The sequence below is a fragment of the Macaca thibetana genome, chromosome 14, assembly GCF_024542745.1.
Source record: "Macaca thibetana thibetana isolate TM-01 chromosome 14, ASM2454274v1, whole genome shotgun sequence".
NCBI lineage: Eukaryota > Metazoa > Chordata > Mammalia > Primates > Cercopithecidae > Macaca > Macaca thibetana.
The window spans coordinates 21523846-21646755 of NC_065591.1; the positions used below are offsets into that span (position 1 = coordinate 21523846).

Here is a 122910-nt window from a genome sequence, read left to right on the forward strand (position 1 = left end):
CATGTGACAATGAATGAATAAATAATGAATGAATCTATGAAGAAGTGAATGAATGAATAAGTGAGAGGGCAAACTGGGTCAATAAACATTCATTTAGTAAAGAAAATTTTTAACTCTCACTTTGCCAGACCCACTGAACCCAGAGATGCCAGGGGATCTGGTTGGTGCCTGGCCCTGCAGCCTGCTAAGCCAGTGACCACCAGAACCCAAGGGACCAGGGCCCCTCAGGGCTCAGACCTCAGTGCTGCGCCCACTGTGGAGAATGCCTAATCCAGGGCTTTCCTGATGGAACCAGCCAGAAAGGCTCTAGTTTTTTCACGAAATGAAGGCATGGGAGGAGAGACAAAAAAATCAACCAACACACACTGAAAAGAAAGGGGCTGAAGAAAGATCTGGGGCTCAGGAAAGAATCTAAGCCCCATCAGCTGAATTTTACCCACACACTCACCCTCCAGGAGTTCAGGAAGCATTTCCAAGTAATAGTGCTGCACTGAAGGGCACCAGCATTCATGTAGTCCTTACTATGTGACTGTCCTGGCCGAATGCTTTATACACCTTGTCTCGTTCAATCATCTCCACAACAATAGTGAAGTCTATTGTCACCCCCTTTTCACCAACGGGAATTTGAGACCAAACTGGTTAAGAAACTGGCCCAAAGATACCCAGAAAGTGGCAGAGCTGGGATTTGAACCAAGGTCTACCTAACTCCAAAATACCATGCTTTTAAACCACCATGCTACACTGGTGGTGATTTGATGTCTGAGACAGACACCGCTGGGTGGCTAAGTCAGCACCTGTTTCCTACCTTTTCTCCCTTGTCTATTTCCCCCATAGAAGTTGGAGGAAGGGGACATTCTCTTCCCATAGGAGAAGGCCAGGAGGACTGCAGAGCTGCTGTCACTAGCACTGTTGAGTCCCCTAACCTAGATCTTTGGCTGCTTAATTCTAGACTCTAATGTGGGGTAAAAAAAAAAAAGCCACACTTGTTTTTGTCACTGTTGGTTGGAGTTTACATTACATGTAGCCAAAAACCTTCCTGACGATGCACTGGCAAAAGGAAACCTGTATCTCAGGGTGTTTAACACACGTTTCTCGGCTGGTGAAGCTGAAACGTAGGCATCTACGTTTGATCCCTCCCAAATCTCACTGAAACAATAGTCAAGGGATATTCTTTGAGGCATAAAACTACAAGAATGGGGAGAGTAGGAGAGGAGAGAACAGCACGGAAATCTCGCAACTGGAAAGCTGCCAAACAGGTTGCACCTGACTTAGCAGACCCCAGAAAGCTGAATCCTCAGCCAGCACACGGGAAATCTAAGAATTAACCTGATTTACAGGCAGAAGCCCCAGAGGATCGGGAGGCAGGAGGAAGCTGGAAGAATCCTCTCCGGAACTGACAGCCCAAAAGAAACTGACATCGGGGATTTTCAAGAAACAGTCCAGCCAGAGCATTTCACAGTGAAGCAGCAAGACAGGACCCTCTGTTTAGCATAAAATACCTGCTACATGCTGGTCCCCACCCCCGGGATTCCAATTTAATTGGTCTGGGGAATCCCCTGGACATTGGGTTTTTTTATAATCTCCCCGCATGAGTATAATGTGAAATCAAGGTTGAGAACCTGGCCAGAAGCAGTGGCTCACAACTGTAATCCCAACACTTTGGGAGACTGAGGTGGGCAGATCACCTGAACTCGGGAGTTTGAGACCAGCCTGGCCAACATGGCGAAACCCGTCTCTACTAAAAATACAAAAATTCCGGGCATGGTGGTGGGTGCCTGTAATCCCAGCTACTCAGGAGGTTGAGGCGCAAGAAACGTTTGAACCCAGGAGGTGGAGTTTGCAGTGAGTCAAGAGTACACCAGTGCTCTTTAGCCTGGGTGACAGAGCAAGACTATGTCTCAAAAAAAAAAAAAAAAAAAAAAAAAAGGTTAAGAAGTTGAGAACCTTGAGGAACCTGAGTCTCCCCACCAAGGCCCATCAAAGCTGCCCCAGCCAAGTCTCCAAGGAAGAGACTTCTGGAAACATCTAGAATGAGGTTCCAAGCTTTATCTCCAGTCCAAACTTTCCTCTAGGAGACAGAATCTGCAGCCCCACTGGAGGCCTTAAAAGCACCTCAGATTCTGATGCACACTTGTGCCTTTACCTTCAAACCTGGTCCTGCCACCCCCATCTCAGGCATGGGCACTGTCACCTACTTAGCAGAAGCCATCATCCCAGGGTTCATCCTTGACATGACCTATAAACTCCATCTTCTAAGTATCTCCCACATCTGTCCACTTTCCTCCATCTCCATCTGCCCCATCCTCACTAAGCCGCCATCAGCTGTTAACAGAGCATGGCAATCTCCCCACGACAGGTCGCCCCACAACCACTGACACCCCTCTGATCCATGTTCCATACCCCGTCAGTAAGGCCGTCTCAAGACATCAGTCGAACCATATTATTCTCCAGTTTAGAACCATCTATGGTGTTTTCATTTGCTGGGATTGCTCAAACAAAGTACTACCAACTGGGGGTGTTTAAACAACAGAAATGTATCCTCCCACAGTTCTAGTGGCTGGAAATCTGAGATCCAGGTGTCAGCAGAGTTGGTCCCTTCTGAGGGCTGGGGGACTATCCCAGGCCTTTCCCCTGGCTTCTGGGAGCCTCAAGCCTTCCTTGGCTTGTAAACAGCATTCTTCCTGTGCCACTACACATGTTCTTCCCTCTGTGTCTGCCTCTGTGACAAATTTCCCCCTTTTTATAAGGACACAGGTCATATTGGATTACGGCCCACCCTAATAACTTTTTCTTAAGTTGGTCATCTGCAAAGATCTTTTTCAAATTAAGGTGGCATTCACAGATTCTGGGGTTAGGGGAGGACTTCAATATCTTTCAGAGGGATCTGGTTAACTCATAACACATGGCTTCCCATTCTCTTGCCAAGTCTTCCCACAGTCATTTGGCACTGTGTGGTCTGGCCAGGCCACTTCTGCTTATTCTCCCTCTTGCTCTCTGGGGTCTGCACTCGCTGGCCTCCTTCCTCTGAAATGCTCTGGGGTCCTTCCAGCTCACCTACCACTGTCTGCTTGGGTACAGAACTCTCTCCTTCCTATCTCCTCGTGTACCAACTCTTATTTGCCCTCCCTGTCTATGCCCTAGCCTTTTTGCCCTCAAGCCCAGCTCAGGCCAGGTTCCCTAGAACATACTCTCTCTGTCCTCTACCCCTTGGTAGAACATATACATTGCGATGAACTATTTGCACTCACTTTGCCTTCTCCACTAGAAAGCCAATTCCATAAGGACAGACACTAAGTCAATTCTGTTGACGGCTGCCTTCCTAGGCCTCGTGTGTGTCCTCCATGTGTGTTGACTGCCAACTGCTCAGTGAAAACATCAGTCACTGAAGATGTCCTCCTTCAACATGCAGGCAGAGCAGCCTCCTTAATGGCTGTTGAGTCACAGTCTTGGATTGGGGTCTGAACATCACAACTCGACAGCTATGTGTCTACTGAGCAGGTCACCCAACCTTCCTGTGCACAGAGTCCTCATGAGGCCTCAAAACAGCCCTAGTGACACCTTCCCCCTCCCCTGAAATACCCAGCACTGTGCCCAGCATGCAGTAGGCTCTTAGAAGTTAGTTCTCCCCATCCTAGAAAGAGTGCTATATCAAGAGTCAGGACCCTGGCTGGAACACACCATTCACCTGGCGTAAGCCTCTCTCCCCATCTGGGAAAATATTCCACCCTATAGAGTATAAAGGTTGGTCTAAATCAGTGGTCTCAACCCTGATGAATGCACAGTCCTCTTCTTATAATAAATATTTAGCCTGAGCATAGTGACTCACGCCTGTAATCCCAGCACTTTGCGAGGCCGAGGCAGGTGATTCTTGAGCTCAGGAGTTTAAGACCAGCCTGGGCAACATGGTGAAACTTCATCTCTACAAACACAAAAAAATTAGCCAGGCATGGTGGCAGGTGCACTGTAGTCCCAGCTACTCAGGAGGTAGAGGTGGGAGGATTGCATGAGCCTGGGAGGTTGAGGCTGCAGTTGGCTGTGATTGTGCCACTGCACTTCAGCCTGAACAACAGAGTGAGACCCTGTCTCAAAATAATAATAATAACACATATTTAGTAACACCCCTTTTACCTCCCAAAATGAAATTCTTAGAAACAAGAAACTACTCACCCACTAAATCAAAATGCACACAACACATACAGACACACACACATATACACACACAATGCTCTAACTACAATATAAAGAACAAATAAAGGAAAAATAATTTAAACTAAAGTCATGAACATTCCAACCCTATTGAATAATGGTATGGCTACACTGACACCCTGCTGAAGCAGTCAGAGGCGGGCTTGCATTTGCAGAATCTCCATGAACATCACAGCTGTACATGCAGACTGCACAGACTGTTAGACTGGCAACTTGGATATCGCCAGTAGCACTACCAGTGAGGACTATATTTCCTGAGATGGTGAAACTCCCGGTAAAGTTCCAGACTAAACCAAAGAGACTGATCTATGCAGTAGCCGTAATCCAAGAAAGTTAAGTAAACACAAGGAATGCAAAAAGTCCTGTGTCTTCAAATGTAAAACAGAATTATATTCTAGGCTTGGATGTTTAAAAACAAATCTTCTCCATACAACAGTGGTTTTCCAAGTGTGTTTCCCACAGTATCAGAATCGTCTGGGAGCTGTCAGAAATGCACATCCTTTGGCCCGCTGCAAACCTGATGCATCAGGAACTCTGGGATGGAGTCCAGTTGAGAAGCATCACTCCATAGGAATATGCAGCTGGGCACAGGTTTTGCAAGATACAGGATACTTTTTCTTGCATGTCCCAGAATCTGTAGCATCCTTGGCCTCTGCCCACTAAATGCCCGTTCATCGCCCAATCGCTGCAGCAATCCAAAATCCCCACTGAGGACCACTGGACCAGAGGGTCAGTAGGGATCCTTCCTACTCAAATTTCCTGAGATTCTCAGCCTGGGTGTGGGGTGCGCAGAGAAGGGGGCAGGCAGCTGAGGAGCCATCCAGGATGCTCATTGTTCTGGCTGAGTGATGCTGCCCATCCCGGCAAGGGGCGGCCAGGGCGCTGGTTTCAGCTTCCGATGGCTGGAAGTGTTGGGGAAAAGGCTTTCAAAGAGCCCTTTCAAACTGCAGCTGAGAGCACTTGGCCATGGAAGCAGGCACACTCACCACTCCCTAGATGGTGCTGGGGCCTTGGATATTTCTTCCCTAACCAGCTGCGACCATCCCAGAGGCCAGGATGTTACTCAGGACACAGCTCAGCCCACTTCTGGAGAAGGAAGAGGAGCCACAGCCTGCCGGAGTCTGAATCCTGTGGCTACAAAAGCCTGTCCCAGAACCCTGAGAGAGCTCTCAGGCCCCTGAGAAGACTGCCTGACCTAGTGCCCCAACCCCATGGGATGCACGGAGCTACCCCTGCCCCAGCCCTGACCAATGGCCAGCCCTTCTATCTGTCTACCTAATAGACCAGGAGGTGCCATACCCCATGAATTGCTCAGGTTGTTTCAGCCCAGCATGGGCTGGGGAGTGGGGATAGCCAGATCAGCAGCCCAACCCCCTGTACCGAGGTCTGAGGGTCTGCCCTGCAGTCTCCAAACACATAGGAGCTGGAAAACTGTGATTCCGCTCTAGCCAATGGTACATGAACAGAAGCAACACGTGCCATTTCAGAGCCAAAGCTTTTAAGAGCAGCTGTGCCTCCTCCACGTTCTCACTTTCACTTTCTGCCAGCTGGATGTGGATGACAACAGGACCTGACTGAGGGTGCAGCCACACGATGGAGAGAGCTAGGATCCCCAAATTACTATGAGGAGGAAAGCCACATGCAGACCAGGAGGCTTCATCACAGACTCACATGAGGGAGAAATAAACTTCCACTGTGTTTGAACCATTATACATTTTGTGGTCTATTGGTTACTGCACCTATGCTAATGAATACCTTCCAGGACACTAGAATGTAGTGACACTCAGGTCTTATCTGCTGCAGCTGGTAGTGGGGATGGCACTTGCCAATGCCTTTCTCTTCCAGCAGCGCATGAATCTCTAACATCGATCATACCTTTCACTTGGGTAAACTAAATGGGTCGTTAGAGGTATCTCTAATCAAATGCCAATGAGTGTCCACAGTATGCCAAGCCAGCGCTAGGCTCTGGGACACAAAGATAAATGAAACCCATTCCTGCCCAGTGGCTGAGGGGACAGATCTGTGGCCATACAGTAATGATATACCATGGGAAGGTATGTACTGAAGCGTGGACACCTGGCAGGAAAAGCCCAGATCTAAGAGGGATTTGTCCTGTCTGAGAGGCTGGAAAGGCTATCCTGCAAGGCATGTAGATGCAGCTGCTTTGAAAAGATGGGGAGGGCCGGGTGCGGTGGCTCATGCCTGTAATCCCAGCACTTCAAGAGAGGCGGGGATCACTTGAGCTCAGGAGTTTAAGACCAGTCTGGGCAACATGCTAAACCCGGTCTCAACAAGAAAACACAAAAATTAGTCAGGTATGGTGGCATGAACCTGTAGTTCCAACTACTCAGGAGGCTGAGGTGGGAGGATCCCTCGGGCCCAGGAGGTCAAGGCTGCGGTGAGCCATGATCGAGCCTCTGCACTCCAGCCTGGGTAACAGAGTGAGACTCTGTCTCAAAAAAAAAAAAAAAAAAAAAAAAAGAAAGAAAGAAAGAAAGAAAAAGAAAAGAAAAGAAAAGAAAAGATGGGGAGGGAGGGGATTGTTGAGAAAAGAAAGTGAGAGGGCTTAAGTTCCAAGATGGGAGAACTGTGTGTGCAAAGGTAAGTGATTTGAAGGGACCAAACTGTCTGAGGAGCAATGAGACACTTGGGTGGCCTGATTACCAGGGAGTCATTACATCCTGCGCTGGTGGGGTTTGGGGGAGGTGTATATATTTTTTTGAGACAGAGTCTTGCTCTTTTACCCAAGCTAAAGTGCGGTGGCACGATCTCGCCTCACTGCAGCCTTTGCCTCCTGGGTTCAAGAAATTCTCCTGCCTCAGCCTCCCGAGTAGCTGGGACTACAGGCACCAACCACCAGGCCCGGCTAATGTTTGTATTTTTAGCAGAGATGGAGTTTCGCCATGTTGGCCAGGCTGGTCTTGAACTCCCGACCTCAAGTGATCCTCCCACCTCGGCCTCCCAAAGTGCTGGGATTACAGGTGTGGGCCACCGCACCCTGTCAGGGAGTGTATCTTGGATCCAGATCATGGACAGCTTGAATGCTACGCCTGAGCCCAGCGTGAACCATGGAAACTTATGAGGAATTGAATGACACCATCCTCACTGTCTTCATTCTAGACCTACCACCTGGGAAATATTTCATACACTTTGTGTGTGCAGCTGTGTGCCTATGAGGCAGGTTTCTGTGATCTCATTTTGCAGATGACAAAATGGAGGCTGCAGGAGATTAGGAAGTTGCCCAAGGCCACCCAGTAGCAGGAATGGCATTTAAATCCACTGGAATACAAGCTTCAGACTGTATAGGGCACTGCCATATCCCCAGCGCTCAGAACAGGGCCTGGCATGTAGTAAGCCCTCAGTAAATATTTGTTGAGTGAATGAATGAATCTCTCTGATTCCAAAACCCTGTGACACTAATCAGACTTTTTATTTTTCTTTTATGAGACAGAGTCTCACTCTGTTACCCAGGCTAGACTGCAGTGGCATGATCTGGGCTCACTGCAGCCTCTGCCACCAAGGTTCAAGTGGTTCTCCTGCCTCAGCCTCCCAAATAGCTGGGATGACAGGCACCTGTCACCATACCTGGCTAATTTTTGCATTTTTAGTAGAGGCGGGGTTTTACCCTGCTGGCCAGGCTGGTCTCGAACTCTTGACCTCAAGTGATCCACCCACCAAGGCACCCAGCCTAATCAGACTTTTTATTTAGAAAGACACCCCTGGCTTTAGTGGGGTGGAAGGAAAGAGATGACGAGACCAGTGAGAAGGGTTCCGCAGTGCACCAGGAGCAGTTAAAGGAGGACAGAAATCTAGGAGGCAGAAGCAATGCCAAAGAATTGGAGTGGGTAGAATGTGTTGACCAATTTGATAACAAGACCTAGCATTAATTGAGTAGTTGCTATGTGCCAGAGCTATGGTCTAAATGCATCTCCCCAATTTCATATGTTGAAACTTAATCACCAGTGTGATAGTATTAAGAGGAGGGGCTTTTAAGGGGTATTAAGGCATGAGGGCTCCACTTCGTGAATGGGATTAGAGCCCTCAGAAGGGGCTGAAGAGACCAGAACTCTTCCCTTCTACCTCACAAGGACGCGGTAAGAAGGCACCATCTATGACCCACAGAAAACAGGCCCTTACCAGACACTAAATCTGTTTGTATCTTGATGTTGGACTTCCCAGCCTCCAGAACAATGAGACATAAATCACTATGATTTATAAATTACCCAGTCTAAGGTATTTTGTTGCAGCAGCAGAACGAACTAAGACAGCCAGGCACCGTCCTAAGCACTCTGTCTGTGTTAACTATTATCTCTTCCCCACAAACCAATGAAGTAGGCACGTGCTCTCCTGATCTCCACTTTACAGGAAGTAAATTAAGGCATAGAGAGATGAGAGTTTACAGATCTGGTAAGTGATAGAGGTGGGACTCAAAGCCAGGCATGCTGGGGTCAGAGCTCTAGGCAGGGAGGAGTAAGGGAGAGGGAGGAATCACGGGTGGCTGCTAAGTTTCTGGCATGGCGACTGACAGCGTGTGGGGCCACCACTTCCCCTGCTGGCCTGGAACTCAGACAAGGCAGGCTACAAGCCAGGGACTGCCTGACCTCTTGGCGGGGCCGCCAGCGTTCTGGGTGGCCGTTTCTCTCTGCAGGACCCTCAGGAGGCTCTGGAGGAAGCTGTGTGGGGCGTGTGGAAGACTCCACCCCCGACCCCTGCAGTAAGCTGGAGATGCTGGCAGCCACCAACAGCAAGGCTCTGTAGCAAAGGGACTTGGGTGCGGTGGGACAGCTCACTGGTTCCTCCATAGTGCAGACAAGTGAAAAGTCCCCTACCCCAAATCCCCTGTGAAAGCCTGATCTCCACCCCTGCTGGGTGGGGGCCATGGTGCCTGGGCTGGGAACCAGGATATGGGGATTTACGGGGTCCAGACCACAAGGAAGGGAAGGGCTGGGAGTGAGGGGTAGAGGAAGGCCAAGGTCAGGCTCTCTGAGCCCGTCCTGTAAGCAGAGACCCGCAGTCACCACATGGCCCCAGGCAGGAAAGGAAACAGGAGGCTTCTCAAAATAGACCAGGAGCATGCAGCTCTGCTGCATTTCCCAGCTCCCACCATCTGGCCAAGCCCAGGCAGGAAGGCAGGCGGGGGAGGGGAGAGCCATGGAGGGCTCCGACTGTCTGCAGCCCACCTCTCACCCAGACCTTCCCCTGTGCCTCTTCTGTTGACTCTATGGCATCATTGCAAGGCCAGATCATCGTCCTCTCACAGGTGAGAAAACTGAGGCTCAGAGAGGTAAAGTGACTGGTCCAAGGCCACACAGCTGGTGAGCAGCAGAGCTGAACCCAGCCCTGAGCCTCCCCACACAGCAGCTTGAGGCCTGGCCACAAGGCCTGCAGCCTGCACATGCCCTAAACGCCACTGTTAGTCACCTGCCTTTTGGCTGAATCTGACCTTAGACCAGCTCCCCGTGAAGAAAACCAAATTTGTGATTCACCCGTTAGAAACCAGGGAGGACCAATCTTTGGCACTGTCACACCTGCCTTTTGGCTGTGGGTGAGGACCACAGCAGTAGGAAGTCCGGCGAGAAGGGTGTGGTGGCATGTACCTATAGTCCCAGCTCCTCTAGAGGGTGAGGAGAGAGGATTGCTTGAGCTCAGGAGTTCAGGAGTTCAACTCCAGCCTGGGCAACATACTGAGACCTTGTCTCCAAAAAAAAAAAAAGAGAGAGAGAGAGAGAATCAGCAGACAGAAATGGTCTCCTGGGATTAGAGGAATTTAAGAGCAACAAGCCTGTTTTACAGCCTCCTGCCTTGCAGCCTGTTTCTTCCTAAACCCTGTGTGGAACCGAGTCGCCTGCTTGCTTAAGTAGGTGACAGACCCTGACAGACCCCAGCAACTTAGTGATAAACCTGAGTGAACTTATTCCCCTGCTGAAGTCTCTGCCCTGGGAGGGGCTGTAGCTTTATTACTCTAACACTCGGCCTATGTGCTGGCAAAATGACTCACTGCGTCTACGCCACCGGCACCCCCTTCTACATGCGATGATGCAAACTCTCCCCGCTCCATCGCTCCGTAAAACCCTCCTGTCACCTTCCCTCTAGAAGACACCGTTTTGGAAAATATTCCCAGGGTGCTCCTTACTTGTGCCAAGTAACAAAATGCCTATTGATCAAACCTGAGTTCTTATGAAGAGTTATTTGTTACTGACCAGGCAAACGAACCCCAGGGTTTTGGAGGTAATACAGAGGGTAAGGGAGAGTGGCGTGGGCACTCCAGATAGGCCCTGCCAGGGCTCCCCCTATGGGGGGAACAGAGATCCCTAATAGCTAACAGGGAGTGAATTGTTCACACCTTAGTATGAATTCGTTTTATAAACTACTGTCTCTAAAAGCAGAGACTTTCCAGTGAGAGGATCAAGTCCTCAGGAGAAAGGGTCCACCGCATGGAGGACCCTTGCCTGAGGCTTGGGCATCAGGGACATTCATCCTTCCTGTGGGGGTGGGAAAAAGCGGCTCTAACTCCTGGGACGGAAACCATTTTCCATGCAGATTCTTTCAGGGTCTGTCGTTCTTGGCCCAGGAAAATTCCCTGCAGGGGGCGGGGGAAGAAGCATCGTCTGAAATGCCTGAAAGGAAAAATCTTCTCTGCCTGCCAAACGCACATCATTGTTCCCACCATATCCCAGCCTCAGACCAGCTTCTGTCGGGATTCCACCCTGCCTTGGCCTTGACCCCCCCGAGCGCTGGATTATCCTGGGAAGAGATTCGGGCTGTGTTGGGAAGTCCGCCAGGTCTCCGGCTCTGCAACGCCTCCTCCTCCTTTCACGGGGTAGAACAGTCACTGGACCCAGCCTGGATGACCACTGTGGCTCAGAGGGAGGCAGAGCCAGCCAGGGAGTGGGGGATGTGCTGTAGGGGAGGCTTGGGGGGCTGGTGACCCAGATTCCACTTCCTGTCCCGCTTCTCTCCATTCCCAGACAGCAGCTGCAGCTGGACACTGACCACAGGCCAGAGGGAAACCTAGTGCCACCTCCTTGCTAGAAGCAGCGAATGGAGCTTCCCTAGGCTCTGAGTCAGGCACCCTGCAGCCCCTTCCTCCGCCACACCTTCCCACCCAAGCCACGAAGCAGCCCTTTCTGAAAGGAGTCGTCTAGAAATTCGTCCATCTGGTCCAGCCCACTCCCACTTTCCAAAGGAACAAACAGAGGCCCAGAAGGAGGCGGAGACCTGCCCGAAGCTACCAGAGTGGGTTGGTGGCAGGGGCCACCACCTGGACCCAGGTCTTCTGACTTCAGGTTCTCAGAAAGTTCCGTGGGTGTCTGTTGAATAAATGGATGGATGGAAGGATGCACAAAGGGATGGAAATCCTGATGTGTGTGTCCCTACGACAGTGACAGGGGAGTCAAGAATCCATTGCACTCTCTCTTCTTGAAGAAGACTTGGGGGTGGGGGGCAGGTCACTGGGGAGAACAGCCAGGGTCCCAGGCCTCGCTGTGCCACATCATGCCAGTACTTGGAGTGGGGGCATCACTAGAACTTACTTTCCAGAGTCCTGGAATCACGCTGTCTCTGGCTTTTTCTAAGGAGCTCTTGCTTTCACCTCTTCTGGGATGGAGGTGGTGAGGGAGCACTCGCCATCGTCTCATCAACAAAAGTTTATTGGGGTGTCTCATATACTGAATCTAGAATTTGCACTGCAAACCCTGCAGACAAGCTCCCTGCACTTACCGGGGAGACAAACAGCCAATGAGCAAATGAACCAATTGACAAACTTATGTGATGGAGGCAAACGTTGAGATGCATTTGGTGGAGAGAAGGGCTGGGTCTTCATTGCCTCTCTGAGGAAGCGACATTTAGGCTGATCCCAGAAAATAAGAAGGAAACCAGCCCACTAAAGTTCCAGGGAAATGGTTTTTCCAGGCAGAGGAGACAGCAGGTGCAAGGGCCCTGGGGTGAGCAAGAGCTCAGCATTGTCATCAAAGAAGGGCCACAGTGGGTGGCTAGAGCACCCTAAGGGGGCAGAGGGAGGCCCCGGGAGAGGTCTGTGAGGCTGGCCAGGGCCAGGTAACCCAGGGCTTCATGACCACAGTGTAAAGCCTGGGTCTTACTCTGAGAGCTGTGCCAAGCCAGGAAAGGGTTGTAAACAAGAGGGTTGCTGGGATCCAGTTTCATGTTTGAAGATCATATTTTGCTTTTAAAAAAGAGTGGGTGGGGGGTGGGGGTGGGGTGGGAGAAAAAGGCAGCAGGGAGACCAGTTAGGAGGTGCTGGCAATGGTCATGATGAGAGATGATGTCACCTGAAGGGTGGCAGTGTCGGTGAAAGACGCGTACCCTTTAGAGAGAGCTTTACGTGGTGGAAATGATGGAGCTTGTTGAAGGAACTGATGGCTGTGAGAGAAGGGGAAGAGGAAAGGCTCCCAAGTCTCTGGCTTTCCGACCCCCATAAATGCTATTTAATAAGACTGGGGAGGGTGACACGGAGTGCTCGGCTTTGGATGAGTTCAGTTTGAGATGCTTTTATTTTTATTTATTTATTTATTTATTATATTTTTTGAGACAGAGTCTCACTCTGTCGCCCAGGCTGGAGTTCAGTGGGATTACAGGCGTACTCCCCACGATGCCCGGCTAATTTTTGTATTTTTAGTAGAGATGAGGTTTTGTCATGTTGGCCAGGCAAGGTCTCGAACTCTTGACCTCAGGTGATCTGCCCGCCCAAAGTACAGGCGTGAGCCACCGCGCCCAGCCTGAGATGCCTTTAGACATCCAAGGGGAAATGTTAGGAAGGTGATTGGATATTAATAATGGTGACAATGATTATGATAATCATCTACTATTTGTATTTCTCTTTTCCTGTTTGCCATGTGCCTTCTCACCAGACCGTGCCTCTCAATGGCAGAAACTGAGCCGGATTTTGCTCATAACCCTGTTCTCAGCATTTAGCCCGGTGCTGTGCTGGGGCCAGGTGGGCAGGGCAGAGGGGAGGAGACAGGATAATTATTTGTCAGATAAACAATTGAATGGGCAGAAGCCACTGTGCAGACTAAGAAGGAAGAACAGCTCCTCCTGCAACAGCAACAGATCCTGCCTAAGAAAATGGTCCAGGCTGGGTTTCTGGGAACATCAGCCCATGGCCTCGGCTCTCCCTTCTCTCTCTTTGGTCTCCTCTCCCTGCCTGCCTGCCAGCTTCCTGCCAGGAAACACAGCCCCCAGGTATCAATCATTAACTAACACCACCTCTCACACTGGAGGTGCACTTTTCTTCTCAAAACACTTTGCCTTCCAATATCTTGAATGGTCCTTGAAAGCACACTGGGAGGGGGCAGAGGCAGCGCCCAATGCTCAGGACAGGAAAAGAGGCTCTGAGAAAGGGAGAAAGCACTCTGGGTACTGGTGCAGCCAGGAGGGAACCCGGGTCTCCTGCCATCCTGCCTCTCCTGGATTTGCTAAGTGCCCCTTTTAGCCCTGCAGTTCTCCGAGTCTCCCTCCAACACGAAGGTCCCTGGGATCCAGCTCTGAACTCTACCCAGGAGGATCTAAAGGCTGTGATATGAAGATCCCCTTCCCCAACCCTTCCTGGCATACTTCCCCTGCCCAGGGCCACTCCTCTGGTGGCCTCGAAGAGCTCCTGGCCATTTCCCAGCAGCCTCTGCTCCGTCCAGCAGACACACACCACCTGCTATCTGCATCTATAGACCCTTAGAGCAATTTCCCCTCTGTTGGGCAAGGCTGTGACAGGAAAGGGACAGGACCTGACCCCTGTTTGGGAAACCAATTGTGCAACATTGTCCTATGAGGGGAAGCATGTGGCCGACGGGAAAGGCAGCCCGAAGAAGCCAGGGCTTTCTTTGAAATGAACATCTTGGCAAGAACCACAGAGAAATATCCTTTTGGACGCCACGAACTCTGGGTCATCGCTAATTTATTCTGAGTCTGGTTGCGGTGTCTGGTCCCAGCATTCCTGGATTCAGAGCCTGGCTAGGTCATTGTCAAGCGTATGTGGAGTTGCAGGACGGAGGATAACCTGCACTCCCATCTTCTGTTTGTACCCAGAGGAGGTCCGAGCCCACAGTCCATTCATCTGGGTCTCCTCTCCCTAGGCCAGCAAATAACACGTTCTCAGCAGCAGGTAAAAGTTATTTTGAAACAAATCTAAGTAAAGCAGATAATGGCACAGAAAGGTGAGGAAGAGATTTTAATGGGTAGCTATACAAAGCATTTTTTTTTCTTATAACATAAGGTGATTCTGACGATAACGAAATCATTACATCATTGCTTGGAATGAGTGCACAATAATGGCCATGTGTAGTGGACACCTACCACATGCCAGAGACAAGGCTGGGAATTTTATATATGTTATGTCTCATCTCACAGCATCTTTGCAAGGCAGTTTTTTTTGCTGTTGTTGTTGTGTTTTTTTGTTTCTTTTTTTTTCGTTTATATGGAGTCTCGTTCTGTCGCCCAGGCTGGAGTGAAGTGGCATGATCTTGGCTCACTGTAACCTCTGCCTCCCAGGTTCAAGTCATTCTCCCGCCTCAGCCGCCCAAGTAGCTGGGACTTACAGGTATGCACCACCACGCCTGGCTAATTTTTGTATTTTCAGTAGAGAAGGGGTTTCACCACGTTGGCCAGGCTAGTCTCGAACTCCTGACCTCAAGTGATCTGCCCGCCTCAGCCTCCCAAAGTCCTGAGATTACAGGCGTGAGCCACAGCGCCCGGTCTGACAGATTTCTTATCAGTTTCACAGATGAGGGAATTGGGGCCCCAAGGAGGTCACATAACCCCCATGACCACGCCTCCACCCCTCACCCCACCCCCACCCAAGCCACAGGTAGTGGTTTGAGGAGCTGGAATCCAAACCAGGTCCGTTGGATTCTCCCCTGCCCTTCACCAGGTCCCTCACGATTCTGTTGATGGGAGACAATATTTAACAAGTGACTCACAAAGTGCCTCAGGTGTAATACCTCATCTGTTCAGTGCTTTCCTTAGAAAGCTTCTCATGATCTCAATGCAATCATTCTCCAGTTCTGGTCACCCCTTACAGCACCGAGCACCCATTTCGTTCCTACCCTTGCCCTTCGGGTATACTCGTGGCTGGTTCCCTTCCTTAGAAAGTGCATTCATGAAGACCAGGACCACATCCCCTGCACCAGGCACATAGTAGGTGCTCAGTAAATATTTCCGGCTGAATACATAAATGAATGCAGCATAATTCTTTTTCCTTAAGAATATTCTCTAATTCAAACTTGGTCTCCTGTTTTTCTCTAATTAATTCCAAGTAATTGAGTGTTTCCTGGAGCACCTTTATTCTAAAACCCTTTTACCTGTGCTCTTATCCTATTTGCTCTCTCAAGTTCCTTGAGAGCTTGTTGGGGAGAAAGACACAATCACCTCCAACGGGGGATGGGCCAAAATAGGGCACGCAAGGCTGTGCGTGGGTTCTGCAATGCTCACTCAGATCCCCTCAAGGCTGAGGGACTTCTTCCCCAACCCTTAGGGGTGCCCCAGGCAGAGAGGGCGCCTCCTCCCCCATCTTGGTCCCCTTCCTAGGCACCTGCACCCAAGGCTGACTGACTAGAGGCTGGAGGCCTGCCCTTGCAACAGCGACTCGAGGCCACCCCAGCCTCAGAGTGACCTGGGCAGAGGCCGGCTGTACCGCAGCCCACCGCTCTTCTGACCACTCCTGTCTCCTCCTCTCTTCTCCCACCGTGTGAATCCCAAGAGCACTCCCTAATTCTGGCTCAGCACACAATTCTCCTCCTCAGACTCCCTTCTGGAGACCTGAACCTCCACAGGAGGAATGACCTCCAGATCCTTCAGCAATTCCATGGCTGAGTCGGGACCAGAGCCCTGGACCCCTGAATCCCAGGCTCCCGTTAGAGGGTCCAGCTCCTGTGAGCCAGCTCCAGGTCAGAGTGCCAGGGACTCGGCCATGTGCTCAGCAGACACATCTGCACCCGCCTCCCCATGCGGGCAGCTCATACACATCAATAAAGAAAGCAGGTAAAGTGGGGACATGCTATGTGAGAAAAGGTTAGAAACAGGGAGTGATCGAGAGGGCCTTGCCACTTTGGGAGGCCAAGGCGGGCTGATCACCTGAGGTCAGGAGTTCAAGACAAGCCTGGCCAACATGGTGAAACCCTGTCTCCACTAAAAATACAAAAATTAGCTGGGCATGGTGGTGCGTGCCTGTAATCCCAGCTACTCGAGAGGCTGAGGCACGAGAATCGCTTGAACCTGGGAGGTGGCGGTTGCAGTGAGCCAAGATCGCGCTACTGCACTCCAGCCTGGGTGACAGAGTGAGACTCTGTCTCAAAAAAAAAAGAGGGTCTTAGGGTGGGAGAGGCAGGACAGAGAGGTGGTTCTGGGACCGCCTCTGAGGGAGTTGAAGGGCAGGATGAGTCGGCTGAGCCGCAGCCACCTTCCACAGCTCCCAGGCTGCAGTTAACCTGGGTGAGGCTTGGGCTCTGTCACCCGAGAACCCACCAACAGCTCCCGCTCTGCTCCAAGGAGTTTTGTCACCAAAGTTTACCAAAGCTTTCTCAGCAAACAGACTCTAGCTACTCAACTCCTTCAAAGTCACAAACAGACCAAGACTCAAGATGAGACCCTCTGAGCTTCCAGCTCCTTTGTGGGGAGAATGTTTTGAAGGGAGGTGGGAAGAGAAGTCTGTGACGTTGCCCTGGGCGGGGAGAGGGGAACAGAGCACAGGAACACCAGCTCATCGCCCTGGAAACCCAAGCTGGCTTGGGGTGTGCGCACCGCGGTCACACCCTTTCCGGCTGGGTATTCTGCCAAGACAGCCCAGGGGAGGCTCCTGAGCAAAGGGTCCCCAGAGCTTCGCTTCCCAGGTGGCCTCCTGGGCCTCCCAAGGCAAACTTCCCAGAGGAAGAGCAAAGGAAGACAAATTCCTTTCCACCCAACACCCATGGACTGCCAGCTGGGAGGAAGAAGGAGTGGCCATAATTAGGATGGACATAGGTAGTGCTGCATTAGGAGAAAAGTGTTTTTCTTTAACATATTGACATGATCAAAAATATCCCCCACCCTTTTTTTAAAGATAAACTTGACTGGGGGAGTAAATCCTGTCTGTATCCCTCCCATATCCATATATCCCGACTTAAGCCTCCTGTTGCAAGCATCGTGTCTCTCTGCCTGGGGCCCTCTCTGACTGCTAGGAAAGCCCCAGTATCCAGGGAAGTCAGAAGTGCCAGGGAATTGTGCCCTCTAGCAGCTGACCTCAACCATGTTACCAGGACTTGCTGGAAGAATGCCCCTGTGGGCTGCCCCTCATGTGGGCCACATGGAGGCATGAGCTACCCAAGCTCCCAGAGGTCCCCAGGCAGATCACATCCCAAATAAACTGCATTCAAATCCTTTCGGGTTTACTAGCTAAAGCATCATCTATGATGTTCTTTGAGGGAGGTCCTGCAGTGGCGCCTGTGCTCAAATCCTGGCTTCCCCCTCTACTATCCAGGTGACTTACGCTTCTGAGCCTCATTTTCTTTGCCTGTTAAATGATGATGATAATAATAGCACTTACCTCATAGTTGGAGGTAAGGATTGAATGAGATAATTCATGTAAAGCAATTTTCACAGCACCTGGTACTTGGTACACACTGAAAAGCTATTAGCTATAACTAATAGATGGCCGTAAAACAGAGCCAGATGACAAACCACAAATCGGGGGACAATATTTACAGCAATTGACAAGCAAAGGATTATTATTCCTAAATACAAAGAATTCTTGGAAATTATTAAGAAAAAGACAAAACTACCTCGTAGTATAGCAGCAAAGACCGTGAATAGGTAATTCACAGAAGAATGAATGAAATTACCTATTTCAGTGAAAGCACCCAATAAACATATTAAAGGATGTTTAAGCCAACTTCACTAATGAAGAAATGCTTAGAAAACCACAATAATTTGATTATGTAAACATTGTTCAGTTGGCCATGTTTTTTAAAGACTGATAAGATCCTGTGATAATAAGAGTGCAGCGAAAATAGACAGCTGATGATGAAAACATAAATTGCTCCAATGTTTCTACAGAACAATGTGGCAGTGCTCATTCAAATTCACAGATCACTTACAAGAACATCTCCTACAGAAATCCCACAGCTTTTGGGTTTAGGTGCAAAAATATTCATCACAATATTGTGCTAAGAAAATTCACAACAACACAAATGATGTTCGATAGGGGATTAAATAAATAAACTATGGTATATTCAAACAACAGAATTCTAGGCAGCTATCAAAAAGAATGAGAGATTTACATGTATGCCAAGAAAGGAAGGCTGAGATTTATTATAAAGAAGAAAAAGAAGTTGCACAATTCTAAAAACAGCAAGATTCTATTCCTGATTAAGTGATACTTTTTATACATCCTTGTAAATTTTTGGAATTGCATAGACAAATCTGGAAATAACATATATCAGGGAGTGGTGGTGATTTCTGAGGCTTAGAATTACAGAAAATTTTTACATCTAAGTTACACATTTCTGTAATGTTTGAAATGTTGCCACTTTTTTTTTTTTTTTTTTTTTTTTTTTTGAGACAGAGTCTTACTTTGTCACCCAGGCCAGAGTGCAGCCTCTGCCTCCTGGGTTCAAGTGATTCTCCTGCCTCAGCCTCCTGAGTAGCTGGGACTACAGGCTTGCACCACCACACCCAGCTAATTTTTGTATTTTCAGTAGAGACAGAGTTTCCCCATGTTGGCCAGACTGGTCTCGAACTCCTGACCTTAGGTGATCCACCTGCCTCGGCCTTGAAAAGTGCTGGGATTACACCTGTGGTCCCAGCTACTCAGGAGGCTGAGACAGGAGAATCGCTTGAATCCAGGAGGTGGAGGTTGCAGTGAACTGAGATCGCACCACTGCACTCCAGCTTGGGCGACGAAGCAAGACTCCATCTCAAAAAAAAAAAAAAAATTAGCTAGTCATGATGGCATGTGCCTGTAGTACCAGTTATTCAAGAATGCGAGAGAGGACTGCTTGAGCCTAGGAGTTCAAGGCTGCAGTGAGCTATGATCACACCACTGCACTGAAAAGAAAAAAACTGCAAAATATTTGCAGGAGAGGTACATTGGTGATTTTTTTTTTTTCATTTTGGTAGTTATCATACGTTCTACAATGTTTCTATGTTACGTTCTAATGTTCTAATTATAAAATAGGTATTTGTTAATCAATGAACAAGTATCTCTTTTATAATTAGAAATGAAGCATGTGAATTTTACAGAGATGACATCAAGTTGTGGTGGTCTCAGCTTGCCATGACAGAGACTTACCATTCAGGGCATAAAATGAGAATGTTCTGAAAAATGTCCACTTTACATTAATATGTAGATCAAACAAAGGACACCTCAGGTGGTCTAAAGTCTCTATGAGTGGCTTCTTTTTCTTGTAGTAAAAGGCCAGGACTGCCACAAATAACTGGGGCCTCATCTCCCAGGCTCCATGCAAATGCCACTACAGCTCATTAAGCTTTGATCTGAATTCGCTATTCTTTATTTTCTTGTTTGAGACAGGGTATTGCTGCATCACCCAGGCCGGAATGCAGTGGTGTGATCACAGCTCACTGTAGCCTTGACCTCCTGGCTCAAGCAGTCCTTCTGTCTCAGCCTCCCAAGTAGCTGGGACCACAGGCACGTGCCACCACCACTAGTTCATTTTTTAAATTATTTATCTTGCTATGTTACCCAGGCTGTGGATTTGGTTTTGATGAAGTAGAAACCAGAAGTAACTTGACTTTGGCCAGGCATAAAAATCCTTCCAGAACCGTTTATGAAGGGACCTCCCGGGCCCCTTACCCAGATATAAGGGAAAACAATTGGAAGCATTCCTTATCCAGGAACATTAACAACAATAATTAGTGCCACAAGTCTTTCCCAACAAAACCCCAGTCACAGCCCCTCCCCATCAGCATTGAGGTTGAGCCAGGTAATTAAAAAATGAAAACCCCTTACCCGACCAGTTGACGCTGGAGAGTGTGAAGAACGCAGAACTGGGAGAGGAGCAGCTCTCCCTCTTATTGGTGAAAAACCCCACCTTCTCAGGTGAATCAGGAAATTTTATTTCGCTGGGGTTTTGAAGCATTAAGCAGATGAGGTGTTCCATCAATCCCAGTGAGCCTTGTCTCAAGCAGGGAGAGAAAAACACGTTTTCCCACCTCAAAGGGACGGGAAGATGGGAGAACCAGTTCGTCCCTGCCCAAGAAGGAACGAAGCCTACCTTAGGTGTGTGCAGATGGGACCTTGACAGTGGGTAAGCCTGGGAGGGAGCCTTCTGGGCCCTCTGATGCCTGTGCCTTGCCAGGACCACAGAAGAATCTCTGAATTCTGTTCCTGATTACGTGATACTTTTTATATATCCTTGTAAATTTACACATAGCAATCTCTATGAAATTGCAGTATGTTAGGGTTTTTACCTTTTAATTACTTTTCAGGAGTGTCTTACGAAAACATTACACAAAATGGCAGCCCAAAGCCTTGATCAGCTTGAGCAACAGCTTCCTAGAGGCCAGGCGCAGTGGCTCATGCCTGTAATCTCAGCACTTTGGGAGGCCAAGGCAGGCGGATCACTTGAGGTCAGGAGGTTGAGACCAGCCTGGCCAACATGACAAAACCCCTGTCTCTACTAAAAATACAAAATTAGTTGGGCATGGTGGCAGGTGAATGTAATCCTAGTTACTCAGGAGGCTGAGGCAAGAGAATCACTTGAACCTGGGAGGCGGAGGTTGCAGTGAGCCAAGATCATACCATTGCACTCCAGCCTGGGCAACAGAGCGAGACTCCACCTCAAAAAAAAAAAAAAAAAGAGCTTCCTAGAGACAAGAGGAGGAAGGACTCTTCCCAACCGGTAATACTTGTGCCACTTGTTGGTTGTCCATTAAGTAGGAAGTATATCCTACATGATGCACAAGCATGATGTCCCATCTTACAGATGAGGAAACTGAGGCTTAGAGAGATGACTAACTTTCTTCCCATCCAGTAACACTTGTGCCAGTTGTTGGTTGTCCATTAAGTAGGAAACGTATCCTACATGATATGCAAGCATGATGTCCCATCTTACAGATGAGGAAACTGAGGCTCAGAGAGATGATTAACTTGCTGAAGGTCACACAGCTGGTAGGTGGTGAGGTCAGGATTCAAACCCAGGTCAGGGTGACTCCACCACCAGAATAGACTATTAGAATTTAATAATCTACTATTAGATTCAGAGGGAGAGATGTCTCCAGGCAACCCAGGTGGGATCTTTAGGCAGGATGCCTGGTACATTAGTTTCCTATTGCCGTTATAACAAATTAGCACAAATTTAATGGCTCAAAATGACATAAATTTATTATTTTAGAGTTCAGAAGGATGTCAGAAGGTTGAAACGGGTCTCACTAGGCTAAAAACAAGGTGTCAGCTGAGTTGCATTTCCTTCTGGAGGCTCTAGGAAGAAAATCTCTTTCCTTGTCCTTTCCGGCTTCTAAAGCTGCCTGCATTCCTTGGCTTATGGCCCCTCTCACCATTTTTAAGGCCAGCAATGGGTGATTGAGTCTTTCTCACCATGCCATATCTTTGGTTCTCACTCTTCAACCCTCGCATCCCCATTTAAAGACCCTTGTGACTACGTTGGACACTCAGATAATCCCAGATAATCTCCTTAATTTAAGGTCACTGGACTGGCAAACTTAATTCCATCTACAGCCTAATCCCCCTTGCTATGTAGCGTAACATATTATTCACAGGTTCCAGGGATTAGGACGTAGTGGGGAGCCATTATTCTACCTACTACACTCAGAGAAGCAGCAAGTTCATGGGGCCACCAAAGCCCAGGGTCTGGTTTCCACCTTTGCATGAGGATGGAGAAACTGACTCACTCTGGCTAAAATGTCCAATAGCCTGAATAACAGGCTAGGAATGCCTGAACACAGTGGGAGGACTGGCCTTTCAAGAGGCCATTTCCATTCAAGGCACCTCTGTCCTGGTCCTGATGGGATCAGAAGGATCTGGCCCATGGATTATTTACCCAGTCTTATTTATGTTTACTCTTATAAAAGTAATACCTACTCACTCATGCAAGATATTCAAACAGTACAGAGGTGCGTGCCTATGACACACTATAATGTGTTCATCCGAACTTGTTTTCTGCTCTCGCTGGGCACACACTAGCCCTCTGTTCCCAGCCTTCCTTGTAGTGTGGTGTGTCCACGTGACATGTTCTGGCCAATGGAGATGAGCAGGAATGAAGGGCACCCCTTCCAGGCCTGGGCCCAGGAAAACATCTACAGATGACCCTCCCTGCGCCTTCCCCTTCCACAGAAAACGGAGACTCCAGCGTGGAAAATGGCAGAGCTTCAGGGTGAAACTGGAACTCTGGATCGCTGCTTGAAGAAGAAAGGCACACGGGTCAGGACACCCATTTTTTACTTTATGAGCCAGAAATAAAGTTGTATTGTGCATACCAGGGAGCTCTGTCTGTTATACCAGCTCTCATTACCTTAACAAATGCTTAGACTTTGAAGTTTTGTTAACCCTTTCAGGATTTAAATATACATTCAAATATAAAAATAAGGGATATATAAATAGAAAGCATATACATAGAAGACCAACACTGGTACATTGTGAGGGGGAATGACATGAGGATGTGAGTATTGGGAGATGGAGATTATCAGGGAATATTGTGGAGCTGGATACCAGTCTGCCCTCTGTCCCTTGTGATTTGTATCCCTCTCTCATAGAAGACACACTCACTTCCTCCCAAGGTTCCCAAAGTCTCATCCCATTACAGCATCAGCTTTAAGTTCAGAATCTCATCATCTAAATCAAGTCCAGGTATAGATGAGGCTTCTAGGGTGTAGTTCTTCAAGGATAGCTGCTTGAATACAGTTTTCTCAATCTGTAGACTGATACACTACAGAGAAAAATTATCTTGCCCCCTATACACACCACATTCAATGATGCGACAGGCATAGAATAACAACTATAGACAGTCCTATTCAAAAAAGGTAAAATGAGAGGCACAAAGGAGTCACTGCATAGCAATTAATTAATTAATTAAGATCCAGACTGGGCAAATGTTGTAGGTTCCTTGATTAAGACTTGGTCTTACTCCTGTCAAGAAGCGATTCTCCATGGCCCTTGGCTGCACCTTCTAGTTCCCCCCTCTGAGTCATCCTTTCCTTTTTATGGCAGGCAGCACATGTTTGCAGATCAGTAGCTTTGTATAAATTTGAGAGCCCAAATGCTTCTTTTTATTTGGTACATTCTCTGTCCTTTTCAGATCAAGGGAGTGGTGTTTTTCCTGATATAACCAACTTAAAAGCTGTCTGGGTCTCTTGTGAATCTTATTAGGGTTTACACTATTATACAAAGTCAAACACACAAATCTGAGATAAACCCTTCTCTGCCTTGGGCTTCTGGTGAGACACAACACCCTTGAGCTTCTTAGTAGCTATATCATTTGATTGAGTAAATCTGTCAGGCACCTTAAAATATTAGAGGACATTCTGTCTGCTTGAATAGTATTTTGAGGCTCCTCCTTAAATGCTTCTGAGATATTAACAAAAGATCTGAAAGTCATATCCTATACTTCATTTTTAGCCTTTTTTTTAAGTCAGTACCTTGATTTGATCTTTGCTCAAATGTATTTCTTATTTTTAGCATTGTTTGCATCTGGACAGGCTTAGAATTATCAAATGTATCAAGTCCCTGCTTCTTTATGTTTAACAGTGTTGATAAACTTCCTGCCTCTACGTAGTACGGATTTTCTCTCCTCCAATTTTGGGTAGGATTCTCCTCATTTTTTTTTTTTTTTTTTTTGAGCCCTCACTGGCAGCCTCCACAAAAGGTACAATGCTTCTATAAACAGTTTCTTCAGAACATTTAGATTGTCACTAACACTATCCTGAAAGTCCTTCCAGCTTCTGCCCACCCCCCAGTTCCAAAGCCATTCCTACATTTTTAGGTAGTTATTATGATAACACCCCACTCCTAGTACCAAAATCTCCATTTTTCCTCTATTGCTGCACAGCAAATTACACCAAACTTAGTGTCTTAAAACAATAAACGTATTATCTCTCGGTCTCTGTATTACAGGAATTTGGGGGCTGCTCTTTTGGGAGATTCTGGCTCAGAGTCTCACATGAGATTGCAATCAAGATATTGGCCATGGCTGTAGTCAACTAAAGGCTTGCCTGGAGTGGGAGGATCTGCATCCAAGGTTACTCATGTGGCTGTTGGCCATAGATTTTTGTTTCTACCATGTGGATCTCTCCATAGAGCTGCTCATTACATAGTAGCTGGCTGTATTCTACTGGTCACACAGGTCAACACTTGCACACTGTGAAAACAGACTACATAAATAGTCTGTTTCTTCACTGTGGTGCTCCCAGCACTGAGAACAATGTTTCAGCATGCAGGGATCCTTAGGGCCATCTTGAAGGCTGGTGTTGGGGATCGAATGGTGCCACTGCTCCTCTATCTCCCTACAAAAGGTATATCCACCTACAACCTGTGAATGTGAACTTATTTGGAAAAGGGGTCTTTGAAAACATAATTAAGTTAACGATCTCAAGATTAGATCATCCTGGATTATCCAGGTGGGCCCTAAATCTAATGACAAACGCCCTAAGAGAGGACACAGACAAAGAAGACCAGTGGAGATAAAGGTAGAGATAAAGAGTGATACGCGTAGATGGCCAAGTAATGCCAAGGATTGCTAGCAGCCCCCAGAAACTAGGAAAGAGGTGCGGAGTGAATTTTCCCTCAAAGCCTCCAAAACGAACCAATCCTGCCAACGTGGTGAATTACAGCAGTCATAGTCCATGAATATGGCTGGCTACCACAAGAAATCAGCCTGTCAATGTGATTCTCACTCTAAATTCAAAAGTATACATCTTGAGGTCTCCTCCTAACTTTCTTTGCCTGTGGAATCTCATGACAGCCATTTCACAAATATTTATTAAACACCTGCCATTTGCCAAGCATCATTGTTCTCAGTGCTGGGAGCACCACAGTGAAGAAAAGAGACAAGAATCTCTGCCTTCGCTCTCTATCACAGGCTAGTGACATTCACTAGAAGGGAGCTTTCATCCTGGTAAGGATCAGTTCAATACCTTAGTGTGTTGGCCCTTCCAAATTCCTCATGTTATAATGATCTTATATATCCACTGGAGGAAGATTAAGATGAAAAGTCCTAGAGTTGGGGGTTGCATTTAATAAATGAAAAATACAGAATTCTGTAACATTGCCTATTTCAGGATAAACGGGAGGAGTGAATTATCCTTAAGACTTTCTACCCCCAAATCATCATTCTTTAAGTGGAGATTTAAGAACAGTTCACCCAATACCCACTGAAACCATCTCATGCTCTTCCACCTTTTCCATTTCATTAGATGGTTCTCTTTCTTTCCTGGCCTGGAAGGTCCCTTGTATATCAATGCAATCAAATTGCCCTACCCTAGCCCACCACAAGGGTTGAGAGCAGACCAAGATGGGGATGGTATCTGATCAAGCAGTATGACCTTGCAAACTATTATTACATATACTAAGGTTTCTTTTCCAGGATATATATATATATATAAACCAAAGAACAGAGCATCTGCATTTAAAAAACACATGATGTATTTGCATATGGAATCCATAAATGGAACACTCACACTAAAACTACCACTCAAAATCATTTTGTGCACAGAACATATTACACAACAATTACTTATTTGCCTAAAATAGTGTTGGATTATTTCACAAAACCTGTATGCACACCTGTTTATTTGGCACTAGATGTGTTTCATTCCAAGTCATGTTATGTAGTCTTCCCTCTAAAACATTGTTTCTCAAACTCCAGTGCACATCAGCATCACTTTGGATGGATAAATGCTTACCAAAGACAAAAATTCATCATAGAAGTTGTGTTTTTGCATTATTGAGGCAGGGTCCAAGAATCTGCATTTAACTAGCTTTCTCCGTGATTTTTTCTTTTAAAATTTTTTTTCTAAAAAAAGAGAGAGATGGAGTCTCACTATCTTGCCCAAGCTGGTTTCAAACTCGTGGGCTCAAGTGATCCTCCTGTCTCAGCCTCCCAAAGTGCTAGGATTACAGGTGTGAGCCCTCAAACCCAGCCTCTCTCAGTGACTCTAATACACAGAAACTTGCTCCTGGTGCCCCCTCCCTGACCCTGGGTCATTGCTTGGGTTATAAGTGATCTGTTTTAACTGATATTCACCCTCTTCTTGGCCTTATCGACAAACATAATACAGAAGCTCCTTTCCTGACAGCCGTAAATCACCTGTCCCTTAAAGCACATCTCCTAATCTGCTGGGGTTAGCCCTGAACCATACTATTACAGGCAGGTCCAGCCTTCCCTGGGAGGTATGAGTGTCTTCACAGAAAGGTCTCCTCTAGTCACCCACAGGACTGGGCAGCCAAGCGTAGCTGTCATTTTTAGATGAGTTCTGAGGCCACTCCTGGTATCAGCATGAATCACCAACAACACGTCCATCACATAAATGTTAAGACCAGTATTAGGAATCCAAATACCTCAATTTTCTGAGAACTAATTACCCTTCGAGTCCCCTTTCATGAGTTTCCAGAAGCCCAGAGCTGTTTCTATAGGGCTGGGAATAAAAACTGAGTGAGGGGCAGTGGGGGACATGAGTATGCCAAGGTGGTGTGAACACTGGTCTAGGTTCTAGCTCTGCCCCTTGTCTGGTGTGGGATTTTGGAAATAGACCCTTTCCTTCTCTGAACCATCAATGGCACCTTCATTCTTTATATCTGGGGACACTCTCTTACAGGACTCTTGGGAAAAGTCAATGTAGGAATGGAGGAGAAAGGGAAGGTCTATAGTCACTCATGCAGTCGACAAGTATTTACTGAGTGCCCACTGTATGTCAGGTAGACCCAGGAGACGTAAGGATGACAAAAGTAGACATGCTGTTTTCTCGGAGCTCAGAGTCTATCAGGGTAGAGAGACATAAAATGACTAATAAAATAAATAACTATAAAATTGTACCAGTTGTAAGTGCTAAGAGAAGGTCAATGGTGAAAGTCAAGGACGAATGGTCAGGAGCTAACTGTCAGGGAGCACTGGTGAAGTCTGTGACCCTGAGCTATTGGCAGAGTGAGGGAGGGTAGAGGCAGCAGAATTGGTGGAAAGCAGCACAGGAGTTGGAAGGGCCTCGCTAGCAGAGGACAGCTTCGGTCAGTGAGATGATGCCCAGGGAGCTGAGTAGGCAGGACAATTCAGGGGACAGGACCTTCACACCTTGTACTCCATCATCTGTGTGACATCCTCAGGGTGACCCCTCCTATGTCTTTCCAGCCTCGATCTATCAAAATCCTTCCTATTTCATACTCAATAGTTTATCTGTCCCTCTCACATGACATAGTTGGAAGCAATATGGCACAGTGGTCAGAATGCAGGCTCTGGAGCAGACAGGCTTGGTTTCAAATCCTGGTTCCATTGCTTATTGCCTGAGGGACCTTGGGCAAGATACTTCCTCCCTCTCAGCCTCAGTTTTCTCTTCTGTGAAATAAGGAAACAATGTTACTTATCTCATAGGATCAGTGTGATGAATAAATACAAGCTAAAGTTTTAGAACAGCACCTGGCACATAGTAACTGGAGAACAAATATTAGCTACTAATGTTACTGGTTTTCTTTTCTTTTCTTTTTTTTTTTTTTTTTTTTTTTTTTTTTGAGACAGAGTCTTGCTCTGTCACCCAGCCTGGAATGCCTCAGCCTCCTGAGTAGCTGGGACTACAGGCATGCACCACCATGCCCGGCTAATTTTTGTATTTTTAGTAGAGATGGGGTTTCACCATGTTGGCTAGGCTGGTCTCAAACTCCTGACCTCAAGTGATCTGCCCACCTTGGCCTCCCAAAGTGCTGGAATTACAGACGTGAGCCACTGTGCCCAGCTATGTTACCGGTTTTCTAAGAACTTAATATGTTATAGCTAATCTACTTCCTACAGAAAATCTATGGAAGTTACCATTATCATTGCAGTTCTCTATAGAAGGGTTCATTCATTCTTTAAGAATATGTTAGGTATTGTGCTAGCAACTAGGGATTGGCAGTGAGCAAAACAAACATAAGCCCTGCCCTTAGATGCAGGAAAGGTGCTTAAAATGCTACTGGGCTCCCACTGACCAAGTCCAGGACAACTTAAGCCTCAATATAAATCATGACAGTAACAATGATAAGGTGTTACATAAAACAGGAAGTCATGAGTCCATACCAACATAAATACATGAATGCACAAATAAATAAATGGGGAGGAGGAAAATTCTTCAGTATGTTGGAATGCCGACTAAAACATGTAGAGAAAATGATGGGTTTAAAAAAAAAAATCACAGATTGGCAAATATCTTAGTAACAACTGATTCAGGAAGAATTGTTGTTGGTTGCTAAAACTATAAGGTAGAAGTTTGAGGAGGAATGAGACGTATGTTCTCAGAATATTTATTATAGGCCAGGCATGGTGGCCCACGTCTGTAATCCCAGCACTTTGGGAGGCCAAGGTGGACAGATCACTTGAGCCCGGGAGTTTGAGACCAGCCTGAGCACCATGGCGAAACCCTGTCTCTCCAAAAATAAAAAATTAGCCAGGAGTGGTGGCATGCATCTGTAGTCCCAGCTACTTGGTTGGCTGAGGTGGGAGGATCATGAGAGCCCAGGAGGTCGAGGCTGCAGGGAACTGTGATCACACTACTACACTCCAGCCTGAGAGACAGAGCAAGACCCTGTTTCAAAAAAAAAAAAAAAAAATCCTTACTATAATGAGGATCACTCAAGCAATCCTCCCACCTCATTTTTTAATTTTTTTGTAGAGATGAAATCTCACTATGTTGCCCAGGATGGTCCCGAACTCCTGGGCCCAAGCAATTCTCCCACGTCAGTCTCCCAAGTGCTGGGATTACAGGGTTGAGCTACCAAGCCTGGCCCTAAATCTGAAATCATTTAAAAATTAAAAGCTACCAAAAAAAAAAAAAAAATCAAGAACAACTCCAACCCTCCCCCTATACCTGTTTGAGAGGGGCAGGGATAAGGTGTGTGTAGGGGAGAGAGATCTGATGGAGAACTGGAAAGTCACTCAGGGTGTTGTGCGTCTCTGCAGACAGTTGCTTCTGGCTGGCTGAGGACGGATGCTGATGGTGAGAAACATTATTTCTGGCCCGTTTCCAGTGAGGGAGGAAATAACAAGAGGAAACAGAGAAAGCTCTGTCAGGCTGAGCGGCAGGGCCCTGGGGACCAGCACCAGGGAAGTGGGAAGCTGGGGTGTGGACAGGAGGTGGGATCCTGGCAGGCTCTCCGAAGTCAGTAGGGCTTGCTGGGCTGAGCCCTGGGAACCGGGGAGTCACTGACCCAGGATTCTCTCCCACCACGGGGAGAAAGGAAGGAGGGGAGAAGAGACTGGGAAGAAGAGAAGGGGAGAAGCTAGCAATGTAGTTAGTTTCTACTGACTTACTCACTGCCAAGCACTGTTCTGCGTGATTTGCATACACTACCTCACTAATCTTCATAAAAAATGTTTGAGATAACCCCTGTTATTATTCCCATTTTGGAGATGAGGAAACAGTGGCTTAAAAAGTTAAGGCAGAGATTCTATTTGGGGCAGTATAGTGGAAGAGATATGCTAACTGACCTCCCATGCTGAAAGCAACTTAAAAAGCTGTTTAAAATTAGAAAATTATTTAAATTTTTTCTTTATTATTATCTGAAACGGGGCAGGGTCTCACTCTGCTACCCAGGCAGGAGTGCAGTGGCGTAATCACAGCTCACTGCAGCCTTGACCTCCTGCGTTCAAGTGATCCTCTTGCCTCAGCTTCCCGAGTAGCTGGGAGTATAGGCGCCTGCCACCACGCTGTGCGAATTTTTGTTTTTGTTTTTTTGGTAGAGATGGGATTTTGCCATGTTGCCCAGGCTGATCTCAAACTCCTGACCTCAAGGGATCTGCCCACCTCCGTATCCCAAAGTGCTGAGATTACAGGTGTAAGCCACCGTGTCCAGTCTCAAATAAGAAAATTTTTAAAATTACTTAATAATCTGGCAAGAAAGTATGGAACACTCAGAAGCCAAAAAGTAAGTGACAGCAGAAATCTAAGGGGAGTAGGCAAGGCAGGAAGGGTCTTTGACCTGGAGGGCATCTGCCAAATCATGTAAGCCCAAGCTCTGTTTCTCATGGGCTGATAGAGATGCGAGACACAGGAGTCATTTCCCAGAGCCCACCCAAGATAGGCAACCCCATCCTACTGCCTGCACAAAGCTGAAGCTCCAGCAGTCTCCATTGTCAGGTTAGGGAAAAACTAGGAGTGAATCTCACCACTCGCCATCCCCACAAGAATCTATGAAGAAATCTCAGCACTAAGTTGAGGGTAAAAGCATTTTCCCTGAGAATTCATAATCCCAGATGGGCTGTCAGTGGTTTCGAAGCCTGAATTCACAATCCCTGATTAAATTAAAACATTTCAAGCTGAAGTTTTAGAGGATAGTATCCCTCCAGAGATTTTGGCATGAAAATAAAAGCAAGTGGCAGCACATTCCTTCTTCTTTTCCTGGATGTTCAAAAAGCAAAAAGGTAAGCAGAAAAATAATGCAAACTCCATTATATAAACCACAAACTCAACAACACACAAAGACGGGCAAAAGCAAAGGTTTCACACAAAAGCCATGAAGGTGAAGTGCACAGATTGCTTGCGAGGTGCGGGGGACGCAGGGCTGTGTGGGTGTGGGGTCGTGGGTAGGGGACTGGGGCTCAGGGGGATGCTGAATAGTGAGCCAGCTTGGGAGTGGCTGATTTCAAAAAACCTCTAGCAAAAATACTTTCACCCTGCAGGGTCTCACCCTAAAGCAGAGTTCCTTAACCTTGGTACTACTGACATTTGGGGCTAGATAATTCTTTGTTGTGGGGGCTGTCCTATGCATTGTAGGGTGTCTGGCAGCATCCTTGGGTTCTACTTACCAGATGCCAGCAGCATCAACCCCACCCCAAAGTATGACAACCAAAAATGTCTCCAGACATTGCCAAATATCCTCAGAGGGGCAAAATCGCCCCTGGTTGAGAACCACTGCTCTAAAATAATAATAAACCGAGATCCCCTGTGTATAACACAAGCTACAGATTTGAGGAGCACGGGGTAGAGATGGAAGCCTCTTTGTGATTGGCTGGAGTGGGTGAGGCAACATATGTGTAGAAAAAATAGCATGATAGCCCAGTGGCAGCAGATCTCAGAAAGTGCTGGCAAAATTCCATTCCCTGAAAGAAACTTCTACCAATAGCTGGGGATGAAAATCCAACTTATTCAATGGCATATAATTTTAAAAATTGAGTCAGTACAGAATCAATACAAATATACTAAAAAGGCAAATTGTGGTAAAGGTCAGTAAAGCCCGGTAGACAGAGAACGCTGGTGAGAAAAAAAAAAAAAAATGTTACCATGGAATAGATGAAAAACCTGACCAAACAGTGTTCTGTGGATTAATAAATCTTCACAAAACAATTACCTCTGTGAAGGAAAGCCGCAAAGTGGGTATAAAACAAATCAGCAAAGAAATGGGAGAGAAAGACTATGGGGAGATGAAATGAAAACTGGAAGAACTGAGGCCGGGCGTGGTGGCTCACACCTGTAATCCAAGCTCTTTGGGAGGCTGAGGCAGGTGGATCACCTGAGGTCAGGAGTTCGAGACCAGCCCTGCCAACATGGTGAACCCCTGTCTCTACTAAAAATACAAAAAATTAGCCGGGCATGGTGGCAGGTGCCTGTAATCCCAGCTACTCAGGAGGCAGAGGCAAGAGAATAGCTTAAACCTGGGAGGTAGAGGTTGCAGTGAGCCAAAATCGGGCCATTGCACTCCAGCCTGGACGACAAGAGTGAAACTCCATCTCAAAAAAAAAAAAAAAAAAAAAGAACTGAAAGAACTGAGGGATGAAGTACAAGAGCAAACAAAACAATTTCAGAAATGAAAATGCACTTGGAAGGAGAACTTAGCACTGTAATGGAAATGGAGGCTAGGAATAGAAAAGTGAATATAATGAGATAGAATGAAGAAAGTGGATTTGTTACCTAGAGAGAAAATGATAAATATGGAAGAAAAGGCAAAATAGAGACAACATAGACATAATTGGAATCTCTAAAGAAGAAAAACAAAATAATAAAATTCAATAAATTTTCAGAAATAGAAGGTAACTTTCCTGAAACCAAAGATGTGATTCCAACTAAAAGATAATAGATGTGCCAGGGAAAGTTGTCCTAGGACAGTCAAATCCAAGACTCCTAATAAAATTATCAGAGGAGTAGCCAGGCCAAAACAGAAAAAAAAAAAAACAATCAAGTCACTCACAAAAGGACTAGTCCCAGCAATATTCAATACCAAACAGTGGCACAAAACTCACAGGATATTTAAGCCATTTATATATCTTCTTTGGATAAATGTCAGTCAAGTCCTTTGCACATTTTTTTAAATTGGGTTGTTTGTCTTTTTGTTGTTGAGTTGTAAGAGTTATTTATATATTCTAAATACTTTATATATTCTAAATACTAGACTCTTACCAGATATATGATTTGCAAATGTTTTCTCCCATTTTGTGGGTTTTTTTTTTTTTTCCACTATCTTTATAATGCTCTTCTACACATGAAAGCTTTTAATTTTTTTTTTTTTTTTTTAAGACAGAGTCTCACTCTGTTGCCCAGGCTGGAGTGCAGTGGCACAATCTCATCTAACTGCAACCTCTGCTTCCCAGGTTTAAGTGATTCTCCCACTTCAGCCTTCCAAGTAGCAGGGATTATAGTTGTGTACCACCATGCCCAGCTAATTTTTGTATTTTTAGTAGAGACAGGGTTTTACCACATTGGCCACGCTGGTCTCGAACTCCTGACCTCAGGTGATCTGCCGCCTTGGCCGCCCAAAGTGCTGGGATTACAGGCATGCACCACTGTGCCCAACCAAAAGCTTTTAATTTTGATGAAGTCTAGTTTATCTATTTATCTATTTTTTCTTTAGTTGCTTGAGCATTTGTTGTTATATCTAAGAAACCATTGACAAATCCAAGGTCATGAAGACTTACCCTTACGTCTTCTTGCAGGAGTTTTATAGCTTTAGCTCTTATATTTAGACCTGTGAACCATTTTGAATTAATTTTTGTTTATGGTGTGAGGCAAGGCCCACACCATATACAAAAATGCCCATATCCATATACAAAAAGTGCATGTGGATATACAGCTACCACAGCATCATTTGTTGAATAAACTATTTTTTACCCATTAAATGGTCTTGATACCCTCATCAGAAAAACAATTGACTATAGATGTATGGGTTTATTTATGAACTCTTAATTCTGTTCATGATCTACATGTTTATCCTAGTGCCACATTGTTTTGATTACTGTAGCTTTGTAGTAGATTCTGAAATTGGGAAGTGTGTCTTCCAATTTTATTATTTTTCAAGATTGTTTTATCTATTCAGGGTGCCTTGCAATTCTACATGAATTATAGGATCAGTTTTTCCACTTCTGCAAAAAATGTTTTTAAAAGGCCATTGGTATTTTTATAGGGATTACATTGAATCTATAGATCAATTTGAGGAGTATTGTATCTTAAAAATATTAAATCTCCCAATCCATGAACATGGGATACATTTCCATTTACTCAGGTGTTCTTTATTTCCTTTCAGTAATGTTTTGTAGTTTTCAGTGTACAAGTCTTACACCACCTTGGTTAAATTTATTCCAAAGTATTTTATTTTTTTTGATGCTATGATAAATGGAATTGTTTGCTTAATTTCCCTTTCAGATTGTTCATTGTTATTATATAGAAATTCAACTGCTTTTTGTATGTTGATATTATACCTTGCAAAATTTCTGAATTTGTTTATTATTAATAGCTCTAAGAGTTTTTGTTGTTGTTGTTTCTTTAGGATTTTCTACATATAGGATCATGTCCTCTGTGAACAGAGATAGTTTTACTTCTACCTTTCCAATTTGGATGCTTTTAATTTCTTTTTCTTGCCTAATTGCTCTGGCTAGAACTTCCAGTACAACGTTAAATATCAATGGCAAAAGCAGGCATCCTTGTCTTGTTCCTGATCTTAGAGGGAACGTTTCAGCCATTCATTGAGTTTGATGTTACCTATGGGATTTCATAAATGTCCTTTACCTAGTTGAGGAAGTTTCCTTTTATTCCTAGTTTCCTGAGTGGTTTTCTAATGAAAAAGTGTTAGGTTTTGTCAAATGTTTTCTCTGCATCAATTGAGAAGCTCCTCTGGTGTTTTGTTTTTTCCTTTGTTGTCTTAATGTGGTGTATTACCTTGGTTGATTTTCTTGTACTGAATCACCCTTGCATCCTGGAATAAATCCCATCAGTCATGGTGTATAATCCTTTTAATATGTTTTGGACTTGTTTGCTAGTATTTTGTTGGGGATTTTTGTATCTAGATTCATAGGGATATTGTTCTGTAGTCTTTTGGTGTCTTTGGCTTTGATATCAGGTTAATGCTGGCCTCATAGAATGAGTCAGAAAGTGTTCCCTCCTTTTCTATTTTTGAATGATTTTGAGGTGTACTGATGTTAATTCTTCTTTAAATGCTTGGTAGAAATCATCAGTGATTTCAGAAATCTATTGGTGAAGCCACCTGGCCTAGATGTTTCTTTTTTTTTTTTTTTTTTTTTGAGACAGAGTCTCACTCTGTTGCCCAGGCTGGAGTGCAATGGTGCGATCTCAGCTAACTGCCACCTCTGCCTCCCAGGTTCATGCGATTCTCCTGCCTCACCCTCCTGAGTAGCTGGGACTACAGGCACCCACCACCACACCCAGCTAATTTTTTGTATTTTTAGTAGAGACAGGGTTTCACCGTGTTAGCCAGGATGGTCTTGATCTCGTGACCTCATGATCTGCCCACCTCAGCTCCCAAAGTGCTGGGATTATAGGGGTGAGCCACCATGCCTAGCCACAGCCCTAGACTTTTCTTTCATGGGAAGTTTTATATTACTGATTCAGCCTCTTTACTTATTATAGATCTATAATTAATTGTTTTTTAATAATATTTTCAGATTAAATCTCAAAATAAAATCCAACTCTATACTGTGTGCAGGAGACACACCTAATACAAACTCAAGAGGTTGGAGACAAAAGGATGAGCAATGGCATACCAGGCAAATAAAAAAATAAATGTCATGATTTGATTATCCAACAAGATACAATTCTGGCCAAAAAGCATTAAGCACATTGGCAAGGAGTAATGTAATATATCATAGTGTCACTCAAATTAAATGCAGGTATAGCTATTATAAATATCTACGCAACAGATAACCTAGTTGTCACATTCAGCAGGCATTAATTATAGCAATGCAGGGAAAATAAAAGCATACATATGGTAAGAGACTTGAATTCACCTCGCACGGGGCGACCGCAGGAACAGTAAAGCAAGAATAATATGTAGTTAGGGGGAGGCGGTTCTGTTGTAGCATAGGAAACATACATCACAGTGCCTGAGAGAAAACATGACTTCATCTTTCTCTCCTGTAACAATTCAGAACAGCAGAGAGCTTTGCTTCATTCAGTAGTTCAGAGACCCAAGTTTTAACATCCCCTGGGGCCATGTTAACATCTGCTCTGTAGAAGCCAAGTTACCACCACATCCCAGTTGCTCCTGAGAGAAGGGAGAAGAGATTGTGAGTGCCCGTGATCTTGGGCCTGGACCCAGAGTGACAAATAATACTTGCACTCACATGTAACTGGAGAAAGCCTGTCACTGGGTAAACCCAAAGGCAAGGAGCTGGGTGGGCTGTCAATAGTCTAGCTTCATGCCTTGAAAAAGGGAGAGAAGAGGCCGGGCGCGGTGGCTCAAGCCTGTAATCCCAGCACTTTGGGAGGCTGAGGCGGGCAGATCATGAGGTCAAGAGATTGAGACCATCCTGGCTAACACGGTGAACCCCGTCTCTACTAAAAATACAAAAAATTAGCCGGGCGTGGTGGCGGGCGTCTGTAGTCCCAGCTACTCGGGAGGCTGAGGCAGGAGAATGGCGGGAACCTGGGAGGCGGAGCTTGCAGTGAGCTGAGATTGTGCCACTGCACTCCAGCCTGGACGACAGAGAGCGATTCTGTCTCAAAAAAAAAAAAAAAAAAAGAAAAGAAAAGAAAAAGGGAAAGAACAGATTTTAGGGGATCACTACTAATCTCTGCCATAGCCCATCCCTCCAGCCACTACACAGCTAGGTGTGCTTATTTCACTATGACTAGAACACACTGAACCCTTCTCCATGGGGCACAAACCGACAACCATCCAGTTACTGCGCCCTGTGTATCTGATGCATAGACCTCTCCACAGGCTCAGAGGTGCTCAAGCTAAAAGACAATTCATTGTCCCACCCATCTGCCTCCATAGACAATGGAGGAACATGGAAAGGAAAGCCACAATAGACACCCCTGATCAGAAGAGAGAGAACAGGCAATACAGAGTGGTCCCTGGGCAAAACCGGAGCAGCCAGAGCATCTCCCCCTGCCAGGATAATTCTCCCTTGTCTATTATCCTCATCTGAAGTGGGTGTCAGAAAATGCATCTTCCTTGAGGGCTATCTGGAGAGCCTAAACAGTTACAGGCTTTTATGGTTTCTCTGGAAAAAAACAATTCCCAGAAAGATTTATTAGCTTTCAAGTCTATTTGCTTCCAGTCATTTCATGAGCTAGGATGCTATTTTCTTACATATTTCTCAAGTCTGCTTCATTTCTTTGCTTCCTGGTTTAGCCACGCCTTTTTTCCTTGCATTAACGACAGCTATTTTGAGAAATGTTGAATAATAGGCGTAAGAGAGAAGCAATGCCCTTAGTCTAATCCTTGCCTTGGGGCGGGATCCCTTGGACAGATATTTTGCTTAATGGGATAGTGTTTGAGAAAGACTTGGAGCCACAGCTGTCTGTTCCGCTGTTTGGGTTACAGAAGGAGTTGGCTTTTTCAGTCTCCAGAAGCCCCAACTGTTCTAGACACTTACTGTTCCCTTTCATCTCTGTGTGAAATCCGGCCAGTCCTTACGAACCTCATCCCTTTTCTTTGCATACCTTCCTAAAAGGAACAAGGAACAGCCAATACTCACTAACCTTTTAGCTCTTCCCAACTTCTCTTTTACTTACAGCCTTGGAAGGTACAAGATCTCCCTTTCTGGCTATTGCAGGAGAGATTTTCACCTATTATTTGGCCAAGAGTCTGTAGATTTCCAGCCTATAATGTCTGTCTTTCTGCTGCCTGCTGCCTGACTTCCTCCTGCCTGCTGCCTGACGACTAGGTTTCCATTATGGCAGCACCTCACTCTTAGTACCAATTTTTATATTTGTTAGGGCAAAGATTGTTGACTCTGAGAGAATGACAGAGAGGGAGGGAGAGAGGGAGGGGGAGAGATGTTACAGGTAGAAGGTGTCCCCGTGCTGGGCATCTTGAACACAGAATTGGACAAAATGCACAAAGTGAGAAGGGATGAAAGGATTTATTGAAAAAGAAAGTGCACTCCACAGTGTGGGAGCAGCCCCGAGCATAGAGGCTCAAAGGCCCTGTTACAGAGTTCTAGTGAGTTTAAATACTCTCTACCCGGGGTACGCCCTATGTACATGAAGAGGATGAAGTAACGTTACAAAGTCATTTACTCAGTGTATGCCCTATGGAGAGGATATTTCCTGTTATAGCTGAAGTGTGAATCGGCCTTATGTTCTCTACCTCCAGAGCCTATTTTCCTGCATCAGAAAGGGGAGAGGGGAGAGGGGAGAGGAAACAAAACAATATGACCAAAGGAAGATTTTCTTCTTTCTCATGTGGTAGAAAGAGGTAAGCATTCCAGGTAGGTGGGTCCCATCTAAATATTCAGTCCACCTCTATGCACTGTGTCTCCATTAGCATGGTAGCAACGGAACCACCACCCTATCTGGGTTGCTGCTGGTAGGAAGAAGGTAGGAAATGCAGAAGAAGCATCTTTACAGTCATAGACCTAGGTCTAGAAATAGCACACATATTTTTACTCATATGCCGTTGGAGAAAACTGAGTCTCATGGACCCACCAATCGATAAGGGTTGGTAAATATAATCTAATCTTGTCCCCAGGAAAAAATAGGAGAACAGATTGCAGTGACTATCTATTAGTCTGTATCACAGATGCAGAGGCTATTAATACTTAATAATATAATTTATTGGGCAGACTTGACACAGGAAAAGAGTAAGCACACCATATCTTCGTGTGGCCATGAAATTTTCACAGGGTCACAAAGAATAATCTCAACAATGTCCCAAAAAGATAAAAAGTACTACAGAAAACATATGGCCACAATGAAATTAGAGAAAAATAAATTAAAAAACGAGGTCTGAAGCCAGGCGCGGTGGCTCATGCCTATAATCCCAGCACTTTGGGAGGCCGAGGCGGGTGGATCACCTGAAGTCAGGAGTTTGAGACTGGCCTGCCCAACATGGCAAAACCCCATCTCTACTAAAAATACAAAAAAAATCGCCAGGCGTGGTGGCACGTGCCTGTAATCCCAGCTACTCGGGAGGCTGAGGCAGGAGAATCACTTGAACCCAGGAGACGGAGGTTGCAGTGAGCCAAGATCGTGCATTTGCATTCCAGCCTGCATGACAAGAGTGAACCTCCATCTCAAGGAAAAAAAAAAAAAACTAGGTCAGAATAGAATATATTTCTCCACTTGGAAAAATTACAACTAGTATTTAAACAACTTTTGGGTCAAAGAGGAAAGACAAACTTCAGTATTGCTTTAAAGCAGTAAAAAACAGGCCGGGCATGGTAGCTCATGCCTGTAAGCCCAGCACTTTGGGAGGCCAAGGTGGGCAGATCACTTGAGGTCAGGAGTTTGAGACCAACCTGGCCAACATGGTGAAACTCCATCTCTGCTAAAAACACAAAAATTAGCCAGGCATGGTAGTGTATGCCTGTAATTCCAGCTACTCGGGAGACTGAGGCAGGAGAATCACTTGAAACCGGGAGGCAGAGGTTGCAGTGAGCTGAGATAATACCACTGCACTTCAGTCTGGGTGACAGAGTGAGACTCTGTCTCCTAAAAAAAAAAAAAAAAAAGGCAGTAAAAATCAAATATAGTGAAAGAAGTCCTTGGAGGAAAAGCCATAGCCTTAAATATCTATATAAATAAATTCAAGAGAAAAGGAATGGCCCAAAACAAGTTCAGTGGGCTCAGCTACTTTCTATGGGGTTTGCATTCCATGGTAGACTACAGACAGCTAATTGATAAACCTCAGAACACATACAACAGACAATAAGATGGGTGTTACAGGACATGGGGCTAGGGATAGCAGTCTCCTGGGTGCCGGCCTCTCCTGGAATGTCTCACACATCCTGGGCAATGGTGGAAGGGGGTAGGACTGTACGAATGCCCCTAGAAGGCCAGAGGGGAGGTCAGAGGTTACCTAAAAACCAGCCAGCTGGTCCCAAAGAGCTCCTGGTGGGGGTCGGAGCAGGGCAGTGGGGCAGTGGCATACTGATGGGGGTCGCAAGCGTCCTGTGGAATGGGGCTCAGGCTTTTATTTTGAGTATGGCATGAATTATTCAACACGCCACAGTCCAGCCCAGAGTTTCTGGGACTCTCCCCAAGTCTGGAAAGAGGAATGGGGTGGGGGTGCTGTGGTCTAAGAGAAGGTTCTGCCTCTGTTTCCCCATTCATGCACGAGGGAGGCTGAATGCCTGGTCTCTACATACCCTGCCTGCCTTCATCCCACTGAGGGCCAGGATTCTAGGATAGGTTTACCAGAACTTAAAGCTGGGAGGCCCCTCAGGGAAGGAGAGGGGAAATTGTTTGTTGAAAGCAACACAGCAAGGGCAGAGCAGAGCCAGGGCTAGGGTCCGGCACGGCCCAGTCCCAGCCCAGGACTCTTCCCCATGCCCCTCTGCTAACAGAGAACATCCTCCTGGTTGGACGTAGATTGAGGGAAATGGCTTTGCATCAGTTAGGCTAATTCCAACTGCTATAATCAAGAGACCCAGCAGGAATGCACTGGTTTGGAAGGAAGGCAGAAGTTAATTTCTCTCGCAGCTAGCAGTCCATCTTGAGGCCACATTCCACATCCACAGGCAGCTCAACGTCATGAGGATCTCTAGGCGTTTCGTCCTGCTTGGTCAACGTCAGGCCATGGATATGCCCCTGTTCTGTCTTTTGGCAAGAACAAGCACATGGGAGCGACATGCTCACAGTCTGCAGGCCTAGGCCAGTGTGGTGTGCATCACCCGCTCACCCATTCCACCAGGGAGAACCCAGGCCCATGCTGTGGTTTGACTGTATCTTTTCCAAAATTCACATTGAAGTGTAACGCCCACTGTGGTGGTATGAAGAGGGGAGGCCTTTGGGAATTGATTAAGCCATGAGGGCTCTACCTTCGTGGATGGATTAGTGCCTTATAAAAGGGCTGGAGGGAACTAGCTTGGGCCCCTTCCTGCCCTTCTACCTTCCGCCATGTGAGGACACAGTGTTCATCCCCTCCAAAGGATGGAGCAACAAGGCGCCATCTTGGAAGCAGAAAACAGACCTCACCAGATACTTAAGAAACAAAAATAAAATTCTAAGCCCCGAACTGACCCTCTGTTGGCCAAGGGCACCTCCAAGAAAGCTTGGAAACTGAGTTCATGGCCATGACAGGATGGGAGGTTGAAAACTGCCTTACACTTTCTTCCCTAAGGGCTAAACAGAAACCAACTTTTTCAAAAGACTCCACTGATGATGTCAATCACCAGCTTATCCTCCCAGGTACAGAACAAAGACAAGATGAGATTGTAAACCAAAAATAAAATTGTAAGTCCTCCGATAGACTGAATGTGTAACTGCCCAAGGGGTTCACCTTGCCAGCTGCCTAGACAGAGCCAATTTATCAAGACAGGGGAACTGCAATAGAGAAAGAGTAATTCATGCAGAGCCAGCTGTGCAGGAGACTGGAGTTTTATCATTACTCAAATCGGTCTCCCTGAAAACTTGGGGATCAGAGTCTTTAAGGAGAATGTGGTGGGTAGGGGGCCAGTGAATTAGGAGTGCTGAGTGGTTGGTTCTGGGATGAAGTCATAGGGAGTCGAAGCTATTTTCTTCTGCTGAGTCAGTTCCTGGGTGGGGGCCATAGAACTGGTTGACAGGTCCAGGTGGGGCCATTTAGTTGTGAGAAATGAAATACCTGAAAAGACATCTCAAAAGGCCTATCTTAGGTTCACAATAGTGATGTTACCTTCAAGAATAATTGGGGAAGTTGCAAATCTTATGACCTCCTGAATAATTGCTCGTAAAATTTAGAATTCCAGCCCCTCTCATCTTGACTTGGTGGCTGGTAGCCTTTCATTTGTTTATAAGAACAATTTAGCCTTTTGGGAAGGGCTATTATATAAACTATACACTAAATTATTTTCCAAAGCTAGTTTGGCCTATGCCCAGGAATGAACAAGGACAGTTGAGAGGTTAGAAGCAAGATGGGATCAGTTAGGTTTGATATCTTTTACTGCCATAATTTTCTCAGTTATGATTTTTGCAAAGGCAGGTTCAATTGGACCCCACTCTTGACCAAGGGGATTCCAAAGAAACCTGAAAAACTAGTTCAGTCCATGACGGGAAGTTGTATGGCGGGGCGCTGTCAGACATGCCTTGCTACACCCCCTCCCTTTGGAGCTTAGGCACAACTGACCAGCATTAACATGAAAACAGAGATCACAAGACTGACAAAACACTCTTTGTAGTAGTAAGATACCAAATTCCAACCTGACTCTGGTATAGAATCACATGACAGAGAGCAGGGCCTGCAGGAAATCAAAGTATTTTATTCCAAAATGTAGTTCTTTGTCATATTTTGAAATGGCCCTGCAAAGCTGTCTGATGTTGGGGAAATTTGCATTCTATAGAGAACCTCCTTCCCTTCCTAGGTGTTTTCCAGAGAGTCTGACACCTTTTAAGGTCTGCTAACAGGCATTTACCATCTATTCCCTCTGAAGCCTGCTACCTGGAGGATTCATCTACATCATAAGCACCTTGGCTTCCACAACCCCTGCTATCTTAAGCATTTCTTTATGTTGACTTCAGACTCTTTAGGCAAAGCTTAACTCTTTTAACCAATGACTAATCAAGAAATATTTGAATCCACCTGTGACCTCGAACCCTGCCCGCTTCTCCCATCCCACCCCACTTTGAGATATCTTGACTTTCTGGACTGAACTAATGGATACTTTCCATGCATTGATTTATGTTTTTGCTTGTAACTTCTGTCTCCCTAAAATGTATAAAGCCAAGCTGTAGCCCAGCCACCTTCGAGACATGTTCTCAGGCCTTCTTGAAGTAAACCTCTAAATTCATCAAGACCTATCTCAGATACTTTTTGGTTTACAAGATGGATTGTTCCTTCGCCCTCCCTGAGATGTTCTGCTGCCACTATCCCATTTTTCTTCAAACCTTCACCTTATGTTATGTAAAATATAGATTCACTGGACACTAACTCAAGTCTCACATGTAGGAAACCATTCACCTCACTGCTGCACCCCACTCCTCTTTTCAGAAAAATCTATAAATACTAAACCTCCTGGGAACCTCTTTGGAAAAAAAAACAGCCACAGATGCATCTGTGACTCGCATTTTTCCCGGGCATGCCCTCAAGCTGGCTCAATAAACTTCAATTGATTGAAACACCTGTCTCAGTCACTCATTTTGGTTATGAAACCACCTTTACAAAAATGGTAGGCTGAGTGCAGTGGCTCACGCCTGTAATGCCCAACAGGCCGAGGTGGGCAGATCACGAGGTCAGGAGGTTAAGACCAGCCTGGCTAACACAGTGAAGCCCTATCTCTACTAAAAATACAAAAAATTAGCCGGGTGTGGTGGCACACGTCTGTAGTCCCACCCACTAGGGAAGCTGAGGCAGGAGAATCACTTGAACCTGGGAGGTGGAGGTTGCAGTGAGCCGAGATCATGCCATTGCACTCCAGCCTGGGCAACAGAGCGATACTCCATCTCAAAAAAAAAAAAAAAAAAAAAAAATTGTAGCAGTGAGAAAATTATGACAGAAAGAGATCTGATCTAATCAACCCCCTCCTGCCTTCGTTAATCAGGTTTAGCCTAAAGCTGCCTCCTTACATATTTGAGTTCAGCCTAAAGGTTTTTCTGTACATTGTGAACTATAACAAGTGGAGGTATAAACCAACCGTAGCCCACACCTGTGCAAATCACTGAGTTTTAGTCAAACGTAGCCAATTGTTCATAGCCAACCGTTCGAACCATGTTCAAATAAGGCAAACGCCAAGCTGTAACCAGTCCAGTTGTTTCTGTACCTCACTTCCGACTTCTGTACCTCATTTCCTTTTTTTTTTTCTTTCGTCTATAAATCTTCTTTCATCACATGGCTGCGCTGGAGTCTCTCTGAATCTTCTATGATTCTGGAGGCTGCCCGATCAATTCACGAATCATTCATTGCTCAATTAAACTCCTTGAAATTTAATTCGGCTGAAGTTTTTCTTTTAACACCTTTAACCTCCAGACTGCCCTTAGTCATTCCTGAGCTTAGACCAAGCTAACTTTGGGAGACATTTATTTCATAGTTTAAATGACAATAGCCCTTTCCCCAAATGAAATTGCCTTTCTAAAGCTAATGAAAGCCCACCAGGTTAGGAGGAAGAGGAGCTTGAATTGTGCTAAGGTGTAGACATAAAAAATTGTCAGCCATGATTCCAGAGGTAGCAAGATTTGCAACTTCCCCAATCACTCCTGCAGATAACGTCACTATTGTAAAACCTAAGATTGGCCTTTTGAGATGTCTTTTCAAGTTTTTGTATTTCTGATGACCAGTAGCTCCACTTGACTCACCTTCACCCAGACCCACTGAACCCCACCCACCCGTCCTGTGGACCCAGCCAGAAGTAGACTCTGTGGCCCACCCAACTATCCTTAGAAACCCCTAGCCTCCAGATTTTCAGGGAGAATTGGTTTGAGTAATAAGCTCATCTTCCACATGGTGTGGCCAGCCTCATATCAATTAAACTCTATCATGCTGTGATCTCTGAATTGGTTTCATCTGTGCAGTGGGCAGGAAGAACCCACTGGGTGATAACAGTTGTCACACCCATCCTGTAGCCACCTTGACTTTAGACTTCCCAGACTTCAGAATGGTAAGAAATACATTTCTGCTCTTTATAAATTACCAGTCTAAGGTATTTAGTTATAGCAGCACAAATGAACTAAGACAGCCCATGACCACACTCATTGCAAACGAAGGAGGCTGAGAGGTTTAGTCTAGCTTTGTGCCAAGGGAAGTGCAGAAAATTGACTTCTGTGGACCATTAGCAGTCTTCACTGCCACCTGTCTCGCTACCAGCTATTTATGTTGATACAGGAGATAGAAAGAAATTATTTAGGCAGATAGTAAGAGCAACAGAGTCCTCAGCAGAATTTCCCTTTTAACAAAAGCAGCCCCACAAATCATTTCTTTCCTAACAAAGAGCAGTCTGAAAAATCAACCTGCAGATAAGCAAGCTGGAAGCTTGCACAGGTGAATGCCGGCAGCTGGAGGCTCCATCTTTCCTTTTCTTTGTCACCACATGTACAGTAAAGATACAGGGCTGGGCATGGTGGCTCACACCTGTAATTCCAGCACTTTGGGAGGCCAAGGTGGGCAGATCACCTGAGATGGAGAGTTCGAGACCAGTCTGACCAACATGGGGAAACCCCGTCTCTACTAAAAAGTACAAAATTAGCTGGGTGTGGTGGCGCATGCCTGTAATCCTAGCTACTTGGAAGGCTGAGGCAGGAGAATCACTTGAACCTGAAAGACGGAGGTTGCAGTGAGCCGAGACAGCGCCATTGCACTCCAGCCTGGGCAACAAGAACAAAACTCCCTCCCCCCCAAAAAAAAAAAACAACAAAAAACAAAGAAAGAAAAGAAACAGGCAACATGGCAGCAGCCAGCTAGAGAACCCATCTGCATAATAAAAAATTAGGGTAAGGGAGGCCAGATTTTCTTGCTGTATGCAAATGGCACTCCTGGTCTGACCAATCTTTTGTGCCCCATGTAAATCAGACACTGCCTCCTCAACCTCATCTATAAAACCCCCTCCATTTTGCTGCAGACCAGAAAACCCGCTCGGGACCCCCTCTCTGCAGGAGAAAGCTCTTCTCTTTCTTTCACCTATTAAACCTCCGCTCTTAACCTCATTCTTTGTGTGTCTGCGTCCTTGATTTCCTCTGTGTGAGACAACAAACCTCGGGTGTCACTCCAGACAATGAGGCCGCTTCAGTGTGATATTTCATCCCATAACAAAACACACGTGCTCATCTCCAAGGACATCAACCCCTAATCCCATCTAGTTACAATTCCAGGTCAAAGCACAGGATATCAGAGAGTGAAAGTCTTCTCCACAGCCACATGTGGCTCCTCATGGTCCTGTGACATAGAAATTGCAAGACAAGTCACCTGTTCCCACCACCCCTTACCCAGTCACCTTGCACACCCCAATACAGCCATGGACATGTTACCGGAAAGGGGTCCCAATCCAGACCCCAAGAGAGGGTTCTTGGATCTCTCACAAGAAAGAATTCAGGATGAGTCCATAGCGTAAAGTGAAAGCAAGTTTATTAAGAAAGTAAAGGAGTAAGGAATGGCTACACCATAGGCAGAGCAACCCATGGTTTGTATGGTTATTCTTTGATTATATGCTAAACAAGGGGTGAATTAGTCATCAATTTTCTGGGAAAGGAGTGGGCAATTCCCAGAGCTGAGGGCTTCTCCCCTTTTAAGCCATATAGGTGAATTTCCTGATGTTGCCATGGCATTTGTAAACTGTCATGGTGCTGACGGGAGTGACTTTTAGTATGCTAATGCATTATAATTAGCATATAATGAACAGTGAGGACCCAGCGGTCACTTTCATCACCATCTTGGTTTTGGTGGGTTTTGGCTGGCTTCTTTATCTCATCCTTTTTTTTTTATTTATTTTTGAGTCAGAGTCTCGCTCTGTCGCTCAGGCTGGAGTGCAATGGTGTGATCTCGGCTCACCGCAACCTCTGCCTCCTGGGTTCAAGCAATCCTCCTGCCTCAGCCTCCCAAGTAGCTGGGATTACAGGCACCCACCACCACGCCTGGCCAATTTTTGTATTTTTAGTAGAGATGGGGTTTCACCATGCTGGTCTCTTTGGCCAGGCTGGTCTCGAACTCCTGACCTCGTGATCCATCCGCCTCGGCCTCCCAAAGTGCTGGGATTACAGGTGTGAGCCACCGCACCTAGCCTTCCTCATCCTTTTATCAGCAAGGTCTGTGTGACCTGCACTTGTGCCAGCCTCCTATCTCATCCTATAACAAAGAATGCCTGACCTCCTGGGAATGCAGCCCAGTAGGTCTCAGCCTTATTTTACCCAGGCCCTGTTCAAGATGGAGTTGCTCTGGTTCAAATGCCTCTGACAGGCAGGGATAGGAAAACCACGGTAAAAATGTCCATCTGGAAAAGTAAACAATGGAAACACTCAGCAGTCACTGTGCATAGCAACAGGCAGATCCTCCTGGCAGCAATGGTGAGGACCTCGCTCTGACAGAGGAAGTTCCTCAGTTGGCAAATATGATCAACTCAGTTCTGGGAGATCCTCCTTTTCCCATCATCCTGTGTGGCCACATCTGCAGCAAAGTGAGTATTAAAAGCACTGGCCTCTTATCCTAAGTGAGCTTGTAGCAGGACAAGCCGCAGACAAAACATTCAGACACTTGAGTTAAAGAAGGAAGGGCTTTATTCAGCTGGGAGCTTCGGCAAGACTCATGTCCCCAAAAACCGAGCTCTCCACGTGAGCAATTCCTGTCCTTTTTAAGGGCTCACAACTCTAAGGGGGTCTGTGTGAGAGGGTTGTGATCGATTGAGCAAGCAGGGGGTACATGACTGGGGGCTGCATGCACTGGTAATCAGAATGGAACAGAACAGAACAGGGAGTTTCACAGTGCTTTTCCATACAATGGAATCTATAGATAACATAACCAGTTAGGTCAGGGGTCGATCTTTAACCAGACCCAGGGCACAGTGCTGGGCTGTCTGCCTGTGGATTTCATTTCTGCCTTTTAGTTTTTACTTCTTCTTTCTTTGGAAGCAGAAATTAGGCATAAGACAATATGAGGGGTGGTCTTCTCCCTTAAGCTGACACAGGAACAGAAAACCAAATACTGCACGTTCTCACTTATAAGCAAGAACCAAACATTGAGTACACATGAACACAAAGAAAGGAATGACAGACACAGGGACCTATTTGAGGGTGGAGGGTGGGAGGAGAGTAAGGATCAAAAAAGCTACCCATCGGGTACTATGGTGATTATCTGAGTGACTAAATAATCTGTACACCAAACCCCCGAGACACGCAATTTGCCCATGTAACAAACCTGCACATGTATCCCCAACCTAAAATAAAAGTTGGAAAGAAAAAAAAAAGATACCTATATAAGATAAATATGTACAATCTACAATGTACTTTTTTTTTTTTTTTTTTGAAGCAGACTCTTACTTTGTTGCCCAGGCTGGAGTGCAGTGGTGCGATCTCAGCTCACTATAACCTCCACCTCCAGGATTCAAGTGATTCTCCTGCCTCAGTCTCCCGAGTAGCTGGGATTACAGGCATGCACCAACATGCCTGGCTAATTTTTGTATTTTTAGTGGAGACAGGGCTTCACCATGTTGGTCAGGCTGGTCTCGAACTCCTGACCTCAAGTGATCCACCCGACTTGGCCTCCCAGGGTGGGATTACAGGCGGAAGCCACTGCATCCAGCCCTACAATGTAATTTAATAGCAACTCCTGTTACAGCTTCTACATTACATACTACATATTACATATATTTTTTAAAAAGATCTGACCTCTTTGGGGGTTGCTTTGGAGGGGTCAAATGATCATAATCATTCATTGTTATTCCTGGTTTTCTTGGCAATAAGATTCCCTCAAATACTTAAAAGGCTTCTGGTCTTTGTGCTTCCAGACAGTTCCAGGTGCCAAGAACCACATCCAAAGATGTCTTCTCCCTAGAGGTCTGGAGCCTGCTTTATTACTTTGTTTCCTGCTCTGGCCCAGCCGGCCCATTTTAACTCCCAGCTACCTTGGGGCTATTCTAAAACAATAGATTGGAGTGGGAAGATAACCCCCTTCATCTAGCCTGGCTCGGGGGCTGGAGCTTTCACTGGGCTTCTTGGGTGGCCTTGGAGAAAGGCTAAGTAACAACAGAACTCCCACTCTGTGGGTTATAAAGGCCTCTGTAAGGCCCCAGGTTTCTAATTTCTCTCTATGACTTTCTATCTCTCCTGACTTTCTTGGAATAATTTGCTAAAAGCCACAAAGAGCAGCCAAATGCATATTAATATTCTAGCTCTTTCCAACCACTTTTCTTAGTGCTATGGGCTTGGTTGACTCATGATTGGTTTTCCACAATGTCATGAAAATGTTTTTTCCAGATGCTTTTCCCAGGGATAACAAGGGTCTTCAACTTTCCAACCTGCAATATGTGTACCCTTCCTGCATGCAGGAAAATCACTAAGTCAATGCCTTACGTTTTAGGTTTTTTGTTAAGACAGCACCACACTACCAGGATTGTACTAATTTCTGCTTATTTGTGAATAATTTAGCAGGAAAGCCTGCTAAAGACATCCAACAAGGATTCAGTGGCTCAAAGAAGAAAGAAGTGTGCACCCTCAGCTGTGATAGTCCATGGTGATCATTCCCAACTCACAGGCTGTTCGGCTCCACAAGGTCATTCAGGGACCTGGGATCCTTGCATCTCGTTTCTCTGGCATCCCCTAGGCCACTAGGCTTGTGGGCTTGATACCCCGCTGGGTTGTAGGCACATCCCTCTGCCCCCTTGTGGGAAGGAGAAAGAGAGTACGGGTGGGGAGGGGCTGGTACACCCACTATCTTAAGACTACACGAGAGAATCTGGGATGTATACACTGGCTGTGTGCCCTGGAGGAAGGTAAAAATCAATGTTGGTGAAAAATTAGCACTCTCTACCAAGGGGCTGGGAGCTGAATGGCCAGATGGCCTTTATGAGTCAATATGGCCTTTAGCATTGACCGAAAGGATGAGAGTCTATGTGGGAGCCCTTCACCCACTTGCCCTTGTGAACCCAAAATATCTGAGACAAGTCTCAATCAATTTAGAAAGTTTCCTTTGCCAAGGTGAAGGACATGCCCGTGACACAGCCTCAGGAGGTTCTGACAACATGTGGCCAAGATGGTCAGGGCAAGGTTGGTTTTATACATTTTAGGGAGACATGAGACATCAATCAATATATGCAAGATGTACATTGTTTCCATCCAGAAAGGCGAAACAACTTGAAGGTGGGGGCTTCCGGGTCATAGGTAGATAAGAGACAAAGGTTGCATTCTTTTGAGTCCTTGATCAGCCTTTCACTGAATACACAATGTAGTCTGGCTCAGTAAATCTGCATTTTTACATAAACAATAAGGCAGAGGAAACAATTAGATATGCATTTGTCTCAGGTGAGCAGAGGAATGACTTTCAATGTAAACTATCAGCTCACATTGCCAGGGTGAAATTCAACAGAATTGTTTTAGGGTAAAGATCTTGAGGCCCTTCCTTGAGGGCAAATTGTGAAGGAGGTAAGTATGTTTTTATTGTTGTTGTTGTTGTTGTTTGAGATGGAGTCTTGCTTTGTCACCCAGGCTGGAGTGCAGTCAAACAGAAGGAGCTGGGAAGACTGGGAGGGCCTGCAGGCCACTATGCAAGTCTGGCCCTGAGTGATGAAGAGAGGCAGAGAGAGCGGTTGTCCATCAACCATGCTGCAGGCTCCAACGGCTCCAGCAGAGCCATTAGGGAATATCTGAACCAATGACCACAACAAAGATATATCTCCCAAGCACAGCTCTGCCTCAGTATTCCAGCTCTGCATATGTTGGTAGGGAGTAACCCCTAGGGGGGTTCAGCCTCAGTCAAAGAAGGCAGTAGATTCAAATCCAGAGCACCTGCTGGTCATTACACTCCCTGTAGCAGGAGAGCTGCCAAGCTCAGTCTCATGGCTGTGCTACAGGGGGTTACAGTGGGAAGTAACTCATACCTGTAATCTCATCACTTTGGGAGGCTGAGGTGGGAGGGTTGCCTGAGCCCAGGAGTTCAAGACCAGCCTAGGCCATATAGGGAGACCCATCTCTACAAAAAATTTAAAACATAGTCGAGTGTGGTGGTGCATGCCTATAGTCCTAGCTACTCAGGAGACTGAGGTGGGAGGACCACTTGAGCCTGGGAAGCAGAGGTTGCAGTGAGTCAAGATTGTTCCACTGTGCTCCAGCCTGGGTGACAGAGGGAGAGCCTGTCTCAAAAAAGAGAAAAGGAAAGGAAAGAAAGGAAAGGAAAGGAAAGGAAAGGAAAGGAAAGGAAAGGAAAGGAAAGGAAAGGAAAGAAAGAGAAAGAGAGAAAGAAAGAGAGAGAGAGAAAGAGAAAGAGAGAAAGAAAGAAAGAAAGAAAGAAAGAAAGAAAGAAAGAAAGAAAGAAAGAAAGAAAGAAAGAAAGAAAGAAAGAAAGAAAGAAAGAAAGAAAGAAAAAAGAAAGAAAGGAAGGAAGGAAGGAAGGAAGGAAGGAAGGAAGGAAGGAAAGAAAGAAAGAAAGAAAAAGAAAGAAAGAAAAAAAAAGAAAGAAAGAAAGAAAGAGAGAGAGAGAGAGGAGAGGGAGGGAGGGAGGGAGGGAGGGAGAAAGAAAGAAAGAAAGAAAGAAAAAGAAAGAAAGAAAGAAAGAAAAGAAAGAAAGAAAGAAAAGAAAGAAAGAAAGAAAGAAAGAAAGAAAGAAAGAAAGAAAGAAAGAAAGAGAGAGAAAGGGTTGCAACCTAGCTTACCTCTGACTATCTGTGTAGCATTGGTCAAGAAAATTAACCTGTCCGAGCCTCAGTTTTCTCACCTCTAAAATGCCTGCGAGACTTTATCAGGATGAATAGTAGAGTGTCGATCGAGGTGCTCACTGAATGGTGGTCTTTATCCCCTCTGCTATTTTTCTAGAGGCCAAAGGGCCTAAGGCCTACCCCAAATGTGCTTCAGGTGGGGGAGCTCAAGTCCATAGCTGACCTCAATTCCCTGGGATCATGGGCAGCCCTTGCCTTTCGAGCCCTGCCACACAGTGGACTGCAAAAGCCAAGCTGGCTTTTAAATCAGCAAAAGGAACTCTCTGCTAAACATCTCCCCCAGGGCCAGAGAGAAATGTTTAGCTGGCTGTTAGCCAGAGCTGGGACGGCCACTTGTTACCTCTGCCTGGTCTGGGCTCTAACCTGTTTGAAAACTCATCACCCAGGCTAGGACTGCAGGCTGAAGCCCAGGCAGGGAGGGGAAGGACGCAGGCGTCTCCTTGGACAGGCCTACAAATCCAGCCAGCTGGGCAGTCATCCACCCACCTAGACTCAGGCCTGCTCCACAGCTCCTTCAGATGCCCGGGCTCCTGTCTTCTGTCTCCTCTGAGCCCCATTATCCGGGAACACTTCTTCCTATTCCCCTTCCCTACTTCCTACCCCCAGGGGTCTCTCTCTCTCTCTCTCTCTCCCCCTCCCTCCCTCCCTGTCTCAGTGTCTCTCCAACTCCCAGCGGGGGGGCCTTTATCCTTCTGTCTCTCAACATCCAACATCCTCTGGCTCCTAATCCTATTCCCCTGCATCTCTTTCTCTTTCCATTGCCTTCTCTGTGTCACTGAGTTTTCCTGACTCCCTGAGGGGAGGGACCTCCTTCCTCTCCACCTCTCTGACTCTTGCTCTCTCTTGCTCCTTCATTGTATGTCTCGCCCCCCCTTCCCTCCTCTTCTAATATTTGGCCCAGCCCAGTCGGCCCCAGCCCGCCTCTCCTTGGAGCTGTGTGCCACCTTGGAATGCCTGTGAGCACAGGGAAGAGCTGAGCCCCCGTGGTTCCACAGGGGTCTGGTAGGAGCTCTGATATGGTTTGGATGTTTGTCCCCTCCACATCTCGTGTTGAAATGTGACCCCCAGTGTGGGAGGCGGGGCCTGGTCGGAAGCATTTGGGTTGTAAGGGCGGATCCCTCATGAATGGCTTGGTGCCCTCCCCATGGCGATGTGTGAGTTCTCGTTCTGTTGGTTCACGGGAGAGCTGGTTGCCTAAAAGACTGTGGCCTCCCTCTTGCTCCCTCTCTTGCCACGTGACATGCCTATTCCCCCTCCACCTTCTACCATGAGTGGAAGCTTCTGGAGGCCTCACCAGAAGAACATGCGGGTGCCATGCTTGTACAGCCTGCAGAATTGTGAGCCAAATAAATCTCTTTCCTTTACAAATTACCTAGCCTCAGGTATTCCCTTATAGCAACTCAGAACGGACTAACACAAGCTCCCTACCCTCCAGTCTGCCCTCCGTCCTCTGTGCAGGGCAGAGATGTTCAGAACCAGAGAGCAACCCCCGTGTAGCCCAGGGGCCATGGCTTTCCAGGCCCAGCCTGATCCCTCTAATACTGCAGCATCCCAGACTCCCTCCCTCTGCCTCTCTGGGACGCGGCTTCTATCAGACTTCTTTCCACATCAGCCCTTAGAACTGCCTGTTTCTGGGAAAACTAAGAAACGAGGACAAATAAGACATCACATTTATACTAAATAGTGGGACATTCACTTAACCAAATAAGGAGTATCTATTCAATAGAATTTATGAAAAGCTGTGATGTGGATCGATGCATACTGATATTAAATGCAAATCCAATTAATTAAAAAAGCAGGCTGAAAAATAGCCTGTAGAATATAAACTCATTTTGTAAAAGAAAATAAACATGGGCCGGGCGCGGTGGCTCAAGCCTGTAATTCCAGCACTTTGGGAGGCCGAGGCGGGTGGATCACGAGGTCAGGAGATCGAGACTACCCTGGCTAACATGGTGAAACCCCGTCTCTACTAAAAATACAAAAAACTAGCCGGGTGTGGTGGCGGGCGCCTGTAGTCTCAGCTACTTGGGAGGCTGAGGCGGGAGAATGGCGTGAACCCGGGAGGCGGAGCTTGCAGTGAGCCGAGATCACGCCACTGCACTCCAGCCTGGGAGACACAGCGAGACTCCGTCTCAAAAAAAAAAAAAAGAAAAGAAACATGCATATATAGGCATCACCTCCAAAATGTTAACTTATTTATCTCTGGGTGGTGGGAGTATGACTGACTTGTTTTGTATTATAATAAACAAATATTTCTAGGTCGATAAAAAATTACAAGAATAACTTAAAAAACAAACCAGGGCCAGACATGGTGGCTCACGCCTGTAATCTCAGCACTTTGGGAGGCCGTGGAGATAGGGTCACTTGAGGTCAGGAGTTCGAGATTAGCCTGGCCAACACGGTGAAACCTGTCTCTACCAAAAACACAAAAATAGCGGGGTGTGGTGGCACATGCCTGTGATCTCAGCTCCTCAGGAGGCTGAGGCAGGAGAATCGCTTGAATCTGGGAGGCGGAGGTTGCAGTGAGCCAGGATCATGTCTCTGCACTCCAGCCTGGGTGACAGAGACTCCATCTCAAAGCAGACAACGACAGAAAACAACAACAACAACAACAAAAACGGAAGTAGGCAAGATAGGAATGCATCTTCCTCACCACCTCTTTATTCATTTCAACAGAAACATTTCAGAAGCACCTACTCAACGCTGGGCCTGCCCACAGCTGAGCAGGGAATATGGTCCCCACAATAACCTCTGTTGTTGGCTGGGGTAACCCAAGGAGACCCTTCAGGTAGGGGCTGAAGGCAGCAGGAGGTTCTTTTTGTTTGTTGTTTCTGTTTTTTGAGGCAGGGTCTCAGTCCATTGCCCACACTGGAGTGCAGTGGCACAATCACTGCTCACTGCAGCCTCCACCTCCCTGGGCTCAGGTGATCCTCTCCCCTCAGCCTCCTGAATAGCTGGGACCACAGGTGTGCACCACCACGCCCAGCTAATTTTTTGTATTTTTTTTTTTTTTTTGGTAGAGATAGGATTTCACCACGTTGCCCAGGCTGGTTTCGAACTCCTGGACTCAAGCGATTTGGGAGGCCTGGGACACCTAGGCCTCCCAAAGTACTGGGATTACAGGCGTGAACCACTGCTGGGCTGAGAAGGAGGTTCTCCCGCGGGAGAAGGCTACGCAGAGGGGAGGATCTCAGGCCTGAAGGGTCTAGAAGCCCACTGGGAGGTCTTCCAGACACCTGGGGCATCTAGCTCCTGAAGAGTAGACACAGGAGCTGCTGCCCAAGAGGTAAGACAGAGAGAGGGGCAGAGGATGTGGGGTCCACCCCTCTGTCCTCAGGGAGTTTCTTTGGAGAGAGAAGAGAGTGAGGCTGGGCTCAGAGGAAGTTCCTCCCACCACCCCGCGGAGCTCAGACTAGTCCAGTGGTGGCAGCTGCCCTGGCAGGAATCAAGCATCGACCCACAGTGGCCTCACGTCTCTGAAGCCTTTGCAGGTAGAAGTCTCCTGCCATGATACCCCACCACAATGGAACCCGTCGTTGGGGACTGCCACAGCGTGTTCTCAGAGGCTGGGACACGGGCCAAATACCACAGCCACCAAGGCCATGGCCTGTGCTCTCTCTAAGCCCAGGGAAGAACACCCTCTCGGGCCCTGTGGTTCTATTTTTGTTTCTTTGTTTCATTTCCTCTGCTGTCCTCTTCTCCAGAGCCCAGCGCTGCAGCTGAGAGAATGGGTATCTCCTAGAGATTCCTGCCCCCCACGCACCAGCCCCACCACCAGAGGGCGCCCGAGCACAGAGACTCCGCAACCGGAGCGAGAGCCCTAAACCTGTCAGGGTGGGTAAGCCCTAGAGTAACCCTGGAGGGAGGGCCCTGGAGGGGGCCCCAGGGTGGGGACCTGCCCGGCTCAACCAAATATGGTTTGTTACCTTGGTGGCCATCCGCAGCCAGGTGGCTCTGCCACAGTGCTAACCCAGAGGATTTAGGAGGTAGACAGGGATTTGGGAAGTGGCTGAAGAGCACTGGAAAGACAAACTCCTGCGGTGCAAGGAGTCCTGGACTGGGAGTCCGGAGGAATGGGGGCGCTCCTTTCCCTGTGACCCTAGGTTTGTTTTCTCATCTGTAAACAAAGGCGGGGGGCGGGGGAGAAGGGAAAGACTCCATGGTACCCAGGTGCCCTTCAGGCTCTAACCAAAGACATGCCCCACCCTCCTGGAGGAACCCTGCGGGTCGCAGAGGAGGGCTGGAGACGTAGCGGCAGCGGTTTCCCCCGCAGCGCAGGAGCGCCCGGCACTGCGCTGAGTCAACTGCGGTCAGGGGGTCACCTGCCCGCGACAGCGAGCGCGCACCCACACTCTCGACCAACCCAGGCTGGCCCCCAGCCCACTCTCGGGTCCCAAAGCCCAAACATCTCACATTGCTGGCTCCGGCATCTCCCCACCCGCCGCCAGGAATGGGGGCAGAGGGATATGTGTCTTCTGCGGCGGGTGTGGGGTGAGGACCCTGACCCCAGCTCGGGGAAGTCAACCGCGGGGAGGAGACAGCTCTCCATCCTCAGCTCCGCCTCCGCCCCGCCTGCGGCTTCACTCCAGCCCGGATGCCGGCGATGGGGAATAGACCAGGGAGGCAGGAGCGCTCTGGACCGGGGGTGGATACACTTGGGGAGGCAGGCAACCGACCCGCGCACCGGTGGCGCAACCTCGTTCCGGTGACCGAAGCTTGTGGAGGTAGCACCACTCCCGGCTCCCTGGTCCGGCATCCCCCTGCCACCTCCTCCCCCACCTCCCCAAGTCTTGGCAGCCTGGGCCCCGAAGGTTCAAAAAGTCAAGAGCCTGAAAAAAATGCACTGTGCAAATATATTGACTTTATTTGTCTCCTTTCAGGAGCCTCACAGACATATATCCAGGTAAAAAGATCGTTAAATAAACGCCTTCAGTCATCTCAATGCAAAAATAAATATCAATCCTCCAGACGCAGCAGCAGCAGCAGCTGCGCTGCGCCCCAAGTCCCAACGGCCACGCCTAACAATTATAAAAGTGTTCAGCGAGAGTGTTGGCGTGAGTGTGAACGGGTGTGCGCTGGGGGTCACGGTGGAGCGGTGTGCAAAATCGGAGTTGCAAACCATCGGACAAGGGCATGGAGCGGCAACCCGGGCGGCCCTGGCGACTAGTGGCCAACTCAGCGCCGGCGCGCCTCCCCGCACACACTCACAGCAGAGTTCGCACTGGGAAGAGTTAAAAAATAAACATTTACAAGGACAAGGAAAGCGGTCCCGCTCCCGGCGTCCCCGGGCCAGGGCGAGCGCGGCGAGGGGCGCACCGATCGTTTCGCAGCGGGGCGGGAGTCCGAGCGCGCAAGGGGCGGCGGTCCCGGGTCCTTGCGGGTCCCCCGGGGGCAGGGCGCGGGCTCTCTCGGGGTTCGCACGCCGGTCCCCGCGCGGATCGCGTACGCGCGCGTTCCCCCCTCGGGCGGCGCCCCTCACAGGGCCGAGTCGGAGTCGCTGGAGTCCAGGCTGTTCCTCAGTTTGCAGCTGCTGAGCTGCTCCCGCTGCAGCGACAGGCTCTGCGTGCTGCGGCGCAGGCACTCCAGGCTCTGCAGGAACGACTTCTTGGCCTTCTCCTCCTCCATGGGGGACACCCCCTCCTCCTCCACCTCCTGGATCTCGTCGAAGGTCACCGGCTGCGTCTTGAAGCGAGACTGGCGCGGCCGCCGCAGCCTGCCCCGGCCCTTGGACAGCTTGGCGGGCCGCACGGGCTGCGGGAACTCGTCGGCCAGGCACACGAAGTGCGGCATCACCGCCTGGTAACTGGAGCAGATGCCCATCAGCTCGCCGGGCTTGGCGGCCATGGCGCCTCCGGCGTCTGCGGGGCCAGGCGGCGGGGCGCCGGGGCTCTCCGGAGGCGGCCGCTGCGCCGGGGCCCCCCGGGAGGCAGCAGCCGGGGGCTCGCCGGGCGGGGGATCCAAATCTGCTGCGGGGTGGCGGCGGCCCTCGCGGGCCCGGGCCGGCGCTCCTCGGGAGGGCGGGCGGGCGGACCCGTCGGGGGGCGCGGGGCTCGGGGGGCGCTGTTCCGCCGCGCTCCGAGGCGCTCGCCGCCGCTGCTGTCGCTGTCTGCCCCGCGGCGGCCCGGCTCCCGCTTATATAGCCCGCGGCTACCCACACGGCTGTGAGCTCGGATGACAGCGAATGCCATTTAAAGCGTGCGCGCCCCGCGCCCTTCCGCCTGACGTCGCCCCGCCACTCTGGGAAAGTAACTGCCCCTTCCCCGGCGCCGCCCGCCCCCAGCCAACCGGCTCCGGAAGGCAGGCCCAGCCCGCGGGGGTTCCGGGAGAATCCGCGGCCCCAGAGCACGCGGCGGGCCCAAGCTGAGCCTGGGCAGGGACCCTCAATCGCCGAGACAGGGCGGGCGCTGTCCCTTCTGGGATCCCCAAGTCTGCACCAACTGGGTTGGCCGCGGGGGCGCAGGTCACCCTCCCCCGCCCCCGATACCAGATGCACACACTCGAGGCGCTGGTTATTCCGCCGCCGGTTCTGCGCGGGGCGCGAGGCAGCTCCCAGCTCTCTGCAGCCTGGCGAGCCTGAGCGCCCGGCTCCCCAGAGCTGAGCTCGGAGGTAGGGGCGGGCTCCCCCTTTGGATCCTTGCCAGCCCCCTCCGCAGGCGCGCGCGCGCGCGCGCGCGCCCCCCCCCCCCCCCCCCCCCCCACACGAATGCAAACACACCTCGATTATTCCATTCGGGTTCTTCCCTTCCCTAGATGTCTTCTTTATGTTTGTCTCCTCACTCCCAAACCCAAGTCCCTCGGGCACCCCTATTCATGCTCTGAAGAGTGACAACTGGATATGGCACTAACAACAACAACAACAACAATAATAATAGCCACCACCATCTGGAGAGCTTTACTCCAAGCCAACCATGCGCTGTTTTATATATATTATCCTGTTTAATCTTCACCGCAGCAGCCCTATGAGGTAATTGGTATTCTCTCATTTTTACATATGGGAAAACACAGGCACAGAGGGGATAAGTAAATGGTCCACTAGTATCTGATGGAAACAGATGGGCTGGACTCCAGAGTCCAAGCTCTGACAGTCCCCTGCTGAGGGTGAGTACCCTGTGCTAAATCTCACCAGTGCCCCCACGGTCTCTAAGAGCAGGTCCACAGGGCAGCCCCTGCCCTATGTCCTGGGACCCCCAAGAGGAAACTGTGAGCCTGGCCATGGCCACGTGGGCTTGAGATGCGGGGCACTGACAGGCACCCAGCAGGGCTCAAAGGGCCACCCGAAAAGAAGGGGGTCAGTGGGATTTGGCCTCTGTCTTTTCCGTACCCACTCAACAAAGATGTACTGAGAAGTTACTTTCCTGCTCAGGAAAGGCATGGAAGCAAACAAGAAAGGTACAGTCCCTGCCCTCATGCAAGTTACATTCTAGTGGGAATGGGGTGTTGTGGGGAGAGACAGATGATACACACATGAACAAGAACGTGTTTTGTGGTGAAATAAAGTAGGGCGATGAGCTAGGGATGCAGGTGGTGAGATGCTTAGAGCACCGGGCCAGGAAAGGCTACTCAGAGCCAGATATTTAAGCTGCCACCCGAAGGGCAATAATAACATGCTAAGTGCTTAGTATGGCCACGCTCTGCTCACTTTTTATACATGAATGCAGTGTGTTCACTATTTTATTTAATCCTCCCAACCACCCTGGGTAACAAATACCATACATTTCTTATTGCCATTTACAGGTAGAAAAATCAAGGCACAGAGAAGCTAAGAAAACTTGCCCCAAGGTCCCACAGCAGGAAGTAGCAAGAGCTGAGATTCAAATCCCAGCAGCGTGGCTCCTGAGCCCTCACTCTTACCCGCTACACTGCAGCGGTTTGCCCTGCGATGGACAAAGATGGAACCAGCCATGTGAAAAGGTGGGAAGACAGTATCTGAGCAGAGGGAGTCTTAGTGCAAAGATGCTAAGGCAAGAATTCACTTGGTATATTGGAGGAACAAACAGCAAGGAGGCTTGTTGGCTAAAGCAGAGTGAGAGAGTGGATGGGAAGGGGGGACAGTCACTTGAGGCCTTAGCGGCAGGTTACAAAGATAGAATTTCGGCCGTGCACGGTGGCTTTTGCCTGTAATCCCAGCACTTTGGGAGGCTGAGGCAGGCAGATCACGAGGTCAGGAGATTGAGACCATCCTGGCTAACACAGTGAAACCCTGTCTCTATTAAAAATTAAAAAAATAAATAAATAAATAGCTAGGCGTGGTGGCTGATGCCTGTAATCTCCGCTACCCAGGCTGAAGCATGAGAATTGCTTGAACCTGGGAGGCAGAGGTTGCAGTGAACCAAGATTTCAACACTGCCTTCCAGCCTGGGTGACAGAGTGAAACCCTGTCTCCAAAAATAAACAATGAAAAATAAGTTAACTTCTATGTATTTGCTTGAGCAAGTGTGTGATGGTGGTACCATTGATACACAGGTGAATGTGTTGGGGAAGAGAAGGGTTGGCGGGGGGGCACGGAGGAATCTGCTGGCTGTTTATCAAAACCCACCATGCACCTGAATGATGCCTGAAATGCTCACATCAGAACTACCTTACATGAGAAAAAAAGCAATTTCTATAACCTTAAAACCACTGTACTTTGTAGCTCCTTATAGAAATTTGCACCAGGAGTGGGAAAGTGCCACGTATAAAACCCCTCAAATTTATGGCATTGGCTTAGCCAATAGGTGGTGAGCAAGATAGAAACAGATATTAGATGATGAGAAGCCAGTGAATCTTGTTATGCTAGGACAAAACATTTATTGCAAATGTCACCTGTGATCATGTGGAAGACAGCCTACATGCCTATTGAGCCTATCATTCTAGAAAAATGGTTGGAAAGAGCCGAAGCCATTTGTGTTGGCTGCTTGATGCTGCTTTTAGCAAAAATTACAAGAAAGAGATTGGCCAGTTTGCAAGAAGAGATAGACAGAAATACAGAGAATTCAGAAAACTGGTGACCTTGGCGTTGAAAAAGCCAACTGGTTTTGTCCAAAGAGCAGTAAGTCAGACTATCATGGCTCAGAGCCTCTCTCAAAGCCTGTCTCTTAGACCAAACTTTAAACCAAATAAAGAAATCACCCCGTGGCAAAGTATGATATTAAGGGTACTACCTTGTCATCTGAGTCTGTTCTTTAGGGTGTCCTTAGGATAACCTTCATTTTATTATTTATGTATTTATTTATTTATTTATTTTGAGATTTAGTCTTGCTCTGTTTTCCAGGCTGGAGTTCCAGGCTGGAGTGCAGTGGTGCAATCTCGGTTCACTGCAACCTCTGCCTCCCGGGTTCAAGCAATTCTTCCACCTCAACCTCCCGAGTAGCTGGGATTACAGGTGTACACCACCACGCCCAGCTAATTTTTGTATTTTTTCGAGATGGGGTTTCACCCTGTTGGCCAGGCTGGTCTCAAACTCCTGGCCTCAAGTGATCCACCTGCCTCAGCCTCCCAAAGTGCTGGGATTACAGGCGTGAGACACTGTACCCAGCCACTTTCATTTTAAATGAATGGGAAAAAGAAGGGTATGGAAGGTAGACTTCATAACTCTGTCAAGAAAGGAGCTTTGGATGTGGTCACGGCTCAAGGAACTGACTAAAGATAAAGCCTACTAAGTTTTTGAAGGAATTGTTATCACCAACAAAATTGCAAGGCTGGACTGCAAAAGCCCGTGATTGCTCAAGCCTGAGTCAGCTAAGGAGGGTAGACTCTCAACACCCTGTCAGTGGTTGTGGAGAATGACAAGCAAGCAATGTTGAAGGGCAAAGTCAAGGTCAGAGAGACACAGAATAAGGGGTCACCCCCAGAGGACCTCCTCTGCTGCCAGGGCAGGCAAGTCCTTGCTGTTCTCGAGGATAGGCTGTGACAGAGACAGCTAGCCGCCCAGCTAGGGCACAACCCAACTCTCCTTGCAGCTAGGAGGCTATGTGTCTAAACTCTCATCTGTGGAATGTGAGAAGTATGCTCAACTTCTGCCTCGCTCGATTAAGAAGAAATTCCTGCCCTAGACTTCTGTGTTTTTCCCCTCACACTGGCTGGAAGAGCAATAACCAGAGAGATTCTGGAACTGTCACGTTAAAAATAGCAGCACAGTCATTAGAGTGAGTCCCTAAATGACCACGTGGAGCTAAGCCATCCGCCAACCTGAAGCACTTCCCCTGTAACGATTACAGGAGTGAACAATCAATTGAATCTTTTTAAACTACTCTAACTTGGGGTCCCTATTATATGGACTTAGCATTGTTCTAAGAGACCCTTTGACGTTCAGGTGGAGATGTTGAGCAGGCCACTGAAGCTAGGGGAGAGGTGAGGGGTGGAGGTGGCCATTTTGGAGGGGGCTGGGTGGAGGCCCACATTCCAGAGGAGGGCCGGGACAGTCCGGCACTGGAAAGAGGATGAAGTCAGCCAAGGACTCAGAGAAGCAGTGTTCAACAGAGTAGGAGGAAAACAGGAAGATATGTCAGAATCCAAGAGAAGGATGTTTCTAGGAGCAGGGAGACCGCTCAAAGGGAGTCTAGAGATGCGTGCTAGTCTGGCTTCCCCAGAACTTACTGTATGAGCTTGGACAAGCCACTTGACTGTCTGCAGAGTTCTCAGCTCAGATGTTACTACTTCCTTGAAGAAGCCTGGCCTGGCCACCCTACTGAGGGCTGCCCCTCAGTCTCTCTGTCCCCCTTTCCTTCATGGCATGTTTGTCATTATCTAAAGAGTCTTCCTACTTGTCTGTTGACACTGTACTGTCCGCCTTCCCCACTAGGTGGTCAGTGTTGGCCACTGCCTTTCCAGCACCCAGCACAGAGCTGGCACGCAGAGGTCCCTGTGGCATGGACTGCTACCACGTGTGCCCTGCTCCTACGGCTCCCAACAGGCCAGCCAAGGTGCTACACTGTCTCCAACACACACAGCTCCTCTGGACCCCAAATTCTGAGGCCAGGGACTAGGGTACCCTAAGTCAACTTCCTCCACTCCCCTGGATGGGAGGTTCCCCATCCCGGCCCAGGGCAGTGAAAATAAGAAAAAGGGTGTGTGCTTCATAGCAGAGGTCCTAAATTAGCAATAAGATCATCCCCTCCTGGGTCTTGGGCCCTGCTCACTGGGGGCCTCTTAGAAGAAGGCAGGAGGGGAGGGTGGGGAGATTGAACCTCCCATGGAGGACCGAGCTCCCACACTGCCTAGATCCCCGGGTCCTGCCACCCACCCTTCCCAGCCATGACTCCTCCACCTCAGGATGTCCCTAGGGCCAGGACCACCCCTCCCCGCCGTGGCCTTTTTATGCCTTCTCTGCCCTTCCCTGCCCAAGGAGCCAGCCAAAGGCCACCGTCAGGTAAGGAGAACAGAGACCTAGATTCTAACCTAAGCACTGCCATGGACTCATTCATTCTGTGACCTTGGTGGCTCTTCCGCACCTGGAAAGCAGAAGCAATGCCCCTGGGTGCCAGTGTGTAGGAAAGCGCCTAGCACAGTACCCAGCATGTCGTAAGCATAAAATAAAAGTTCCTTTTGCTTTTATGATCTCATCCTAAAACCTACCCAGCCCCCAACTTGGTTGAGAAGATATCAGGGAAAGGTTCCAAGAAATTCCTGCTTCAGAGGGCATCTGGGGGTTTTGGTGGCTTATACCTTCCTGCCTGACTCACAGTTTAAAAGAGGAAGCCAGCCTGAGCAACGCTGTGCTCTCATCATGTCTCCAAGGGTGGAGCTCCACACAGCAGCAGGGAACCGGGTTGGGGTGGTGTTACTGCTGATGCCCAAAGGTGGCCTCAGGGGCCTTGGCAGATATCAACACCTCTTTCAACATTTTTCCCTCCTCCAAAGGCCTGAGAGCCAAGATGCAAAGGGTGGGCAGGCCTGGGAGGATTAGGGGGTCCTGCTTCCTCTTGCCCTCTGGGCCTTCCTGGGACTTGCTGAGTTTGCAGGAGCTCAGAGCTGTGGGAAGGGTCAGTGTGGGCTTTTCCAGGCTACATGGCCTCACCCAGCCACCCCGGGACAGGGGTCGGCCCTTAAAAGGGATGCAGGACAGTCCCTCTTCTCAGCAGGTCTGTAGCTCTGGGGCTACAGAGGGAGGACACAGAAATGTCATTTGTTGCTGGGCATGGTGGCGCATGTCTGTAGTCCCAGCTACTCAGGAGTCTGAGGCTAGAGGATCACTTGAGCCCGGGAGTTTCAGGCCAGCCTGAGCAACATAGTAACATAGTGAGACCACAGCTCTAAAAAAAATGAAAAATAAAAATAGAAGTCATCTGTTGAACACTCACTCTGTGTCTGGCCTTGTGCCAGCTGTGATTGCGCTTGCACATACCACCTCAATGAAGTCATCCTCACTATGTCCTTCCAGAGGGACCCTAGCATCGCCCCATTTTACAGCTGAGGACTCAGGTGGCAGGGGGACTGACCAGGGTTACACTAAGTGCTGAGCACTGAAGCCAGCGTTCAAGGCCAGGCCTGCCTGACTCTGAAATTGGTGCTCACTGCTTGCGCCACCCCATCCTGTAATCTCTCTGGTGCAATGAGAACAGCACTGGCCTGGAAGCCAGAAGCCTGGCTGCAGGTTGGTTGTTTGGGTCGATCTACACTTTGGTTGTGTTTGGCTCAGCCACCGCCTGTACGTGTGTGTGTGCACGCGCGTGTACACACTCTGTGGCCTTGAACCATTGCTTCCGATCTCTGAGCCACAGTTCGCCCATCTGGGAAGCAAGGAGGCCAGACTCTGATTCGCTGGGGGTCCCTCTTGCTCTAATGTCCTAGAATCCTCTGGAGGATGAGGGCACCCATTCGCAGGAGTAGATGCCTCCCCTTCAGCCAGAGCAGCCTGCACTGAGGCTGCAGGGGAAGGCTGGCTTCCAGGGAGGGGTGTCCTGGGGAAGCAGATGGGGTGGGGAGATGGAAGCAGGGAGGGGAGGGGCTTGTGCACCACCTCCCCCATCGTCCCTACCCACACTTTGGCTTTTGGGCAGAACTGGAATCTTAAAAAAAGCAACCAACAGTTCTTCAGCCATTAGCAGGGCTTTGTTTCCAAGGGAGCCTATGGTAACCTGGGCCTGAGTCACAGGGGAGCAGGGATGCAGCGTGTCCTGGGACGCACATCAAGGCTGGAAGAACCAGGCTGGGGCAGTTCTGTTCACAGGTCCTCCTCTGCTTTTCCCTGGGGGCTGGGCAGGAAGGTCAGGTCCCTTCCCACGGCTGCTCTGTTGCCCTAGCTCAGACCCAGCGCCAGCTAGAAGCATTGGGCAACTGGCCATCCCCGCCTCACCCAAAACTCTCCCCAGAGTGGGTCGCAGAGTTCCAAGCACTGAATGAGGTGATGATTATTCCAGATGGTTCTGTTTGGGTCGATCTACACTTTGGGTGTGTTTGGCCCAGCCACTGCTTGTACGTGTGTGTGTGCGCGTGTGTGTGTGTGGAATGCAAATGTCAATGTGGCATAAGGGGTGGGGACGGGATAGCCACACACACAATGTCTCTAGCAGGTGAGAGACTGAGTCTTTTCTGGGTGGTCCTGCCCCTGTGCCCAGCCCTCACCTCCCACTGGTGCCCACTCCACCCCCAGGGGGCCTCCACACAAAGTCTGTGACTTCAGCATTTAACCAACTGCTTCAGCCTTACTCAGAATTAGCACTTCGTCTGGTACGATTGGGAGCATAAAAGTGTTTTGATAATGTTGCTGGAGGGTTGCCATGACAATCCCAGGCAAGCTCCAAGAAGGGGTGTAGAGAGAGGAGAGGGAGAGAGAGAGAGAGAGAGGGAGGAAGAGAGTCCAAGACACACAGAGAGGGAGAGAGGGAGGGAGGGAGAGGGTCCAGGGAGACCCCCCGTGATAGCCCCCACATTGGTCCATCAGTTTCCAATGCCCTGCCCCGGTGGCCCCATTCATGCTGGGATGAGCTCACTGTGTCATCTGAGCCTCACTGTAACACTGCAATGGGATACCAGCTGCAGCAGCTGCCATGGCAGGGCTGGTCCCACCGGAGGAGGCACCCTGGCACCCCTGACTCCCAGGATGAGTCCCAGGGAACACTAGGCTGGAGTCAGGGGCTCGGAGATTCTTGGGGACTCTGAGGGAGTCAGAGCCCAGGGAGACCTCCCAAGAATCAAGCCCAGCCTGTGGATCTGGGGTGCTGATGTGAGTAACGAGAGCTCATTTCCCTGCCAAGGGTCTGCTTCCCAGCACAGCTTCACCCACCCAGGGGCTGTGGCTCAGCCCCTCCCACACGCTTTCCTGCAGGCCTGAGTGTTCCTCTTCTGGGACCACCGGTCTGAGAATCTTTACACGGCTGAGAATAAAATCCTTCACAATCTTTGGCCCTTAAGCTTTGCAAAGTAGTTTCACCCCCTGTGACTTCAGCAAAACAGGAATATCTTTGCTGTCTTTTGAGATGAAGACAGAGAAGACCAGAGAGGGGAGGGAACAAGACCAAAGTCATACAGCCAGTGGCAAGGCAGGGCCGAGTCAGGATGGGATACCCCATCCTGGCCTTTACCTTGAGCCTGGCTGCCTCCTGGGAGGGCAGGTTCTCTGGACTAGGTCCATCTGACATTACTCCCTCATATGTGGACAGGGACACAGAGGTCCAGGGACATCTGCCAGCTAGTAAGCATAGAGACTGGGCTTGCAGCCTTGCATTCTGAGAAGTTTCGCTGCTCCTACTGAACCATGAGCCAGTACCACGATTCCATAAAGCAAGCCTGAGCGACTTACCTTATGCTCCAAGGTTAAAGTACAAGTCCCTCCCTTGGAAGCAGAGTCTTCCGGCTACCGGAAAAACAGAGAAGAGGGCAGCTGGAGCCAGAAATGCAGAGGCAAGAGGGTTAGAGGTTTTCCCAGGTAGTACCAAGTCCCAGCTACACAGCACAACCCTCCAAAGGGCCTCCAGCCTCTGCTATTAAAGCTGTGTGACCCAGGGCAAGTTACTTTGGCTCTCAGAGCCCCAGGCTCTGCAGTTATCAGGAGCTGAGGTGACAAAGGGGGTGGCTATTGAGTCAGGAGCCCTGGAAGGAACCGCTTCCAAGTTCTGGGAAGCAGCTTCCCTGGCATGGCAGTCCCTGGTAATGGAGGTGCTTACATCCCGTCTGTTTCCCAGCTTGGTTCAAATCCACCTTTCAATGATTTACCACTGTGGGTGGCACCAAAAAAAAGTGCTGTGGGCGCTGAGGACACCTGCAAAGATGACTTTCACGAAGTCTTGCTAAGAGGTAACAGCGTGAGGGCATGCAAACAGCATCTCAGGACTGCCTGCTCCGATACTTTGGTTCTGGTGTTTGCTAGAAAGTTCTTCTTAGCTGGGTGCCATGACTCACACCTGTAATCCCAGCACTTTGCAAGGCCAAGGCAGGCAGATCGCTTGAGATCAGGAGTTCGAGACCTGCCTGGGCAACATGGCAAAACCCTGTCTCTACTAAAAATACAAAACATTGGCCAGGCATGTTTGTGCGCATCTGTGGTCCCAGCTGCTCAAGGGCCTTAGGTAGAAGGCTCGCTTGAACTCGGAGGCAGAGGTTGCCATGAGCCGAGACTGTGCCACTGCACTCCAGCCTGGGTGACAGAATGAGACCCTGTCTCAAAAAAAAAAAAAAAAAAAAAAAAGGGTCTTCTCATGACCCTGGGATTTGGAAGTCTTGTCCTCCTCCCTGGGTGGCAGTCCATGAGGATCTCACCAGACATTTTTGAAAACATACTGAGATAAAACAAGGCCACACAGGAGGACACACCACCATCCTTACGGGCCCACTTTTGGGGGCCCAGAGCCCGTTTTCCCTAAGCCCTGCCTGTGCTCCTCCTCAGACAGCCTCAGGCTGCCCTGTGAACACCAGAGTGCTGCTGCACCCAGCTCTGCAGTTTTAGGACAGGTTTGGGGCTGGGTGGGATTACTCCCGGTGTACCCAGTTTGAGACAGCCCCTCCCTGATGTTGTCCCCCTGTGGAAGGCATCTTCCCCTTCTTTATTCAAGATGGCAACAGCTGCCTTTTCTCCAGCCATTCCCTTAAAGGGACATTCAGGGGACGAGATTTAAAGGCACGAATTTTTCCTGAGCATCTAACTCTTGCCAGGCACCAACAAAAAGCACTTTGTGCCTATCGTCCCACCCTTAAATTTATCTTCCCAGAGCAATATGACTATCTCCAAGCTTTTTGCAAAGAAAGAGACTCAGAGATGTCAGGGAACTTTCCCAAGGCCACACAGCCAGGCAGAAGTGGAGCTGGGATGCAAACCCAGGTCCATCTGCTGCCAAAGCTCATTTCACCCATCAGCACTTCCCACAGTGGTGACTCCTGGACCTGCCCAGGGAGAGGTTCAGTGGGCAGAAGGAGAAGGTGAAGAGGGAGCTAGCTGGGCCTGGGAAGGGTCTAGAATTCTAATTGGCAGCCGGACTCCAAATCCCAACCATTTTTCCAGGGAATAGACTGATGCAGTAGAGTCTTGCGATGGGGCATGGAGGGGAGTGTGGATGACACACGAACCCACTCTGTGATGATGGCAGAAGGCATGAAGGCCCCTCCCCACTCACAACACCCCGGCAGGTGGCTTCGAAGGCCTCATGCTGCTCAGGCAGGGGCGTGGGGGATGCACCTCCAGCAACTGGGCTCATGACCATGCCTTCAGTGCAGAGTCTGAGATTGGAAACCACTGTTACAAGAGTGCAAAGAAGAAAACCACAAAGACTTGGCTGATGGGGTCGTGAGGCTACAGGAAATGGAACAAAACTGCAGCCTGCCAGAGCAGGAAGGAACCTTCTAGATGAGCTGGGTCAGTGTTTTCAGACCACGGAGTGTGGCTCATTAATGGGCTGTACAATCAGTTTAGGGGGCCATGGTCAGCATTTTTTAATGATATACAATGGAACACAAAACATCAGAGTAAACATATGCCATACAGTATTGTTTCATGAAGCTTTAGTTTTAGTGTGTGTGTCTGTGTCTGTGTCTGTGTGTGTGTGTGTGTAAAAACTTTTTTTCTTTTTTACCATGGGTTGTGGTCAAAGGAGCTAAAAACAATTTTTAAGTTGGTTTGTAATAGTCCATTTTGCATTGCTATAAAGGACTACCTGAGACTGAGTAATGTATACAGAAAAGAGGTTTATTCGGCTCACCATTCTGCAGGCCGTACAAGCACAGCACTAGCATCTGCTTGGCTTCTGGTGAGGCCTCAGGAAGCTTTTATTCATGGCAGAAAGTGAAGCAGGGGCAGGCATGAATCACACAGGGAGAGGGAGCAAGAGCGATACCTGGCTGTTTTAATTAACCAGCTCTAGCGTGAAATAACAGAGCAAGAACTCACTCCTTACTGCGGGGAGGGCACCAAGCCATTCATGAAGGATCCACCCCCATGATCCAAACACCTCCCACCAGGCCCACTCCAACACTGGGAATCACATTTCAACATGAGATCTGGAGGGGACAAATATTCAAACCATATCATGGCTCAACCCCTACCTTTTACAGATGGGAAAACTGAGGCCAAGGGCAGGAAGAGGCTTTTCCCAGGAGCCAGAGGCAGGACAAAGATCCAGAGTGCTCTGGACACAGGCCTGGTATCTTACTGTCTTTATGGACACTGACCACCTTGCCAGCCCTTACCCCAGGCTAGAGCGGAAGAATCCAGGGCTTCGCAGGGGCTGGAGGCCAGCTGGGAATCCAGTCCTGCTTCTGGCTGCTGGGACAGACGCTCTCAGGAGTGCCTTCCTCTCAGGGCAGCTCCTTCTCTGTTGCTTTCTCTGTGTTTCCTCTTCCCATCAACAGTGAGAATGGCCCAGATTGAGGTCCCTTTCTGCCCTCCTCCCTTTCCCCAAGTCCTTGCTCTCAACACATTTACACAGACGTTGCTCCATGACTGTAAGACCTGCCCAAAGCCCACACAAGAGGCCAGGTACGGTGGCTCACACCTGTAATCCCAGCACTTTGGAAGGCCTGAAGCAGGAGGATCACTTGAGGCCAGGAGTTCAAAACCAGCCTGCACAATGTAGCAAGACCTCGTCTCTACAAAAAATTTAAAAATTAGCAGTCAGGTGTGGTGGCTCATGTCTGTAATCCTAGCACTTTGGGAGGCCAAGGTGGGTGGATCACCTGAGGTCAGGAGTTCCAGACCAGCCTGGCCAACATGGCAAAACCCCATCTCTACTAAAAATACAAAAATTAGCTGGGCGTGGTGGCAGGTGCCTATAATCCCAGCTACTTGGGAGGATGAGGCAGGAGAATTGCTTGAACCCAGGGGCAGAGGTTACAGTGAGCCAAGATCATTCCAATTCACTGGAGTCTGGGCAAAAGAGTGAAACTCCATCTCAAAATAAAGTAAAATAAATAAATAAATTTTAAAAATTAGCTGAGCATTATGGCGTGTGTCTATAGTCCCAATTACTAAGGAGGCTGAGGTAGGAGGTTAGGAGGTTAGGAGGTTTGAGCTTAGGAGGTTAAGGCTGCAGTGAGCCACAATTGTGCCAGTGACTCCAGCCTGGGCAACAAAGGAAGACCCTGTCTCAAAATAAAAGCAAAAAACAACAAAAATCAAGGCCACGCACGCTCTTTCCTTCACATCCACACACTATTCCGTAAGAATAGCTGCCGGTACTGAGTCAGATACATTTTGTCTCTCTCAATTCTTACAACAACTCTGTTTTATAAAAGATGGAGAAACTCAGGCTAAGAATTTGCCAAAGGTCATGTAGCAGTCCGTGGAGGAGCTGGGACTAGAACCAGGTCTACTGGACCAAAATTGCCACCACAGCACCACCCTGTCTGGCTGGTTGCTGGCAGTCTTTCCTCTGAAGCATCTTGGATTGGGCTGGCAAGAGCGACAGCCAGCATGAGGGCAAAGGCTGCCTCTCCTACCTTGTGTTGCGATGAAGGGAGGAACGCTGCACTCCCAAGAGGGAAGAATATTGGAAAGGCAGCTTCTACCCTTCTCCCAGCCTCCCTAACTCTCTTTCCCGAGAGCAGAGGAATGACTTAGAAGTAGCTTGGGAGAAGGAGCTGACCTGGGGCATGGGGAATCTGGCCCTCTCCTGCCCACTCTGAGCCGCTTGCCTACAGAGAGTGCCTGCTGCCCAGCTCCTACGTCCCCCACGGGGAAGGGATGCCTGGGGAGGGCCAGCATCCACCTTTGGGAGACACACCTGGAGGCCCACCTCCTCTGCTCCCCGCTCACAGGCTCACCGAGGGACGCAGCGATCTTCCTGGCGGTTGGCAGAGACCGGGCCTGCAGCACAGACTGTTTCCTCGGACAGGGTGCCCCGAGGCCTCAATAGGGTGAGGGCATATCAAGAAGTCTGACTGTGGTCATGGAGGTAAGCCAAGGTTTCCTGGCCTTATCGGTAATAACCTTGATATGCGGACCTTGTAGCTGAGTCCTGTGACTGTTCTTCTGTTGTTTCAGCACTCATGGGAAGAAGGGGTGTTACTGGCACCAGAAAATCCAACATCTTTTGTTTTCACCATTCCTAGAGGTGCCTCCCAGGCCACATATGCAGCCTCTAACTTGGACTCCTACAGTCTCTCTCCCAGGTCTTCTCACCTCTGCCAAGTCAGCTCCTACGCCTGATGTGGGCCATCTTCCTCCCCAACCATCTCCCCTCCAGCTCAACACAAGCGACCAAGGGGTCCCTCCCTGCTCATCAGCCTTTCAGCTGTCACTTCACAGGATGCTCCTCCCCATTCTCCAAGTGCCTCCCCAACAGGCAGACTTCCCTGGCCACCACCTCATACTCTGCCAGCTCTAAGACTCATCATCAGGACTCCTCATTCCACTTTCACCTTATTATTGATGTTTTTCAAGTGTGGTTCTTGTTTTCTCAACAAATGACACACAATATAACACCACCACCCACACAGGCTGAGATGTCCTGAGTTCTTGCTTACTCTGTGCCAGGCACAGCACAGCTGCTTCTCTGAGGAGGGAAATGGTGTAGAAGACTAAGCATAGGGCCCAGCACACAGTCGGTGCTCAAGCAGGGCAGGAGTTCTCAGATCTGCTCAGACACCACTGGCAGGTGGATATATCGGTGTACTCTTTGTGGAAAGTCATTTCCATTATGTATTCAAAGCCTTAAAATATGCATAGCCTTCCGGATCTGGGCCAGCGACCCCACTTTTAGGAATTTATTCTAAGAAACAATCAGAGATGTACTCAAAGGTTTAACTACAGGACTGCACCCAGCCACACCAGTGGAAGAGCTGCGCCTCCGATTAACTGTAAAATGGAGATAAAAATAGTGCCTAGTCCATGGGCTGCCGTGAGGATTCATAAATCAGGCACCGAAATACTAGAGTACTGAATGCAGTGCCCGGAACATATTCCAGCTCTTCAAAAGTGTTACCTGCTCTTTTTATTATTTGAATTGAAGTCTGAATGAGGTCAAAGCCTGAAGGGGCTCCCTACCTCCCTCCCTCCATTCTCATGATTTCCAAAACCAACAAAAGGGTTACTAATGGCAAAAACAACATCAACACCAACCACCGTCTAAATATCCAACACAAAGGAACTGGTTAAATAACAATACAACTGTATACAACACTATGCAGCCACTCAAGATGATGTCATAGAATAAGAATTAATGGCAGGCACCATTGTACCTAAGTAGAAAAAGGCCCCAAAACTATTAGTTCAGTAAGATGGTACTTCTTTCTTTTAAAAAACACATAAATGTGTAGAAAAAATATATATACTGCAAGTTGTGAAAGGTTGGCTGGGCTCAGTGGTTCACGCCTATAATCTCAGCACTTTGGGAGGCTGATGGGGTGGATCATTTGAGCCCAGGAGTTCCACACCAGCCTGGGCAACATGGCAAGACCGTCTACAACAAATACAGAAATTAGCCAGGTGTGGTGGGGTGGACCTGTAGTCCCAGCTACTCAGGAGGCTGAGGTTGGAGGATCACCTGAGCCCGGGGAGGTCGAGGCTGCAGTGAGCCGTGATTGCACCATTGCTCTCCAACCTGGGCAACAGAGTGAGACCCTGTATTACACACACACACACACACACACACACACACACACACAAATGTAAAGAGTTGCCATGTCTAGCTTGTGAAGTTACAAACACTTTCTCTTTTTATCTTTTTAATTTCTTGCAAAGAACACAAACCTCTTTTGTAGTAAGGAGAAAAAACTAATTTTGCCAAGGAAAATAGAAGCCACATGGGTTTATTTCTATCTGTAATGGAAGGGACTGTGTCTTCCTTTCATGGATTCCTCACCGCATCTGACCCACAATCTCTGGATATAAAAGCACTGGTCTTAAACGGAATTCCAGCCTGGTAATCTTGTTTACTCTTGCAGGCCAAGGCGTTCTGTACAGTTTGGAAGTGGCCTGCAAGAACAAGAAAACAATACAGTCCTGTGGCAGTGTGTCTGAGCCTGGTCGGTGACCCTTGCCAGGTTAGGAAACGTCAAGAACTAACCCCAAGGGGACAAGGCGCTGGAATCCTGGAATCTGTCCAGGAATAGTGCATTAGGAAACCAATTACCTGGGGAGCATGTGGTGGGGCAGCCGAGAGTGAGCAGAGCATCACTGTGAGGCCACTTTGGCATCTGGGAGCTCTCTTCAGTTTGGCCTAAAGAACTTCCGAAGGGGGCTTAAGTGCAGCTGGATCTTAATATGATCAGCTCCACTCACACACAATTTTCGTTTTGGCCATTCCCCAGAAAGCCTCTGCCCAACCCCACCCCCGCTCCCTCGCCGACTGCAACAGATGCGAGGGCACCAGGGGAGCCTGCCAAGGGGAAAGGCAGGGTCACAGGGCCATCCGTCAGCCACAGAAGGACCGCCCATTCAGCATAAGGGTTAAGGTTGGGGTTAGCAGGGCATGTGAAATAGTGCACTTAAAAAATCATATTACTAAGCGGGTGACTGTCAGGCACTATATGCATGGTCTCAAGCCTCACAGGACCCCCAAGAGAGGGCTGCTTCTGAGTCCATTTCACGGCGGCGGAAACTGAGGCTTGGAGGCTGACTGGTCTGAGGTGATTCAGCTAGAAAGGGCGAAGCTGGGATTCAACCCTGGGTTCACCTGACTGAAGCCTAGGCTCTTTCCACCTCTCCCCACAGGGCTCGGGCAGGCATTCCAATAGATGTGGAGGCGAGGGTAGGGGTGGGGTGTCGGAGCTGCTCCCCAGTTCTACCCTTGCAGGCACTACTGTGACTGTAAGAGGGGGCATGTACCCCCTTGCAAAGGCGAATGGGGCCAGTCTTGTCTGAAACTGTCCAGCTAATTCCCCTCATCGGTTGGTGCAGAGCTCAGCTGGCAGTAGATTCAGGAGGACGACGCTACCTCAAGCTGCAGCAGTGATCCTTGCCACATATCCAGCCACCTGGCTGGTGCAGCATGGAGACTATCAATACCGCTCCTTGGAGGGCGGTCCCGATAGGCACTGTGACCTTCTGGGGCTGCTTGTTCCCCGTGTTCCCTCTTGTCACCAGTCCTCTCAGAGTGGCAGAAAGAACACTGGCCTAAGCATTTGATACGGACTACTCTCAAGTAGTCCCCTATGGACACCCCACAGGGCTTCAGGGAGTCAAAGGGCAGTATGTGCATGGGAGTTCACCAGCTCTCCTCTCTGCGCCCCTCCTCCCAGCACAGGAGCCTGGAAGAGGGCACTGCTGGGCAGGCTAGGAGAGTGAGACGCCATACATTCATGCCTCCCCTCTTGATTTTTACCTCCGGGCCAGCTGTCCTCCCTTCCCTCTCACTCCAGGTGAACGGAAGCTGAAAGTCAGAGAGAAAGAGAGAGAAAGCTGGGAAGAAACTGGTGGCTAGTCCCTTAACATGTTTTCAGAGGAAACATTCCAGGAAACAACCTGAAGGAGACACTTCCGTGGGGTTCCCCTCCTCTCTCTGACTTTCCTAAGTTCTGCCCATTTGAAAGGCCCCATGGCATCCTTCCTCCAGCTATCCTACATTCTCCAGGCCTACAGAAGCCCTCAGGGCAGATCCCACTTTCGGTGGGTTCACCCCTAGGTGGCCCCGCAGCCATCCTCCAAACGCAGACTGGTGGCGAGGCTGGTGTCCTGACCGAGCCCCCAGGCAGGCGGCTCAGACTCAGGCAGCGAGGACTCAGCTGGCCTGCCAGGGTGCGAGGGGCCTGGGCGCCTTCCTGCAAGGCGGCCCTTCTGGCTCCGCCACTCGGGCCGCGGGAACGGGTTTGGCCACACATAGCCTGGAGGCTGCAGGGCTAGCACTGGGTTCCCGGCCTCCCGCCTCTAGGTCCTTGTCCCAGTTCGCCTGCCCCTGTCCTTCCTGCGTTGAGCAGCCCCTTGCAACACAGTCACAAGGCCCTCAGGCACCCATGCGGCCCAAAGCCTCCTCCTCCCACTACCCGGCCCGTGGAGAGCTCCCACCCGGGCTCCCAGAAAAAGACGGGCACGGGGGGCTCTGGCTGCAGTGCTCCCACTGCCCAGGCTGCTGGCCCCAGGGCCAGGGCTGGGGGGACGGGAGGTCCCACAGGCCACAGCAGCAGGCATGGCTTGGCTAGCCACCCAGGGCTATCTCTCCCAGCCCACTGGGGACACCGGATCCCAGATCTGATAAATCCTCTGGGTACCTCAGTTTCCTCAGGTGTTTAGAAAATACAAAAACAGCCATAGGAATTCTTTTGGGAATAAATCAGATTATGGATGTTGTGGTCCCAAAGGAGTAGCTACTCTGTGAGCTCCCTCCCCACTTTCCCCTTTCCTTCCCTTTCAGATACCAGAATTTGCATCCAGAGCTAAAAATCAGTGGGCTCAGCCACAGCAGTGAGAGCAGTGAAGGCGCGTCCACATTCCTGGAGGCCACATGAAAACAGGGACTGTCCCTGTGCTGAGAGAGCGTGACATCACTGCTCCTATGAGGGGGAGTGATGGCACAGAAATCATCCTAACAGCGTCGTACACACAGGCCTCTGCCAGCTCCAAGCAAGCTCATTTGAGAAAACAGCCTTCTTGGTAATGCTGGCTACAAAGCTACAGCCTAATTTATCCTGTTTTCCTCCACTGTGCTCTGACACTGCCTCCTCTTCCCCCTCCAGCTTAAACGCTAACCGACAGCTCAGCCCAACATGGGGCTCTATTCACAGGCTGGGGAAGGCTTTTATAAATGGAGGCACATCAGCTCTAGACCAGCTGGAAAAGGCACCATTAGTCACTCTAGTAAATAAACACTGAAGTCATTTCCCTATTGACACCCAGGCGCAGGAATCACATCTAAGAATGGATTCCAGCAGCACCAATCTGACAAAGGTCTCACATGCGTGTTCCTTCCAAACAGAAAATGGGGTGGGGGAAGAAGGCAGTTGTAGACCAGGTCCCTCTGAGGACAGTGTGTGGGTGGAATCATGTATAAGTAAAGTTTCAAATAAACAGAATGCATCACTATGGAAACATTCAGCTTTATCAAAGCCACTATTAAAAAAAAAAATCAAGACTTAAGATTCAACACTACAAGTGTTTATGACCAGAAAAGGCAAAGTGGGTCTTAGATATTCTGCAGCCAAGTAATAGCTGCCAGAACTCAAAGAAGAAATATTCCCAGCAGGGCAGGAACCTGTCATTTGTCAGGACTTTCTCTGAAACCCTCCAACTGGAGCATTCAGCCACTGCAGGGCCTACTTAACTCTTCCAGCGTTGCAATGACACAATTCAGGAGACGGCTCTGTAGTTACTGTGTCCAGACAGACCTGCCATGTACTACGGCTGGATCACATCAGTCACAGAGGCAGAGAGTGGGTGCCACAAGGAAAGGGCAGGTTTATTAGCTGTGACTCAAACTTATCAGGAATTGTCAATGCCACCCGAGCTAGTGGGTTAACAATGGATCAATGTGGATCCTGATTTCAACACTGGGGATGCAATCTGGTGCTAAGTGTGAGTGTTCCAACCCATGTTTGGAGGCAAGTTGCCTGTCACAAAGAAGACATTTTTAGTGTGGAGCCTGATGTTTCTTTTTTTTTTTTTTTTTTTTTTTGGGACGGAGTCTGCTGACTGGAGTGCAATCAGCTCACTGCAAGTCCGCCTTGGTTTAAGTATCAGCCTCCGAGTCTGGGACTAAAAAGCTAGCTGATAGAGACGGGGACCGTGTTTGGTGTCATTCAGGGTCGGCCTCCCAAAGTGCTGGGATTACAGGCTTGAGCCCCCAAGTATGTTTCTTTACTCACAGATCAAAAAGATATGAGTTTGGTGTCATTCAGGGAGGTGAGAAAAAGGATCACAAGGGAAAACTCATCTGTCTCTAAAAGTTTTGTATCTCTGAAGGTGGATATGGTCAGAAAACACTTGCCAGAAAGTCAAGGAAAGTTGGCTGAGAATTTGTCTAACACCAGAAGTTGGATTCTGCCCCCCAAAAGGAGCTTCCCCAATGAAATGGGCAACTGCTAGTCCAGTCACCGGCAGTTTCTGGCTAGAAGATGCTGATGCTGATTAAGGGAAGATGAGATGCAGATGCCTGCCCTGATGCACAGGAAAGCCAGGGAACAAACAGGTGACTTGTGGTCAGCTGTGACTAGCTCGGCAGGAGCCAGCCCTGATGATCAGGCTCCCAGCAGTGCTCAGCAGACCATTCTGCCTACATTCAGCATGGCAAAGGAAAACCAAACAGGCCGAGAGACTAGCCTGCAGTCTGAAATCCGGTTCTGCCACTACAAGCCCTGTTAACTTACCTAACGTCTTGGAGACTCAGTTTCCTAGGCTCTACAATGGGAACAGAATCTCTCTCTTGCACCGCTGTGGGAAAGATTAGGGATTATGCATAAAAGCTCCTAGGACGGTGCCTGCTGAAGCTCAGAAAAAGGGCAGCAAAAAACAAAACAAAACCGAAACTTAATTCATGCCACTGCTGTTATATTTGCTTCCTCAGCTTTACATGTAATGTAAGCAAAAACAGCTTCACCTCTAATTCCTAGTTCAGATCTAGCACCAGCAAAACACAGCAACAGGCTGCTGTGGTCACTGAGCACACTGCGCTTTGCCATGGTCTGGAATTCCTGTCTATGCCTACACCCTGTAGTTTTACTCTATGGCAAGTACCTGCTTGACATTTCAGAAGGGACATTATCTTAAGGGTAAAGAAAAGGGCAGTTCTGGCATGTGGTATCTGGAGTGACAGCAAGAAAAACAAAACCGAAGGTTTGCTGCTCTCAGACCAAGAAACCCAGGTGGTGGCCAACCCCATCTGCTGTATAGTAGAAATGTTTCCCTGAAAGACATGGGTGCGACAAGTGAAGAGATCAAATGCACAGCTGCGCAAGGGGAGATCACGACCCTCCATTAGGAAAGAGGGATGCTGGAAGACTTGGAACCATCTGCCAGTTCTTTCATTAGTAAGGAAGGGAAGATAAATGTCCTAGTGTCATGCATCAAACTTATCACCAAGCTGGCTGTATCACCTGGTCAGGTATTGTTTGCATTAATAGGAGAACAGCTAGGAATTAAAAAGAGGCTTTATTTTACTCTTACGGTGATTTGAACTTCCCTCACATGAAAGCTTGGTACGGCGCTCACATTTTATAAAGCATTCCATATTTCTTAAGAGAAACAAGCTAGGTTCATTTTGTTGTTGTTGTTTTTTGTTTGTTTGTTTGTTTTTTAAAAGGGCAGGGGGACTACAATGCCAGGAGCCAGAGAGCTTGTCAGAGAACAGCCTGGCCAGGCATGGTGCTCCATCTGAGTGCCGAGTCAGAACGTGCCCAGCCTTTGGCATTTTCCTATGATCGTGGGGAGCATCAATCTTACAGCCTGGAATGGAAACAGGATAAAAAGCAAGAAGGCACTGTACCTTGCCCCCACTGGCAGACAGAGAAACTGTTAACTCTCCCGCCCTATTTTCGTCCATTTAAATTCATTTCCTTTCTCTCAGGTTTTCTGTATCTTGGTTTGGAATTAATCTGGTACACAGCTCCTGAGTCAAGAGGTCAAGATGACACGTGGTTTTATGATGCAATAATGGGCAGTCACTCTGTTTTGTTTTGGGAACCTCAGTGACATCACAGACTAACCTTTGTACCTTGGGACCTTGTATGTAAGAAAACATTGAGTCAGAAGACAGTGTTAGTCACAGGGCTACTGAAACACAAGGTGAAGAGAACTATCAGGCAATTGAGTGTATTCCCTGCAGGGCTGCTCCCACTTCTATCTGACTTGGGTCTAGATGACTCAAGTGATTCCCTAGGGGAAAATAATCTATGTGGAACAGCTGTCATGAGTAGGGCTTCTGCTGTTCTTCAGCCTCAATTTCAGCCTGCTATTTCCTGTGACATCATTCAGTGATTCCTCCCTTTAAGGGGATAGTTTTCTCTTGTATTACAGGTGACTGCTTGAAAGTGGCTAGACGAGAGCATACGGCCACCACTCTTTCTTTGGAGGCCTGTAACTGTCTGAGTGTGTCGCAGGAAGACTCGGTTACAGTGTTCCCTGGATATGTAGCTTTCCATTACAACAGTATGCAAGCCAAGAAGAAACCACCTCTGTTTGGGTTTCAGCAGCTGTCTGCCTACGGAAGGCTCCAGAGTCCCTGATGCATATTTATATCTCCGCTTCACTGAAGTCACAAGGAACAAACACGCGGAAATTTTCCCCAGAAGCACAAGTCCATTCATATTTCTTCAAATGAAGGTGGGGTGCGGGGGGAGGGGAAGGGTAGGAGGAAAACTGCTTACGAACAAAATCATCCATGAGCACTGCCACATAGATTTTAATTTGCCTAAAGATGATAGCGATTTTGAGCTGTGATTCGGGTAACTGTTCCCACAGTAGACCTATTACCAACATGAGTTGCTGGCTCTCATTTAATAGGACTCCAAGCTGGGAAACAAACCCCACCATCTTCCCAACAGCCACATCACGAGATCTAGCAGCACCAGCCTCTTGAAGTCGCTTCTCAGTGGAAGGTTTGCTCCGTTTCAGTGAAGCTTCTCTCTCAAAGCTCTGATGTCACCAGGGCGCCCTTCGAGGGTCTGGATAGACTGTCCGAAAGGTCAGGTTCACTCTCGGTTCTCTAGAGTGGTATTCTTTGGGCACTCGATGCTAAATGGAAATACACATAACTCTGACATAAATACACACACACACACACACACTTTTAGTTCAAAGGGACTTAAAACTTATTCATGAGAATACAGAAGTATTTCCATCTAACCCCCTTAAATGAGCAGTAAGCTCTTTGAAGTCTTGTGGAGAAAGCTTCCTTCTTTGAAACAAATTTCCATCTCCAGCCCCACTGTGCTATGCCAGCACCTCTGAAGTGAGATATTTTCATCTTTTCTAATTGTTGCTGTTCCTCTCAGACATCTGCCATTTCCCAAATCTCATAAACATATAAATGGATGAGACCAAAGAGAGGCATGAGATTCCATTCTCAAGGTAAGTGTTTTGACATTAACATGTGCACCTTAGAAATGATCTGGCCTAAAAATGGCATGGCCTAGCTGCGGAACTGTGTACTCCAATAAGATAGTCACTAGCTACCCTGAAGCTATTTAGATTTAAATTAATTAAAATTAAATTAAAAACTCAGTTCTTTATAGCATGCAAGCCACATTTTAAGAAGTCAGTCATATGTGGCTAGTGGCTACTACATTCGGCAGCACAGATACTGAACGCTTTCATCATCACAGAAAGTTCTACTGGACACACTAGTGTCCATCTGGATTGTCAGTAGTATCAAAACTCCTTGGAAAGAATGTCAGCTCATTCCCTCTGGCTCATTATAAAAGCAGCTTGCTTTTCACCATGTCTACTTAGAAATAGTCCTCAGAGTCGGGAAACTGCCTCCACATGAGAGTAGATTCATATTACTTGCACATCCTCACCTGCCAGTCAGCTTGTGTCGCTCCTTCCATGATTAACAAGGTCCCGTGATCCAAGGGTATCTTCACTCTTTCCACATATGTGTAGTCTCCATTCTCTTCCTAGAAAACAGCATTTGTTGCGCTAAATTTTTTGCCTGTGTAATTAAGACACAACAGAACCTGACAGAGGTCAAAAAAAATGGAAACCTCTGCTCAGCCAGACTGTGGGAATCCATATATAGCTCTGTCACTTGCAGCTGCTTGACTGTGGGCAAGTTACCTAACCTCTCTGTACCCTGACTTACTCATTTGTAAAATGGGGAGGATGACAGTAACTGCCACCTAGGGCTATGGTGAGCCTCCATTGATAGAATATGTGTAAATCACTGGAGACTGGCATGCAGTAAGTGCTAGCTATTAGTGTCATCATCATAACCCAAAATGCAGAAAAGCCCATTCTGGCCTATGAAGGAAATAAAAGTCACGTGTACAAGAATTCTTTACATCTGACTGATGCTGTGCTCTACATTTTGACATACTCAGTGTAGGGAAAATGTCCTTTTAACCAAGACTTGATGCAATGACTTCCTTCACCTTCTTACCATGGATGCTAATTTACTAATTGGCACCTACAGTCTCTATTCTTCTCATGGTTACTTTGGAGTTTTGGAGATATACTCCTGCCTCTTTTCAGAATAGCCAACAGTAGGATTTTCTCAAAGGGAGCTCTGGCTTGACCTAAATAGTGCTGTCAAACTGAGATTGGCTGTTTACATCTTTGGGGATGGATCACGACTCCTGCACATTTAGGATACAAATGCCTTGTATTTACAGAGAGAGCTCAAAAGCAATTTCTGTCCAATATTCTCAGGAGTCTTCACAGCATAGGCTGCAAAGTAATCAACTGGTAGTGTGACTCCTCCACAGCTGAAAAGCAGGCACATTAAACAACTTCTGTGCTCGCAGCAACAAAGAGCATGTCAAGTGCTGAGACTGGGACAGATCCGAGCTTCCAGATTTCTTCACCTCCATTCTGGGCAGAACTGATGGGTCTATTCATTCATCTGCTTCTCTTCCGATACAAGGGGTTACATTTGGGTTACTGCAGGGGTGATTTCAGTGCAAACTGTGTTTATGTTTATTATTGTATGGGTGCTTCTGAGAACTTAACTGTTTACAAAGATTTTCCCTAGGAAAATCAAAATCAAAACAATCATGAACTTGCATAAACAGTCTAAGTTCCAGGCCCCAACTTTTGGCAGTAACTTTGTCAAACATAGTCATAATTTTTATAGACAGAAGATAGAAGCAATGTTTAAAATAACTTTGGTTTCAGTGACTGATTTTAATTGCGTCTGCCACCTTTTCTCTTCCAGTAATAAGTGGGCACCGAGACATTTACCTTTGACCCCTCAGACAACCAGAGGGCAGTGGGAAGGTGACCCTGCCCTCACTGCAGCCCAGCTCCATCTCAGAAAAGCAAAAGGCTGCTCTCTGATTTAAAAAAAAAAAAAAAAAAAAAAAAAAGCCAGACAGAGGAGACACATGTCCTACTGGAGAAAAGATATCTGGAGGGAGTGCACTGACCATGAGATTACAGAGTCCAAGGCTCCTTAATTTAGGCTGTACAGTCAGCTACCAGATCAACGTTCAACACAGCTAGAAGCAGAAGAATTTCTGCTACCCTCTACATAATCAGGGAGTGCAACATGGGCTTAATTTACAAATCAAGTGCAGACACTAAGAGAGGAGAATACAATAAAGTAGAAAGGAAAGACACTTAACCACAACATGAAGGCAATTCTGAGATGAAGATCTCTTAGAACATTAAAAACACTGTTGTGGGGAAGGGAGTGCTGGATCAGTGGAAGAGAATAGGTAAACACTATAGTTCCACCTGGAAACATGAAGCAGGAATGCACCTCACAAGTGAAAGAGAATTCCGAAATGCAAGAGAGAAATATCACCACTGATGGAAAGTGATGTTCAACTATCACATTTCACATACTGTTCCTAAGATCTGAACTTTTCAAATGAGAGAGAGCCTCAGGTTGGTTTTGAACACATTACATTCAACAAAACCATTAGCCATACCAAAAAGCAGACAAGGGTGAGCCTTCATCTGGGAGGGAGCCACTTATCAGTCCACAAAGGAGACACCAATACACAGTGCACCCTCTGTGAGAAGTGATATCATTTTTTGCTGCTTGTTTTTATTCCTTCTAAGATCTTTGACTTAGAAGATGCATTCCTAATTTGCAGAAGGAGACAGACAGGAAACAGGGCAAGGGATCCTACTAATGCAACGCAGAGCTCACAAATGCATCCTTCTCTTGAGGCTAGAGTGGCAACAAACCATACAGCCACCCTTCGACTGAAGCAAGATGCATGGAGACTTTTTCCACTGAGGAGTCAGATAAAAGGCCAGAGGAGCCCACATGGCTGTGCATAAAGGCTCCAGTTGATAAATGGATAAGCAACAGTGGAAACACAGGTCAGACTGTTTAGAGGAGCGCCTTCCTAGTCATTAAGCGTGGTTAAGTTACCCAAACACATCTCTGTAGCCCTTTTGATTTACTCAGGGTTTTCTTCAAAACAAAACAAAACACACCCCCCAAAACCAGGGCTAAGGATAAAATTTTCCATCCCTCATCCTGGTTAAAAGAAGCTTTTAGGGTCACACTCAAGCTACAGGGTGGGTTTTGTTATTGATGTTCTTGGTTTTCCAAATATTTGAAACCCTACAAGTACAAGGAAAAAGGAAAAAACATATATTTTTATATTAATGCTGATCAACATTCTCATTCCTCCAACTGCAGCCAGTTCATCTGAAGGCTTAATTATGCTTTTCTAAGGCTTCCCACAACTCTTACCTCCACCTCACAAAGATACTATCCTATTCAATTTCCTTGAAGAAAATGCTATTTGGGGTGAAAAAATCAGGGTGTATTTACTGTTATGTCATTATTAACCATCCAACAGACGGGAAACCTAAACATTTTTCTTTTCATTGGAAAGGTAATTCATACTGTATGAGATTTGGATTTTTCTTATAATCATCCCTTTCTTGTCCTAAAAGAATGCCTTAGAAGTTACAAACAATCATCAATGCTTTAAAATCATCATACAGGTTTTCTTCTAGAATATAAAAAGTAACGTAAGTTTACTAAAGTAAATGATGCATTTGTAATTACTTATTCAACCTCTGCTCTTACAAACTCCATGAGGGAAAGTTTATGTGGTCTTCCTGTTAAACATTCTCAGTGCCTATCACACATATCAATAAATATGTACTGAATGACTGAGGAAGAGTACACAGAAAATGTAGAAAATCGCCTGCAATCCTATCATCCAGAGTTTATACAACATACGCACAGAGGATTCCAGATATACAATCGTGTACACTCCATTTTTAATATTTTATTGAGCATTTTTCTGTATCTTTAAATATACATTTCAAAAATATGGTTATAGAATATTCCTTTGTATGAACATATCCTTCCTTTAAACTCACAAATACCTTTTGACCACCTGTATACATCAGGCATTATGCTAGTGCTAATGATGGAGCAGTAAGGAGCACATGATTGGAGACTGATTTTCATACACTAGTTTTTTTTTTAAAAAAAAGAGGGAAAATAAACAAAAAGTTGCTGCAAGTAGATTTTTGGACAAAACATTTCTGCATATATTTCTAGGATATATTCCTAAAAATGGAATTACTGGAGCCAAATGTATGAACTTTAAGGCACTTGATTTATACTACCAAACTGCTCTCTTGAGAAGGCTGCAGCAATCTGTAATCTCACCAGGGAAACATGACAGTATCTATCTTCTGGCTCAACATTATCAATTGACAATAATGAAAAACAATTAGGGGAGAAATGACAACTCATTCAAACTTAGAGATCTTGGATTACAAACCAAGTTTTTTTTGTTTTTTGTTTTTTTTTTTGAGACAGAGTCTTACTCTGTCGCCCAGGCTGGAGTGCGGTGGTGTTATCTCAGCTCACTGCAACCTCCACCTCCTGGGTTCAAGGGATTCCTGTGCCCAGCCTCCCGAGTAGCTGGGATTACAGGTGCCTTTCACCATGCCTAGCTATTTTTTTTGTATTTTCAGTAGAGACAGAGTTTCACCATGTTGGCCAGGGTGGCCTTGAACTCCTGGGCTCAAGTGATCCACCCGCCTCAGCCTCCCAAAGTGCTGGGAATACAGGCATGAGCCACTGCGCCCAGCCCAAGTTCAACTTTTTTTTTTTTTTTACATTCTGCTTGCTGTTTCTGTTTCTTCTGCTGTGAACACTCTCTGTTCTTGTCCTTTGTCCATTGTTCTGTGGGGGTGTTAACATTGTTTTCTTATTGATCTATAACCACAGATAGTAAGACATTTGTTTGTCATACTTTTTGCAAATGCTTTTCTCATTTGCTATTTGCCTGTTAACTGTACTTATGATATTTAACACAGAATAGCTCAAAATTTTACAGTCAACTCTACTGACCTTTCTTTGGCTCGTCTTCATGATTTTTATGCTTAGAAAGTCTTTTCCCATCCTGAGGAAAGTTAAATATACAACTGCACTTCCTTTCAGTTTTTTTTTTTTTTTTTTTTTTTTGAGAGTTTACATTTTTTAGATTTAACTCTTTAATCTACACGGAGTTTGTTTTTTGGTGGTGGTTGGGTTATTTTTTTTTTCATGCTTCTTTTTGTAACAGTTTCCAGGTACTTAAACCAAAGCATCCTGCTAGACTTTTCCACAAGATCAACCATGGCATGTGCTCAGGTGCCAGGCACATCAGGCACTCTATTATCTGTTATTGCTAATGCTCACTACAACCTTGTAAGGGAGGCAAGGAAGGTGATGTTATCCACTTTATCATAAGCAAAGGGGGCTGGAGGGAAAATACTTCTCTAAGGCAAAAGGCTATCAGGAGGGCAGGCTAGCATTTGAATGTAGATCGGCCTGGCTCTAAAGCCCTATTCTTTCTACTATACCCTGCTCTCCAAAGTAAGCTCTATTCCTTCTGAGATCCTAATATTTCCTGTCTTGATTATATGGCACCCTGACTATACTGTAGGGGTCATAATCACAAACAGCAGCAAGTAGCATAAGTGAGAGGTGTGGGCTGGGTGCAGCACAGGGAGGAGAGGGAGCCATGCAGAACCAGGGGCCTGCAGACAGGCGGTGGCTGCTCTGCCAATGAGCCGTTTCAGATCACTGTGCCCCCCAGTGCTGCCCCCTCTTCTGGGTTTTCCAGGGAAGCTGACAAGCAGGATTTTTATGTGAAACTTTCTGAGTTATAAATTTTGGCAAATAATTCAGTGTCTTTAAAAACACTGGGCAATTTCAACAAGTCTGAGGGCCAGATTCAGCTCCAGGGCTGCCAGCTATGCTGCTGATGGGTCCATGACATGACTGCCTTCTTTGATTCCTTTGTCAGTCACCTTAGCTGACTTGTAAGCGTCTAAGACCAGTTGTCATCTGATGTGCTTCTTGCATCCCCTTTGCCATTCCATGCAGTAGTGCCTGAGAGACACTTAGGACACAGGTACTACTTCATCTTCAGGTATCATCTTCCTTTACTGAATTAAATCTAGAGGTAGAAACTGTGGGGAAATATCAAATACACGTACAATTTGCTTTTAGTTAGCAACTGATTATAGCATAGGTTCCTCCAAGGTTTCAAGCAATGGGCAGAGTTTTAAATTATAGCGGATTTGTTTACTTTATTATTTTATAGTAATTTGAATAAATCTTAGGGGCCATTATCACTTAAATAATAGTATATCTAGGTCTTTCAAATTAAAATTATACCTGAGTAATTGAGGATGGAGGATGGGAGGGGGGTGAGGATGGAAAACCTACCTATCGGGTACTATGCTTATTATCTGGGTGATGAAATAATCTGTATACCAACCCCCAAGACAAACAAGTTACCTGTGTAACAAACTTGCACATATACCCTAACCTAAAATAAAAATAAAAAAAAAAAATTACACCTGAATGAAGCTGTCTGTACACATGAAGGATATCTGTGTACAATGACCAAGTTTGTCCCCTGTACTTTTTTTTTTAAACAACTGGAGTTATTTACTGCATTTCATTTGTGTCTGTCTATCATAAAGAATTGACCAATATGTAAATATGTGATTTGAACCATGGTTGACCTATGAGTCTTGCTACAACATTTTAGAAAACATAGCCTGTTCCATGTGTTAACCAAGGCCCAGGAAAGCCGGTGGGCTTGTCCTTTGTGTAGAGCTGGGAGAGGCCATCCATCTTGTCTCTCAGTGGACAATATACTTTCCTGATAAGGAAGGGAAGCGCCATGGAAATACACCCCAGCTGTTTTATTGCAGTAATTTTTTTTGTGTCTGAAACTGTATTGTTTAATATATTGAGTAAGATTTAAAAAATAAATTTCATGATTTAAAAAAATCATCACATTCTTCATCTCACCCCCAACTCAATCAGAAAAAGTCATTTAAAGCAAAATATGCTTCCAAATTACTGATCTCAGATAACAGTGAGGCATTTGGTTTTCCACGATTCCTTAGATGAGCGAAATAGAAAAACCTCCATCTTTGTACTAAGAAGATACTTATAAAAATAAAACACAAATGAGCAGAAAGGACAAGGTACAAGCCTGCTACCTGTTTCTCGTTTTCCAGGTTCACAGGAAGCACCTCACACAGTAATTATTATTAATTTCTGCACTGGAGGCATCAGGAAAGCCTTCACGCTACAGGGGGCCCTTTTACGTCAAGAAGTTGGAGAACAAGCCTTGGGGAGAACAAAGAGAGAACTCAGTAGAATACAGCAACCATACAGGAACAGTGAGAGTCCATGGATCTCTCTGGGCATAGATCATGTATGGATTTGACAATCTGGCTAAGGAGTTTCTCTTTTATCCTTTGTTCCAACAGAAGCAAATTAAGATTTTTCAGGTGGAAAACAAAGTGATGAAAGCAGTGAGCTCAACCTTTAAAGCTCTATGCTCCCTTCTTCTTTTTTTTTTTCTGAGACAGAGTCTTGCTCTGTCATCCAGGCTGGAGTGCAGTGGTGCGATCCTGGCTCACTGCAACCTCTGCCTCCAAGGTTCAAGCGATTCTCCTGCCTCAGCCTCCTGAGTAGCTGGGATTACAGGCATGCACCACCATGCCCAGCTAATTTTTTGTATTTTTAGTAGAGATGGGGTTTCACCATGTTGGTCAGGTTGGTCTTGAACTACTGACCTTGTGATCCGCCCACCTTGGCCTCCCAAAGTGCTGGGATTACAGGTGTGAGCCACGGCGCCTGGCTACTCCCTTCTTTATTCTCTTTCTCTGAATGATAACATACAATTCCACAGTTTTACACACGGTCTTATTATTAGTTTTAATTCGATTCAACATTCAACAAATAGTTGTCTAAGCCATCTTGGGCAAGTGATTTAACACTGAGTCTCAGCCACCTCATCTGTACAATGGAAATAATAATGGCATCAACTATATAAAACTATCGGAGAATGCAATGTAAAGAGGTAGAATAGAGCCAGGCACAGTCAGCACTATACACTTGTTATTTATTATTAGCATTTTACTATTGTGGTTATTCCAAAATTCCCAAATGACATCTCCAGCCAGGCCTGTTGTCTGAACTCCAGACTCACACAGTCGATTGCCTACTTTACATTTGGAGGCCTCAGGCATCTCAGATTTTGCATGTAGAAGGAGGAACTCCTCAAGCAAGGACAAAATCAATGCAGAAATCCTGGCTTCTCTTCCACCTGAGTAAACAGCAACTCTACTCACCACTGCTCAAGTCAGATACCTGGGAGTCTGGACCCTTACCCCCACATCTAACACATTATTGGCAAGTTCTATTGATTCATCCTCAGAAATATACCTCAAACCCATTAACTTCTCTTCATCCCCAATGCCACCTTAGTCCAAGCTAGCAGTCTCCCACTGCGATGACTACAACCACCTACTCTTTTAGTCTCCTACTCTTGCCTCCTCCCAAATTATTCTTCACACAGCAGCCAGAGTGATCTTCTAAAATAAAAATTCAGAGCTCTAACCGTGAGTTGTAACTATTTATCTCTGTTCATTTGATTATAGTCTAGCTCCTGTAACCCCCATGAGGGCAGGGACTATGTTTGTCATGTTCACTGCTATATCCCCAGAGCTGGGCATAGTATAATACCTGACACATAGTAGGGGTTTAATTAATATTTGGAGAGGGGAGGAGAGAAGACAGTGAGAGAGAGGCAGGAAAGAACTGTTCCTGGAAATAATACCTGACATCTGGGTAATGGATAGAAGAGAAGGAGCAAAGATTGGAATTAAGGACATCAGGGTGGAAAAAAAAAAGTCATTTTAGTACTGTAAATATGGGGTAAAAAGTGCCTGGGATAAAGATGGTTGCTATAAGAGAGATGGATTCTTTAGATAGTTCGAGAAAGAATTCGGATAACTTGGGACTTGATAATATATGAGAAACAAGGGAACAAGGAAGAGCTGAAAATAACTTACGGTGTTATCCTGACCAAGAGAATGGTTAGGTTAACACGAACATAAATGAACTTACCAGCAAATGTGCAGTTTTTCTGAGAGAACGATATGAATCTGATTTTATCATCACAGGGTGGAAGCCACATGTGCTGTTATTAAGTGGAAATGTCTCATGAACACGTGGAAAGTGATGACTGGAACTTCAGATGAAAGTCAAAGCTGGAGATCAGAGATTCAGAAATCACCCCACCAAAGAAAGAACCGTTAAAGCTATAAGAACTAAGGAAATCCTATTTACTTGCTTATTCAATCAGCAAATATAGTACTAAATGCTATGAATGTAATGATAAATAAGACAGAAAGGGACCTTGACCACATGGTATTTACAATCTACTGCCAGTTCATAATCTCCTAAAATATAATGTAGAGAACAATAACAGAATCAAAGATAATTTTGAACCTCTATATTTAAGGGGTTGAATGTAAAAGAAACAGCCTTAACGGAGGCAGAAAAATAGCATTGAGAAAAGTTTGGGAATTCTAAAACAAGACAGTATTTCAGAGGAAGAAAACGCAAGTAATATATGGGCAAGTTTCACACACGGTGATGATGCATCCTGGTGACCAATATTACAAGGAAGAGACATGGTGACTGAGGACAGGCCGGTGGACTTGATTTGAGGTCAATGGTTTGAGGATAACTTCAGCAGAGTGGTGGGATGGAGCCAAAGAGCAGGTGTGTCAAGAATGAGTTAAGCTTTGAGAAAGGGGAGACTCCACATGCAGACAACTCATTCCTGAATCTGTGCTTCGAAAACAAGAAAAAGCCCAAGATGTCAGGATATCTGCAGGGTCAAGCAAAGTGTGTTTTCACGATGGTAAGAGACAAAAGAGATTTCTCTAGCCCGCTGGTCTAAGGATCAGAGGGTGGAGGTGCTTGATAAGGACAGTCATGGCATGTTTTGTAGACTGAAATGATATTTGAAAATGAAATGCTAGCCTGTGTTACAGCTACTTACCTGCTGAGGACCAAATGTACATTTATTTGCCCTACTGTCCAACTTATAGCTATGCCAGTTATGTCCTCTTTTTTTCCTTATCATTTATTTTCAGCTTGTTTTCCCAAACTGTGGTGTTGCCTTGCCCTTGAGAATCCAGCTGAGGTCTAGACTGTTTCGTGGCTCATCTAAGCTTGCAGCTATAGTTGGGCTGCAAAGTTGTTCCTCTAGTGCTGATACAAGAACATAGCTGGACCTTTTGTTCATAGTGGTAAAATATTTTTAAAATCTGACATAAACACAACATATTAATTACAGAAATGATGGAGAGAGAATAAAGCTGGGACCCCACAAAGTCATCTTTGCAGTTATTCTGCTGACTCAAACCACACTTTAACTGATGACATCCTAGCATCGATCAGAAATACATTACTTTAAAAACAAGCTGTTTCTGAAATAAGATCTGCTAAAGTAAGAAGCCAGCTAGAAAAACACAGATTTTAAGTCACTGAGGTTATTGGTTCAAAACAGTTTTAAACTCACTCGCCACATACAAATCTTTGAGCTTTTCTAAAACTCTTTCCTGATTTTTGGCATTTATTTGGCTTGGAAAGTTCTGGCGAGGCAAATGAGAAAGGTAAGCAGAAAGGACTGGTGCAATCAATCATCCTATACCAGGCACACCCAGTGATATTAAAAGCTCAATGACATGGGACCTCACCAATGTCTCACTAACTTAAGAGCATTTGGGAGGCCTGGGAAATTGTTGGCTGCGGCAGAGGCTCTCTCAGCAGGCATCGAAAGCACAGCACTGTAGCCCAAACTACCAGGCAGACTACTGCCTTTCCTTCCGGACTGCACACATTGAAATGTCAATGAAATTGAATTAAATATCTGATGACAGGGTTTACTGTTCAGACTTATTGTCGCAATAGTACTAGGGATAGGGTGGGGGTGAGAAGTTACTGAATTTGGGCAAAAACAAACCTGGTTTTACACTCACAGTTGTAGCTGTTCCAGCTACACTGAATGTGCATGTGAAATCAGAAGAGATCATGTGATGAAGATTCCATTCTTGGCAATATAATATTTCCAAAAAAATGTAACTTAAAAGAACTGCTATCTTGAAAGAGCTTCTATCTCAGGCCCTAGCACCAGAAACAAACGCCCTTCATCCTCTGAAAGCATATGAGAACACATTCCGCCATACCTCACCTCCAGCTGAGCCCAGTCACTAGCAGAAGTGCAAGCCTCTCCAGCCATCTGTTAATACCAGAACACTCATTCCCAAACTATTCCTGGACATAATCTGATCAGACACAATCCCCCGGAACTCCTTCCCTCCTGCACCCTTCCACTGTGTCCTCTGGCATTCCCATTCAAAGATGAGCAAACTCACCTATATCTTCAATCTCAATGAGCTCTGAAGGTTCTCTCTGTTTCCTCATCCTAATTGAAACCTGGCTATCTCTGGAAGACTGCAAATTCCCTGAAACCCTCTCACGTGGAAGGTGATCATGCCTCTCAACCCAGTGGCTCACAGAGCCAGGTGACAGAGTATTCTCCTTACTCCTCAATAACACTTTCAGATCATGATTCTGCAGCAGAGAATAAAAATCCCTGTTCTTCTGAGTTCATGCCATTGAATCGTCCCTTTTTCTCCTTCTCTACCTTGGTCCCAAGGTATATACAAAATCTAACAATGTCCTAATTGGCCTCCTTGTTTCTTTCTAGTCCAGGCTCCATGCAGTAGCAATAGTGACCTTTTAAAATTGCCAATCAGACCGTGTCACTCTTCTGCTTAATACACCTCACTGGCTCCCTGATGGACATAAAACAAAATCTGCTCCTTCCTGAGGCTCATGAGTCTCTGCATGCCCTGGTGCCTGCCCACTCTCCCAGTCTTACCACCTATGACACGCCTCAAGCTGGCTCGCTCTGCTCAGGGCAGGGCCTCCTTTTTCTTCCTTCAACACACTTTGCTCTTCTCTGCCTCATTGAGGCAGCCATCCTCCATGAAAATGTGACTTGTGAAGGATGAAAAAAATCACCAGATGGCTTAGGAATAGTCCTTAAGAGTATGGCAAGGGGAGAAAAACCTCTACCACTGGGGCAAAGTTTAAAATAGTCAGATTTGTAATGAATCACTTAGTTTTACAAGGAAACACAAGTTTGTCCTACTAAAACTAAAAGTGCTGTCACTAGTTATACAAAACTGGGAGGCTTGTTGCAAAAATCAATTATTCCTAGTGGGAGTCAGGGCATGGATTCTAGCTTAAGACAAGGCTCCAAGGAAGCAAATGAGGACTCCAACTCCTAAAGGATCTCAAGTCTGAAGATAATTCAAGTCTTACCAGGACTACCGATCTTTATCTGCCTACACACACACACACACACACACACATACACACACACTCTCTCTCTCTCTCTCTCTTTTTCTACTCACCCTCACACTCTCCAAACCATTACATGGTCCTAGAGATGGGAGCTCAAAAACTCAATCACCATTTATGATCCACAGGCCACCTTACCCTCCCCTGAGGCTTCCCTATACTCTTTCAATGAATGCCATTTCACAGACCAAGGGTACCTTTGAGCTTAGTTTCACTGCTATTTCCTTTTTCAGTTTCCGTATCTGAAAAGTCACCATAGCATCTACCATTTACAAAGGCTTAAAAATTCACTGATTACTACAGTAACTTTTGTAGGAAAACTTGTTATCTCCATGAAGTAGCTACCAATTATTATTCCCATTTTTTAAAAAAGGAGTAAGTATAAATGAGACAGTTGAGTGCTTTTTGCCAACATCAGGGATAGAAACAGGAAATACAACCCAATTTTTTTTATTATTATTATTATTATACTTTATGTTCTAGGGTACATGTGCATAACGTGCAGGTTTGTTATATATGTATACTTGTGCCATGTTGGTGTGCTGCACCCATCAACTCGTCAGCACCCATCAACTCGTCATTTACATCAGGTATAACTCCCAATGCAATCCCTCCACCGTTCCCCCTCCCCATGATAGGCCCCGGTGTGTGATGTTCCCCTTCCCGAGTCCAAGTGATCTCATTGTTCAGTTCCCACCTATGAGTGAGAACATGTGGTGTTTGGTTTTCTGTTCTTGCAATAGTTTGCTGAGAATGATGGTTTCCAGCTGCATCCATGTCCCTACAAAGGACACAAACTCATCCTTTTTTATGGCTGTATAGTATTCCATGGTGTATATGTGCCACATTTTCTTAATCCACTCTGTCACTGATGGACATTTGGGTTGATTCCAAGTCTTTGCTATTGTGAATAGTGCCGCAATAAACATACGTGTGCATGTGTCTTTATAGCAGCATGATTTATAATCCTTTGGGTATATACCCAGTAATGGGATGGCTGGGTCATATGGTACATCTAGTTCAAGATCCCTGAGGAATCGCCATACTGTTTTCCATAATGACAACCCAATTTTTAAAATTTCATTAGTATGTGTTTTTAAATGATCATGGCTATCAACAATTTATTTCAAGTATTTCTTTTTATGACTTATTTACTTGTATTTATTTTATTTACTATAAAAAAAATAAGAGATGAGGTCTCACTATGTTACCCAGGCTAGTCTCAAACTCCTGAGCTCAAGTGATCCTCCCATCTCGGCCTTCCAAAGTGCTGGGATTGCAGGTGAGAGCCACCATGCCCAGCCTCAAGTATTTCTGATAATCTCTTAGAGTAGGTGCTACAATCAGCAGATGGATTAACAGGAAGGATAGATGACTGGAATAGCAGCAACGAGGCTGCTGGCTAAGCTGTGGGTTGTTTCCACTCTATGAAATCCTGCATAGTACTAGCTTATCTAATTTCCAAATTTACATTATTTAGTATCACATTATTTTGGATTCGAATATCTTCATTTTTTCTAAAGTCTTACAAAAACTAGCAGTATTTATGACTTGACTGACCTTTTTATACTCCACTCTTCCCTGTAGTGTATAAAAAACCCACAACAATTAGCAAGGGAAGCACTACGACCTCCAATTCATTGGGTGCTCTCATAGTCTCTACCGTTAGACTTGGTTTTACAACCATCTCTCCTGGCAATACAAACAGGATTCACATTCTTCACTAGGGCTAAAGACAGGAGTGGTTAGAGGGCTCAACTTGCCACAGCTCAGTCACCTTGAGGAGAATAGGAGCCCCTTGCCACAGCTCAGTCACCTTGAGGAGAATAGGAGCCCCTTGCCACAGCTCAATCACCTTGAGGAGAATAGGAGCCCCTTGCCACAGCTCAATCACCTTGAGGAGAATAGGAGCCCCTAACATTTGCAGAATTCAGCTGATGAAGGATATAGTTTATCCAGAGGTAATTTGCTACAAAAACAAGGCTTTTGGCATCTAAACCTCCAGTGCATCACAAACTTCCTGCTATTATCTAATAACACCCCCCAGCCATCACTGTTTCCATGGTAACCGACAGAGAAATAGCAGCCTGCCAAATGGCTTTTGTAGTTCCTTTTCCAGCTTGTTTTTTTCAGTATAGAATTAAAACTAGCTGGGAAAAGAACCAGACTAATCCTTGCAAACAGGAACACAATGTAGTTTGAAAAGTACAACTGGGTTTGGGACAAGAAGTATAGAAAACCTTTAATAAAGTCAGCCTGATAGAATAAAAAAGGTCTATTGAAGTATACTTGATAAGCTTTATGACAGTCTTAAGACAATATAGCCTGACATCAGCCAGAATATAGATAAGGTGCCCTTCACTTAGTCTTTGATTTGAACTAAACAAAAAAAGGAATCGGAATGAATGTAAAAGCAAGCTTAAACAAGTCTACTATGCCCCTGAGGAATGACAGTAATATCATTAAAGGAAAGGGTAATTTACTCTAAAATCAAAATGAATGAGCAGTAGTTGGCAGACTTGGACTACAGGACAGTGGAAAAAAAAAAAAAAAAAACCAGCACCTTGGAGGAGTGAAATGTTTAATCCAAGGGATGATGTCTACATGAAGCTGACTGAGCTGATGCATGAATCAGAGGGCACTGGTGCTTACGAAACAAAGACCTCCTTACTGTCTCAGCACAGGGCGAAATTGTTACGAATACAGTGTGTAGAACTGGAGCAGCTTTCAGCAGATCAGCAGTTAACGGAGATCTGCTCAAGGTGCCAGACTACAAAATAAACAGCTGCTGCAAGGGTGGAGGAGTTTGAATTTTTAAAAAATCAAGACTATTTCTCTTTGAAAGTGGCCCCAAACAAATGCTTTTCTGTCTCAAAACTGCACACTTGAACAAAGTGCAGGAAATCTCATGACTCTTCCATGTCCGCCTGAGATGAGAAACTGTGACTCAAGTCAAACAGGCATTAACTTCTCCTCCGAGGGGTCAAAGCTAATAGGAGTTTGAAAGATTCCCTCCCACAACCTCTAATAAACCCTGAATGTCTCGGTGACAGACATGAAAATTACAATCTGTAGTAGTACACCGAGATAGGTCTCTAAGAGTTACAGGAAGTCAGACTCCTACAAATCCCACACAGAAGACTAACCTAATTTGTACTTTTTAAATTATGCTTTACCTTGGGCTGTATGAATCATGAGTCATGTTCTCATCGCCTGAGTTTATAAAGAAAAGTAGACAAAAATTTGCAATAATCACTTTCTTTCAATCCTTTGGAAAAAAGGATTATTTATAAGATAAAGATGAGGCACTCTAAGATATATTTCCAAGGCCGTCAACTCAAAGAAAGGGTTCTGCACTTCGAGTTTAGCTACATTTGTACAGCTCCAGGTTTTTGGAAATCTGTTAGTGAGACCTGAAGGAATCTTCAAAAGTTTAAACTTGTATCCTGTTTACACAAAAATGGAATTTACAGGTTCTGGGGAAAAAAGGTCACTTTTTACTCACGTGTGATTATAATTTCAAACATATTAATATTCAATTTCCCAATGTTAAACAAAAGCCAGAACTGAGATGATATACAAAATTTGCATGAAATTCAATCATAGTTCAGACTAGGCCAGAAGCCAAAACTTACTACAGTCAACAACCTGAAGTACCAACATGTTTATATTTCTTCCCAAATCCCTTTCCTCAGCCAACTTTGTAAAAATCTCAGGCAAATTTTCTTACTTATTGGATCAGTATTTTAATCAAATCAGCTACCATCGTCATAGTGCAGATTCCCTTGCCACTGGCAGACCATTACACGGACGTTACCACTTCTGAGTATTTCATGGCCTGTATTCTCATTCATGTTCATCAAAATAAACTCCAAGAAGGCTGAGGAGAACAGAAAGCTACAGCATGGGGCACGGCAGGATAAGGTTCCGTTCCAAATGGTTGCCCACAGAAACAATGTATGTGGTAGTTATGCTCTCCATCTACTTGTTACCCTATAACATAACTGATGTGTACTACCAGGAAATAGCTCTTGATCACCATGTGTCATATCTTTATGTGAGAAAATGAAGAAATTCAGCTCACTGGAGGGGAGAAGAAATGGGATATTTCTGGGCACCAGAATATTGTGAATGTGTAATATTTGGAAATTGCTTGTATATAAAATGATTTATCCAAAAAGCATACTTAGGGAATTCTTAAGCTCCAAATCTATAAATAGGCCCAAATTTTTAAAAAGGGTGGTGGTGGTGGTGAATGTATATGTGTAAAGAAACAGTAACAGAATACTTAAATACAGAGCAACAAAGAAAGTAAGTGTGAAAAACTAAAAACCACTATTATACCAAAGGCTATATATACTATAGCTTATTTGCCAATCCGGCGGCTAGAAGAATGACTCTAGGAGGAAGGTGCAGTACTAGCATATGCTAGATGAGCTCCAGGAGGAGACAGATGATTTCATCTTACTCATTCACTGCTACAACCCCAGGTCCCAGTGCCACTCCTGGCAACAAGCTGAGGTTCCATACATCCAGCTTCAGAAGAGGGTCTGAACTTAAATAATGAGACATACAGTGTTTCTCTACTATTTATGTAACAGGAGTCTTACTAAGGGCAGGATGAATTTTTCACACATGTGAACTTGGTATTTAACTGAGTGGAAGCTGTGTACAGAAGTATAATCATATCTAAAACGAATATAGCAAAAGTTGGTTTGTCTGATTCTCAAGTGGTACTCCTTAGTACATGAGAAGGCTGCTTGCCAATGAAACCGAAGGCTTAGGGAGCAAGTTCAGTTGAAAAAACACTGGCAACTACCAATCCCCTAACAAAGATCAAACGAAAGAAAACCTAATCAATGGAAATTATACCTACAAAAGGTGCTTAATGGCATATATGCAAAATTACACAATATGCTTTAAAAATACCTATGCATGGAAACCCAATACACACCAGGAAAACACTCAGTCTGTTAACTGTATTCTTATGGAAGTATATCTGACGAAGAACTGACACGAGTGCTAATAATGATGTGCTCTGGCTTAGGTCTATTCAAAACTCAGCCTGGGCCAGGTGCAGTGGCTCATGCCTGTAATCCCAGCACTCTGGGAGGCAGAGGTGGGCGAATCACCTGAGGTCAGGAGTTTGAGAACAGCCTGGCCAACATGGTGAAACCTCATTTCTACTAAACATACAAAAATTAGTTGGGGGTCCTGGCACGCGCCTGTAACCCCAGCTACTCGGGAGGCTAAGGCAAGAGAATCGCTTGAACCGGGGAGGCAGAGGTTGCAGTGAGCTGAGATCGTGCCACTTGCACTGCAGCCTGGGCGACAGAGTGAGACTCCGTCTCTAAAAAACAAACAAAAAAACAGCCTGTGGGTTGGCCTTCCACACTGACTGGGTCTGGCTTAATATTATAAGCTGAATGATCAGGAATGCTGGTTAGGAAGAGACACAAATCCTGAAAATAAAATAATTTGTTCTTTTCTTGGCGTTACTATCTTTCTTAGATCTAAGGTGCAACACTTTTGATTTTTTTAAAAAAATTAATAACCCTAGTATTCCTCAAATGTCACACAATCAAGGTAAGAGCTGGGGTGGAAGCTGAAGTTATTATATAGTTATTAATTTTTTGGTCACTGTTTTTCTACCTGAATGTGGACAGATCACCATCTCTGATAATCTGGCTTCAGTTTCCTCTCTCTGAAAGAGTTACAGATTCACATGTATTTCAGGAGAAGGCTAAGAAGGAACAAAGATACATGTAATGCTCCCTTACAGAAAAGTGGCCATATTACCATGAAAAACACTTAAAACAAAGGCTTCTTCAGGGACATCTTCCTTAGCTTCCTTCCTCTTCCTTAGCCTCCCACTAGCTTGAGTCATCCTTCTAAGGCTTTCCTTCACAGCATTGATCACAACTGCAATAATTTGAGTAATTAGGAATATTTACCTACCCCAACCAGACTGTATCTCCAGGAGGACAGGGAGTTTATCATCAATGAAATGAGCCCCCAGCACCTAGCATAAGGCTGTCAATTCTTGTTGCATATGTAAATAAATGAAGGAGCACTTTGGAAGTCAAAAGTTAACCATGGGGAAGTAATCACTTGAAAATGTTTCATCAACAAAATGTGTATTCCCATGCTCGAAACCTGAAAGTAGAAGCTTTTAGGGGTTCTCCTTTTTTCACGGACTAGTAAGAGGCAGGAAGAGCGTAAGAAGAGAATACTCACTGGTGGTGGCTTCTTTCTCATCTCAAATATGCGTGTGGCACCAAAACTGAGTGAAGCAATAGTAGGGCACCTCCCTAGTGAGGGTTCATCATCACTGTGCCAGTCCACACTGTCCTTCTCATTGCGGTAAAGATTGCAGAGTAAGGAGTTGAAGGTGTGGCCGGTGTTCTCTTCAATGCGGTTCTTTAGTGTGCGCAGCACAGGATGCCACTGCGGTCCACAGACCAAGAAAAGGGCAGAGACAGTCGCATAGCACACAAAATGGCAGCCGCGTGGAAAAACAGAAAGAAAGGGCAAAATCAGCCAAGTTATAACCAGGGCATGAAATAAGCAAATCAGTTGGAATGCAATAAACAGAAGGCAAGAAAAGTAGTTTAATTCCCTCCCATCGTTTCTATTTTGAAGCAAGTTGATCTCTGCAATGTTATAAAAGTACTAAATTTAGTACAGCAATATCATGAGGACCAGAATCTATCTATCCATCTCATCCTTTCCATGTGAAACACATGGCCTTTGCAAAAAAGCAAGTATCAGTATCTTCAGGGCAGCGACCTTGGTAAGTCATTAAGGTGGTAAGTGGAGCAGCAAAGCTGATATGTCACTAGGTAGTCAGCAGACCCAGACTAAAGCCTGAAGACTGGAAAAACTTTCCTGCTGGGTGGCCCTCTGTTCATTCTATTCCTGTTTTATCTTGATTGGGAGAATCGCTTTTTAAAAATGATCTTTAATATTTCCAGAGTGGCTAATTTCCTAAAAACATAACCGAAGAGTAAAAACATTCTTTTCTAGAAAATGAGAATCGTGATAGGCTCTTGACAAGTGTACGAGACATCAACTACAGAAGACAAACAGGTTCCATGGACCTGCCTCCAGGGCACTGGCTTCACTGATGTAATTCATATTTGGAACTGTCTTGCCACGTATACTACAGGAAGCAATGACCCCTGACCTTAGATTGTACTTGGGAGCTACAAACAACATAGCTTATATTGGTTCTTGCTAGAATGCTGTCTTTTCTCCCAGAAATCTCGAGGACTTTACAAAGCTTCCTTTAGAACAGTGGTTCTCAAACTTTACATGAGAAATTATTGAGGAGCCCAAATAACTTTTGTTTATATGGGTTATGGCCATCAGTTTTTACCATATTTAAAATTAAAACTGAAAAAATTTTCAACTACTGGTTAATTCATTTAAAATGCAATGACAGGCCAGGCACCATGGCTCACGCCTGTAATCCCAGCACTTTGGGAGGCCGAGGCGGGTGGATCACGAGGTCAGGAGTTCAAGACCAGCCTGGCCAACATGGTGAAACCCTGTCTCTACTAAAAATACAAAAATCAGCTGGGCGTGGTGGCATGCGCCTGTAGTCCCAGCTACTCAGGAGGCTGAGGCAGAAGAATCACTTGAACCCAGGAGGCAGAGGTTGCAGTGAGCCAACATTGTGCCACTGCACTCCAGCCTGGGTGACAAGGAGACTCTGTCTCAAAAAAAAAAAAAAAAAATTAAATTAAAATTAAAAAAAATGCAATGACAAATCCATTACATGTTAACATCAACATTTTAATGAAAACTAACTATAATTTCCAATACAAATAACTGAATAATTGATGAGAAGGGTGACATCATTTTGCAAATCTTTTTAATATCTAACTTAATAGAAGAGAACTGATTCTCATATTTGTTTCTGCATTCAATCTGTTAAAATAGGTCATTTTTATTGAAGTATATGAAGGAAATTGGCTTCACATAGGTATGTAGTTCACAGCCTTTTCAAACAACTGTAGACATTCCTCTTTGATATTATACCAAAACTCAACAAGTGCTGGTTTCTTTTTTCTTTTTTCTGAGACCACGTCAATCTTTTAATTGGTATAGAAACTACTTTTATTTCAAGAGAGCCCTTGTGCTCTGCCTTTGATTTTGTGTACAAAATACAAAATCTATGGCTATCAAGTTAAAGTAGGATCAGAGTTAAAACCACCTGTCAAGACAGTTTTGGGATGAAATGACTACATTTACCATCTGGAGAGCTATTTGCTGTCTAGAGGTGAGAGGAGTCTGTACAATGTCGCCACTGGGCGGGAGGGTGGAGCTGGCTGTCCGAGGAGGGGCAGCCATCCCCTCTGCACACTAAGTGAAGGCGGTGCGGTACTATCTGGAAATCATGGAGCTGGACTGGGACTGGCTGGAGGAGGTGGTGGCGCCCTCGACTGGGAGAAGCCACTGTGGCTGGACTCCAGGCTCGTCATGGAACCTCTGAAACCCTCGGAGCCTATCACCTTGGTGTAGTACATCACTCTACAGTTGTGCGAAGGGATGTGCAGGGACGCGAGCACATCATCCACCTGAGGCAGGCTGGCGGCGTCCGCAGGCATGCTGTGGAATTTCCACTGCAGGATGTAGAGGCCCGGCCACCTGGTCACATGGGAGCCTTGGCATACCTTCTCCTTCTTTACAGATCAGAGACGATTCCACCATGCCGCAGTTGCGGCCTCGCTGCCAGACTGTGTCTATGAGCTGCACATTGTCCCCACCTGGAGAGGTGGGGCCCCCAGGGAGTCCTTTTAGGGTGGCTGTGGCGACCTCTTGGAGTGATAGATGTTAAAGACAATGTCCCCTTTGTACAAGTCGAAATTCCAAGTGATGACTGAAGAGGCATCCACAATCTGAATGAGAATCTTGTGTGGGGCTCCTCTGAAGATGCTTGCAGACTGGTAGACGGTCTCAGTTCAGAGCTTGAGGTCTTCGTTCTCCAGCTCCTCCACAGTCCAGTACAGAGATTTGGGGACCAGTCCACCCTCTGGCACTTTGCACATACACTCTCCACTCAGGAAATCTGGAATAATCTGTCAATGTAATCCAGCAGGCCTCCAGGACCCTGGTAGTCATTTCCTGCATAAATGAGGAATTTCCTTCCGGCGTTGTCATCAATAAATGGACTAACTAGTGTCCAGAGCACAGGAAATACCGTGGGTGCCCGCAGGATGAGAAGTCGGCCCAGTCTCTCAGGGTAATTGGCCTTCACCACCTCGATGATCCGCCACAGCGCTTTGACATCAGGTCTCCACAAGTGGCGCATGTTCAGCCCTTCCAAGTCCACCAGGCAGGTCCATGAGCTGATATGCCAAATAAAGACTTCTGTATTCTCTTCACATCGCCTTAGCCCTTCTTCATTTATGGAGAGGATGTATCTCAGCAGGGCTTCCTCCCCAAACACTCTCACCAACCCGTTGGTGTCCATCTGCCCCAGCCTGAGTACACAGAGGGGCCGCCCACCTTTGTCGTAATGATGCCAGCCTCCCGTGTAGTAATCCTGAAGGAACCAGTGGAGGGGTCCAGGTAGCAAGAACGTAGTCTACCTGGTGCTGCTTCCTCCACGTCAAAGATTGACAAATGATCTCTTTGGTTTTCTCAATATTAAAATCCCGTGCACGTAGGAATTGAAGAATATGCTCATCTTTTGGAATTTTGCCCTTGTGGGTCTTGTGGAGCCACTGGTGAAGTCTAATGAGAAAGCTCTCCGGCAGCGGAGTCAAATTGCCCAGGTATCTCTTGATGTAGTCGGCATCTACATCGTTTGTCATCAGGGGTGCCCACCACGGGCTCAGGTGTGCTGGGGCTGCTGAGGGCATCGCCACTCAGCCCCTTCTTGAGGGCAGCATCTGGGATGATGACGGCCATGGACGCTGTTTGTTTCTTGCAGGATGACGAAGATGTCTCTGAAGAGGGCGTGATGGAAGGCGGAGTCCAACAGGGCACAAAGGTTATGCCTTCTTCTTCTAAATGGCAAAGGTAGTATTCAATGATTTCCTTTCCTTTTTAAATGTTGCTGGTATATTGTTTCATTCCAATTTTTTTCCATGGTACTTTCAAAATCAAAGAAAGATTTAATATCCAAACTTGCAGACTGTTCAAAACAGGTCCAATCTTTATTTTCAGGGTGAACGGTGTAGCGACTGGAAAATGTTTCATTATGAGCCTCAATATGCAAAGTACGTTCCCAAGAATTCAGTGAGCTCTTCTGGACAAAATAAATGTAACCAAATCCCGCAATGTTCTGCAGCAGTCTTGGTGCATCTACATCCAGCTTGCAGCACCTTTCAATGACATAAATAGCCCCATCTTCACTCTTGAATTCATTCACAGTGTCACTGTCCACAAACATCAGAATCAAAGGACACATAGGGAACCTCCTTTCACAGGCAGCCATAATAATTCAAAGGGGTATTCGTACAGCCTCACTGCTGACTGGTATTTTTGCACCATGATTGTAATACAACAGCAATCCTTTCACACCTGTCTTGCCGAAGATAATCATTAAGAATGGTATTTTATGCTGAACATGGTGACAGGATATTCAAACATACAAAAACTGAATATCCTCAAGGAACCCAAAGTCTAGCTCTTGTCAGAAAGGCTGGGCCTGGGATGCGGGGTGGCAAGGGGGCACTCCTACTAACAGCTCTGCAGGGCAGTCATGGTTCCGCTAACAGGCGCTGACTTCTTAAAAGTTAATTGCAATATGGAATCGGAAACCATATCAAACTTTTCATATTCTTTTATATATAAAGCCACTGTCAGCCGAGGCAATAAAGTGAGAACCCTCTCTACAAAAAATAAGCCAGGCACAGTGGCACATGTTTGTGGTTCCAGGTACTTGGGAGGCTGAGGCAGGAGGATCACTTGAGCCCAGGAGTTCAAGGCTGCAGTGATCTAGGATTGAGCCACTGTGCTCGCTCCAGCCTGGGCAATACCTGAGCAAGACCCTGTGTCTCTAAAATAAATGCTTTAAATTAAAAAAATAATAATAAAGCCATTGCTCCAGCCTACACTTTGAATGAATCTTTAACCTTGCATGGTTTTGTAACATCAACCACTGGTCATCTGGAAAATATTAGTTCACTAAGTTATATAGATCTTCTAAAAGGTGACACATTTCATTATACAACAACAACAAAAAATTCTCATCCGAGAGTATTACCACTGATCTCAGCAGAAAAGCCTAAATAATGGGAAGAAGTCAGGCTCAAAGTGGCTATGATGGTTAATATTGAGAGTCAACTTGATTGAAGGATATAGTGTCCTTGGGTGTGTCTGTGAGGGTACTGCAAAAAGAGATTAACATTTGAGTCAGGGGGCTGGGGAAGGCAGACCCCCCCTTAATCTGGTGGGCACAATCTTATCAGCTGCCAGCAAATATAAAGCAGGCAGAAAAATGTGAAGAGACTGGTCTAGCCTCCCAGCCTACATCATTCTCCCGTGCTGGGTGCTTCCTGCCCTCAAACATCGGACTCCAAGTTCTTCAGTTTTGGGACTGGGACTGGCTCTCCTTGCTCCTCAGCTTGCAGACAGTCTATTGTGGGACCTTGTGATTGTGTAAGCTAGTATGTAATAAACTCCCATATATATATGTATGTATGTATATGTATCTATCCTATTAGATCTGTCCCTCTAGAGAACCCTAATAGTAGCAGATACCAGTTTTCCAAAATTCTAATTTTTGCTTGAAAACTCAACTTTTATCATTAGTAAAAAATCTCGTCCATTGTTTTCCTTGAAGTGACATTCACGTCACTCATTTATGAGGAAATGTCTGCCAAATGTCTGCCAAATACTCAAGTATGAATAACCACAGTCGGTCTGCCGGTTGTATTTTAAGTAAAAACAATCCACAACAAAAGTAGCTAGTTCAGCTTACAGCTCAAACAATCACACTTCAGTTTGTAGCAGGAGTGCTTTAGGTATACTTTTAATTTCATCAAGAAGACTATTCGGAAGACACATACTCAAAGACCAAGATTTAATAAAACGAATAATGTTTCACCAACAGACATTCTTAAATGAAACTGGCATTCTTAAAAGTTTACATTGGAAGGGCATGATGATGATTAACACAATGACTACTAGTACAGTTTGGTGACAATGGCTTGATTCATGCTAAGGCGCTGGCAGCTTTATCCACCATTACCATCAGTGCAAACCCAACAGAGTGAAAATACCATATGGACTTAGTATTATTATGAAAATAGTTTTACTTGTAGATTCCCAAAAAAGGTTTCATGAACCCTCACCAGGGATCTACGGATTATACTCTAAGAACTGCTACTTTAGGGAACTCCTTGAATGTGAATTGTATTAGTCTGTTCTCATGCTGCTAATAAAGACATACCCAAGACTGGGTAATTTACAAAGAAAAAGAGGTTCAATGGACTGACAGTTCCACATAGCTGGGGAGGCCTCACAATCAAGGCAGAAGGCAAAGGAGGAGCAAAGTCACATCTTACATGGCAGCAGGCAAGAGAGCGTGTGCAGGGAACTGCCATTTATAAAACCATCCGATCTCAAGAGACTTATTCACTGCCATGAAAACAGTAAGGGAGAAACTGCCCCCATGATTCAATTATCTCCACCTGGCCCCACCCTTGACACACGGGGATTATTACAATTCAAGGTGAGATTTGCATGGGGACACAGCCAAACCATATCATGTTATGTGTTTCATAGTGAGGAAACAGATGTTCAGCAAAGGAAAGACTATTACTGTTACTATTATTAAGTATATCCCATGGTTGTCAGGTAAAACTGCCAGGGAAGCTTACATAATCACTCAGCTTTACTCTGATGTGAAAACCATGGTTAAAGATGGAATTCCTTGTTACGGATATTACATTATAATATTATATTCTAAGCAGAGGATTTTAAAAAATAAACAGCAAAAACAACAAACAGTTGGCTAATGGGACACCTGCGGAGACTCAGGAAGCCTCTGGAAGTTGGAAGTTTCTGTATCTCTTGTTCTCCTTTTTTATTGTGGTAGAAAAACACATAACATGAGATCCACCCTCATAAAACAAAAATATTAAATTAACCTTTATTCAGAGAATAAATTCAAAAGTGAAATTTCAATAATAATGTCAGCAGGCTGTATTTCCTATTTACAGTTTTAAATTTATCTTCATAGAGATAAAGATCAGATGCTAGAATTACACACTTAACAAGAAAAACAAGAATGTAAAGGAAGAAGATAGGTTTTTTTCCACAATGTCACCGAGAATCTAATTAGCACTTCCCTGACTTGCTTAAGGACTGAGTACTGAGATAACATAGAATTTGCGTTATGTTTCTAAGTAGGTATTTTTTTTTTTCTGGGTTATTTTTGGTACTGAAATAGAGAGAAAGGAAGAAAAAGGGGGATAATGAACTAGAGGATTAATTTAGACTCTCCAACCAATACTCTATATACAGATGCCTCAGAACTGAATGTCTAAATTAAAATTCAGCATTATCTCACTGTTCAGTGAAGACAGTTTATCCTTAAAAGACAGTTTAGGAAAAGAATACAAAAAACATCAATCACAGAAGTGAAAGGACCTATTCAGTGGATTTCAAACAGCGTTGTATAGAGTTCTAGGTACCTCAGCAGTACCTCTGGGTCTACAGAAGAAAGGAGAGGTCAAGTTGGTGGGACTCCCAGCCAGTCAAGGCTCTGATCTGTTTTATACACTGGGCTCATATGAGATTTAGTTTGAACAAAAACTAAAACAAGTTAAAAAACCCATGACTGAAATTTCTCCTTTTGCATGGGATATTAAGCCTCAGGTAATGACAATTTTTAAACTAAATAAGTACCCCCAACATATATATACACACATTAGTGAATCCACCTTTAAAAAAATCTGAGAGGTCGGGGTGTAGCCGATAATCACAACTATTCAAGGAAGCTGAGGCAGGAGGATCACTTGAGCCCAGGTGTTCAACACCAGCCTGGGCAACATAACAAGACCTTATATCTAAATTTAAAATGAAAGTAAATAAAAATCTGAAAAAGGGCAGCTCTTTTTTGTTCAAGATAGTATACAAATGAACTAAATATATTACCAATAAAGACAAAGTTATGAGCCAGTCAAATCTGAATTAAAGAATTCTAATTTGACCACATTAATATCCAACAAGAGGGTTGTTTGAATAAGCTATGGCACACATAGATTACAGAATACTGTACAGTGATTAAATATGATGTTGTACAAGAGTATTTAGTGATAACATGTTAATGATACACAGTTAAATGAAACGCGCTATATATACATGTATATATGTATACGTATATATGTATACGTATATATGTATACAGTATACGTATATATGTACATATACACACATGTATGTGTATATACACACATACATACGTATATATACACATACATATATATGTATATATACACACATATATATGTGTATATATATACACACACACATATATATTTGAATGACAGAGTCTTGCTCTGTCTCCCAGGCTGGAGCACAGTGGTGTGATCATAGCTCACTGTAACCTCAAACTCCTAGGCTCAAGCGATCCTCCTGCCTCCACCCAGATAATTTTTAAATTTTTGTAGAGAAGGCATCTCGTGACATTGTCCAGGATGCTTATGAACTCCTGGCCTCAAGCGATCCTTCCACCTTGGCCTCCCAAAGTGTTGGGATTATAGACATGAGCCACCACACCTGGCCTATTTTATTATTACAGAAAAAAAGATTCTCTAGGCATATTTGTCTAAAATATCAAGATTGGAACCAAAACATCGGGCAGAATTATCAAGAATTTTAATATTCTTCATGTTTATCTGCAGTTTCTAAGTTTTCAACAAGCACATACTAACATTAAAAAAAAAAGGATTGTCATAAATTCTTTTGAAGAGTTGTCAAAATGTTGCCAAAGTGTCGGACAACAAGAGGCTACTTTACTCAGCAGATTCTATGTGCGTTGTGTTTATTCCCACCGGTTCTTAACCACGGGCAATTTTACCCCCCAGCAGATGTTTACCAATGTCTTGAGTTGGTTTTGGTTGTCACAACTGGTGAGGGGTGCCACTGGCATCTAACAGGTGGAGGTCATGGATACTGCTAAACATCCTACAACGCAAAGGATAGACCCACAAGAAAGAATTATCCAGCCCAAAATGGTAATACTACTGAGGTTGAGAAATCCTGTTCTAAAAGATTAACTAGAATGAATGAGAAAGAACTTCCCCACAGCCCATTTAATCTTCAAATTCTCTGCTATGACTACTAACAAGAAGATAAATTAATTCTGACAGAAACAAGGAAAGCAGGCTCTGTTGGACTGGCCTAATTCCATTATCTCCATGTTTCAAAATCAACCTCAGATAAAGGGTCTTGGCACTTCCCTGGCTCACATTCTAAATGAAGCCCTCGAAACCAAAGCATGCAGTTATCTCCTTACGTGAACAGGCCATGTTCCCTCGGTCAATGTTTTCTCCCTGAACATTTTAGTAAATTGGTAGCTTGCAATTACACATTTCTAGAAGCTCTGAAATGTGTCACATTTCTGTGTATCCCAATGCCATAAGCAAAACTCCATTTTCTTCAAAGCCTCTTTCAATAAAACATAACATTATTTGCCAAAGGCAAGATTCCAGGAACTAAACAGGGAGCTATTTCTTGGACCTTAACTCTGTCCCCTGGATGAGCTTAATTTATATACTAGAATATCTTGGTCTACTTTCATGGAAATTTTTTAAAAGCAAAAGCAGCAGCAGAAACAAGCCAAAGCAGTAATCAGATGGAAGTCTGAGAACTGCAGCCATAGAATAAATACAAAGTTAACAAGAAAAACACCAGATTTTTTTTTTCACAAATAGCAAAAGAGTCTGAGAAACAGAAAAAGACATATTGACCTCACTCGCCAGTCATAAGGACTCAGCCCCACAGCAAATGCATACCAGCGTGTACACAGAAGGATTACAGCCAGAAGAGCTTGGGAAAGAGGGATATTAGGAGAAGAAATAGTTCATTTTCCTGAAATCCTAGACTCTGGTTCAGTTTACTCTAGTTCTAGTTTTTTCTCATCCTCTAGCTCATCTATGGATCAAAAGCACATGAAGGATGACAAAAACGACGACTCAATGTTTCAACCCAGAGACGTTTTTTGAACTCGGAACCAGCATACATCTCTGCAAGGTAATCTGTTGTTATTTTATAGCACTCAACACATAGTATATAGTCTATAAAACCATACCAATGACAATATTTTGACATACGTGAGGATTTGGTTCCATAGTGATTCTTGAGTAAGTGTAAGGAAGTTCTCCATACCATGCTGTAAGTCTTGGTTGCTGATAAGTTATATCTAAGAAAGAAAATACAGGCCTTTGAAATGGTTTAATACTATTTAAGGTGTTACTACTGAGTGCCAACTCTGTGCCCTGCAATGCGCTATGAGAAATACAAAGGAAAAGTAAGAATAGGCTCTGACCCAAAGTTCCACCTTCACAGAAGATATGGGACTTGGCAAGTAGAATGAACAAGAGAAACCACTACGTTGGCAGACACTGCATGGGCAAAGGCTCTGAGATGAGATTGTGAGTGACTTGCTTGTATTAGTGATGACAGAAACAAGAGAGGGCAAAGAGTCACACTGGGGAACAGTGGGGCTCAGACTAGGGACAGTCTCAAAAAGCAGAATATGGAGCCTGAACTCCTGCCTGCAGAAGTTTATGGTACCAACATCCATATGAGAAACAAGATAAACTGCTCATTCATGTGTCCAACGTTGTGTAAACCTTTTTGATTCAAAGGAGGAAAAAGTGTCCTGACCAACTGTAGCATGCAGTTGATTTTCGTCAGAAGGCTTTGATGTTCCAATTTATAGAAGCAGTTATCCATAGATCTACTCTTTTTCCCACTACTGGTATAACCACAACAATAAGAACAATAATAGTAATAGCAGCAGCTAATACTCACTGAAGGCTTACTACGTACCAGGCAATCTTGTGTTATCTCATTTTATTAACACAGCAACCTTATAAGGTAGACAATATTATTTGTTTAATTTTACAGATAAGAAAACCAGGGATCAGAGAGTTACTTAACTGTAATTTGCTTAAAATTAACAACTACTTTGAATGAAAGAGCCAACAATCAAAGCCATGTCTGTCACCAAAAGCCCTGCTGCAGAAACTGCGGGAGTTGAGAGAAGGCTGTCCTGAAGGCTGAGAGGAAGCTGACTCCCATTCTGAAGCATGAGTAACAAAAATGAAGCCAGTACAGTCGGCCCTTCGTATCTGTGGGTTCCACATTCACCATGATCAAAAATACTCAAACCATGGATCAAACACACACACACAAAATACATAAAAATTAAAAATAACAATACTATGGATGAAAAATACTCAAAAAATATATAAAAATTAAAAATAACAATACCACAATAAAAACAGTATAACAACTATTTACATATCACTTACATTGTATTAGGTATTATAATGATTTAAAGGATACTAGAGGACGTGCATAGGTTATATGCACATACTATGATAGTTTTGTTTTTTTTTTTTTCCCGAGATGGAGTCTCGCTCTATTGCCAGGCCAGAGTGCAGTGGCGCGATCTTGGCTCACTGCAACCTCCGCCTCCTGGATTCAAGCAATTCTCTTGCCTCAGCCTCCCGGAGCAGCTGGGACTACAGGTGCACACCACCATGCCCGGCTAATTTTTGTATTTTTAGTAGAGATGGGGTTTCACCATGTTGGCCAGGATGGTCTCGATCTCCTGACCTCGTGATCCACCTGCCTCGGCCTCCCAAAGTGCTGGGATTACAGGTGTGAGCCACCACGCCCAGCCACTATGATAGTTTTTATAAAAGGATTTGAGCATACATGAATCCTGGAACCAATCCCCTGTGGATACTGAGGGACAACTATATATACTTTGCCTCTTTACAGAAAATTTACATTCACTCAATGTGCCAGAAAGAAAATTCTATGCTAGAGCACAGACGCCCCCCAGTGACCACCTGTGGTATAACAGGCACTGTTGGCTTGTGGATGCCCACAGAGATTCAGGTTCCAACTCAGGTAACAAACTGCTGTGTCACTTTTACAAGCTCAGGAGAGTACAGATGCTGAAGCTAGAGGAGATTGGACTCTTCTGGTGAAAGTTAAAGAAGAATGCAAAGTCAGCAAGGAGTGTGAAAGAATGTATGCAAAATGGGATCAGAAAAAAAGAAAGCTCTATAAGTTTCTATGAAGTAAAACGTTGGCACCATTTGAAGCAACAGTCAGTGAACAAACACAAAAGGAAGTAAGTATATCAGCCATAGTTCAGCCAACCAAATTTCCTTTGGTTCCTGAACTCTCACCTCTATCCTCTTGCCATGTTCTCTCTGATCTCTGGGCCTTCCACCTGCTGTTTCTCCTCCCTGGAATACTTTTCCCTGTCCTTTCTGGCTAATTCTACTTTCTTAGGATCTCAGGTTTTGAATTTCTGTTTAAGACTAGCTAAGTAGAGGCGATGGTATTAGGAAACATTCCAGAGAGGGAGAACACGCAGCACCAACTGTGACCTCTGGGATCTACTTACCCTCTCTGATGCCGGTCCTCTGTTTCCAGGGAACATCTTGACAAAGCTGTTCCAATATCCAGTCAGCTTCTTTTACATCAACAAAGCCAGGATACAAACAGACCCTGGGTGTAGAATGAACCATTGTTAACCAAAGAACATGGTTAGACTCTAAACGTTAGTGGAAACAGTTAATCTGGATGCAGCCTCCAATGGGTAGATGAAATCATCTTACCACAGCTCCCACAGCAAGCAGAGCCTAACATCACCCAGGTCATGAGGCGCCATATGTAAAATAAGCTCCTTTCATGTTGGGACAAATAAAAGAGGCAATGAAGGATAAATGGATGATAGGTAAGGGCTTTTATAGATCATAATTCAAACACTACTCCAGTACTGCTTAGCTGTGAAGCCCTGGGCAAGTTACTAAACCTCTCTGAACTTTGGTTTTCTCATCTGTAACCTGAGATGACATCAACCTCATAGGTTCACTGTAAAGAGTAAATAGAATAAGGCTGGGTGCAGTGGCTCATGCCTGTAATCTCAGCACTTTGGGAGGCTGAGGCAGGTGGATCACCTGAGGTCAGGAGTTCAAGACCAGTCTGACCAACATGGTGAAACCCCGTGTCGACCAAAAATACAAAATTAGCTGGGTGTGGTGGTGCACACCTGTAGTTCCAGCTACTTGGAAGGCTGAGGCAGGAGAATCACTTGAATCCGGGGGCGGAGGTTGCAGTAAGCCAAGATCACACCATTGCACTCCAACCTGGGCTATAAGAGCAAAACTCCGTTTCAAAAAAAAAAGAGTAACTAATAAAATGCCTGGCCCTGTTTTATTTAAACAATTGGTAGTCTTCTGAGACTACACTAATTCTAGGGAAAGCTAGAGCTCATTATGACTGTATCAAAATAAACACAGCTAATGAGGGTTCTTTCTCCCACTGAATATGTGTTTACTTCAACAATGCCAACTCAGCTCAAAATAATTTTGGATATCTTTCTTAAGACATCTTCTGAAAGCCCACGGAAGATTCTCTTAAACTGCCTTGGTAGCAAATCTTCACTCTTTGAAGGTGCATCTGATTTTCTGAAAGAGCCAAAGCTTACCTGAAGCCATACCTAGTTAACAGTAAGATATGACCAAAATGATAAAACTGGTTTGAGTGACTTGCTTTAAAAGAAAAGTTCCAAAAAGGGTTATAACCATGGCAGAGCCATTGTTCCAGCAGAAGCTCTTAAGAAATTCATTTAGGGCCGGGCGCGGTGGCTCACGCCTGTTAATCCCAGCACTTTGATCCACCCGAGGCGGGTGGATCACGAGGTCAGGAGATCAAGACCATCCTGGCTAACACAGTGAAACCCTGTCTTTACTAAAAATACAAAAAATTAGCCGGGCGTGATGGGGGGCGCCTGTAGTCCCAGCTACTTGAGAGGCTGAGGCAGGAGAATGGTGTGAACCCCAGAGGTGGAGCCTGCAGTGAGCCGAGATCGCACCACTGCATTCCAGCCTGGGGGACAGAGAGAGACTCCGTCTCAAAAAAAACCAAAAAAACAAAAAAACAAAAAAAAAAGAAATTCATTTAGATGTGTAAGTTCTGAGACATTATATTTGTTTTAAATGTCTCATTATTTTATTACAATTAGTATACTCAAGCATTAAGGTGATTTTAATGTTTCAATGTTTTTAAATGTTTTTAAAACAATGACTAATGCCTAATATACCCTAAATAGTATATGTTTAACTACTGAAATCTACCCTAGGCCAGGTATGGTGGCTCACGCCTGTAATCCCAACACTTTGGGAGGCCAAGGTGGGCAGATCACTTGAGCCCAGGAGTTCAAGGCCAGCCTGGGCAATATGATGAAACCCCATCACTACCAAAAAAAAAAATACAAAAATTAGCCAGGTGTGGTGGCACACACCTGTAGTCCCAGCTACTCAGACACTGAAGTGGGAGGGTGGCTTGAGCCCAGGAGGCAGAGGTTGCAGTGAGCCGAGATCGTGCCACTGCACCCTAGACTGGGCGACAGAGCCAGACTCTGTTTCAAAAACAAAAAGACAACAAAAAAAGAAATTTACCCTAGTGTAGGAATATGTAATATTATATTCAATAATATATAATATGTAATACACATGAAATACAATAATAATATAACGTAGCACTCACAGCACCTAAGTCCAGGCTAGACCCAACTCTAATATCAAGTTACTATGTGGCATTAAGAAAAAATATTCAGGCCAGGCACGGTGGCTCACACCTGTAATCCCAGCACATTGGGAGGCTGAGGCAGGTGGATTAGCTGAGGTCAGGAGTTGAGACCAGCCTGACCAACATGGTGAAATCCCGTCTCTACTAAAAATACAAAAAAATTAGCTGGGCTTGGTGACACATGCCTGTAATCCCAGCTACTTGGGAGGCTGAGGCAGGAGAATCTCTTGAACCTAGGAGGCGGAGGTTGCAGTGAGCCGGGACAGCACCATTGCACTCCAGCCTGGGCTAACAAGAGCAAAACTCTGTCTTGAAAAGAAAAAAGAAAAAATATTCAATCTTCCTAGGTCTCATTTCCTCATCTAAAAAACTGGGGAAGTAATAGCTATGATATCTGACAGAAAGATTTGGAACTATATCTGAAAATGTTTTGATGCTAGAAATATTATATAAAAAGGAGATACTATCAAATTTTTGCCCCCCAAGAATTTAAGGGGCAGAAGTTACCTATTTGCAACAAGGGAGTAGACTTTTTTAAACTTTAAGTTTGGGGTACATGTGCAGGTTTGTTATATAGGTATGCTTGTGTCATAGGGGTTTGTTGTACAGATTATTTCATCATGCAGGTGTTAAGCGTAGTGCCCATTAGTTATTTTTCCTGTTCCTCTCCCTCCTCCCACCCTCCACCCTCCGACAAGCCCCAGTGTCTATTGTTCCCCTCTATGTGTCCCTGTGTTCTCAACATTTGGCTCCCACTTACAAGTGAGAACATGCAGTATTTGGTTTTCTGTTCCCACGTTAGTTTACTGAGGATAAAGGTCTCTAGCTCCGTCCATGTTCCTGCAAAGGACATGCTTTCATTCCTTTTAATGGCTGCATAGTATTCCATAATGTATATGTACCACATTTCCTTTATCTAGGGGAGTAAACTATTTTAAGAGACTATAACTCAGTGATAATGACAGTCACTTCTTGTGAGGATTCGCTTACCTAGATACACCTGTGGGTGACAGGCTGATTTCATACACACCCTCTCTGCTAAAGAAACAAAGGAAACAGACTTGTTAGTTTGAAGCAAAACAATATGCTCTACCCAGTGAAGAGTTATCCTTCCTAACTGCCAAAGTCCTGGCTCACCAAAGTCATTTAATTATGAGAGAGGCATAATCTCCACCTTCTTCTACCACTGAGATAAAGGGCAAGATCATGGTATATCATTAATGACACTGGGAATGGAACTGTGACAGGATCAGGCCATGGACACAAAAACTGGGATAAAATCAATTCTGATTCTACCTCTTTTATTCTACCCATAATTGAGGCAGATATGGTCCAGGAATCTATTGCCCAAAGAGGGGTCAAATAGAGCACTGCTCTGGAGAATGTGGAATAGGGGATACATTTAACAGGCAGCAAGCACATCTCAGGGCTCTGGGCTTCTGTTGCTTTCAAAAATATACATCTGATGAGGTTCCTCTTCTGATTAAAATCCTCCAATGGCACCCCAAAACTGCATTCAAGGTCCTCATAATGCAGCTCTATCTTCTGACAGCTCCCATAAACTCATCATCCTCTAGCAGCAATCAACTGCTTGGAATCTCCTGAATACACTACTATGTTTCTAACTCCATGTTTTTCAATATGCTGGAATGCCAACCCATCAACCAGCACCCCCAAACCAATCCACCTTCGGTTATGGTCTAGTGGAAAACTCTAATTCACCTTTCAAAAATCCTGGCTTCAGCATCACCTCTTTTAAATTTTTCCTGACCTTTAATCCAGGCAAATAATATTAACCTCTCATCCTCTGTGTTACCACTAGACCTTAGATACAGTCTATTTTTTCATGATGTACAAGATTACAATTTATCTGATTAAATGTCTATTTCATTTACTAGACAGTGGAGTCCTGAGGTGCAAAGAATAGGTAGGTTATTGTTTCCCAGTGTCTGCACATAGCAGATGGGCAATAAAGGTTTACTGAATTTAATCAAATGTGAAAATGTATAAAGCTGTTGCAGAACTGCCAGGTGGTGAGGCCCATAATGAGAAAAGTGACACAGACTGGATAGGTATATCAAGACAATTGTGTCAGATCCTTCTGAGAGAGAGATACGTTATAGAGAATAATGCGAAGGGGCACTTTTCACATCACCTTCTGTCATGGGAGTTAGTGGTTCATGATCTGAGCTAGGCTTTTAAGTAGATGTATGAGTGCCTTTCAGTCAAAATGTAGGCATAGCTGTCACACATATTTACTACATTTTCTACATGCATTGTCTATAAAGTTTCCGAGTATACAGAGAACACAGTGTTTCAATATGATATATTTTTGGCCCACATTCAGAAATGGCTCACGAAGACATTTCCAGCTTTTTTTTTTTTTAACCTAGCAAACTTTAGATAACCAGAATTAACAGATTCCAGGACCAAGTAGGAATGAGTTCTGTCCTTTTTCTCTGACAATTGCCAGTTTTGGGTGGGCCAAATGTCACATCTGTAGCTTACAACATGTTTCATGGTTTTGTTTATTCTCCTTATCACCAATGAAGCCACTAACACACTTTTTTTTTTAAAAACAACCAAGGCCTGGCATGGTAGCTCATCCCTGCAATATCAGCACTTTGGGAGGCTGAGGTGGGAGGATCATTTGAGCCCAGGAATTCGAGACCAGCCCAGGCAACATAGGGAGATCTCATCTCTACAAAAAATTTTTTAAAAAATGAGCAAAGCATGGCGGTGTGCGCCTGTGGGCCCAGCTACTCGGGAGGCTGAGGTGGGAGGATCACTTGAGCCTAGAAGATGGAGGCTACAGTGAGTTTTGATTATGCCACTACACTCCAGCCTAACAGAGTGACAGCCTGTTCCAAAAAACTAAAAAATAATAAACAACCAAAGACTATTGGAACTAGCTTGTGACTTTTTCTAATATATACAAGCCAATCTGCAAGCAGTCAAACAGCATAACAAACAGATTGATCATGGGCAAGAACATTTATCTAATGTTAATTTGCTAAGATAAAAGAATAGTTTCTACTGACAATTTATCTACATCAGATGAAAGCTGACAAGCATAAAAAGAGGAGTCAAAGCATCTCTCACTAACTTTGGACAAGAACATTTAGACACAGATCAATATAAGAAGAATGTTTACTACCATTTAAACTGTTCTGGAATAATTACATGGTTTTTTTTTTTTTTTTTTTTTTTTTTTTTGAGACGGAGTCTCGCTCTGTCGCCCAGGCTGGAGTGCAGTGGTGCGATCTCGGCTCACTGCAAGCTCCGCCTCCCGGGTTCACGCCATTCTCCTGCCTCAGCCTCCCGAGTAGCTGGGACTACAGGCGCCCGCAACCGCGCCCGGCTAATTTTTTGTATTTTTAGTAGAGACGGGGTTTCACCGTGGTCTCGATCTCCTGACCTTGTGATCCGCCCGCCTCGGCCTCCCAAAGTGCTGGGATTACAGGCGTGAGCCACCGCGCCCGGCCTACATGGTTTTAATAAATGGACTGTAAGCTCATCTACAGCACTAGCAGCTTTCACAGCATTGCTAGTAAAATGGCAATTAATGGCTTCTCAAAGAACCATGCTTCAATGACTCAGGAAAAATCCCTCTCTGTCTCTGCCTGAGAGGTTTAGCTTACTGTCTACCGATATCAGTGAAATAGGGCCAGGAAATCTACACGAGTCAAAGTTTAACATATGGCTATCTTTGTTGCATTTTCCATACCATCAGCAAATTCAGAAAGTCTTCTCAAAAGATCAAGTTTAAAGACATTTGAGATGGGAATATCCCAGACTAAAATTAAGACACTTATTGGGCCATTCTCTTCCAGAGAGAAAAAACAGTAAGGAAAGATTCCAGTCTCTTCATTTCACTGTGGGCAACAATTACAGGAAGACAGCAAATTACTTACTCAATCACTCGTGGCTCGGGAGCTCTACGTACTACCTGCAAGGAAATAGGCGGATCTTACTTCTGGAATGTTCTTAATCCTCACAGATACTGACTTACCATATCTTCCCATTTCTGGTCAAAATAAAGTTAAAAACTATCTCTTTTCTATTCCAACTTCTCACTAACCCACCAGGATCCTTGTCTCTGCTCTTCTTAAAACTACTTCACATTTGCTAGTAGACGGTAAAAGAAGATACAATTATTAATAGAATAAATTTTCCTAGCAGCCAGCAGCTCTGGAAAAATCTTGACAATAATCTTTTTTAAAATAGGAAATATGCTATAAAATAAGGAGTTTCAATAATTATTTATAGAGTTGTTACTGTGGCAAGATACCCAACTTTTTAACTTTTCCACATTATTAAAAAGTAAATCTTCACTGTTTCTTACATTTTTCCTCATGGGAAAAAAGGGCTAAAAAATCAGGCATTTTGCTGTAATAACTGAAATTTTAATCTAATTCCAAAGACGTTGAAGTGCAACAGCACTGAAGACAGCACAGTCTTAGAACTGCTGGAGCTCAAATAACAAATGCAAGCAGGCTCTCATTATGGTGTAACCTCCTTGCCAAAAATACGGGAATAACATGTGACCATAAACTAGAAGCAGACTACGAAGAATCCCCAGACATAGAAAGGAACTGAAATACTCTGCATTTCATTATTATTATAGTTCTTCTGCTCTGCTATTAGTGAATTTATTCAGTCATTATTTATTTGAGTGTCCACTGTGTGAATATCACTTTTTAAAGCAAATTTTTGTCACTATTGAAGAAAAAAACCAAGAATTTACCTGCTGAGGTTCTTTGAACACAAACTCTCTGTCAGAGAGATGATGCTCTTTGTTCTTCCAGGTCTGGCCAGGCTTCTGGTAGAGATGGCTCTTAGCAGTGGTAGCTGAAGCAAGAGAGGGGACAGCCTCAAACCAGGGGAAAGTCTGTTCTCAGCACCTTCTACAGAGCAAGGGCCAACAAAGCCCACTTGGAGATGATCTCTATAACATGTAGAAACTAACTGGTAAAGTCAACAGAAGACACTGAAAGGTTTGAGGGTGTGGACTAAATATGAGGAACACTAAAGACCCACCCTTAGCTCACCATCCACAAAACAGACAACATTTCAGCCACATTTAAACAATTCCTTGACATCAATTGAAATGGAAGTCCATTATAAACCAAAAGGATATAAATAAAAGAGAATGAGAGTTGTCCATATCCACACACACACAAAATCCCTACAGATTCTTGCCTGGCTGAGCAATGGCCTGGCTCTTAGCAGGGGCAGCCCAGGCTCCCTGAACTCGAGCTCGCCGTCTTTTTTCCTCCATGTTGACCAAAAAGGCTTCTGCTCCGAGCTTTTGGAAGATTTTGTTTCTGCTTCAAACTACTCCATGGTATCTGTTTATTAAAACAAAACAGTGGTTTTAGTTACGATTGTGAACAATTACTCCTAAGGCATAATTAATTTCAGGTAGAAGACTCTCAACAGCAATACAGCCTCTATGTAAAATAAGTTTCTGTCATCGCAGCATTTCAATCAAGAAGCCTAAGTCATTTGGGGCTGCTGGCTTTAGCATTTACCTTTTGTAATCTTATTATAGTACTTTTGTTTCTTTCACAAGAAAGTGCATTTTAAGAAATTCTAAAATCAGGACCTATCACAAACCACATTCCTCTTAATATTCCCCAAGAGTAGAATATAAGGAAATTGTACTATTCCCATTTTCACCTACATGGACATTGAGAAATAGGCTAAGACTGTTTCCAGGCATATATTGCATTATCACCAGCTGCATCAAACTTCCCTGGAAGTTTGTTCAAAACACCTACGGTCCACCTCCAGAAAATCTGATTTAGGATGGATACAGGTATTTGTCTTTAAAACAAGCAATGTAAGATTTGACACTATACAGGTATGTATGTGGACCGCAAAGTTTAGTGATGTACCCAAAGTCACTCAGGAAATCAACGATAGATAGATTAACATTCAACTTTTATTAAATTCCTGTCTCCAGCTAACTGATAAGTCCACCTCATAATGGCTAATAATACTAATTTGACAGTTGTACCAGTAAGTTTAGCCTACAGCAAATACAGAAGCACGTACTGCTACCAAAACAACAAGGAAATTCAAGCCACATGTTCCAAATCTGTAATCTATTTCTTAATGCTTCTACCTAAGAAAGCTTCACACCTCAAGTTCTCAAAGGTAAAAGCTCGTTTTATATTAATAGCTTGCTTAGCCTATAGATTTCCAGGTCCCATCTCCCACCTCGTCTGACTCAGTAGAGCTGAGCCAGGTCCAGGAATCTGTGTATTTCACGAGTTCCCCCAGGTGATAAGCATGTAATTCATTTCATTTAATAGGTGGGGAGACCACAGAGGCTGCCATCTGCCCAGAAGAGTTAATGACAATCAAATACCAATTCTTCAATCCCAGAAGCTCCCGTTTGACATGTTCTCTCACTTGAGGCCCTAAAAGCGTAACACAATTACCTACAATCCCCGCAGAGGATACAACTTGCTCACCTTCTTGCTCCGTTCACTCGGGAGCCATATGTTATTTGTCAGGGAACAACTGTCGAAAATACAGATTCCAGAGCCCCATCCCAGACCTACTCAACTTGAAGAGTCCCAGAATTTGTTACCTAACGCCACCCTCAACCCAGGAGTTCTTAATGCACACAGAGCTTGAGAACCAGTGCTGTAAAGGACAAGGACTCTGGCGCCAGCCAGAACTCGCTTTGAATCCAGATCTGTCACTTCCCAGCTGCTAGGCCCACAACAAATGACTGCACCTTTCTGAACCCCAGTTTTTCCTCAGTAAACAGGGAGTCACTTTCTGCACGGTTGAGGTGCAGACTAAGCGAGCTCCGCAGGTGGGAGAGCTTGGTCCTGGCTAAGGGTACTTCCTTTTCCTAATTTAGATCCTTCTCTTCCAGGAGACCTAGAATGAGGCCCCGGAGGTCGCCCGGGAAGAGACTTCAGGGGTGGTCCTCACACCCCCAGCCCCGCGCACCCAGCAGTAAGTCGGAAACGCGCACTTACGGGCAGAGCCGGGCGCGCCAGTCCAAACCCGCTAGGACTTGGGGCACCCCTCGTAGCCAGGTACCCACTCCGCAGTCTGTGGTCGGAACCTTAAGAGTGAAGCACCGACTCCAGCAACTCCCAATTACAGGCCGCGGCGTCAGGCACTTCCTCTCGACGTTACGCAGCGCCGCCGCTACTTCCGGTGCACCGTCCTCAGTCCGGGTAGTCCCACATCCCCCGCGCCTGAAGGGCCTAATCACCGAAGACGCTGATGAGGGATAGGGGTTGCAGCGGACAGGGATTGACAGTGCGGTGGAGCGGTGTGAAGGGGTCGGGGTTTGGCAAAGATGGAAGTGAAGGCGTGTCTCCTACGTGAGTTCCTCGAAACTGGAGATGTTTAAGCATCGGCATCTTTGTGGCAAAAAGAGCGACCGGGTCCCTGCGGGGCTAGATAAAGGGAGAGGAGTTTAGGGGACCTGGTTATAATGTGCTAGGCAAAAGGATTTGCATTTTATCCTAAAAGTCACGGAGAGCCTGAGATGAGCCTCCTTTGTGTTCCTATTGCAGCCTGTGCATGCCTCCGAACACAGAATTTACAGCAGGGCATAGGACCACGCCTTAATTCGCCTTGGCTCTCTCCAGTGCTAAGCAAATTTTGCTTGAGTGAACAGACCTACTTTTTGGTCCAGACACCACCATTTACTAGGTGTATAATCTAGGGCAAGTACTCTGCCTCTGTTAAATGGGTATCGCTCTAGTTGGGAGGATTAAGTGAGATAATGCATTTAAAGAATATAGCACAATGCCTGGAACACAACAAAAACTCAAAAAAATGAAAAAGAGCTCACCCCATTTGAGCTCATGAGAAACATCTTTAAAGTGGTCATGTTAAACCATGTACTTTACAGTATGAAAATAGCAAAAGTAGCACTGAATTGACTGTTTTATGCAAGTCATTATCTAAGATCTGCCAAAGTATAGTCACTGTGGAAATCTTTAAAATAAGCCTGGTATGAGTGTTTACCTGCAGGAAGCTCATTACAGGTACACCTCATTAATGTACCTATATTGTTGCTACTATCAAATCCAATTTCACAGCACTCATTATTATTTGTTATACTTTGTGACACTGAAGGAAAAAATGATTTATCCTAGAGCTGAAAGAAGAGAAAATGCTAAGGCTAGATTACAGTTTTTTTCCCCCATCAACTAATTTGTCAGTGTCTGCTTCTGGCTCAGGAACTTTGGCTGTATCTTCTAAAAGATGTCATTTCTTTCTTTTCAATGATTGTTGAAAGAAGACAAAGAAGTCTGGATTGAGGAGTTCCTAAAAGTAGTGATTAACACCTCTTCAGCCTCTAAGTAGTGTATTTCTCAAAAATCAATCCATGATTTACTTGCATCTGAAATCATCGCTTTTTTTTTTTTCCAGAATCACCTGCGTTTTTAACAAATACCCAAGTGATTCTGGTGCACAAAATTTTTGAAAACCTCTAGGACTCATGTAGAAAGACAAATTGTTCTGGTTTGAATGGGCCTGAGGAGTTTCCCAGGACACAGGACTTTAAGTGCTAAAGCCAGGACAGTCCTGGGCAAACTGAGATGGTTGGTTACCCTAGACAATGCGAGTATATAGTATTAGATGTTCTTAATGGTCTTGGCATTCTCATTAGGGTCTTGATTTTCTTATTTCTATTTGTAGTATTTGGGTTTTTATCAGGAGTTGGTGATAGAGACCATGGGAGAAGGAATGACGGCGAAGTGTGTTGCCAGTTTTCAACCTATTGAGTCTCTATTCCAAATCCACCCTTCACTACCCTGCTTGCAATATTGGAAGGTTTCTCCCTTGCCTTTTGGTTCAATGGGCAGTAAGCTTCATCAGTGGAGGGTGCTGGAGGAACTTTAGAGGAGGAAGGAGCTCTTTTTGTCTGGTTCCAGTGTGCTCCTCTCAGCTGGCTCTTTTGTGCACAGTGGCCCACAGTGTTTGACTACTCCATGTGGGCTGAATTACAAGGTTAGTTTCTCTTGTGAAAGTTAAGGCATCAATTGGGAAGGAATGGAATCCCAAAATTTGAAATAAGCACTCTGCTTAGACCCAGATAACAAACAGTCTTGAACACCCACATCACTCTGAGTCTTCCTTGGCAGTGGAAGTAGCTTGCCCTCCCAAGTCTGAGGAGACTAGTCATTCTTTGCTTGAAGACACTGCTATGCCCTCAGTTGGGGCAGATGACTTCAAAAGGGAAGCTCATTCTCTACAAGACCTGCCAGAATTTACTTCCCATTCTTCTGCCCCATTGCCACTAGACCCTAACTAGGTTCAAACCTCATTAATGTTCCAGGTAGGCTGGTACACACTATGATCTAGGATAAAACAGTTTGCACGCTGAAAGAATTATACTAATTACACATACTTTGCTAATGTGTGAAATGTGTGGAAGTGGATTCTAAGTGTTTTAAACTAAGGAGGGAAGTATATATTACTGTATCAGGCCAAATTATATGGAGGCACTTATTAGAGTGCCTTTACAGACATTGTGTTGACTCATGCAACTGGAAGTGACTTTAACAGCTTCTTTGGTGGATTTCTTGAAGATTTAACTCAACAGTAGTCTATAGTTAATACTATTGAGATGCCAAGGCATGATGTAGAGGAGGGAACCCAAAGACTGAGAGGGGTAGAGATGTTGGACTGAATTTATCAAATGTGACCTTGACCCACATGCAATAGACACAAACACAAAAACTATATCCTACAACAAGATCCAGAAGATGCTCCTGTTTCTAAGGCATTGAGAAATACTTCAGACAAGGGAGTGCTTGCATCCTTGGAAAGCTCTGTGGTTGCTCTCCTTTGCAGGCCAGGTATGATCATGGAAGATGCCAGCATTGAGTTGTGTTCCCTGGTTTTAGTGGAGATGATGAGGCCAAGTGGCAGTACTTAATTGTTAAAGGTAGGGACATCGATCCTATACAGAAGCCAGGACATACCAGTAATCAGAATGTGTTAGTCTATAAGGATCTTTGGTAGTGGCTGTGGTGTCCCTAGGAATGAAACAGATGGGCAGCCTACTAGAGAATTGTTTGATCTATCTAACAGAAAAGAAGTCTATGTCTAGTAGCCAAAAACCTTACCTGAGTGCCACACTGGATAGACATAGTCTCTCACCTAGTTTCCAGTCAAGTCATATCACAAACCCAAACCTCTTGATTGACAGGGAAGCCACGTCTCTTGGAGGAAGGACCCTGCACCATTGACACAAGTATATACTGTAAATTTTTCTCCAAACCTTCATCCAAGTGAATGCAGCCATTTACTCAAATGGTTACACATTGGGGAAAAGTAAGTACCCAGGTATTTTAGGGTTTATTGAGCAATGGCTCTGAACTAATTCCTAGAAACCTAGAACACCTCTA

General features: G+C 45.8%; 2 protein-coding genes and 1 pseudogene across 4 annotated transcripts; all 3 read right to left on the minus strand.

Moving 5' to 3' along the window:
- Nucleotides 1–55895: 55895 nt before the first annotated feature.
- Nucleotides 55896–57204, minus strand: C14H11orf96 (chromosome 14 C11orf96 homolog). The gene has a single exon (XM_050756556.1). It carries the CDS (start codon nt 56898–56900, stop codon nt 56532–56534), a length of 369 nt encoding a protein of 122 aa, XP_050612513.1. The 5' UTR covers nt 56901–57204; the 3' UTR covers nt 55896–56531.
- Nucleotides 57205–72027: 14823 nt separating this feature from the next.
- On the minus strand, nt 72028–119638 carry ALKBH3 (alkB homolog 3, alpha-ketoglutarate dependent dioxygenase). 3 transcript variants are annotated; one of them, XM_050758243.1, is made up of 10 exons: nt 119512–119638; nt 117713–117861; nt 117258–117361; nt 116425–116459; nt 113501–113548; nt 110322–110425; nt 108004–108092; nt 97946–98155; nt 79845–79943; nt 78712–79059 (listed from the first exon to the last, which is right to left on the minus strand). In XM_050758243.1, exons 2-10 carry the CDS (start codon nt 117789–117791, stop codon nt 78967–78969), a joined length of 861 nt encoding a protein of 286 aa, XP_050614200.1. In that variant the 5' UTR covers nt 117792–117861; nt 119512–119638; the 3' UTR covers nt 78712–78966. The 3 variants fall into 3 exon arrangements, with proteins under 3 accessions (XP_050614202.1, XP_050614200.1, XP_050614201.1); XM_050758244.1 differs by having other exon boundaries at nt 78712–79081; XM_050758245.1 differs by lacking the exons at nt 78712–79059; nt 79845–79943 and adding an exon at nt 72028–72375.
- LOC126935985 (SEC14-like protein 1) lies at nt 99789–107996 on the minus strand (annotated as a pseudogene).
- Nucleotides 119639–122910: the final 3272 nt, after the last annotated feature.

Excerpts from the sequence above, each read along its gene's own strand:
- C14H11orf96 (XM_050756556.1), bottom strand. The coding sequence starts at position 56,900 with ATGGCCGCCAAGCCCGGCGAGCTGATGGGCATCTGCTCCAGTTACCAG.
- ALKBH3 (XM_050758243.1), bottom strand. The coding sequence starts at position 117,791 with ATGGAGGAAAAAAGACGGCGAGCTCGAGTTCAGGGAGCCTGGGCTGCC. Across the intron at positions 110,426-113,500 it reads TCACCCACAGGTGTATCTAG|GGTCTGTTTGTATCCTGGCT; the intron begins GTAAGCGAATCC and ends TTCTACACCCAG. Across the intron at positions 79,944-97,945 it reads TGAGAAAGAAGCCACCACCA|GAAGAGAATGGAGACTACAC; the intron begins GTGAGTATTCTC and ends GCTGTTTTCTAG.